Here is a 137,351-nt window from a genome sequence, read left to right as displayed (position 1 = left end):
GGAATCATGGAACGGTTTGGGCTGGACAGAATCTTAGAGCCCATCCAGTGCCACCCCCTGCCATGGCAGGGACCCCTCCCACTGTCCCAGTGTCCAGCCTGGCCTCGGGCAGTGCCAGGGATGCAGGGGCAGCCCCAGCTGCTCTGGGCACCCTGTGCCAGGGCCTGCCCACCCTGCCAGGGAACAATTCCTCATTGCCAAGATCCCAGCCAGCCCTGCCCTCTGGCACCGGGAGCCATTCCCCGGCTTCCGTCCCCGCGGCCCTCGGCAATTGTCCGTGTCCGTGTCCATCTTTGCCGCGGCCCCTCGGGGCCCTGCGAGGCCGCCCTGAGCTCAGCCCAAAGCTTCTGGTGCCCGGGTGAGCGATGGCAGCCGTGGCACCTTTGCTGCCGGCAGAGCTGCTCCATCCCTGTGCCCGTGCTGGAGCCTCCTCTGGCCTGGCTGCAGCAGCTGCAGCTCCTTGCTGGGCTGGCCCAGGGCTGGGGCAGCTCTGCAGGTGGGCTCTGCCTGAGGGGCAGAGGGGCAGAATGGCCCCTGCGCTGCTGCCCCCGCTGGGCTGGGCCCGGCACGGGGCTCTGGGCCCTGGGCTCTGGGCTCTGGGCCGGGCACAGGCCTTTGGGGTCCCAGCTGTGTCCCACAGCACCCTCAGGGCTCCTCTGCGGGGATCCCATGAAGGCAGAGAAGAGCAGGAGGAGGAGGAGGAGGAGGAGCCCTCCTCGCTCTGTACCCATACTGGCTTGGAGGAGGCCAGCATGTTTGGGGCCTTCTGGGCCGTAAGCACACACTGTTGGCTCAAATCCAGCTTTTCACTCACAGGAACCCACAAGTCCTTCTCTGTCCTCACTGAATTCTTCCCCCAGGCTGTGCTCTTGTGTGGGATTGCCCCAGCCCAGGGGCCGCACCAGCTCTGGTCTGCTTAAACCTCCTGAGATCCCCATGGTCACTTCTGGAGCGTGCCCAGGTCCCTCTGGATGCCACCCTGTCCCTCAGGAGTGTCACTGCACCCTCAGCTTGGTGTCACCTGCAAACTGCTGGGGGTGTGCTCCACTCATCTCCTTTGGTGCTGAGGACCAAGGCAGAGCCCTGAGGACTCCCCTGGACACAGAAGCCACCCTGGCTGTCTCAAATCAAATCTCAAATCACCTCCCTCTCTTGCACGTACCCTAACATTGCTTTCATGGGGATATTTCCACATCCTCTCCAGGCACAGAGGCGAGGCTCACTGCTCTGCAGCTCCCCAGGTCTTCCTTTCCCCCCTTTTCAAAAGCAGGAGTGATTTTCCCATTTTCCAGCCACAAGGGGCTTTGTCTGAGTGCTGTGACTTTTCAGATGTGACAGTGATGCCTTGGGAAGGCTGAGCTAGAGCAGAAGCTGGACAGAGTAAAGAATTAAGCTTGGATTTATTAAAAGGATCTCCTCAATGGATGCACTTTGGGCAGCACCAGAGCCCAGCCAGGGCTGCACCCAAGATGAACCAAAGTGGCCCCAAAACGCACGGCCGAGCACGGGGTCTGTCCCTGGGATCAGCTCTGCTCCATTTGCACCTTGCAGTTCATTGTCCCATTCCAGCTTTAACCCAGGCAGTCCCACCCTGCTTGTTTTTCTCTCTCCAGCCCACGGGGTTTGTGCTCCTGGGCTGAGATTGGGATCATTTGTTCCCCAGCTGGAGCAGGAATTGTTTTGTCTCCCTGCTCTGTGCACAGAGCTCACCATCCCCTCATATGAAGCTCACACACTAAAGCAGCACAGAACCTGAAAAATAGAAAAGCTAAAACCTGAGGCAACCATGGAAGGTGGCTTGGCAACACCACCCATCTCGCTCAGGGTGCTGGGATGTGTTGCACCAGGCCACAGAGATGTGGTCACTGTTCAGTTTCATCAAGCGATGCCCAAATTCTCTCTGCTAGCAGTGGCAGGGGCTTTGCTCTCTCCTTGGCCTTTATTTCTGACCTGTGCACTGACAGAATCTCACCTTGTTATTCTTCACATTCCTTGCCAAATCCCATTCCACCTGTGCCTGGGCTCTCCTGACTCCATCCCTACACACCTGAGCCGTGCCCCTGTTTTCTTCCCCATCTCCCTGCTCCCACTGGCTCTGCATTTCATTCTCACTCCTCAGTCTGAGGGGTTTAGAAAAATTAAATTACAGTTGTTGTGGTCTTGATTTCTTTGTGTTGGAGCAGTGAGCTGTGTTTCGTGCCACATCCACCTCTGTGTTTCCACAAGATACTGAATATTTACCACTTATGTTTTGTCCCTGGAGATGGGTCACCCTTCCAGTGCCAGTGTGGGTGTAGGTTAGGGGTGCTTTCCAGTTTCCCACTGGAAGGACTTTTAGGAATGAATGATAAGATTGATTGGACGATGCCTCAAGCCAGGAAATGGCTGCAATATTAAAATATCTGCTCTTTTTTCATTTGTCTGGCTGCTGATAGAGTGTCTGTTGCTCTGAAAAAAGGGCTGGATGTACAAGTTTTAATCTGAATAGGTCATTGTGTGAGTCTCCCTCTGTAAGAGCTTTCATTTGCTATCTGGGACCCAATAATGGAAGTGCTCTGTGTGTGGGAGAACTTCTGGAAGTCAGGAGTATGAAAAACACTCTTGTCTGCCTTGCTGCACAGCGGTGTAAATGTTAATATACGGGCAATATGTGAGGAGAAGGTCTCTAATATCAAATCCTCCTGGATCCACGTGATCTGTGGTGGAACTAAAGCTCCTTTATGCTGAGCACCAGCAGGAGATGTGGTCATAGCTCCTCAATTTTGATCCCACCCATGTCAGGCCTTTGCTGGAGCCTGTGGAAATTTGTGGGATCTCTCCAGAGGACAATGCACAGCCCCATCTCCCAACGTGAAGATTGCAGTCCAAAACTGATCATGCTGCTGAAGTAGTAATCAGCAAAATGCCCACAAAACTGCATTCCTGTTAGCTTCCCTCCATAAATCCTCCACTCAAAAAACACCTCACCTGTACACACAAAAGTGTGTTTGTAGGGTTACCTATGCCTCCCCTAACCACAAAAACTTGTTGGGGTTATCAAGGAATTATTAAATAGGGCTGTGTATTCTTGTGTGTTTAAAATAGTACCTATTTTTCCTGTCACAGGGACAAAAAAAAAGGAAAAAAATCAGATTTTGTAGAAGCAGCAAAGGCACCTCCTGCTCGATCTGACAGGCTATTGTACACAAGCTATTAACACACTGATTTGTGGCCCGATAGGATGAATGCCCAGGTGGTCTCTGGCCTCCCAAAGGAGCTCCAGCTCCCTCCCTTCAGGCAAAAAGAACCACTCACTTAGATTAATGCTGCCTTATCTCGGCCTCCTTCAAAGCCAGCCCGAGTCAGAGCCGGGCTCAGCTTTCAGTGGCAAACCCGGAGCTGTGAGCTGAGCCCCCGGACTGGATGTGAATGCAGTTTTTTTCTGGTTAATGCAGCTTTTTTGGGTTTTTTTTTTGCCGAGGGTAATGTCACGGTGTGTGGTGAAGGCCTGCGTGGGCACGGGTGCATGAACTCACACAAACCCCCTGTCCTGGCTGAGCCCTGTTAAATTAATTGTGACATTAAACGAGGAGCTTATTGCCGGCTTCTGGGGAGGCTTAAACGTCTGGCCTTGGAAACAGGCGTTGCAGAAAGATAGCATTTTTCTATTTTAAATGCTTTCAGGTTTCCTTTTATAGAAGCCCGGGCAGAGTCAACATATTCCTTTTGTCTGACCTTTCTGCAGAGCATAAAGCTCTTCAAAGTCAGTGGAAGATTCCTGAGAAAATTCAAAACGCTTCGGATTAAGACCTAGATATATGTTCCAAAAAGAAACAAGAGATAAAAATACCTCCAATGTTTTCTTCTTTTAAAGAATTAGGCTGTTCTAATATTAAAGTCTAATACTAAGGTCTAATAATAAAATCTAATAATAACCAATACGACAGCAATGAAAACAGTGAAAATGTGGTAAAAGTGTAAGTTCTAACTGTGTGGTTAAATATACACATCCCACAAGCAAAAAATTGCAAAATTAAATCTTAGGAATCCCTTTGGCTTCTTGGGAAATGAAAAAAATTGAAGTCAAGACTTTGATGGCTCCTTGGCAGTAGAAGAGGGAGCACCCTCCTCTGAACCAATGAATACTGAAAAATATAAGAAATAATATTTTTTTTTCTTGATTTAAAACTTTGCTGTCACTTTTCTGCACGAACCACTAACTCTTCTGCAAAAATTATGTCAAAGTGTCCAAGAAAGGTATTTCTATTCCTGTTATGAAGGTTGTCTTATCAGTCCTAAAAGTCAATGAGTATCTTTGTATCTTTTCAGCAACCAAGGATTCATTGGGTAATGAATACATTCCAGCAGCAGGACAGGAGCTCCCATGGATGACACTTATATATCCCACAGGCATTTTAATTGTGACCCAAACTACAGTGAACAGCTTATTATTACTTTATATCTTAGGGGGAATTTTTAAGCTATCTCCTAAATTTATCTTTATTATCTGTGCAACAGTTTAAAGACTTCCTCACCCTCCCTACCTAAGAAAAGAGCTTTATTGTGCTCAGCTTTCTTTGCTGAGGCAGAATTAACCCCGTGCTGGTGTCAAAACAAACATTTTTAGCATGAGGCAAGGAAAGTGCAAATCTCTTCTTCCTCTGTTTGCCCTGCCCAACCCTCCCCTCACATTTGCTGAATTCAGTGAGGGCGATCAAGGGCTATGGACAGACACCAGCAGAGGTTTCAGCACCGTGAGTCAGTGCCCCTCGTGCTGATGGAGGCAATGATGACCCCAGAGGCAGGGTCAGTGCTGCTGAGTGCCCCTCGGACACAATCAGCCCCTGGGGAATTTGGGGAGCAGATGTTGGCAAGACCTGAGGTGCTGCTCTGCATCAGCACCTGGAGATACCGCCGGGGCTGGTGTGTGTGGGACCTCCAACTCTGCCCAAAAGCCAGGGTTTTCTCAGCTTTTGGGTCAAAATAGGAGGAGTGTTTGCCCAAGAGAGGGAGAGGCCCTGGCAGGAAGCAGGGGTGTTGCACATTCAAGAAAGACGTGCATGAACAGAAGGGGCTGGGCAAACTGCAAGGAGAAGCAAAGCCCCATGGAAGGATTTCCACAGCTGCTGCTGACAAGGGCAGCAGGTTTTCCAGGGACTGACAGGACTCCAGGACCTTCCCTGGCCCCAGAGCACCTCTCCAGAGGGTCTGCTGATGCAGTTCTGCATCCCTACAACCCTCTCAGGCATCCAGCATCCCACTGCCTGCCCAGGCAACAATCACAATCACAACCATAACCACAAACAAATCCAAGCCTTCAGACCCAGAGCCCTTCCCAGGGACCTCACCTGTGTTACAGCCATTGGTTTCAGCCCCATATTCACAATCTGGAACTCACTTTTTCTCCCAAGCTTTCAAATATTGTAGGGTATAAAAACGCCCTCACCTTTTATCCACCCAGCATTTTGCACCAGGCTTTTATTCCTTTTTTATTTCTCGCACACCTGGGTTGCATATAAGGCCATTATTGCAGAGTGTGGCTGCTGTGACATAATTAGAGTTTGCTAATAAGGCACAGGACCTACAGTACAAAGTGGCTGCAGTGAAAGTCCTCAGCAAGATGCTGAAAGCAGCAGAATGGGCTGGAATATGTTAGGAAGTTTTAACAGGCATTAATCCTGGGGGATACTCGGGGGCAGGAACAATCCAGGCTTCTGTGAATCGGAGTGAAATGATTGCAAGGGAGCAGAGGTTACACTGCGTGGAGGGTTTAGCTAGAAACCACTCAGACTTTCAGAGAGCATGGAAAACAAAATTGCAGCAAAATGAGCAAGACCTGAGAGGAAATTTTCAAGCCTCTCTTTGTGTTGCTTTAAGCCTGTGAGAATTTATTAAATGGTTCCACAAGTGGGAAATTATCTTGTTCCGTTTTTTTTTTTTATTAAAAAACACACAAACATCTCTATGAAACTGAGCATCTCAGGGCACTCAACAGAAAATCATGCAGACCTTGCTCTGAAAACAAAGGTCTCAATCCTCATGAGACAGCACGAGAATATCTAACACAGCTAAACACGGAGGAAAAGGGCTGGCCACAAAAAAGCATGCAAGACTTGGCAAATTCAAGTGTTGCAAAGCTACAATTTCACAAAAAAAAGAAAAAAAAAAGAAAAAAATGGAGCTAGCAAAGATGGATGGGATAAAAAGTGAAAGGGGCAATGGGAGCGTGTAGGTAGGAGTGGATATCTGGTTGCATCACAGATGATAAAGTATAAACACAGTTGTGCACACTTAAAAAAAATAAAAGAAGGGAAAAAGAAGTAAAACTCCCCTCTCATGCCCTTTTCCCATTTGCATCCCACATGCTTCCGCTGAGCCACTCGGGGCTGTGTAAAAGAGCCCACTGTTCAGCAGCAACTGGGGAGCCAGGGGCGGCTCCTGGGCCTGGAAAAAGCCACATTTCACTTATCTTTCCTCCCCTCCTCGCGCCCAGATGCTTTGCAAAACAAACAAACTACATATCTACATATCATAGCCAAAATTGCGTATCAGACTACATCCACTGAAAGCCTCACTGTCTGGGGCTGTGGGGTTCAGCAAACCTTGGCTGGGCTGTCCTTTGAGCCTGCTGCTTGATTTATGTTTTCAGATGGAAACTATATGAAGCTCTTAGTTATGCCTGGTTTTCTGCCAAAAAATCAGTTTGACCTAAACTGGGCTTTACAGAAACCTAAAGTGCAAGGTGAAGTGTCACACAATCTGCAGTAAAAACTGGGTCTATTTGTTTTTATTTTTTTTTTAATAAAGAAAGCATACATTTTCTTAGACTGAACTGTGAAGTTTTCACTCATTTTTAGAATTTTTCTGTGGCTGCTGTGAGAGGAGTAGCTGGAAGACCCAAATTGGCTTTCCTGTCCTGTCTTTTTTTCGTGTCCCGTTGGTGGAGTCTGATACCAAAGCAACAAAGAGGGAATGAAATGGGACCGAAAATCGTCTGTTTTCAGTAACAAGCACTGTCTGTAGAGGGAAGGACCCAACTTTACACACGTGTAGGAGACTAACGGATTCTAAAAAGAGGCAAAGAAATCACTGTGAGGCTCAGAGCATCTTTAAGGAAAAAAAAAAAAAAAGCAGTGGGGAGAAGATAAGCTGAGACAGAGAATATTCACTAGTCAGTCGCGCCTTTAAAAAAAAATATTGTGCATCAGGTCCCGTGCTCTGCGGCCGATGAAACAGAGCGGGCAATGCTCATTAACGGCGGCAGACGTGCGTTAATTACTGTAATTTGTAGGATGGGAAGTGCCACCTAGTGGCAAGGAGCGCGCCGCCGCGGGAGCGCACCCCGCACCCCGCATCCCGCATCCCACACTCTGCATCCCGTATCCCGCATCTCACATTCCGCATCCCACATCCTGCACCCTGCATCCCACATCCCATTCCATGTCCTGCATCCTGAATACTGCACCCTGCATGCCGCATCCCGCATCCTGCATTCCACATCCCACACCCTGCATCCCACACCCTGCACCGTGCATTCCCAAACCCTGCATTCCACGTCCCGCATCCTTCATCCCACACCCACATCCTGCATCCTACACCCCACATCCCACATTCTGCATCCCATATCCCACACCCTGCACCCCACATCCCGCATCCTGCATCCCTCATCCTGCACCCTGCATCCCACACCCAGGATCCCGCATCCCTCGCTGCCAGGGGTGCCCCAAATGTGCCAAGGCCTCCCGACTAACGCAGGCTGTTAATGGTTTATCAAGTGCCAGTGGGAATCCCGGCTCCGGGCAAACACAAGAGGCCTCCAGGTCTAATTTAGCCGGGACAATGGCTCCCAGAGACCCAAGATGGATATCCCCGGTGCAGATGCATTCCTTTTGATTCTGTTTGGTTTACCAAATAGGAATTCCTCTAGGAAACCTCAACAAAGAAGTGGATTAATGAGAACCCTAGCAGAGAGTGTTTGCTGTATAAGCAATTCCGAGCCTAAGTAAAGCAAGGGGCAAAGTCTGATCAGCGTTCAGTACCAAACTCAAATAAATTCTGACAGAAGTGGGTGAAAAATGCGCCAGCTGCAGGTCAGCAAGAAATGCTAACAACCCTCAAACACTCGCCTGCCTACTTTCATTAAAAAGCAAACAGGGAGAAAAATAAACACTTATTTTCCCCCTGCCTTTTGTTGCTCTGTGGAGTTTGTTTTGACACTCGTCCTCCCTCAGCTGTAGTGTCTCCTGGTTTCCCTTGTTCTCATGGCATCTTGCTGTTCCTCAACCCCCTTTTCCTCTCCCTCTGCCAGGTCCATTCCCTGTCTCTGCTGTTCCAAAGGCTCCTCAAATTCCCTGTTTTGTTTTCATGCACAGAGGAAGGAAGACCCTTCCATCCGAACCTGCTTCCCTGGAGCCTGGCAGGGAGATCCTCTCTTTTCCTGGTCTGTCCTGGGTCTAAAACTTGCTGTGTGGAAAGATGGAGGTTGTTGTGCTTCAGAGAGCTTTGTTGTAGCAGCTTGGCCATGACCATCTTGAAATGGCAAAGCTGTTTGTTCACTGGGCACAAAAAAAAAAAAAGAGATATCCTGCAGTGCTGGTGGTGCTGAAGCTGTGGAACAGGGGAAGCTGGGCACTATTACTGCTGGTTCCAGTAGAAACGTTTCAATCCCACAGCTTCCCCCATCCCTGGTGCATTTGAACCAGGGGAGGAAAAAGATAGGAAGGTGATCAAACAGCTCCTTCCTGGAGTGGGGGAAAGGAGGTACCCAAGGCCAACAACAAGAAAATGAAATACATCACCTCCCCATCTGAGCAGACCCCTTCTCACGCTTCAAAATCAAACACCAGGCAGGTGGTGTTATCCATATTTATGGTTTCTTGGCTCATAGGACCATTGGGAAGGACCATGACAAAAATTCCATGTGGCAGAAGCTTTTGCAGAGTCTCAGGGAGACTTCGTGCCCCCAGCCCCTTATCTGCTCCTCACCAGCCCCATGTGCAGACTCACCACCCCAGAGAGACATCAGAGGCTGCTCTCTGAGCACTTGTGGGCATGGAAATGTCCAAAGCTCCTGGACTATAGTGCTGAAGGGTTGTGCTCAGCCCGGGGATGGGAGAACCCCTCCGTTGCACTCGCAGCAAGAGTAGGTCCACTTGCATTAGTATGGGGAAAAAAATCTCACAAAAGTTTGTGGTATTTCTGTCTGCTTTTATGCTAAAAATGGCATCTTTTAGCTCCTACAGCCAATGCTATGAATGCTAACATTGTTCCCATTTTCCCTCATCCTGGGAGACCCAACTTGCTGCAACAGAGAAAACCTTTCACTGAATGTCTGGATACCAGAAACACTTCTTTTTATCCTTCCTTTAGCAGATAGAGGATAAAAATGGCATGTGTCTCACCAAAACTTGGTGAGAAACCCTTGATGGCAGCCAAGTCTGAGTTATAGCAGAGGCCTGGGAATGGTGTGGGGAGAACATGGAGCTTGAAGCTCTTGGAGTACATCACAAATCAGTTCTCATTCACTGACAGGCTTCCCAAAGCACTGGGCACCTCTTCCTCGCAAACAGTATGATTATTTGGCAAATCTCTTTTTTTTTTTTTTTTTTTTTTTATTTTCTGTCTGTGATTATTTTTATTTGGTGTTTAGGTCTTCAGGGCAAAGTCACTTCCCCTTTCCAAACCTTTCTCTGCTCCCACCACGATTCACGTTCTGTGTAAAACTCAAACGAGTTTCAAGAATTTTACATTTCCTTAGCTGAGGCCTTCTAGAAACTAAAAAAAAGAATCATTAAAAATCAGACAATATTCAACAAAGTAGGGTAGCTTTCAACAGAGAGGGACTGAATTTTTCTCTCTGCTTTCATACCCATTCTTTCCCCACTGAACAAAAAAAAGTTACCATTTCCTTTGTATGAACTAATAAGTTTTTTTGCGGGGTGCAAATGTTTACAGCTACCCCAAGAGTATTATAAATTGTGTCAAGAGATATTTGCAGACATCCCCAGCCCTTTTATTTTTATTTTTATTTTTATTTTTATTTTTGTTTTAAATGGTATTATGACAGGCATTATCTTGGACATGTCTGAGCACCAATCAAAAGTTTTGAGGTTCCAGGGCAGGATCAGATCTTTCAAGCCAAATTTACTCTCTTTTACTCCAGGTGGGCTATGACTCTTCCTGTAGACATGGATGTTTTCATCCTTCCTTGACTGCTACCAAGATTTCCACCTTTCTATTTCAATCAACAAAAAGGAGTCCCCAAAGAAAAGCAGAGATTTTCCAGAATGGTGGGGGAAGGGGCAAGGAAAAAGCCTAAACTCCCTCTTTCCTCCAATTTTTAGGATGTTCCTGATCTATTTAATTTCTTTGCTTCCCCTTCACACACAGCCAAGGAGAAGAAACTGTTGACTGACACTTGTGGAGTTAGCAGGATCTTTCCAGTGACTTCAGTAGGTTTTGGATTAATCACATTGCGAATGTTTGTTATTGCTTTAGCCAAGGATGAGAAGGCCCAGGAAGAGGAGATTAGTTAAGAAAATCTCTCTTAATCCATTTCAAGAGTTTGCCCTATCAGTGTGGAACCAGACCCAGCGAGTTTATTCTTTGCACAATAGTAGTACCTTCGTATCATAAAGAAGAAAAAAGCGAAAAAACAACAACAAAAAAAAGAGTATGAAAGACTCATTTCTTTTGGTAACAGCAAGAGAACAAACCCACATTTGATTATTCAGGATTACTTCTGCACTCAAGTTTATGATGCAGCCACAGAGTTATCAAAACAAAAATAATGCATGCCCAGGATGGAGTTTATCAGAGGAAGCCCAGGACAGAACGGATTAGCACAACACTTGACTATGGCTCAGGCCACCCTGTACTGATAAGTTTCTCAGTTTCTTTCCCCCTTTCTTGCCTTGGCTGCATTTGGTCCTCACAGCCCTGAGAAGGACCTTGGTGGTGACCTGCCCACAATGACCACTCCTCTCCAAAAATCACAAAGCAGCCATTCTCTGAGGAGCCAGACCCAGCTGTGGGAAGCAGGCTGACCTGGAGACACAGCCTGACACTTACACCAGCCAGAACCAAAAACCACCAGCTTCCTGACACAGCTTTGGGGGGGATTAGCCGTGGAAACATAAAACATCCCAGTCTGGCCCCTTGTCCTTGGAGTCAAGGCAGAAAACACTGAGTCAGAACAGAAGGCAGCATCAGAACACAGGAGGAAAACATCACTGCCTTTGCCATCATCATCCAGTGCTGCTGAAAGCCTGGACCTTCTCCTGATAAATCCTGTCCTGGAAACCCACTATCTCAGTGCAGATAGTGCCGTGTCTGCATCATTACATTTAATGCAGAAATAATACCTAGCCATCAATTGTGGCTTGTTCTGCTACCAAATGAAACACTCTATTCATGGTTTTTCATAGCTGAGTGCTCTCCCCTCTGCTGAAGAAATATGGAGTAAAAATAGGTGGAGAAGGATTTTGCCACAAAAGAAACATTGACATAAGCCATCAAGTGTTTTGTTTGAGAAAGCGGTTGTGTACACTATGGTTACCACTGCTGCTAAGCCTGACTCCTTTGGAGAGTTTTAATTTGCCTCTGAAAACATATTTCACTCGAAGCGTAGGAAAGAGAAGTACTGGGGGGAAAAAAAATCTTTTCTTAAATGTGGAATCTGAGAACTTGCAAAAAGTCTATTGTTTCGGGAGATTTTGTGGTTTCTGAAAACACATTGGGGTTTAGATAACTGAATCACTGCAGAATAAGGAAACAGCCTACATATCTGTACCTTTGAGAGGCAAACTGGGGCAAAATGCACTCATTTTCAGCACAGCTGCCAAGGCACAGCCCTTTGCAAGTAGGTGGGAGTGGGAAGCTGGACCCTCAGAGCCACTGACCAGGTGGAATAACTTTGAAAGGATCTTTGATTTCGCTCAAACTGACCTTAGTGCTGCTGACATCTAAATTACATGAATTATTTCCCTTACTTTTAGGTAAAGTTGTTTTTCACACACAGCAGCTTAGGAGGAAAAAGAAAAACAACAAAAAAGAAGAGACAAAGAAAAGGTGATTGTGAAGCCACAAAAGATAGCTTAAGAAAACCTATGCCAGACAAATTAGATTTTCCTTGAGAGACTGTTTCAGATCCGCAATATTCTTTCAAGTGATGGGAAGTGCTTTTTTTCCACAGATGTTCAGTTTGATATTTGCACATTGACTGTAGCCATGGTCTAATTAATTTCAGATATTTGAAAACAATGGTTTCTCATAAAGAACCATTTAGGGCCTGTGTTTCACATTTAAAATGATAATCATTGTTGAGTCAGTAACATAAAACCTGTGCTTAAGAAGTGTGTAATGAAAATAGTATTTTTCCTCATCTCTGGACTACGATGTAGCTGGGAGGATTATTTTTTTTTCTCGAGTGATACTGCTTTAGGATGGAGACAAAGCCTAAACATTTTCCCTTTTGTTGGGTTTTCTCACACAAATCCGGACATCTGAAAACAATGATTTGTCATGGGAGACTTTGGCAGCCTGAGCAAAGGTTTACTGTTTCTACTTTGCCTAAAATATTTACAAAGAAAAGTATCTGACATTCACAGTAAATCAGACGTTTCGGGCCCCCGACATAACCCATGGAGGCAGTTTGCGTGGTCTCCAAGAGGAGGAAAGGAGATCCCATTTCTGGACAGATTTTTGGTTCAGTGCAGAAAGCTTGGCTCCCGGAGAAGGTGGGGAGGGTTAAATATTAAATACAATGAGATGAAAACACCGAGGGGCTGCCGCGGACTGTTTTGCCAGCTTGATCCGCTCCTCGCTTTCCCCAGCCATCCCGAAGAGCCCCGAGGGTCTCCGGTGTAGCACACCGTCCTTCCTCCGGGCTCTGCTCTCCCTCTCGGGCTGGGGATGCCCAGGCGGAGCTCCTCATCCCTCCCTTCGCAGCCCCGCAGGATCCCTGCGCCCACCCCCGCCCGTGCCTTTGTCTGGCCAGCCCCGAAGCCTGCCCCGAGCCCAGGAACCTCCGTCCCACCCGCGGGAAGGGCCGGGGCAGCGCGGAGCCACCCGCCCGCCTGCTCTGCCTGCGGAGGGTGAGCAAGGGCAGGCTCCGCTCCTGCAGCCCCGGGGCCCCGAGGCTCCGCGGGGGCTCCGGGAGCTCCGCGCCGGGCGGAGAGGAGGAAGAGGAGGAGGAGGAGGAGCTGAGGAGGAGGGGGAAGGGGGTGGGGGGGTTCTGCATCCTCCTCTTTCTTCCCAGCTCCGAGACGGAGCGGCTTTGGCCGGCCGGTTCCCATCAGAGCTCCGGCAGCCGGGCGGTGGGAAAGTAAAGGGGAGGGGGGAAGGGGTCTTTTCTCTTTAAAGAAATAATGTATTTTCTTTCCGATCGTGGAAAAGAAAAAAAGAGGTGCCAGCAGCGAGCCGACCCGAGGCTGGTTAGCCCCGGGCTATCACCACTGGTGCTTGTAGGGCAGGGAGCTGCGCTGCCTCCCGGCCCTGCTCCCTGCTCAGAATTCCGGTCAGACCCAGGAGCTCCCCATCCCCTGGAGGGGTGGCCGTGCTTCAGCTGGACACCAGCGCAGCACAGCGGGAGCAGAAACCTGCAGCTTCCCCTCGTGGAGCTGTGCTGCTGCAGCCACAGCTGCCGGAGGATGCTTCGCAGCAGAGCAGGGGCAGCAGAGTCACCCTCTGCTCTTCGCGCCCTTTGCCAGGAGCAGTTGTTCATTCTCCCTGCACTGAAGTGTCACGGGGTGAGGAAGAAGCAAGCTCAGGGCTGCAGAAGTGGCCTCTGCTCTGTTAAATGTCACCCACTGAAGCCAAGGCAGGGAGCAGAGTAGGAACAGGTGAAGCTGGGAAGTTGGGGCCACTGAAGGCTGGAGAAGCAGCTTGACTGTGGTGCCTGGTCATTTAGAAGTTCCTTGTTTGTCCTGAAGGGTGGTCTGGGCAAAGGGAGATACCCAGTGCCATGAGGGATGACCTGGGATGGCAGCAGGATGCTCTCCCACCTCTTCACCTAGAAAAAGGAGTGGGCCAGAGAGATTCCTGCCTTACACATATGGTCTTCAGAGGGCTTGTCTGCAGCCTGGGAAGGCTGAGATTGTGTGGGGAGAGGGAACAGTGCCCTCACCGAGTGTCTCACCCAACCCCCTTAGGTCTGGGGGGGCAGAAGAGGCTTGTTTGAACCCGCGTGGGAGAGATTCAACGTCAGTGTCCTCCTTTCATCACAACACTGTGCAGAGGAAGCGTGCACTGCCTCATCAGTGACACTGGCAAGACAGGCAAGGCTACCAAAAACAGGAACTGTGTGAATTTGCATCAAACACCCTCAAAAAAAAACGTGACCACAACTGTTTGTAGTGCCTGTTTGAAAACAGAGCGTTGTCGTGTTGTCAACTCTTCTGACGCACGATTTCAAGGATTCAGAAAGTTTCAAGGACTGAGAAACCTCGTCCCAGTGTGGGGCAGGTCTGGTGTGTTGAGGTGTGGCAGCACCCATGCAGGGCTGACCCAGGCACGAGGAACTGGGGGGAGCTGGGAGGTGGCACTGGTGGGAGAGAAGCCTCTCTTCGACATCCCAAGTAAGTAATTGTGTATTTACCCCGTGTAAGGAGGGAAAACAAGCAAGCTCTGCAAGCTGAGATAAGGTTTTCAGCCAGCGCTCACCCAGGCCACAGCTCGCACAAAGCTGATCTGGCTTAAGCCTCCAGGTCTCCATTTCTGCCTGCTTGGCTGTCATCTCTTCCACCTCCCGCCCCTCCAACTTGGCATCGAGGTCTGTCTTTGGAAACAAGGGCTTTGGGCTTGTCTGAAATCCTCTGTCAGTGTAACTCTGGGGACGCAGCAGCAGCTGGAACAGTAACAGCGAGAGGAGATGAAGGAAAACTCCCTCTCCCTCTTCCTATCGTTCCTACCTGGGGCTGCCAAAAACGTGCCCAGAGCAGTGCAATCAGACACACCTATTTCTCCAGGCTTTTCTTTTCTGGCTCCAGCTTTACACCTTCCTGGAGGAGGGGGACTTCTGGCAACTGCTTCTCGGAGAAGGAGCACGCCAGAGGAGCTGCTCTTGCCAGCATTTTGTGCTTGGTGAGGGCGCCTTAAATGTCTCCCACATTCTGAGATAGGTACGTTTTGGGATGGGGGCTGCCTGGAGAGCATGCCAGACCCTTTATGAACTGGTGAACATCCCTTGTAAAAGGGTGGTTTAGAGTTCCACTTATGACTTCATCTCTGAGAGGTTTGGACAGCAAACGCAGAGTCTAATCTTAAAAAAAAAAAAAAAAAAAAAAAAAGGAAAAAAAACAGAAAAAGAAAGTGGCTGGAGATGCATGGGTGGAGAAGCTTGGCTCGGGCGGCTGCCGATGCGAGGCTGCCTGTGAATTGGCATCGGCAGGGGAAGTTTGGAACCAGCACCGATTTTATTCTTTCATTGCAACCTCCGCTGAGACTGGGGAGGCAAAAGGGGGGAAAAAGGCATTTCGGTCCCAGTCACTTTCCCCATTTCACCCGGCTTCGGGAGCCAGGGTGGAGGAGGTCTCTCCATTCTCTTCCCGGTTAATTGTCTAATTGGGGAACAATGCGCCTCTCGCACCCGCCTGCCCCTCTCCGGAGGGCTCCGGGCGAGCTCGGACGGACCCGTCCCGCCGCACCGGGCTGCGGCTCCCCGCTCCGGGTCTGGGGGCCGGAGGGAGCCCCGAGGGGGCAGCCGGGCCGAGCCGAGCCGGGCCGGGCCGGGCCGGGGGCGGGGGGGCCCGCTCGCTGGAGGCAGGCGCTGGGGGCTCTCCTGCGCCCAGCAGCTGCGGGAGCTTTGGAAATTGCAAGGAGGCTCTCGCAGAGCTTGTGAACCCTCCTCTCCCCGAGCCAGCGCCCCTCCTCTGCAGCGCTGACGGTACAACGATATAATAATGATGGGTGGCTGAGGCTCGCATTTGAACTTGCAGGCTCGCTCCCTGTGCCCACCGCTCGGTGCCGGCTCCGCCGCTCGGAGTCAGGTGCTCGCCGGCGGGAAGCGAGCGAAGGAGGGACACCGAGCTCCGGCACAAGGGAGAGCCCGGAACCACCGGCTCCTTCCAGCACTAACGAGGGGATTTACTCTTTCATGCGGCCACTGGGATCTCTGGACTAGCCCAGACACCACGTTGTGATTTTTTGCTATCTCTGCAATACGCTACCTTTTAAGGTAACTATAACTCTTTTATTGCGGGTTGGTTTGTAGTGATTTTTTTTTATTCCCCCTCCTTCTTTTTCTTCTATAATATGACTGCCAGCAAACACCTAGTCTAAGATTTAAAATAATTGTTTTACTGCTTGCATCAACAAAGAGTTTGAACTGCAAATCTTAAGCGGGGAGGGAATAGTGATGATTGGTGAATTTAAACAACCTGGGGTAAGTTCAACCACACGCGGGGGAAGAGGAGAAGGAGGGATGCTCGGGAACCCACAAAAAGAAAAAAAAAAAAAAAAAAAAAAAAAAAAAAGAAAGAAAGAAAAAAAAAAAAAAAAAAAAAAAAAAAAGAAGAAAAAAACTGATCCAAAGAGGAGAACAAAGAAAACTAGGGAATAGAAGACTTTGGGGTGGGATGCCTGACAAGAGTGTTCGGTGCTGGTGGCTTTGGATGGCTGGGAAGGTAGAGCCGCACCTTGGCGTGCGACGGGGCTCCGGAGGGAGACGGGAGCAAGCTGTTCCTTACGGGTGTTAAGTACACAAAGCGCCCGTGTGGCAGGAGCGACGAGCACGGACCTTTCCCCCCGGCCACCAGTTTTGTAGCGCTGGGAAAAGCGTGCGCTCTGTGTCTTGCGCTCCTGTGTGCTCCCCACATCCCCCCCCCTTTTTTTTTTCTTTCTTTTTTTCCCCTCCAATCCCTTTCCCTGCTGTTCCTGGAAAGCTGCTCGCAGGGCAGAGCGGCTCTGAGGTGCTCAGCATCTCTCCGGAGGAGCCGGCGAGCAGCGTGCCCCGAACCACATTTTCTCTGCGGGAAGGGGGGCAGTGGGTGAAGAGGAGGAGGAGGAGGATCGCAAGGTCAGTGGAGCAAAACGCCCCCTCTTACACCCACGTCCACTTTCTGGGGCACGGGCTTTGCCTTCCCCCCTCCACTGCTAGGGATTTCGCCTTTGTGTTACAAAGGAAAAGAAGTGAGAGCGCGGTGGTGGAGGGCAAGCGGGGAGTTCCGACGGCGGGAAGGAGCGGCTCTGTGTGTGTCTGTGTGTCTGTCTGTGTGTCTGTGTGGGACCCGGGCAGCCCGGCCCCGTCCCCACACAAAGGGGCGGCGGGCAGCGGGCGGGGGCCGCCCCTCATTGTCCCTCATTGTCCCCCTGGTCACGTCCTCCCGGCCACCCCCTCTCCTTTCCTCCTTTCCTCCCTCCCTGCACCGGCTCTCGGGATTAAGCCCCCATGGCTTTTCTTTTTTCTCTTTTTTTTTTCTTTTTTTTTTTTTTTTTTTTTTGTCTTTTCCTCTTCTTATCACCCGCTTTCCTCGGTTTTTCTCCCTTTCCCCCATTCTCGTCCTCTCCTTTCCTTTCCTTTCCTTTCCTTTCCTTTCCTTTCCTTTCCTTTCCTTTCCTTTCCTTTCCTTTCCTTTCCTTTCCTTTCCTTTCCTTTCCTTTCCTTTCCTTTCCTTTCCTTTCCTTTCCTTCTCTCTTTACCCCCTTTTCCTCTCTCCCCTTCTTTTTGTTCCCTCTCCCCTCCTTTCTTCCTTTTCCCTACCCGTTTTTGCCTCCCTTTCCCCCTGCTTGCCCTGTCCCTCCCTTTCCCTCCCTTCCCCTTTTTTCCCCCTTTCCCTCCTTTTTTTCCCTTTCCTTCCCCCTTCCCCCTTTTTCTCCTCCTCCCTCCCCCTTCCCCTCCCCTTTTCTTTCCCTTTTTTTTTTTTTTTTTTAATTGAGGCGTGAGCGTCGAAATGCGCTGCAAAAAAAAAAAAAAAAACCAAAAAACCCAACCCAAATCAAAAACCCATCCCGGGATGGGAGAGCGTAACCGTTGGGTGGGTTCAGTGATTGCCTTGATTTCCGTGCCTTTTTTCTTTAATCCTTTTCTCCTTTTCATTCGCTCTGAGCGAAAAGGGGAAGTTTCCTCCCCCACACGGAGCGAGCGAGGCCCGGCGGGGCGAGCCCGGGACGGGGCGGGAGCGACCCCGCGCTGCCGGGGCGGGGGGAGGTTGTGGCAGGGCTGGGCTTTGGGGGGCTCTCCGTGCCGCTCTCCGCCGGGGGATCACGGGCTGATTGCCGGTTTTGGGGCGGCGGTCTCGGTTCCGTGTTGGGCCCGCGAGTTCGGGCCCGGTTTGGGGTCGTGGGCCCGGGGCCGGCCCGGGGGCGCGGCCGCTGTCGAGGAACGGGGCGGGCGCGGCGGCCCCGCGGCGCCCCCGGGCGGCGAGCGGCGGCACGGCAGCTCCTGTGGGTTTCCCGCCAGAGGGTTCCGGGCACCGTGAGGGAAAAAAGGCTAAGCCCCCACAAATCACTGCCGTAATAAAATAATTAAAAATACGCAACACCCCCTCGATAAAAGCCGCTGTCTCCGCTGTTCCTCGCACTCCCCATCGAGTGTTATGCACAAGCAGTGGGTACAGAGGAGGCTCCAGCACGGGCACAGGGATGGAGCAGCTCTGCCGGCAGCAAAGGTGCCACGGCTGCCATCGCTCACCCGGGCACCAGAAGCTTTGGGCTGAGCTCAGGGCGGCCTCGCAGGGCCCCGAGGGGCCGCGGCAAAAATGGACACGGACAATTGCCGAGGGCCGCGGGGACGGCAGCCGGGGAATGGCTCCCGGTGCCAGAGGGCAGGGCTGGCTGGGATCTTGGCAATGAGGAATTGTTCCCTGGCAGGGTGGGCAGGCCCTAGCACAGGGTGCCCAGAGCAGCTGGGGCTGCCCCTGCATCCCTGGCACTGCCCGAGGCCGGGCTGGACACTGGGACAGTGGGAGGGGTCCCTGCCATGGCAGGGTGGCACTGAGTGACATTTAAAGCCCTTTCCAGCCCAAACCATTCCACGATTCTGTGGTGGCTGGAGCAGGCAGTGCCTGATGGACAGTGCTGGACAGCAGGGTGTGACTGGCACATTTCCGACTCTGGACAGCCCCTCAGTGCCTGGGCTTGAGGCCTGAGGTGGCACTGGGGCTGTGGGGATGGCAGAGTGAGCTGAGGGCTCCCACAGCCTCCCCTGTGCCCAGCAGCAGCACTGGGAGAGCCCCAAGAGGGCTGAGGAACCCCTGTTGGAGCCCACAGCGGGGTCCTGGTGCCTACCCCCACAATGGCAGTGCAGGGTGCCATGAGTGACACCTTCACATTGTTTCCACCTCTTGCTCCTTTCAGCAGTGTAGTTGCTGGAGAGAAGTGGCCCTCAGCTCTCCTGGAACCAAGCCCAACAGAGGTCAGTGTGTCTGGGCGATGCTCTCAGGCACGGGGTGGGATTGTCAGAGTGTCCTGTGCAGGGCTAGGAGCTGGACTTGCTGATCCCTGTGTGTCCAGCTTGGGATATTCCGTGTTTCCGGAAGGCAGGAGCGACAAGGTGGAGCAGGGGTGATGCAGAAGGAGCAGGGTGTGCTCGCTGCTCCTCCTCGTGCTGCCTCTGGCAGTGTTGCACTGTGTCTCTGCGTGGCTGTCCCAGAGCCTGGAGCTGCTCCTGGCACACAAGTACGGCGCTGTGAGGGATGTCCTGCTGCTGCAGCCAGAACACGCTGTGCTCTGGTCACTGCTCCTGTCTGTGCTCCAGCCTGCAGGCAGCACCAAAAGGACTCAGCCTGGAGGAGTTTCCCCCCACAGCTGCTGGGGGTGATGAGGAAGATGATTTGGGGTGGTACAGGCACCCCAAAGACATTCTCCAAGGCTTTGGGAGGGCATTTCCAAGGGATAACAGGCCAAGCAGGGGCCACTGGTGAATCGGATGCAGGCTGATGTGCCATGTGTTGGCGCAGTGGGTTGATTAATCACGTGGCAGAGAGGTGATGGGGCTGGCAAAGTTAATTAGGCAGCGCTGATGGTGGGGTGGATACAGGGCAGCAATTAACAGTACCGGGATCAGAGGACTGCAGAAGTAGAGGAAAGTGCAGAATGTGTGCCTTTGAGGGAGGATGGTACCTGTGAAGCTTTCAGAGCTTGGAAGATAGCAGGGGATGTGCTGTGACTGGGATTGGTTATTTCTACCTTTTTGGGGCTCCACTGGAAACTCTAATTTACTGTTTTACCCATTAGGATGAGCAGCCTTCATTCTCTTCTCTAGTGCCGGCTTCTGTTGGGTCCCACCCTCTTTTTCTTTTTGTTTTTTTTTCTTTTAATCTTTTATGTCATTCTGACTTTCACTATGAGGGTCAGATGGGCAGAGGCTGCTTTTTACGTGTTTAAGGAACATATCCAGATTTCACAATGCAGCTGTGGAGCATGTGCAGAACCAATCTCAGTGTGACCTGAGAAGTTGCAGGTTTCAGAGACATTGTTACCTCTGTGAAAATGGCTAATATGGCAAATTCCTCATTGTCTCAGCTTCAGAGAAATCGGGAGTATTTTTGGATTGTAAGCTTTAGTCTCTTCCACACCAGGACAATTTGCTTTCTGAACCTGGAGTTTTAAACAGAAAGAGAGACATGATGTTCTCTCATCTGGTTAAATTAAAATAGCATTGGTGTGAGATCAAGCTTAAGACACTGCAAACTAAACACAAGCTGGAATTTGGTCAGAACTTACTGCTCCTATGAGTTTTTGCTGTAGTAAGAGAAGGTAGCAGCGCCTGCAAAAATACGAGAGCTCTCTCTTTCCCCACAGAGAGAACCCCTACTGCTAATTTTTAAAGAGGTGAAGTTTGTCCAGCAGTTTTGCATCCATTGGTTTACACATGCTGCATTCAGGGCTGTGTCCCATTTAGAAATGTAACACAAATTCCTGCTGTAGATCCATCTGCCTGTAGCAGCTCCTAATAAAATGGATCAGCCCAGTTGGAAAGCAGCCAGCAGGCAAGACAACCCAAGTTTGGTCACGTCAAGTGAGGCACTTTTTTAGCAGAAGGTGGAAATTAAACACTTACTCAAGTCTTGCAGCTTGAGTTGGCAAGATTTGCTCACTGTGTTATGGATTTCTTTTACTATGGGTGTAGTGACACCAAGGGAGGAAAAAAAATCTTGTGGAAAAAGGCATAGTCGGATGGATTTTATCTAATTGCAGTGGACTTAGGGGCAGCACAGCAGCCAGACAGCAGAGTTCTGTGAGCTGTAGGGTGCAGGAATGGGAAACACAAACCTGTTTTAGAGCAGGGATTTAGGTCTGGGGGCTACAAGAGAGCTTAGTCCTCTGCAGCCTCTGCCAGCAGAAGGGTAGGAGGCCGGAGCAATCACACCCAAGAGCCTGGAAATGTGGGTGGGAATTGGGGTGAGGTGTAAAGCAGCAACCTCTGCCTCACCCGTGGGTCCTGAGGAGGATTTTTGGCGCCAGCTCTGAGGAGCTCTGTCTCCTCCTGAGCCAGGATGCCCTGTGGGGCTGAGTAAGGTGCTGCTGTTATGGTCTGCATGTTTGGAGAGGGTGGCAGGGGTGATTCCATGTTTAATTCTGGCAGCTGGAGTGGAGCAGCACTGGGCAACCCGGGAGTGTTTATGGGCACCCACCAAGGCCTGGGGCATGAAAACCAGCCCTCTGGTGTGGAGGGTTGTGTGGGAGTCACACTCCTGACCCTTAGGGCTGAAAATCAGACCATCCTCCCATGGGTTTTCATTGCTTGAGTGAGCATTTCAGGATAAAGAAGATTTATAAAAAGTAAGGAGGTGCTTTTCTGAGAGTCAGGCAGGGATTTTTGGCAGGAGTCTCATGTTAAGCTTTGTGCTCAAACAGTGCAGTTTTTTGGAGCTATCCAAGCCCTTGGTGCAGCAGGTGTAATTCCTGCCCTTCTCAGTAAAAGGTTAGGAGCCATCACATCCAGGAATGTCCTCTTCTGTTCCCATGGATACGTTAAAAATTGCCCTTCCAGAGCTGCCTTTCTGTTTTCATCTGTCCCTGTGGGTGTGTGTGTTGTGTTTGGTGACTGGAAGCGTAGCAGCAGGGTTTGTGTTCCTCCCAAACATGGAAGCAGTTGTGTTATGACAGCAATTGCAATGGACTTCCAAGGGCAACAGGCTTCCAGTGACACGTGCCAGGCGCCCAGGTACGCCAGGGAAGTGGGCCAGGTGCAAAATGCAACCAGTCCTGCTTAGGTGCAACATTGCCCCCATTGTTGGGAAAAAGAAAATACTTGTTGTTCTTTTTCTTGTCAGGTTTCTTTGATTCCCTTGGTTCTGGTCCCAAAAGGCAAGGTTGCCTTCAGGGGAAGGAGGGAGATAAAACTCATGGGTAAACATGGAGAGCTGAACTTGTAAACATTCTGTTCTGGACCTTGGCTTCGCTGTGGATGCAGCCGGTGTGTGACGCATGGGAGCACATGTGGGCAGAACATCTCAGAGGGTCTGGAGCCACTCAGCTCCCACAGGTGCCAGAACACTGTCTGGCAGGTCCTTCACCCAGCACCTTGGAAGGTGGAGAATTCTTCCAGTCAGTTTTCTTTTCATGCTCTCATCAGAGCTCTTGTGTTACCAAAGGAGCTTCACTGCAGTGGTTTTGGTGCTTGAGGCTTCCAGCCTTTTTGGGATACAAGGGTTGGTTGCTTGAAGGTCCTTCTGCGCTTCTGTAGGCTCAAACTGACATCACTTTTTCTTTTAATTGTTGTGTAATAATGAGGATCATTTAAGTGTTTATCTAAGCAAGCATGTGACTATTTCAGAGTTGATCCATTGCATTCAGAGGACTTGGATGTCTGAAGCTCTGATCTTGTTCAACCTCCTCACTCATTACAGCCTTCTACAGGGACAGTATAGAATTTTAAAGTTAGCTAATAAATAATCACTTTTGTTTTCTTCACATGCAGCTTGGCTTGTGTAAGTGTAGGAAGAGATAAAAGTCTGGCTGAGTGGTTTTGGGGGGTAGGTGTTAAGCTCTTCACAAGAAGTTTTATGGCCTGTAGGGCTTAAACTGAATGAAGTCCCGATTCTAGTTTGGGACTCGGTTGTGAAAAGTGCAAATTCCGTGAAGTTCACGTTGCAAAATAAGTGATATCACACTCTGCACTCAGCTGTCCTGAATGGCTGCAGCAGACATGGGGCGTCCTTGGCAGCGTGCAGCCTGCTCTGTGGAAAGCAGCTGCATTTCTCCCTCCACGCCCAGGGAATAGGTTGTAGCACATGTTTCCCTGTGCAGTCAGCTGGCTCTGGCCATCCATGTACAGAGAATGAAAGGCTCTGGGGTATTCAGCCCTGTTGGGTGGGAATTTTTAGCTTGCCTCACTGGAAAGGCTGGGTTGGAGATGTTTTGCGTCTTTGCCGTGCTGCTCAGAGTTGCCGGACGTGTGCCAGTTCACACAGACTCCTGTGGAGCTTGGGCTGCAGCTGTGAGCTGTGGAGAGAACTGTCCTGAGGTTGAACACGTCACCAGGAGTTTTCTGAAGCTGCCTCTCCATGTGTCTTTGCTGTCATGTTCAGAGCACCCTGTGGAGTTTTTAAATTGTACACGTATGCAGTTCAGGTTCCATGGTTATAACACAGGTACATAACTATTAAATCTCTCCCTCATTTAAGGCAGTCCAACTGCAAGCTCTCTTGAACAGGAAAAACACTGTCAGCTTGGTTACTTGTCCTAGTGAAGAGCTCAGGTGGCAGATTTTGCAGCAATATCAGGAAAATCAAGGTAGTGGTAAAAATTTGTTGGCGTTTTGACAAACTGCTTCTGAAAGTAATTTATTATGTTGGGATGTTCATGGCACGTACATGTAACTGTTTGGATGAGGGACTATTTATAAACCCTTTGTAGTCACTGGTGTTTGTGTGTCTTGCAATGCTTTTGTAACTTTGGGGATATTTACAGGTTCAACATGTGTAACTATGAATGGAAATGAAAACTGTGAAATAATGTTGTGAACCTGCAATTTATTGTTGTGTACATGTGCTACATGTGAAGAACTTTCCAGCTGTTGGAAGGTGGACCCTGTAAAGGAAATTGAGAGGCAAACCCAAAGGGAACTGACATGTCAGAGCATCACTCAGGACTCAACAACCTGAACACCCATTACAAATCTCTATTCCATGGAGGCACGTGGTCATTATAACAAATCTCCACCATAAATTGCTAAATGAAATGCCCTGAAAGCAGGAAGGACTGCTTCTGATACCAGTGACGAATACTGATGTGCTGAGTTACAACATTTGCTAAGGACACAGTGCAATACTAACCACTTACTCCTTTGTTCTTCATTTCTAGGTCAAGATGTTGTTAAGTATAAAAAGTATCTTATGGATGTACTCTACGTTAGTTATAACATATATGCTACCTAAAGGTAAGTCTTCTGTACATAGAACATTTCATTAAAATTAATTTAGTGGTCTAATTGGCAGGGTAATTCACAGGACTGAGGAAACAGCCCAAACTCAGGAAATTGTCTTTCTTTGCCCCTGCCATGCTGCACCATGTTACTGATTTTATTTCTGTGTCCTCCTCAAGGCATTAATGTTTTATTTCTGTTGTGCTTGGGCTGCCATGAGCTAAGCTGGGGCAGGTCCCTTGGCTGCTGGGGTCTTTAGCAAGGAGGTGTCAGAGCAGCTGCAGGTTTGGGTGGAAAGGAAGGAGCCCTTACTGCCTCTCTTGGTAATTACATGCCAAGACTGAAGTATGTATCCATGTGTGGTTGCCCTGGTTATTTGAAAGTTTGGGTCAGGCTTTCAGTATGGAAAATATCTCAACAGCTGCTACAGATTCAACAAAACTGGGAAAGCAGCTTTCCCAAGTCTCAAAGCAAGATTTTTTTTTTTATTTTCTTTCCCCCTTCTTTCCAGGTACTCCTCAAATTGATTTTAACCTTTAGGAAAATCAAATTTACCACTTTTTTTTTTCCCACCTAGCTGGAACACTGTTGCTAGCAACATGTTTAGGTAGTCCTGAATGATAAAGAAAAGGATTGGTTCATTAGTGGAAACAATTAAAGAAAAGGATAATAGATTTGGATTGACTGTATGGACAAAAGGACTGGATCAGATCACAGACCTGACACACTGCCTTGCACAAATGCAGAATTCAGGGATACTGGGATTGAGAGGGCAGCACTCTTACATGGGGAGGAGTGTATGGGTCCTTGGAGCTGTAGAATGTGGGATGGAATCTTTACATGTCCTCTCACTTACTCCACCTTTTATTACATCATAAATGTAATTTATCTCCAGAGTGGAATTTTTGATACTTGAGAGATTTTTATGAATGTCCCATTCTTTGGAATGTAGATCAGGTTGTGACCCATCCTTATTTGTCCAAATTTTTTTTAAGAAATTCAGAAAGACCCTGATGTTCCTAGAACACACTGAATTTTGTGAGGTTTGCTTTTTAAGTCAAGGCCCATTCTTTTGGCTTACAGAGTCTTAACCATTTTCAAACTATGACCATGGTGAAGAGGAAGAGGATGAAAAAAATTTCCTTTTTCACGAATTCCTCTAATTCATGATCCCAGAGAATCTCTGCAACTCATGCCCTTATCTTTTGTAGAAAAGTCAGTTGGTGCAGTAATATTTTGAGAATGAAGATTACACAGAATCTTTATAAGTACGGCTTTTCTTTAAAAATACTCTAAAATAAAATGTATCTCAGCATTCTGAAAGATTGACACCCTACATTTCAGCATTTTCTTATTGAATCCTTAGTTTGGATTAAAAATTGAAGCCTTTAAGTCTTTTGTGAAACACCAATTCCCAATTTATCACTATTGTGGTTTACAAGCTGGACCTTGTGGTCATAACTGGCACTGGAGTTTTTCCTACCTGTTTTGGGTGGCCATTTGTGGTGTTGAGTTCTGCAGCTGAGATTTACATTTGCCTGGCTCCTTGTGAGTGTCTTGTAGACCATAAAATTAATTCTTCATCATTCTGTGTGTCCTTCTCTTATTCTGCTTGCTCAGACCACAAGCCACCTAGTGAAGGACTCAGGTTACTGTTGGGTCTCAGTCCATTACCGTTTAATGTTTCCTACAAGTTTCACTCATTTAAATTATAATTATCATCACTAAAAGACTGGTGGTTAATGAAATAGCTTCTCCTAGGTTCAGTGCTAGTAGCTGGATTGACAAAACACACGGTTTTAGTGATCCTTTCTATTTCTGCTGCTAGACAGGGCAATATAACCATATGTCCCAGCTGGTTGTTGATGAACTGAAAAATGAGATGCAACATTTTTCTTTTTTTTTTTCCCTCATAAATTTAGCTAAAAATAAATAGAATATTTTATTCTTTAAGCATGTGGGATTTGTCTGCATAGTCAGTAGCAACATTCTGTTCAGCTAAACTCAATTATGTGGCAAATTCACTCCTCTAAGCGGTGTCACACCATGCAGGGAAGGTTTTACTCTTTTCTTCAGACTCCTTGTCCACTGCAGACCTATTGTCCTGGTCGTTGTGGTTAATGTGATACAGAAGGGCATAATTCTGTCCTTTAAAAAATTTATCAAGACTCCTACTTTAAGAATTTGATAACATTTACCACAGAACAAGTGTACACATTTTGAAGAAAGAGACTTTGTTCTCAAGCAAGAATTCCTTTCTTCCCTCTTCAAAAGGAAGACATCCCATTGATAGGGGCTGACACGGAATATAAGCTTAGCAAAAATGCTAAAGGGGGTAACAAAAGGGTTATATGGATTAATATGAAGTACTGATAGCTTCTACATTGGTCAGTAAATTCTGCTAGACTAACTAATTTGGAGTGCGTCAAGAAATCAAGCTTTTTTGGAACTGTGCATGAACATAATTTAATCTTGTATTTCAGATATTATGTCAGCCAGATATTTTCTTTTTCTGTAGGGAAAAGCTTCCACCTCCTTTCTCCTTTTCCTCTTCCTCTTTTTCACTTTTTCCTCTTCCTCCTTCTTCTTCTTCTTGTCTTCTTCTCCTTCTTCCCTCACCTGGCCACAAAAAGTAGTTTTTTTATAAGGTGTTGTATAATACTTTCTAAAGCTGGGCAGAACTGCAGCTCCCCAGAATCTTCTGTTCTGGGAAGTATCAGAGTTTAGGAGGCTGGGTCTAGTTTTCACATCAGGATTGAAAGTGTAGATTGCCAGGTCTTCCAGCTGGCTGATGTGAAGACACGAATTTTAAAGGGAGGAAATTTCCTCAGGGTTCAGTGCTGATATTCCAGATCACTCATAGTCATAAACAGTGTTCTTACAAAGTTTATTAAAGTTCTGTCAGTCAGTATAATTATAATTTAGTCATTCTTCAATTAAGAAGAAAGTTTCTGTAAGGTGTATAGATGACAAGAGATCATAATAAATTCTGAATATTTTGAGACTGATTTTAATCTCCCACCTGTGCAATTTGGCAGTAATTCCATCACAACTGATAGAACTGAGAATTCATTCTATTTCTTTATCTCTAACCACTGTAGCTCTGTGAAGTTTCCACAAAATAAAGGTGATATAAAAGATCTCTGGTTTCATCTGCTTTGATACCATCATCTTGACTCTATCTGAATTGTGTAACTAAGGAATTTTAGTTTGGTAGGTATGGATGAAAAGGAACCAAGAACTCAATTGAGAATTCTGAGTCTTCCCTGTCAGCCCATTTTTTTCTGGCTAGTACTTTATTACTAAAATGCTTGGGCATCAAGCTGATGACTCTTGTATTGAACCTGTTTGGATAATACTATTAAGACTTTGTCCTGTGGAAAGTCATCTTCACTAAAAACTGGTTGTCTCTGTTAAAAATAATTAGTTTAATGAGCAACTTTTCTTTTTGATTCCATTTTCCTTTTTCCCCCATTTCTTTTTTCTGTTTTCTTTCTTCTTTTTTTTTTCTTTTTTTTTTTCTTTTGCTCCCTCTTCTTTTTTCTCTTCCCTTTTTTCTCCTCTTTAATTCTCTTCCTCTGCCCACCCTTCCATCTCACCCTCCAATCTTCTACTCTTTATGGAGAGATTATGCTTTTTATCACAAATAAACAGATAATTTTCATGTGCTGGTGTCTCCTGTTTCATGTATCACTCTGTTGATGGCTATTATTAAGTTATCATGTTTCTAAACTTCATAAATCCCAGCTCCCTTCAAAATAATGATGATCATGCTCTACCTTTCAGAAATGCTAGAAGGACTGTGAAAGAGGTAAAACAGTTCCTGTTGAGCATCAGCTTTTAATCTTCATTAAGCCATTATGTGTGATGAAATAACATCACATAAAAAAAGGCAAATCCATCAGAAACCCTCTCTTCAGTCACAGGGTACAGCTTGGATGAACAGTAGTCAACTTCCCCCTCAGGATATTGTCAGATGGAAGCATTTCACTGTGAAATGTTTGCAGCTGGAGATGACATAAAACATGATAGAAGTCCTGATCATATCAAGTCTGAGCCAAGCAGGGACTTTCTGCGTGCTTTACTTCTTCCTTTGCTTTTACATCCTGAAATATTTCATTTCTGCGATGTGTTAAAGGCCCGGAGGCTGCAAGGAAACAACTTTGAAAGAGTGACTATTTGGGAGACTCTGGCTGGAAAGGCTTTTGTTTCAGCACGTGTGCAGTCAAAAAGAATTAACCCCTGAGAGAACAGTGGGGACAGGGGTGCAAAGCCACGGGCTGTGTTTCCTCCTGAGGAGAGAGGCAAGGTGTGACCTCCAGCAGCTCCCCTGCATTCAGGGTTTTGGCCAGTGAAGTAACTCATGATTTTTCACTCAGAGTGGTCTTCCTCCTGTGGATTGAAGAAACAGCTCTTACAGTTCATCTGTCACATAAAATTTCTGACCAGTTCCCAAAGGTTAAGTACTTGGTGACCATAACAAATAGAGAAAATAAGTCAGAATGAAATTCTCCCAAAGGGAAACGTGCTCTATCATCAGCCTAAGATGTACCAAGATTGATGCAAACTCCTTTTCAGTTTGTACTCCCCAGTCTTATTACAAATCAGCTAAGGTTCATGGATTTCAAGTTTTGCATTAGTGAATCATTAATTAACAACGAAATATATCTGTTTCTGATTTTGCTGTTACACTGACATGATTTCCCCTTTCTCTCTCCTCGCTCCCTTCCCTTTTTCTAGTTAAAGCAGAAAAAAAAACCCTGGTCAAGGGATCTCTCTCTGGAACTTCAGTCCTGCCGTGCTTCTTTTCAACCACGCCCACCATCTCCTCCAGCTACGCCGCCGAGTACCTCCGCATCAAATGGTCCAAGGTGGAACTGGACAAAAGCGGCAAGGACGCCAAGGAAACCACGGTCCTGGTGGCCCAAAACGGCAACATCAAGATAGGCCAGAGCTACAAGGACAGGGTGTCTGTGCCCAGCCACTCCGAGGAGAGCGGGGACGCCTCGCTGACCTTCTCCAAGCTGCGCGCCAGCGACGCCGGCGTCTATCGCTGCGATGTCATGTACGGAGTGGAGGACACGCAGGGCATCGTCTCTCTGGCTGTTGAGGGTAAGGATTTTGTCTGTTTCATTTCTAGACAGCAGTAATTCCAGTTAAAGCCACGAAACTTGGTGATTAACACAATATTAGAGAGGACTTACAGCAGCGTCTTTAGCAATTCGCCCTTTGTCGCCGTCATATTTTCTGAAAAATCCTTTCACCGGGATTTCTTCTCCTGGAAAGCTGAGAAGCCTCAGAGAAAAATGAAAACGATAATTATCTGATTGCTTCTCCCTGTTTGGCTGCTTTGGAATGTGGTTTGGAGATTGTTTGTCCAACATGTGAATTGTTTTGACGTAATGACCCAATCGCCATCAGCTGTGTCGGGACTCTGGAAGCAGTCATGACTTGTCATGCTCATTCTTTGTAACCTTCTGTCTGCATCCTTTATTCTTTAGTATTCTTTAATATGGTTTAAGTATAGCGGAATGGAATGGAATGGAATGGAATGGAATGGAATGGAATGGAATGGAATGGAATGGAATAGAATAGAATAGAATAGAATAGAATAGAATAGAATAGAATAGAATAGAATAGAATAGAATAGAATAGAATAGCCTTCTAAGAACATGGAGTCAGATTCTCAATTCCTCCTTTGTCCTGGAAACCCTGAATATGCCACAGCCCTTGGATTAGGGTGAAAAGAAGCAACTTATGATGGAAAGGATGAAAGTTTAGGATGTAAAGAAGCCGCTGAAGCTGTGGTTGGCCTGTCTTGATGTCCCCAAAAGTGGGAGCCACTCTTTCTGGGAAACGAATATCAAGCATGAAGGAAGTGCTCCTTTTTGCCCAGTAATAAATTTTGGATGGGCAGAAGGAAAACTCATCTGTGAGAAAAAAACTCATCTACAAGAAAAGAAGTAGGGAGGTGTTTGCTAAATGTGGGGCAGGCAGTGATAACAGTTTGCTTGCCATCTCTATTAGGAAATAGTCTCCAAAATTTTGAGAGGGAGAAGCCTATGTGTTGAGAGACAGAAGAGATAGGAGTTTCAGGATGGTTGATGTTGGAAAAGACATCTAAGATTATCAAGTCCAAGCTTTAACCCAGCACTGCCATGTTCACTACTCACCCAGGTCCCCAAATGCCACATTTTGGCATTTTTGGAACTCTCCCAGGGATGATGACACCCCCACTTCTCTGCAAGTGTATTTCAATGTCTGACCACCCTTTCAGTGAAGTTCACCATTTCCTGATGCCCACCCTGAGCTGCCCTGGCCCAGCCTGAGGCCGTTCCCTCTGCTCCTGTCCCCGTTCCCCCCCGGCTGTGCCCTCCTGGCAGGAGCTGTGCAGAGCCACAAGGGCCCCCGAGCCTCCTTTGCTCCAGGCTGAGCCCCTGCCCGGCTCCCTCAGCCTCTCCTGGGGCTCCATGCCCTTCTCTGGCCACACTCCAGCCCCTCAATTTGTTGTTGTGGGTGGCTCCTGGGATCTGATGTGCTCTCACAGAACAGTCCCTGCCCTGTGGCCACCTGGGCACCCCAGGGCTGGTGTCACAGCACCCCAGGGCTTGTCCCAGCCCCTCTGTAATGTGCTCCGTGGGTTTCAGCAAAACCAAAGAGGGAGTGGCCAGTGCTGCGTGTGATGTGTGGGTGTTTCTCCCCTCGGAACCCGCTGGTGGAGCACGGCACAGAGACTGCTCCAGAGCCCGTCAGGCTGGCACTGAGCCTGGCCTAACGGGCTGTGCTGAAAGGCAGGGCATTAACCTGGGCCCTGTGCCATGCACGGGCACGTTCTGGACCCAGGTGTCTGCCTGTGCTCAGAGCAGCACTGAGCTGTGTGGATGGATCTTGCTTGGGGCCCTGCCTCGCATGCCCATTTGGAGCTCGGTGTTCTTTGGAAGTTCAGTATTTACTCAGGTGAATGAATCCCAAAGCAAACATTAATATCTGCTGCTGGAAATCATGGCTTTGGCTAAGGGTTTTTTGGTGAGCTTAACACTGTATTGTTCTTCCAATCTGCCTAACCTAATGTGAACAGTCTGTTGGCGTTGATTCAACGAAAGGATTTGAAGGTGTGGCCTTAATTTGGAAATACAGTAAATCAGTGTAGCCATTAATGTCTGCATAACTTCATAAACTGTTAGGTCCTAATGACAAAAGCAAAAGAAATCCTGGTTTGAACATTACTTTTCATAATGAGTGAACCTGGCATTCCTTACCCCTTTTCAAGTGTTCCCTTGACTACATATCTATATCCAGGAGCTGCAGATGTTTATGACAATAAAATATCAGATGATTTATGGTGATACTGCAGCTTTTGTAGTTGCTGCTCCTGCAAAAACACTGCAAAGTGTTGAACTGATTAGATTTATGATTTTACCTCAATGAAAACTTCACAGGCTCCATTTTCTTTCTGCAACTGTTCTTTTCCATGAGTGCTTTAATGTCAGATTTTCAGAAGAGGAAAAAAGCTAAGTCTTGATCCAAGTGGAAAATTGGTTTGCTAGACCGTCATTTGTGCCATCCATTCTCAGTTTTCTCCATTATGTAAACAAATGGCATTTATTGGACTCAGAAGAACTTTGTGTGAATGTTGCTGCTCAAATCTTCTGCTCTATTCTTTATGATTTCCTATGATTTCAGCTTTTATCATTAAGCAAAAAAAAAAAAATTTAGTCCCGAACACAAATTATTTCTGCTGTTTCTCTTTGGACCTGCACCTCAAAGTGGCACCTTTTGAGGAGATTGTTCTCCCCCTTTGTTCATCCTGTCCTGACTGGGGTGCAGGGAGGTATTTCCTTGTTAACTGAGCTAATTCCAGAGCTGCGGAACAGCCTGGTTCAGCACTGTGCTTTGGTCAGCTCTCCTGGGTGGAGCTGGGGCTGCTGAAGCTCTGGTAAAATTATCACCAGTTTTTTTATTCTGCTCATTTTATGCTCAAATTAAGTAGGCCAAAACTTTTTGGAAGAGTTCTACTGAAGCAGGTGTAATTTCACTTTTGCCATTATGATGAATTTATGGTTTGGGGTTTTTTTTTTTCTGATCCTTTGGGTATTTTTAAACCAATTTAAGAGTTTTTTCTTGGTATTTTCGGGGTCTCTTTTTGTTTTATAGACACTCTCTAATTTTAAGCTTTCAAACAGAAAGCATAATGCAGCATCAATGAAGCCAGGAAGATAAGATTAGACAGCTGGCCAGCTTGTTTTTCAAATTAACCTTTATAGTGTAATAGATGGCTGGGAAAGATAACTTGGATAAAATTACTGTAATTGCCATTTCTCTCCTTTAGGTGCGCTGGGAATACAAAACTGCTATTGAACACACTGTGCATCAAATTAATGTATTTTACCAGTGATGGAATGTATTGTGAACAAAACGTGGGATTTCTGAGGAAGGATAATTTTTTCAGTAGCATACAGATTTTCCCAGTTTAAGCTGAATAGTGAATATTAGTCATTGGAAGTAGAACTTCTAATGCCTAATTATTTCTTTTGGCTGGGTCTCAAACCCAAGACTGTACAAAAGCTGTAACTGTGAACCTATTTTTATTTTTTTTTTCTGTTTAGCTATCACAACAGACAAATTTGATAACTCTTGTGTAAATATCCAGTTAATTTGCTGTTTTAGATGCCAAATGAACTTCTGAAGTCAGACTCATATATTATTAGCAACAAACTGTTCAGACAAAAGATCTGGCTGTCCCAGAGTCCTATTCCAAACAAAGCAGCTGATATCAAAGGGCAAACTTAAACACTTACCTGTTGCTGTCAGAGACCTCTCAGCCATGGAATTACCCACACAGAGACTTGGGGTATTCTATCCTGAACAAATTTGGCTTTGGTTTTTCCCATTTGTTTTTTGAATGTCTGTAGATTTTCATTATCCATGGGTGAGCTCCTGGTTAAGCCACCATTTAACCACAGCTGCTTATTTTAGTTATCCTTCACAAGGAAGACACATTTCATCACACTTTGTCTCTGCAGTGCATATTTCTGCTAGATCATTTTTTGACAGATGAGAGTTTTCTGAACAATGACAGGATCTTGGAAATTGATGTAATTTTGTGACTTTCCTTTGCCTTGATTATAGGAATTAATGATGTCAGCTACTGGGGTATCAATAGCTGCTTATATTTGGAAATAGATGATCTTTAAGGTCCCTTCCATCCCCAACCATTTCATGATTCTGTCTTGGAGACATCATCAAGACACTGTGAGCTCACATGTCATCTTTTGTCTGCTGAGCACTTCTTGGCTGTGTGTGCATCAAACAGAAATCAAATATTTTGATCTGAGAATCTGTTTAGATGTCTCATCTTAAAGCAGAAGACGTGAATTGGCGTGAATTTTCATTGGTAAATTAGAATTTAATTCTAAGGGTGTGAGCAGTTGTGTTCTGCTGTGCACAGCCCTGGGGCTCTGGGAAAGTCACAGCAAGGTGCAGGAGAAGGATGACACCTTGGGTTACTTGATCCACTTTTCCTTTGGCATTGCAAATCTCCCCGTTACGTGCTGAGCCTTGTGCCCAAGCCCAGCAGAGAACACCCACCCTCAGGGGCCAGGTGCTCTCCACACTTCACCCCTGAGGTCAGGGTTACTCTTTAGCGTTTTGCACTTGGTGAGGCTGTAAGAAGGAGGAGGGAAACACTTAATTTTAGCCCAGGCAGGAAGTTTGGGGCAGCCAGGTGCCTGCCTTACTCATTATTAAGGCCTGCAGGGCTGTGCTTGGGGCAGGCAGCTCTGCAGGATCAGTGGAGGGGCACTTTGCTCACACTGGATACCCCCTTTCCTGTCATTAATCATGGAGAATGCTTTCCTGACACCCTGGTTGCTGCTATTATTACACTGACCTCCCAGACAGGGATATTTTGTGTCCAAAGTGGATCTGACAGCATGGCAGTGTTAGATGCTTCAGCTTCTCACAAGGAGAGCAATGAAGAATCTTAGAATATTTTGAGCTGGAAAGGACCCACTAGGATCACCCAAATCCAGTCCTGGATATGTAGAACAAGTCATTCATACTCATTTTCACCTCCACGTGTTTTCTTCTCTGCCTTCTGTGCATGTTCCTCCAAAATTTTCCCTTTGTCTCAGGAGCAACTCTTTGTAAGATTCTGTAATTTCATCTCTCTGTGGCGTGTTGTGCTTTTCTTCTAACCTTTCTTGCTGTTTCTAAGCCCAGAAATCAAACTGCCTCACACTGGGAGTCCTTGGCCTCTCAGCTTTTGGATATTCCTGGGTGAGGTAAGTTCTCTGCATTAAATATCCCTGGTCACCAGTTAGGGAGATTTATAGAAGACTCCTTTAGACTCAGCTTGTAACCTTTAGGCAAAGCTACCTTGGGTGAGTTGAGTTCCAGGAAGGATTTTATGAAAAGTATTGCAGTACCTTTCTGTGTCACATTTATTCCTTCTCTCTACTTGTAATGACGTCCACTTTTATAAAATACATTTGAGCTACCTTGTAAAAATCTGACCTAGAAATGAAGTGACACAGTACTTTTCATTCTGGAACATTTCTGAATATTTGGTGAAACACTTGTTTTGTGCTGGGATATTGGGCAATTAAGAAGAACATGTATCACCCAACGTATTCAATATTAAGAAGTCAGAACAAACCACTCATTTGAGCTGATTTTTTGTTCTTCTCCTGGGAGATAATTGGATTTAAAGGGATCAAAGTAGAAAACAGGATCCTTCTAGTTTACTTACTCTTTTGTTATAGCTCCTCAGTGAATATTTTTCTGCCAAAAGTGAGAGCACTTTATTCTTTTCTAACTGATATTTTGGGAATTCACTCTTTTCATGGGCCTCATTTTCTCAGTTTCTGTTTGATTCTGCTGCAAATCTGAAAGACTTCTTTTTCTTTCTTTGGGTGTATTTTCTTTTTAATGCCTGTAAAGACAATCTCAGGCTTAAGATACTGATCTTTTTAATGGAAAGAAACAAGACTTAGGGAGGCAGCAGTAGATGGTAATTCACATTTTCATTTTTATGCAAACTTGTCTTTCCTGCAAGCATTATAATGATAATAAATGAAAGTTGTTTCCGATGTGGGAACGCTGCCACTCAGAGATTGTGTGCTGACAACCTAATTGATCTATTCTCTCTGCAGCAGAAATCCCCTTCTTTATCTCTTAAGTAGGCATTTGAAGAGGTGCTTTTACCTAATCTTTTGGACTCACCTGTCTTGAAACCTTACCACCTCTTGATGTTGCACTTCCGTGTAAATTATCACGGGCTGCTGCATTTTCCACCTCGTTTTTTACTCCTGCCTAATGGATCCCGAGGGATTTTCCTGGCAAGGGAAGAGCACAGTTGGTATGGACCACCAAAGGACGGCAGAGGGAAATTTATTTTCTGGGTGGTAAAGACCCAGGGTCTACATGCAATGTGTGCCAGGAAGAGGGAAGGAAATGTCCTGGCCAAGCTGCTGCTTTTCCCTTGGAGAGTTTGGGCGTTTGGTGGACAGGCTGGGGTGGTTCTGGATGCTGGAGCTGTGGTGGGAGAGACATAAAGGACAAAAACCACAGGTGAAGCTCAGCCCTGATCCCTCCTCTCATTACCTGGAGCTGTTCAGAGGAGTCCCTGTGTCCCCTCACCTGTGTGCGGTGAGGATGGGCACAAACATCCTGCCCAGGGAGCGCCTGTGAGCTGGTGCCTGTCCCTGGAGAGCCCTGGCAGGGCTGGGGAAGGCACTTTCCCTCCCACCCTGAGCTCCCTGAGGCCTTTGGAAAGGCTAGCCTCCTTCTCACTTGCCGAAGCTCAAGACAGGCATCAGAGGATGGGTGCAGAGCCTAGAGAGAGAGACAAACGGATTATTCATGCACAGAACTGAAAATGCTGTCCTATTCCTTCCTTTCATGCAGTGCTCAGCCCTGTAACCCATAGTTTTGGGGTGTATTTGTCATATAAATTGCCTTCAGCATCAAGCCCAGGGAGGATCTGAACTGTGATCTGAGCTGTGTGGTAGCTCTGGCACTGGGCCTGGGGTTATTTCAGGGGTCTGCACCACAGTGCCCAAGGGCTGGAGACAAAAATTAACAGGATAACAAGCGCTGCCATCACAATCTCTTCCCTTTAGGTATTTGCTGTGTGAGGCAGCCGCTGAGGCTCAGAAGCTGCCACATCCAACACTGCGTGAGGCAGCAGCGTGAGCTCGCTAGTGAAAGTGAACTATAATTTATTAGCCATACCAGAAGCTAATAAACCAGCTTCCCCTGCAGTTCTACAGGGTTTTGATGCATGATACAGAATAAAGCAGCAGCCCAAAGGGGTGTAACCACGGAACCAGGCTCTTACCCATGGAAACCCTTGCTCCTTAAAAATGAAATGCCTCACATTTTTATTTTCTGCACTAAGACATGAGATCAACGACGAAAAGACGTTCACCCTTGCTCTGACAGAAGTGAATTTTGGATGCTACAAATTGCTTTCCTATGAGTGCTCCTTCTTGCTGCTACTCCTTCCTGTAATTACACCGACTTTGTTTGCCAGATGTTCAGTGACAACATTATACCGCTGTAGTCTGTTTTCCAGTTGCTTTATTTGTTCCAAGGACAACTCCTTTCTTGCCTTTTCTTTCGGGGAGGAAATAGACAAAGGGGGGGGAGAGAAAAAAAAATCCTTTACAAATGTTTTAAAGTGCAAAGACCGGGACAATGGGTTTTCCCCCCTCTCTCTGTCTAACTGAAACAATGAAAGTCCTGCACTTTAATCTTCTTAGCCCCAGGGGTCTTCTAATTATTGCAGCTGTTGCACAGGCTTATGCATAGCGAGTCCTCCTTCCCATTCATCTCGGAGGCTCTTTCATGTCCATTAGCTCCTCGCTGGAAACGGAGGAGCCTCCAGCTCTGAGAATAGGTGAAGTTTACCTTGTGGATCAGGGCGAGGAGAACAAAGCATTCCCCGAGTTCCTTTCCAGGATTTACAAATGACCAAAGGCTCTTCTTTGCCTCGGCGAAATCCACTTTAAATTGGCTGGGATTTTTAACTCTTTAGTCCTGCCTCCTTCAGGTGTCACGCCGAGGGTAGGAAGGGCAGTGGTGCTTCCAACGTGGGGAAAAAAATGGAAGGAATGAGAGGTGAAACAGCTGGTTGTGGAAAATACACTGGTATGTTTAAGTAGCAGGAAGCTTAAAAAAATACAGCTTTACAGAAATATGTTGCCATCCACTCTAAGGTAACAAACCTTTTGGTGGCTGCACTGAGAAGCAGAAACTCTTGTGCCCAGTTTGAAGTCATAGACTATCCCTTTAACAATTTTTGAAAAAAAAAAAAATTATAGAAAAGAGACAATTAATGCAAATTCACACAAAATACATTTTAATTAGGATTAAAACAACAAACTGAATTAACAAATTGCTTCATGTAATTGGATATTTCTGCCTCCTAATCAAACACGCTTTATTACATAAACACAAATGTTATAAAAAAGAATGTTTTAAAATGCTTGTATATGTTCAAAAATAACAAATAGAGTAGCCAGATGCACAGCTTTTGACTATTATTATGGGTTCACAGTGAAACAGGATAAATATTTTATCTGCTTCTGTTGGGAGCTCTGTAAAAGTTGTCCATTTTTAAATTCTAGATCCACAACAGCCAGCGGGCTGCCTGAAATCCTATTTTTATTTACTACTGTGCTACTACTACAGCAATCCTCATTTATACCAGCAGGTGTTCTGCTCACAGTTTCAATCACTGCTACTAAATTCTGAATATATTACATATTTTTATGCATACCACATGCTAAAAAATATTAATAATCAGATGATATTTTGGTGATTTTCAGTTTTAAATGCTGGTGTTGGCTAACTGTGTGCTCTGGGGTGTGGGGCTGTGGGGAGCAGGGTGTCCCCCATCCCCACTGAAGCATTCCTTTGGCTCCCAGCACAGGATGAAGATGCCCTTTGGAAGCTGTCCCTGTTCTCTGCTTGCTCTTGAAACCTGCCCAGAAATTGTTTGGAACGGTGTTGTGGGGCCCGAGCCAAATAATGCAGTGAAATAACCTAACAATTTAACACCCCTAATGGCTGAATTTCAGGCACCTGGAAAGTTTAATGTAATGATACAAACGCAGCCAAAACGCACTTTTCCGGGGTGTATTCTTCACTTGTCACTGTTGCCAAACAACACTTGGATCCATCTGAAGCTGAAATTGCACTGTTGCTTGGAAGAAGCTGTTTGTGATGGGTTTTGTCAGTTGTGAAAGGCATTTTATAGGGATACTGGTGGTCTGCAAGCTTCCAGTTAGTGGCTGCAGCTGGTGTGTGACTCCCTATTAAATGATGAAATACAGGGGTTCCCAGCCTTTCCTGTCTTATTTCCCGTTCCTCTGCAAGTGGCTTTGATAAAAAGTGATGTCTGATGGCTGAGTAGTTTTCAGATAATATCTTCTGTATTAATTTCTTAGTGAATCATGACAAGAAGAAAAATGTGAGTTCTCTGCTTCTTGGCCATATGCAGATTTTTGATGGCTGGCAAGACTTTACTGAATTTGTCTGCCTGAGAAAAAGATTTCTAAATAAGTTGGAAATTCTTGCATCAACAATTTGCTAAGTGACCTGTATTTCTATTTGCTTGTGAGCTAGATTTTCTTTATCTTTCGACAATGCTCTAACAGCAAAGACTTGTTGTAAAATTAGTTATTGCTACAATATTACTATTTTCCCAAACTCTATTACATTATGCTGTTTCCTCATCATGAAGTACTCCAGAAAAACCATCAGAGAAAAGGAACACTCAATGGTGTAGGGGCTTGTTTTGTTTTGTTTTGTTTCCATTCTCTGGTTGTTTTATGGTGTTGAAGCACTTTTGAGGATTTTAGAGTGCAATTAGGTATTGCAAGAGACAGGCCTTTGATGCTAAACTGTAAAAGACAGTGGTAATAGGGGGAAATGATTTTGTAAGGTGGGATGGCTGCTTTCTGCCACTTCAGTGCCCTTTATGGTTTGTTCCAGCTGTTGTCAGAATCAACATTCTGGGAATTGTCTGTGTGTAGAAAACAGAATGTGGCTTCTAGACAGATCCTGCTTTAAACAAAACCATCTTCACACCAGGCCTCCCTCTCCAAAGGTCTGACGTGCTCCAGAAGCTGCTGAAATTGTCAAGGTCCTTTTCAGAACCAGAAAAAACCCCCAAAAAATCATGCTTTGTTTTGTTTGTACCATCTGTGGTGTGTGCAGCAAAATATGGCTATGGAAAAATGACCAAAATCCATGTAGTGATAAATGATGTATTTGTAGTGATCTTTGATGAGTAGAAACAGACACCAGGCCCATCACTGATTAGAAAATGTGCTTTAAAAAAGCACTTTTTTGGGGGTATTTTGTCATTACTGGTAGCAGCCACTAGAGGGGGAACAGAATTTATACCGTGATATCTCACATTTTTGTACTATTTTTCATTTTGCCCACCTGTTTTCAGCATTTTGACAACACCTAGGTGAGGTAACAGAGTGGTGATGGCTGCAGAAACAACCATCACAACATCACAAGTGGTGATGGCTGCATAAAATGTGCCACTGATAGAGTTTTTGGGTTACAGAGTGGTGACGGCTGCAGAAACAGCCCAAAATGTGCCATTGATAGGGAGTTTTGGTTACAGAGTAATGGCTGTGGAAACAACCCAAAATGTGCCACTGATTGTGTTTTTTGGGTTAAAGAGCAGTGATGGCTGCAGAAACAACCCCAAATGTGCCACTTTCGGGGGGTTTGGGTTGCAGAATGGTGATGGTTGTTGAAACAACCCAAAATTTGCCACTTACAGGGGGTTTTTGGGTTACAGAGCAGTGATGGCTGCAGATTCAAGCCAAAATGTGCTACTAACAGGGGGTTTTTGCTTTACAGAGTGGTGATGGTTGTGGAAACATCCCAAAATGTGCCTCTGATGTGTTTTTGTTTGCCTTCCAGGTGTTGTGTTTCACTACCGGGCTGCCACGAGCAGGTACACCCTGAATTTCACCCAGGCCCACCAGACCTGCCGGGACAATGGTGCTGTCATGGCCAGCCCAGAGCAGCTGAAAGCAGCCTATGAGGATGGTTTTGAGCAGTGTGATGCTGGATGGGTGTCTGACCAGACTGTCAGGTGAGGCTTTCAAAATGCCCCTCCACGTTTTTACCCAAAATTTGTGTGCCTGGCCTCTGCAGACCTAAACTGTTGTTTCGCCACTATTGGTGCCTTGGAGTGGCTGCCTGGGACAGAGGCTGGATAAGATCAAGAAAATAAAGTGGATACTTATTAAAGGCCTTCAAAAGGTGCATCTTGGACAGTCAGAAGCCTCCCAGAGGCTGCACCCAAGATGGACAATGGTCACAAGTTTATCACACAATTGTAAGTTTGGTCCATTTGCATATGAGGGGTTAATCCTCCAATTACAACTTCAGGTAATGAAGTAAGTTACTCCCAATTTTCTCACCCCCCCCAGCCCACTTTATACTTTTGTTTATACTTTTTATGCTGTTTATACTTTCAGGGCCTGAGGCTGTCCTTGAGTTTCAGGCCCAGAGGGATTGTGTTGTCTGACCAAAATGTGAGGACACTAATTCACTCTCTATATGGAGCTCAGAGCTGCACCCTAAAGCAGTACAGGATTTGAAAAATATAAAAGCTGAAATCCTAAGGGGTCATAACGATAAATTTTCTGCATTTCCAGGTATCCAATTAGACATCCAAGAGTTGGCTGCTTTGGAGATAAGATGGGAAAGAAAGGAGTCAGGACCTACGGGCGCCGCTTCCCTAACGAGACTTATGATGTGTATTGCTACGTGGAGCACATGGAAGGTGAGATGGGTCTGCAAAGCCTGGAAGTGCTCTGCAAGGCTTAAAAAGTGACTGGGGAGCCTAACGTGGGAGAGCAGAGAGGGAGAAAATTCCATTTAAAATAGGTTTTGGCTGCTCTGGATATGAAGGGAGCTGCCAAATGGAGAGAACCTACAGTTTGTGGTCCTGCAGATCCTAATTAAAGGCCAGTGTGGAGTCTACAGAGAGGCAGTCAGGGTTCAAGCTGCCTATAGTTAGTGCAGTAGATCTCACAAAACTTGTTGTTGAAGTGTCTTATTTTTTGAATGTTATGTAAAAATATTTTCAAAGAAATGCATTTAATGTTTGAGAAACTATGCATGCTATATATAAGTATATACAAAGATAGATGTAATACATGTGCTAACTGTATTGCAGTTCATAAAGTATGTGATTAAGTCCTTTTATATGTCCATGGCATAAAATTAGACAGATATTGAATTGCCATCTATGTTTGATAGTATCTTTCTAATAATGGGTCATCTCGGGTTCAGAAATAAAAAAACATGAAAAAATTTTGTAGTTTCTGAGCATAGTTTAGTGAAATTATTACAGAGGTACTTCACAACCAGGAATAAATTATATTTTCCACTTACTACAGTGGCCTGACTGTGTCACAATGCTGTCTGTTTGGCAGGTTTTTATTCCATGCCAGTTCCACAGCTCCTATTTAAAAACCCTGATAATTTGTAACTAAACATCCTCAGGGATGGTCTTTGACTGTTACACTTTTAATTTAGTGCTCTTAAAGTCAGCAGAACAATAAATTAGCCCTGGCTCTGAGCAAGCCTGCCTTTGTAGGTGTACCTATATTTTTAAAAAGCAATTGCAAAGTGCAAGTGCTCAATGTTTGTTTGTAATCTGTTTTAGATAATATATAGCTTAGGTCATGCAAATTTTTCTCCTGCTGGTGACTTGGAGAGATTTTAGTTACTGAAATCAGTAAGCATTTTTAGTAGCTGAAGATCTGTCCTAGACCACTTGGATATTTATGCAATACAAGCAGCACAGGTATTGCAAACCCTTCAGAAAACATATATACTTGAGAATTTGTAACTTGAACTTGAAAATTAAGTGACAGAATTTGGTTAGTGCTTTTCATTGTCTTAATTTTAGTTAGGCCCCGTTTACATCTGCCAGTGAGCAGCACCTGTGAGCATCTACAATTCATGACATTTGAGCCTCCATCAGTCCTTGATGGGATTGGATTCTGAGTCTCCTCTAAATCAATACTTTTAAATTCAGTTTGTGTCTTTCCTAGCTCACAAAAAAGAAGGTTTAGCCAAAAACGTAACCTGTATAATTCCTGGGCGAAGAACAATCTCTTGCGCTTTTCCCTCTTCAAGAACAGAGAAGGGTAACTAATACAGAGCAGATTGTCCTGGCTGCATGTGAGCCATCAGTTTCTCAGGGTCAAAATTTATCACTAAACTTTCAAAAATAAAGCTTGAGTCAAAACTGAAGCATTTTTCACTGAGGCTGATGGTCTGTGCTTGGAACAACCCGGAACCAGACCAATGTGTGGCTCTAGGAGGCTGCAGTGACTGTGCAGTTCCTCATGGATGATAATTCACAGGTCCTCAATTTCTCATGGACATTAATTGGTTCTTTGTTATAAAATTGCATTTGCCAAGATGTATGACCTGGTTTCCCTCTCTGGATGCATCTACACTTCTGTCCCACTGTTGTGCAGCTGGGCTGTGGTGGCATGATCTGCTTTTATGTGAAAACATCCAGATTTTAACAAATACATAAGCTAGAACACATTATTGTAGAGATTTGGTTCATATATTGCATTCATTGTATTGAAGTTTGATGCCAGATTGTTAAAATAGTTAGTCAAAGACACTTTTCCCTTTTGTTGCTTTTGAGGTTTTTTTTTGTTTGTTTTGTTTGTTTTATTTCAATTTGGGTGTTGTTGGTTGGTTGGTTGGTTGGTTGTCTTGTTTGTTGGTTTTTGTGTGCATGTGAGAGAGATTTTATTATTTTCTCATTCTCTCAGAAGTTTTAAAATGATCAGGAGTGTGACAACTTCTATGAGCTCCAGGAGGAGTTTATGGGTACAGGGCATAGAAACAGTGTAGGTAGGTTCCGCTGACATGCAGAGGAGTTAAATTATTATGTTTGCATGAGGAGAAACAGGCACATGTTAGGGGATAGACAGCATCTGTGAGTTTATACTTCATAACAACTCACCCACAGAAAATGGAAATTTAGAATGTCGGTGGAGTTATTGGAAAGTGGAATTAAACTAGATTGCTGTATTGTTAGGAAACTTACAGGTCGAGAGCTAAAATTGTGCCAGATTTCTGATGGCCCTGTTCTCCAAAGGCTGATCCTCCAAGGTGTGACCTTAACTTAATTCATAGCAAAATGAATCCATGGCACTTAAATACAACTTTTTCCATGTGAGTTTTAAAGCTCATATCTGTGTACCCTGCCATGATTCAATGCCAAGTCTATTAGACTTGCTTGCACTAAAGAGGTCCTTATTTGGAGGGTCTGTGTCAGTGGAATGACTATTCATGGCACAAGCCTGACTAATGATATCAAAATTGGGGCTATAACGAGGGTCTCACCATGGAAGTCACTGAACACTTATTGGTCTGTTGGCTGCTGTTGGTCTGTTACCCCAGAAGGCCATAAATGGTGGTGGGAATTCTTGCAATACATTTTAAAATAAATGTGCATTGAATTTGCAGTACTAATTTGGGTATTTGCAGTGAGGATTTGTAGGAGCAACTCCATCTCGATTTTATTCCTTTTTGGCTGTGTGGAATCAGGAAGTTAGCCAGAGACATGGATTTCTCCTTAAATCACAAACTATTAGCTTAAATTGAAAACAGTTATCTAGGCTAACTCTTGCCATTTCCTTGTTCTGAGGAAAGCCAGAGTGATTAAAGACTGCACAATTCTAATTTAAATAGTATGAGTTTTGCTGCGACAGTCAGAAGAATAACTGTGGGAAGGAATGAAAATTTCTGAGCTCCTGGAGATAAAAATGAGAACCTGGAGTCAAAGTATCATTAAAAAGGTACCAGGCATGGTGTTTTATTACAAGCTGTTTTACATTCCTCATATTTCATCACTCATTTCAGTGTACCAAGCACTAGCAGAAGCCTTTAGGGTACTTTTAACTGCAGGGAGTGATTTATGAGTGAATATTTTAAAGTGATTGAGCTGCAAAGGTTTGAGTGGGGATTCTTTACCAGCTGAAGGGGTGTCTCCTGTGGTGTGATCCCTTGGATGGAGATGAGTGTTGGGTGGGGAAGAGTTTGAGCTCTTCAGACAAGCAGAGTGTGGTTATTTGGTGTCAGAGATGGAGAGAGAGCCGCCACCAAGGCCCACTGGTGGGGTGAGCTTGTGCAGAGCCAGAGCACAAGCCACCCCATCAGGACTGTCTGCTGGCCAGAGCAATCAGGGCCCATGTGTGCCTGACAGGCCTCCCTCACGTGCAGAGTTATTGTTGGGGTGTCCATGGGGAAGGTTGTGCAGCCCTCCTTCCATGCACCACCTCCCCCCCACAGGGAGAGCGGGGAAGAAGGATAAAAACCAAAACCAGATGTCCTTTGAATACTTTCCACCTACTCTCATGCGGTTTTGCTGTTGTCATGGAAATTTCTGTGAGAGTGATAGTCATCATTAAAGGAATCATAGTCTAAAATGTGGCCTCAGGTGAGAAGTTTCTTCTGTGTTTTGGGCAGCTAAAGATCTTCTTTGGGGTCTATTCTGGTTCTGGAGCAACTTGATTAATTTTCAAAACTGGGACACAGTGAAAACTTAGGTTTTTTCTCTGGTTCAGGGCGTGTGGTAGAATTATCATCTTTTCCATTCTTATCCACCTTATCCACCTTAACCCCTCATGCAGGGTTAAGTTCTCAAGAGGATTCCTGTTCAGCCAATGGGTCTGCACAGAATAGACTCAAGACATTCAGGAAAGTTTAGTTAAATCATTGCTGCTTGTGCATCAAAAGGAATCAACTGACTTGTTCTGACGTGCAAGAGAAAAAGACTTCTTCATCTTGTCCAGCCTCCTGCTTTAAAACTGAACCAAGCTGCTTTGATGTTTGTGGTTTTCCAGCCCTGCAGAGTGGTTTTGGTAATTAGTGACTTTGTTAAGGACACCTCTTTATTCCTCTGGTGTGTCAGAGAACCAGCCCTGAGCAGCAGAGAGAGAGAGGAGGGGGATGAGGAAGTTCTTGGTCCTCAAAGCACAAGGGTAAATGCTTTAGTCCTCAAAGTGGTCATGGTATTCCTGCTTCTTTGCACACTTAACCATGTCCTAGGAATGAGGTTTTGAACAGATTCCACGTTTTTGAGGAAAAGAAAGCTGTGATGGCAGTGCCTCATGACTGCCTGGGATTTGACCTGCTGGATGTGTCCAGGTGAGGAGCAGTAACCACAGGTTATAGGGGCAGGTGAGAAAATGCCCTTAGAATGCTCTATAAAACATCAGGAAAGATGGCATTTTGTCACTCTTAGCCAGCTTTTGTCTCTACCCAGCTTTAGTCGCAGAATCCAGGAGCTCTAACACTCCCAAAGGACATCTCTGCTTGGTGAGTTCCAACTCTCAGAAACAAACGAATAAATGAATAGGTCTGGAGTTCACCACAGGCACATTATGCTAAAAAAAAAAAAAGAAAAAGAAAAAGTATCTCTCAAATTCTTAGTGGGAGGTAGTGTTTCTTCTCAAACAAAACTATCACAAAGGAGCTAAAATGTAAAAGCACTGGAAAGTTTTTCTCTTGGTTTGTTTTTGTTTTTTGGGGATTTTTTGAGGGTTTTTTTGAGTTTTGGGTTTTTTTCGTTTTGTTGGTTTGTTTTTTTTGGTTTTTTTAATTGTGAGAGTTGAGCATTTCCTCCTATGGGAATGACTGACTTTTCATATAATCAATATCCCTCTGCATTTTCTAATGCCTGGCTTTGGATGGCTGTGAAGGCTGTAGAATCTGAGCACCTGACCACAAGGTAAAGCTCATGAGCACCAAATTCCAAATGGGACAGTAATAATCACAGAATCATTAAGGCTGGCTAAGAAGAATTTTGAGATCATTAAGTCCAGCCATCAACCCATCACCACTACCCCAGTCAACAAAGGTGGCTTTGGTTCTAGCCTGCCCTTCTTCCCACCTTTCTTTTAAGTTGTGTGATTCATGACGTTCACATCTACCAGTGTGCCCAGCTCACCCAGACATCTCCTGAGGAGAGAAAGTGATTCAAAGCAATGAAACTTGCTGTTAAATCAACTGATAAGATTTTTAGAACTGATTCTTGTAGAACTTAAATGTTTTACTCAGGAATTGCAGGTGAATGAGCTTTTGTCTTCAAGAGAAAAATCTGACTTCTTCATCTGCCCCAATGTTTTGTAAAGAGATGGAAAAAGCCTGACTTTCATCAGGTATCTCTTTTGACCAAGCAAAACAAACACATGTGAGAGGAAAATCCTGGGGATTCTTGGAGTGCAGTGACCGCTGAGGCTGCTCCATCAGCCTGAGGCTGGGTTTGGAGCAGGAGCCAGCAATAACACACATTACATTATTGTCTGCAGCCTAAACACTGTCACGTTCTCCACCCCACCCCGTGGTACTGCTGAACCAGTTTTTCTTCATCTGCTGGCCTAAGCCCTGGGCTTTGCCTGCAGAGTATTGCTGAGTTACTCAGGGTGTGCTCCAGCTATAAAAACAACACACGTGGCTGTTTAACACACACAGAATTGAATTTTCCCTGCCTGGTGTTGGTGGCTATGTCATTTGTTTATCGAGCAGATGAGTTTTCCCTTTTAATTTCCTTATTTTCAGGGTTTTGGCTGGGAAATTGAGGGGCTTCCAGTCATCTTAATAAAAACACTGTAAGAGTGTGGTGGGATCTGTCCTGCTGTTAAATATGGAAGCTGTTGTGTTTCCAAAAACAGGAATAAATTGTAGAGACTGCATGGATTAAATACATTTCTTTAACCTCAGAATTACTTTTCTTGCTTTTTAGAAGAAGATGCTTTGCAAGGCTTGAGTCCTTGTCTCTTTGATACTTTGAAGGAGTCAGGATGTTTCAGCCACATGCTAGAAGTGAAGGAGATCAAGAAACCCCAGGGAAACTCACATATTTTAATTTTTTTTAATAAGGTGGTTTGAGAAGCTTGCAGAAGCAGAACAAACTTTCATGTGTTTCTGGATTCACAAATCAAGCAAGGCCTTTATTAAGCTCTTTCTTTGTTTTCCACATTTCATCCCAACAATTAAGCAGGTTAAGTGCACATTTAATCACAAAGAATCTATTTCAAACTGGAGAGACAAATTGAGGGGTCATAGCTCCTAGAGTAATTTACTGCTGTTTGCAATATGACTTTTGCCCATTACTTGATTTTTTCAGAAATAAGAATTGTGGAATCATAGAAAAATGCTCTCTAACTAGAGCAATTGCAAGATTACATGCTTTAACATCTTTGCCCTTTATCTTATCACTAGCATTCCTGAAATAAATGCACATTTATTTCGTATATGATGGAATTTTGCCTATTGCCCTGCTGCCTTTTTGCCTTCTTTGTGAGGTTATTGTCACAAATTCTTGAATATACCAATTAGGTGTCAAATACATTGGATTTCTCTATTGGATTGTTTTGGTTAAGATGTGTTTTTCTTTGAATATGTGCAGGGGTTTTTTCCCTTTTTTTAAAAATTGCGTTGATTTGATTTTTTTGTAAAACAATCCTTGACAAAGACGGTGTTTTTTTGACAGCAGCTGATTTTAACAGATGAACAAAATAAACCCATGTGGGGTCGGTAGAATATATTCAGTGCAGAGAAAGGTATGACACGCATATTTTAAGTGTGCAGGATTGTCACTGTTGCAGGCACAGGCACACCCCAAGGCAAATTTGAGGCAGACTTCTGCCTAGAAAGTGCAGCTTGGGTAAGTCAGTTCTCTGCAGAGTGACCTCTCTTAAAGAAGAGCCATTTGGAAATCTTACACCAAGATTTAACCCCTCACTAACTTTATCTGCCTTATCTGAGTGCAGATGACAGCCCAGATGAATAAATAGCACTAACTTTAATGATGGGGTGTACAAGCTCCATTTGGAGCCAGTGATCCAAATCACCTGATGGAGAAATTGCTTTTCTAGTAATCTTGCACTCTTTACCCATTTTCCTGTATATTTTATAGTTTATCTCACAGGAAATGTTGTGGGATTGTCTGCAATTATTTTTTTGTTAACAGAAGTCATGGAAATTCATTGTTCTTCTTCACTTTTCTCACTTGTCTAGCTGGACTGATATCTGCTGAATAATTACAATTAAATTTCATTTTAGCTATTAATTTTCATATACACCATGGCTGCTGTCAGAGAATCAGTGAGCAATCCTCAGAGCAGAGAGGGCTGCTCTGGAGAGGCCTTTCTTTGCTCCCCTGTTTCATGGTGCTGCTTTTGGGACAGGACTGTGGCATCGCTGCACCCATCACTCTGCGCTGGACATGGCAGCAGAGCTGGCAGGCAGATGCAGAAGGATGTGAAACACAAAATACTCATTTTCTGTGTGGTCTGAAGAGCTGAATGAGCCATTCTGAGGACAAATGGCTCTTTGCTTCCCTTATCTGTCCCTCTGCCTCCAAGCTGGGAGCTGCACACAATGTGCATAAAGCAAGTTACACTATGGGATTGGTGCTACAGCTGTAATAACAAATCAGAGCCTCTACCTAGGAGGAAAAAGAAAGCTGGCACCTTGCCTCCTTTCACACTTGCATTCCTTTCAGGCCCCTAACAAGTGTAATATTGATGTGAATGAAGCTGCTCGGGGTGATGTAGTTTCTGTCTGCATTTTTCTGTGTTCCCTTCAGACCTGTGCAAGGGTAGGACAGACTGGCTGGTGTGGAAAAGCAGTGTTTTCCACAGCAGTGGCTGTTGTGTCCTGGCCTGCTGGGGCTCAGGGAGGGCATCGCTGTCTTGCAACAAATACTTTGATTTTTGTGCACAAGCATCTCATTTTAGGTCTTTCTGGTTTCATCTGAAGTCTAAGCAAAAACTGGAAAAGGGTCATTTTACTGCTTCATTCTCAGGACATGAACATGAGAGGCTTTACTTTTCTTTAGAGTGTTTGTGTGAATGAGGCAACCAAGACAACTGCACAATGGTGGTTTACCTTGGAAGCAAAATATTAGATGTGCTATTTGCTTTGTTTTAGTGTTCAACTGGATGGCTATTGCTTACAAACTGTTATTCTTTGGAAGCTGAACTATGCTATCAACATTGTAGACTAATTCAGCTTCTCCACACAAAGGGGGCTTTGTGCATGCAACACGTCTTGTGCGTTTCCTCACCTTTGTTTCCAAATGGGACAAGAGGAAAACCGATGGAAATCCAACATTAGAAACTGCTCTAGGGCAGTCAGTGAAGAATATTTCCTGTTTTTTGAGTGTTTGAGGTGAGATTCTAGCAATGCCTAAGAGGGTCAGATAGGAGGCTTGCAGAAGTAGAAGATTTGCTTTATGGAAAAAGTAAATTCTGATGGACTGGATTTAATTTACTCAATTGAGCTGCAAATTCTACTCTAACAGGGGTCACAGTGGAGCCTCAGGGCTGCTGTTACCTCTGCTAGAGACCAAGGAAGGGACTCAGTGTCCAGCCACAGTGTACTTCATGGCATAAAGTTTGCTTATAAGTGCTCATGCTTTGTGGCAGTTTAACTTTCAAATCCAGGCCTGGAACATTTGGTTTACAGCCATCTGATTATTTTTCTCTTTAAGGAAAAAAAATACTCGCATTTTGGGAAAAGATCCCCAACCTTGAAGGACTCCGCAGTTGATCGATGGCGGAACGTGCTCCTCAGCCTTCGTTACCTTTTTTCTCTAATGTTTCCTCCCACAGATGAAGTGGTCCACGTCTCAGCCCCCCAGAAGTTCACCTTCGAGGAAGCCAGGGAGCTGTGTGAGGAGCGAGGAGGTGTCCTGGCTTCCGTGGGGAACCTCTACGTGGCCTGGAGGAATGGCTTTGACCAGTGTGACTACGGCTGGCTGGCGGACGGCAGCGTCCGCTACCCGGCCTCGGTGGCGCGGCCCCAGTGCGGCGGCGGTTTGCTTGGGGTGAGAACCCTGTATCGCTATGAGAACCAGACAGGCTTCCCTTACCCTGATAGCAAGTTTGATGCCTACTGCTATGAACGTAAGCATTTATTATTTTTTATTTTCTGGGTGGTGGTTTGCAGCATGCTCGCCGCCAGAAAGCGGTTCCTCGGTCGCGCGTTTTGCGTCGGTTCCTGCGGCGCGCGCGGGTTTTCAGGAACTAAAATGTTGTTGTCAATGTCTTAAAGTAACATTGGCAGGTGAAGATGGGCAGAGTTTTAAGGTAAGATTTCAGCCTGAGCAGTGTTTTGACTGTGAGTCTGTGCGTGCTTCACATTTTGGTGCCCGAGCACACCTTGGTATCTTCGCATCTTGTCCATGGACACCAGGCAGACATTCAAAGATCACCTGGCCATGTCACCTCCTCCAGATGAATCTGCCTTGGGAGGCTGGACTAGGTGATCTCCAGAGGTCCTTTCCAACCACATCTATTCTGTGGCTCCGTGATAAATGTCCTAAAGGTGAACAATGGATATTCTCTCTCCAAGGATAGCAGCAGGAGAAGCTGTTCACAGGCTGCAAACAAGGCTGGCCACTTTCAGGTCTCTCAATGCCGGTAATTTGGGGCCTGTCTCTGGATCCCAGGCATATTGTCCCATCACTTTCTTTCTCTTTCTTACTCAGTGTTTCATGGGCCGGTGGGTGGTCTAAAGTGCCTTTCTTGCTGCTGCTTGTTTCCCTCCAGGTATTTTCACAGGCACTTTGAGCTCTTGCCACATTCACATGGTAGACTTCACCAATCTAAACCAGATGTCCTCCACACCTGTCAGCTTTCTTTTGGGGTCAGATATTGTCCTGTACCTCATCTATCTTCAGTGCCAGCCACCTGGCTCTGTTATGGTGCAGCCTCTCCTTGAATGGGTTCCTGTTGTCCCAAAAGGTTCACCTGCTCCCCAGCTGAATATCCTGCTTTCCTGAGACTTGCAGCCTCAGCACAGGGGGGTTTGGACAGCTCAACTATTTCCCTGCAGGCCTCTCTGTCCAAGGAAGTTCCTTGTTGCAAATAGCATGACTGACATTAACATTGTGTTGAGTTAAAAGTTCAGAACTTAGTCATTAACTGTGAATATTTAGGTTTTTTGGACTCAGTCCAGTGACTGTAACTCAGAACTACTTGAAATGTGCAGTTTGTACTGTCCCCATTTTTGTGGATAATGAACTTACTGCAGCTGCAGATCTTTCCAGCTCAGGCACTGAAGACCCATTTATGAGCAAATCTTACTCTTTGAGAACAAATCCCGACATCTGCTGCAACATTATGGTCTGGCTGTTCTCAGACACTGTTGGTTTGTTGTTTTAATTTTCCTTTATAGTTTGTGGGTATGATGTTCCAAAACTTTGCATGTGGAAATAGTCCTAATGGAACTGGTTACAGGAAAAAGGACTTAAGTTCAGGAGTCTGTGCTCTAATCTGCAGAGCAGCATTTTGTCATATCACTCCTTCTGTTCCTACTCCAAATTGTTTATGACCTGTTTAAAGTGTTGTGGATAAAAAAGACTTTAATGAGGGTGTATTTCATAAGTCCCTCTAAAAGACTGGGGTAAGAACCGAACATTTTGCCCGTAATCTAGTCTTTAGTTAGGACAAATTCCAACCTGCTGTTTGTTTTTGTGAATTTCACCGCTTTCAAGCAAGATGCGCCTTTACAATGTTCTTTCCAGAAGTTTTAGTTAGCAAAGTTGGTGGTAACATACCATTTGTTCCAAAAGTGACCTTGATAGATATTGGGTTGTTGCCTTTTGTATAAAGGCTTTTCCTGAGAAGTCTTGCCCTTGGTATATAGAGAATAAATATTTCATCACTTTGCAACCCAGGAATAGACAGTTCAGGACTATCAAACTTTTTACAAGAGAAAATAAGACTAAACAGAACCAAAACAATTTGGTAGAGGCTGAAGAGCTCTCCAACACTTTTAATTACAAACAATGGAATATCAGAATTAATTGAACACTGCTGGTTAGAGGACTCAGGTTTTGCCAGACGCATCTGCCTTTGTGTGGAGAAATGCAGGGGTGTCATGCACTACCCTCCTTCAGGGTGCCACAAATTTCAGAAGTTACTGAAAGCTCTCTCTCCCTCTCAGAAGGTGCTTGGGATTCTCGCAGGAACCAGCTGTGACTCCTCAGTGCTTTTGCTAAAAGATTTATGCAAGTGGTGAGTAATGAGCCTCCCTGCCCAGCATCTTGGTCCTCCACATCTCCAGCAGCTGCCTGGTGCAGTGGCTTTAGAGTGAGTCACTCTCTCCCACTGGGGCCTTGGAGCCAGTCTCTTTTTTGGGGCAGAAAAAGGGAGAGGATTAAAAAAAAAGAAAAAAACAAAACAGGCTCTGCATGAGAGCAGAAGGCTTGAATTGAAGCCCTTTGTTTTAAATCATCCTTTGTCTGGAAGTTTCTTCCGAAATTTCCCATTATCTCAGTTTCGAAGTTTCAGTCCACCACAAAATCTCTTGTCCTCGAGTTCTGCCTGCTTTGGGCATGGCATTAAGGTCTCGCACAGTGATTCCCACAGCGCCTGACAGCAAAACTGTCCTGCCCAGCATCTGGGCTCTGCGTGAAACCCCTGCTCAGCTCTCACTGCGTGTCTCACACCTCTCCCTCCTCACCTGGACGCGCAGCCACACCACAGCACCTCTGTGCTTATTCAAGCTGTTCTTGTCTTCACCAAGACAAATCGGGCATTTGAGAAAGGAGATATCTCCTTCATCCTGCTCAGGCTCCTCACTCCTGTTTTGTGATTAGGAGTCTCTCTGCTGGAAAGTCTCAAAATGTTAATTTTAATTTGCGGTCTTAAGAAACCTCAATCTGTATTTTGAGCATTTTTTTTGCCTTTAAAGACGAATCGTATTTATTGAAATACATGAAAAACACAGGCAGTAAATTCAATTTTAAAATTATATTCACTAGTTTCAGTAGAGCAGCCAACCTGGACAACTTTTAAAGTACAGTTAAGTTCAGGATTTTAACTTCAGCAGTGTTATGGGTACAAAATTACATTGTATGAAATGTCTTGACTTTATGAAAATAAGAGTGGCCCAGACTAATAATACATGATTTAAAATCTAAAAGCCTTGTTAAAAACCCCTGAAACTTTCTCCCCTTTGATCACAAGTGCTTTTCACTCTTCAAAAACCACATGGGTCTAAGTTTCTGAAACATTATCTGTGTGTTTCATTTCATACCTCCAAGGCTTTTGCCAGACCTTTTCTTTCTTTTTTTTCTTTTCTTTTTATTTTTTTTCTCTCTGAGAGATACCTAATCATGTATCTGATGGGGCCTGAAAAGGTTTCAGGTTAGACACATGATTAAGTACTTGCAGTTCCTTGGAGGGCATCATCAGAGGGAAAATTTTTCAAGTGTTAACATACAGGACTTATATTAACAGGTTTAAATTAAAAAAAAAAAAAAGAACAGCTGTTGCTGAGCACTTATGCTAATTTCTAAGAGATGAAAATATTTCCTCATTAAGAAAATGATTAATATAATTTCAATAGTTTAAAATGTATCTTTTTAAGAGATACATATTTAATAATTAATTCTTTCAGAGAGTATAGGGGATTTACTTAATCCTGTACTTCAGCCTCCCAGTCTCTCCAGGGCTAATTCAAGAAATCTTGTCACAGACTTCAGCTGACTTTGGATGGACCTTTTTATCCCAAAGCACCCATTGAACAAACTGCACTCCAGAAATGCACTAATCAAAATGCATTCAGGTTTTTAACTCACATGCCTGCAACAAAGCTGAACTTGATGAGCTCTGTACACAGAGGTGGTTGGATTTTTTGAAACACAAATCCCCTTTTTGCTGAGAAACACTGATTTATTAAAGCTGAATTCTTTCATAGACCTGTATTGGTTTTGGCGAATCTTTCAGCAAAACATTTTTCACTTTGACTCAAAACACGTGTTGACCGTTTTGCTCTGGATTTGCCCATTCTCTTTCCCATTTTCCTCTCTCATTTTGACTTTGTTTCATGCACCTTTATTGCTTCCCTTTTGTTACACCACTTGGGTTTGGCATCGCGGCTCTGTTTTAGCAGGAGATTGGAAAATTCCAGTTCTGGGCTGGCGTTGCCATGCGTGTTCCTCAGGAATGGAGAGTCCACGCTTCTTTGATTGTTCCCATCCAGCCCCATCAAGAGTGGGTCCAAGTCGGGGCTGAGGCCCTCTTGCTTTGATGCTTCATCCATCTAAAGCTCAAAATCTGTTCTGTAGGAGAAATATAGGAAATTATCACCTCCACAGGGCTTTGAGGGGTCCTGCAGCACCACCATGGCAGGCTCAGGAAGCATCCACAGTGCTCCTCTTGTCCTGCAGCAGGAAAAAGGATAAAGGCTGCTGGGCACAGCTCAGGAGCTGGCAGGAGGAACGCTGTCTTCCCCTTCTGCTGCATGTGACTTAGCTTGGAAAACCTTGAATAGCCGGGCAGCTCTGTCCTTCTCCACAGCAACCGTCGGTAGCTGCGTGTCCCAGCTATTTCCTGGATGAGGGAATTAGTTCCAGCCTGATGTCAGGGGCTGTGTCACGGGAGATCTGTGGATTTCTGATCAGTTTGGGAACCGACGCGGAATGATGAAGACATCGGGTGTGGCGAAGCACAAGGAGCAGAACTGACAATCTGAAGGGGGAAAAAAAACCCCTCAAAATGGAATTTATATCTGAGGAAGCACAGTGCTGGGCATAATAAATCCAGTGTGCTCCAGCATTTCAGAGTCCAGTATCAGAATGGGGAAATGCCTTTGGGCAGGTGAGGATCCCAAGGTCAGGGCACTGAGCACAGCCTGTGCTCAGGCTGCCTCTCTGTGAAGATAAAGCAGTGCAAAGAGATTACCCCCAAACAACCATTCTCCAGCCTTTTATTATCTTCCTAGGAAAGTAGATTTATGTTCTTCTCTCAGATATGGTGTATGTCAAGTCCCCCACAGCTGCAGAGATCCCTGGTAATTTCTCAGCCCAGGTGTGGCTGTAGTAAATCCCTGCCTCTCCCTGCATGGTGAGGAGCACACCGACAGCCCCCTGCAGCTTCCTCACCCCACTCTTCCTCAGGGCTTTGCGAGCTCAGTTAGACCATGCTGAAAGCTGCAAGAAGACCTCAATCCACTCCAAACCAGCCTGTGCTGTTCATCTCAGCAGTGTCTCACCTTGAGAAGGAGGGGAAGGGTTTGGTTCCTGGGTGCAGCTTAACCTTTTAAATGTTGCGTGAGGTAGGAGCAGAGATTTATCAGCCTGACTGATGTATGAGGAGCAGCTGTTTGGAGCACCATGAAGTGCTGGGGAGGAGATGCTTCTTTGGCCTGAGCAAGTGAACTTGCATTTGCCTGAGTGATTCAAAACTGGGCGCTCTAAGAACAGCCTCTGAGTGCAAACATTGTGGCCAGAGAGAGAGAGGAAAGACAAGAAGACACAGCTGGAGGCAGTTTCCTTTCATTGCCTCAGGTCACTGGGTAGGTCAGCTAACAAGGAGAGGATGAGGAACCACAATGTGAAGAAGTGGAAGGTCCACCCCTATAAGCGTTCAAGTGCAGAACAAATGAATTGATTTTGCTCTTTGTCACCTTTGTTCCATTGCTGTGGGGTCTGGGTATCACCCATGGCACACAGGGGTGATTTCCCCCCTTCCACACCAGGTGGGGAGAGCAGAGCACCAAGAATTCTGCTCTCAGTTCTTACCCAAGTGACAATCTTGGCCCTTTTTCTTCTTCAATTGTTTTTTCGTGGTCACAAAGCAAAGATTATTGCTTTTATTTGGTGCTGGGTTACAGATTTAATTAGGAAGAGCTGACTAAAGAGGCTTGCTGGTTTTTTTTTTTTGTTGTTGTTGTCCTCTTTGGCAGTTTCATAATAAATAATGTGGAAAGAGAAATGCTTTTTGCTATTGTTCTTTTGTGGATAAATTGGCAGGTTATAATTCGTTCACAGAACTACACTTGCATATGGGGAAACCAGGAGATAACATATCTTTCCCCCTTCAACCATCTGACTTGAGAAGTTATGAAATAGCAAGTGGTTTTACTTAAGAATGTTTGTGTTCACAGAGCTAAAAGAGCTGCTGCCTCTGCTGTTTTGTTAGCTGGAAGAAAAGACCTTGGGCAGTGGTGTGAAGAGGATGCAAAACTTTTCATTATAAGTCTTTCTTGCAAATAACACAGCCTGATAGTTTTCAAATTTCTGGGTATTTTTAAAGAATTCTGTTGGTTTTCTCTGATATGGCACATGCTTTGTAAGCAGGAACAGATCCTGCACTTAAATTTTCATATTTTTCTCATTATATTTGGCTTTTGATTTTGACGTCAGAACAGAGTGTAGGTGAGTGGGAGTATGCACCTGGAGTTACAGAGAAATTCTTACAGCTGCACTGTCAGATTTTGAATTCTGCTACCAAAAGTCTCATTATTTATGAACAAAATCCCACATGCCCTGTGCACCACTGCTTCTGGAAAAGTGTGAATGAGCAGGTGCTGGATCAGTGCCATGATCAGAGGGTTCTTGCTCATTCTGTAACTCAGAGCACCACTTTTTGTCCTTTCTTTCTTTCTTTTTTTTTTTTTCTTTTTTTGATCTGTTCTTAATCTTAGACTTGTTCAGCTTGGAAGGCTCTGCCAGTAATTTAAACTCCAGCTGGCAAAACTTTTGGACTCAGGGGAACATTCAAGGCTGTCCTCTCTGCCAGGGTTGGTAGCAGGGAAGGAAGAAACACCAAGAAGAAACGTAACAAATTAACATTAAAAAAATGTGCAAAAATGAAGCAAGGCAGTTCTCTGCATTGGCATTGTGCTTAAATCAGGCTCAAAGATTTCAAGCATTAATTTTGAGTGTCTCAACATTATTTATGTTTTTTAATAATTTATTTTGGCTGTAATTCACAGAAAGAATTCACTATTTCCAGCTTTTGTTCCAACTTAAAGCAAATTTTTGTTGTTTTGGCTGTTAGCAATGACTCAAAACAATTGGGTCGATGTCTATAGGGTCTATGTCCTTCCAGGTTCTTAGGTACTTACCTAAATAAACAGATAATAATATTGTAAACAAATATACAATATTTCTGAGTGCAGAAAAATTGTTCAAGTAGTTCAAGTTAGGTACATGGGTAGATCTGGTAATGTTGAAAAACCATGGGCACAAATTATAATATATATAATTTTTAAAATAAGCATTTCTCCTACATAAAGTCCACTAATACTAGTACCAAATTAAACAGTACAGAATTTACTAAAATTCTTATCTGGTAATTGCAAAGTTAAACCATGTCTGAAGTTGTGCAGTTTGATTTCCTTGAAAAAATAGTAAGTTTCAATATTGCTCCATAATTTTGAATCCTTGTTTAAGTCATGGTGGAAAAGAAGAAGAAGAAAATGCTGTACAGTAAAAGCATAAAATAAATAAATAGGGAGTGAAAACATATAACATCTCTGCAAAGTCATACAGCCCTTCCAAAATCACAAAATCAGCCATGCATGTTGTTCAATGTAATAGGAATAGATTAAAACAAACAAACAAACAAAAAATAGACAGTCTTTGATATGAGCAGCTGTTGGTGAGATAATTTGCTTTCTTGCTGCTAATATGTTCATGCACTTTATTAGGAAAATCTGCCTCATGTCTTGAACCAGAAGGAGGACAAAGGAGATAGCATATTGCACGCATGATGCAAGGAGTACAGTAATGCAAAACATCTGGGTGGAGTGGAGGACAGCTCAAACTGGAGTTGTCTACTAAAAAAACGACCTTCCCTTTGTTTATTCCTTTTTTTTCTTTTCACACAGAAAAAAAAATTAACATGGATATATTTCCCATTGAAGAAGCACTGTCAGGGTGTTTTTTTTTAGCCACTCAAATAAGTTTGCACTCCTGAATGATGCGAGTGAAAAAACTTGCGTGTAATTGTTTAGATAAAGTGACTTTAGGGTCACTCCAGTTGATTTTATCCAGAACTGAATTGCACACAATTTCCATGGGAGAAAATCTGGCTGTTTATTGATAAACTCTTAAAAAATATGGGCTCTACTTATAACACTCTATAAAGGTAATATTTATTGGTTCAGTTATTAATATAAGCAAACCAAATATGCTTGGTGTTTTTTCAGGTTGGCATAATAAATGTGTACCTATTTTGTCAAGTCATTAGCAGATAATAAGTCATGAATAATAAATATCTGCATCCCAGGCATAAATATCTGAACTCTTGGGACTTCCAAGCATTTCTTGGAAATCTGGAAGCTGCGTAAGTGGTTGTGAGTAAGTGTACACAATTTCCCAGCAGCGATGAAATAAACTTACCTTTTTTTTCCAGAGATTTAAAAAAACATTATCTACACTGCCCTCATTTTTGTCTAGTTCTGTTAGAGGTTATTAACATTTTAATATTTGTGCAGAGGGTGATCCTGATGGTCACTCCAAGTGTGGCAGCTGAAGCCTGAGTGAGTGTTTGTGTTGGCTGCAAAACCAATTCCATCCACATTAAGGAAACTGATCCTGTGATTAGAAGGGAGAGATTGAGACTTTGCTGCCTTCTTTCCATTTTGCCATTAAAAAAAAAAAAAGTAAAAATTGCTGTTGAGGAAAATGATGAATACTTTGGTGGAGATTTAACGGCTACCACTCAGCAGCACATGCCACTTGTGTGCATCCTTCATTTCCCAAGATGTGAAGCAAAAATTGTGAAATTTAAACCAGACCCATGCAAGCAGAGAGGGGAGGAAAAAACATTTTAACTTAAAATAAATAAGTAAAAAACATTTATATATATAGAATATGTAGCTAAATCTTCTTTGTAAAACCACAAAAAATTTAAATTTGTGGTAGGGAAAGGAATCTGCTGCTTTTTTTTTCTGTTGGCAAAGAACACCACCACTTCTAAACATGGCGACGTCATATTTTCTTGCCCTCACAATTTCCTTTTCGCTTTCACTTCTCATTCAGGAAAGCTGAAATATCAACCCTTTAACCTCATTTCCCTACTCTGTAATTCTACATGTTCTTCTAGAAATTTTGAGCAGTCACCCTCTGACCAGTCCTGGCCTTTTGCAAAGGTGGCATTTTCAAAGCTGAGTGTGTGAAACTGAACAAATATTTGTGTCACCCTGAGTGGCACATGAAGAATTCATATCTCCAGCTATCAAAGGGGCACCTAATTAGCCATGGGCATTTGAAAAAAACCTGTTTTTTTGCATGTATGTTGCTTATGCTCGAGAATAAATTGTAAAATAATGTAACTGTTTTGATTTCTGTCTGCAAGGGGAAGAGACTTATTTGATCTATTGCATGCTAAGCAAGATTTTATTTTGCAAGAAGTTCTAGGTGTAGTCATGTCTGTCTGATAAACAGTGAGTTCTCATAAGCACAGCCTGTGTAATGCATTCTTCATATGCTTAGTGTGATTTAAAAGCTGTATTTTTCTCTTTATTTGCATCTTATAAGGCTTTTGACTCTCAGTCACTTAGCAGTAAACAGCATTAGTTTAAGACATTCACATCTTCCACCTATCTGCTCCTATTGCCCTTCTGAAGATTACTGACCTGGGAAAACTGGCAGAAGGGAAGATAGTTCCAACCTGGGCTTTTCCTGAGGAAAAACTATTTTCTGAGCACTCACTTTTTCCAGGAATTTGAAATCTGCTGACACACCTTGTAGTGTTAGCACACATTTCCTCCTCAGATGGCATGGAAATGTGGGCTAAAAGGAGTAGAAAAGCATCAAGGCCACCAGGCTGTTTAAAACACCACAATTTGGTTCACTGGAATGACCTTTTCTTGTGCCTTCTGTTCATCTAGGATAGCAACTCCCTCACCTTTTCCATCATCCAGAGGGTTCAGCACTTTGCCTTTGCATGCTCAGCACTCCCATGGAGGCATTTCTGTCTGTGGAGGAGTTTCAGATGTGCATCTTTGAAGTGTTTTCAAAAGATCAACATCATTTTAGTAGCATTAAGTTTCTGATCTTACGGTTCAACATTCTCACCTTCCCCCACAGTAAATTTCTCCCAGCATAATTTAAAGGCAGGAGAATTTTCTAGTGGCATGCTGGATCCTGCTCCTTGAGCACTCTCACTGCAGTGAGGATTCCTTTTTGCAGCTTGTAATTATGGGCTGAAAATAAGCTAAAACATTGTTTTATACATCTGAGCTGGATGCTGCATCAAGCTTTGAAGAAAACCCACAGCTCTCCTCATTTGTGACATCTTGAAATAAACCTTTATGTCCCCAGATCAGTGCCTGGCAGGCTGATGGTCACTCATGTAACACAAGGACTTCTAGGGGTAATTATATAAACCACAAATATGAAGAATATTGCTAATTTTTTTCACTTCATCTGACTTTTAAGTTAGGCATTCTGCAGCTTTACAGTGTTTTATTGCATGTCATTCAATGCTCCAAAAAACTACCTAAAGCCTTTGAAACACTTATTTTTCAGCATGGCATTTATTTTTTGTTGGGGACATTCAAACTAACGAACTAAAGTATCTTGTGTACTGACTGTATCTTTTTTTTTGTTTTGTCTTTTTTTTTTTTTTAAAGCTAAAAAAGTCACAACAGAGCCCACAACCATTGAGCCTGTGACATCCCTGAGAACTGACAGCGTGAGATCGTCACCTGCTGGAGCTCCCCTCGAGCCTCCCATCTCTGAGACCCTGCTCACTGAAGTGCCTGCCACCCAAACGGTTTCTTTGGAGGAAACAACCCCAGAGTCTGAGGAGGACACAGAAATCACTACTGAGGTGGCTGAGGAGAAAAGGGAGATGGAGGTGCTCATGGAGAACATTCCTCTCACCACCCTCCTACCTGAGACTGTCACCGACGGCGAAATGTTCACCGGTGACACGCTGGGCAGGACTGAGTACGATGTCTCACCCAGGCCAACAGACACCACGGCCCCAGACGTGGAGCTGGATCACACTTACTCTGAAGCAGAGGAACAAGGTAGGTCTGAAAGCATTGAGGACGCTTTCTTGACCTCTGTAATTTTTCAGGATAGCACAGCTGTAGCTAAGAGTTCCACTGGTTTTTGGGAAGATGCTGAGACGGGAGATGCGCAGAGGCACGATGCTGATAATCAGACTGAGCAAATAGAAGTGGGCCCTCTGAGGACAGCTACATATAGCTTCTTACAGACTGCTCGGAGAGAGGCTGCCAGGACAGGGACTGCAGATTCACTGACAAAAGAGCAAGTGTCTCACAGTGCCCACCTCAAAAATGCACCCACGACAAAATCACTGGAGGCGAAATCTGACGAGAAACTCACGACTGTTGTGATCCCTCAAGCTCTGCTCACTGCTGAGTCTGCAGAGAGGGAGGGCAGTGAGAGCATGTCTGGCACAGATTCTGGGGTGGCTGCTGGTCATCACCCAAGAGCAGAAGTGCCTGCTGCATCAGAGACACTCCTAGATGAGCAAGCAGTAACCACTGGACAGTTTTCTGCAGCAAAAGAGTCAACGCCCTGGGTTAAATTTAGCTCTGCAACAGCATTTGACAGCGAGGGCTCAGCTCAAGGGAGCAGAGAGGACCTGAGGGATGTGCAGCCCACTGTGGCATCTGGAACACCTGTATCCTTTTCTGTTTCCGCTGCTGATCAAACAGAATCTGAGGCCATCTCAGGAAGCACTGATGCCCTGCCAGTTTTTGGAGAAGGCACCATGTCTCTTATCCCCTCATCTCAGCAGACAGAAGCATCAGCTGTCCTGGAGGAGCAGGAGGAAACAGAACAGCCAGAAATGAGGACAGTAGATGAGGAGTCCCCTCATCCCACAGCTGCCATTCTTCCATGTACTGCAGGAGAATCTGAGGGGTGTTCTGCAAGTGAGAGGATCACACAGGCCCCTCCAGGTTCTGGCACGTGGCTGCCAACAGATAAAGAGGAGGGATATATGACAGAAGAGTCATCTCACACTGGGAGAGTGATTGAGTTTGCTACAGAGGATGGCTTCTCTGGAATGGAGCCCACATCATCTCCAGGGCACATTGTGGAATCCACAGTGCATCCAGGAGCTCCAATTTCAGCAGCTACTGAGACAAGCAGGGAGCCAGCAGAGACCACAGGGGATGAAGAAGTGGTATCATCTGATTTTGGTCAGAGCAGAGACACTGCAAGTGTATCCCACACCAGCAGCTCCTTGGATTTGGAAATGACCACAGCATCCAAAATACCAGTGGAAGGAAGTAGTGCAACCATAGGGTTTTTTAGCTCCCCAAGCGTAACTGTATTGCCAAGTGCTGTGCCCACAGCTGTGGGGGTAACTGAGCGTGAAGCAGATGAGACATCAGGGACAGAGGGAACTATTAAATTTACAGGTGTGACCAAGGTAGATACTGCAGCTCCACAGAAAGAGTATGATGCTTCCCTAGTTCCAGTTACTGTAGAGAGTGAGGTCACTAGAGATATGCCAATTACTGATCAGACTCCTTTTGATGATGTCTTTCATACAGAAGCAACAGAAACAACCGCAAAACATAGCAAGGTGTTCCCAGAGCTCTCCACACTGGACCAAGGTTTGGAGCCAAGAACTGCCACACTGTCTGTGACATCTGCCCACACACACGAACCAGAGATGTCACCAGGATCTGAATGGGCTCAAACAGCAGTTCAGGAGACGCTGGATGAGACAGGCTCAGCTTATGAGGAGATGTACCCAACCACAGAGGCACCTGTGCCTGCAGTGACATCCACAGACCACGGAGGAGTTCTGACACCTGAGGAAACCAGCGCCTGGTTGCACCTCACGCCGACTCCAACAGCTGGAACTGCCCCTGACCAGGATGAGGAGGTCACTGAGGTGGTGCCCATAACTGCTGGAGCCGAAGCAGAGACACAGGAGAGCCCAGGAACCCCCACTAGGGAGGAAGATGATGCAGTGAGCTGGGATTCCGTGCCCCCCTCCCATATGACGCCAGCAGGGCGTCCCACTGTGGAAAGCATTACTGACCTGACTCTGGGAGCTTCTCCAAGCCAGGCTACAGAAGGCTCAGGAATGACTACAGAACCTGAGGAAACCAGGCCAGCTGTATTTGCAGCTACTGCAACAGATAAGGCAACAACTCCCAGCAGCATGGCAACACCTTCCCTCGGTGCTGCAGACAAAGCTCAGCCTACATCTGCCACCAAGCCTTTTGTCACTCCAAAGTCTCCACGCCTCATTCCCGAGGAAGAGGAGGAGGTGACGAGCCATGACATCATCATAATTGACGAATCCGTGTCTCCCAGCAAAGCCACTGCTGAGGATGATCTGCCAGGAAAGATGCTGGAGCCGGAGATCGATAAGGAATATTTCACCGCATCCACTGCCACGGCGGTGGCACGACCCACTGCTCCACCCCAAGGGAAGGAGGCCACAGAGGCCTTGCAACCTCAGGAGGTGTCTCCTTCCACTCCACACCCTGATAATGACATAAGATTGTATGTTATTCAAATCACAGGCAATGACACAGGTAAGATTTTGCCCTTTAGACCTGCAGTCCATCAGAGTGGACAGTTTGTCATGTCAAACAGGTGTGCTTTAGGATGTGCTGGAGATGTTTCTTGGATCACTGAAGGATGCAAAGTACCACTTTTGTCTAGACAGCCACTTGCTGAATATTGGTAGGTCTATTTTTCTGTCCGTTAAAAGCCCCTCAGAAATGTATTTTAAATTTGCTGTGTGGTAAGAATTATTTCTGCGTAAGAATGAATATGAAACTGTTTTATTTCTTTTTAAAAGTCATGATGGCTACAGTCCAGTTTTCTTTTTTTAATGTTGTCAAGTCACCAATTTAACTCCAGCTGTCTGTGAAACAAGCATTTTAATTTCACAGCTTCCATTCCATGCATTACTAGTCCTAAACGAAGCACTAGATTATTTTAACATTCCATTGGTCTGTAGCAATTAACAATGCCATGTACAGTGTAGTCAGCTAAAAAATGGTTAAAGCACTCTACTGACTCCTGTGATTTGGAGGAATGTTTTTTTTTAAATTTTTTTTTTATAGCATATCATAGAATTTTTTAAAAATCCATCTTAGGGAATATGTGGTGCACATTGATGCAATATTTAATTCTGCCACATTTTTTAGCTGATGGTTCTGTACATGTGTATGTAGCTTCAATTCCATGGGTATCCAGAACAGAAACTTCTAAAGTAGCAATGAACTGTTGGGGTTAATGATGAATATGTCTCCATAATGCAAATGTGGAAGGGTATGCAGTTTTACATCAAAGAATCCTGTCAACTGACTATTATTTAAGATGTCATGGTAAATCATTTTATTTTAAAACAAAAAACAAAGGAACTGACAAGCAGTACAAAGCACAGAATTTCTGTTAGGTTCAATGTCTTATGGTGTTTAATTGTCTTATGGTTGTATAATAATGATTTTATTTTTTTTGAAGGAACGCAGTAAAAAAATGGATTTTTTTTTTGGTCTTATATACCTTAACTACATGCATGTCTTTTGAATGTTTGTGTCAGAAACTGTTTTCTCTTTGGTTCTTGGCCAAAAGCTCCGTGCCTCTGAAGAACTCATCCAGCAGAATTCATAATTTATGGGAGTCTTTTGGATGGTTTTTTCAGGTTTGTTCTTGGTAGGGTTCCATTAAAAAATCAAAAACCAGTAGTGGTTTTTCCCTTGAGATGTGCCATATCCTGTTTGGACATGTAATACCTTGGCTTGGTATCTTTTTACACATTGTGCTTATTATCCTACTTTATGTTTACAGGGTGCAAATCTGCACAAGTTATAGCAATTGTAGCTTAGCCTTCTATTTCAGAAAATGATAGTTCTGAAACTTTTGTTTCTGCGGTATATTATCATTATTTTGTCTTTAGATGTTACCAGTGCCTTGGGAGTCTCTGTTCAATGATACAATGCAGTAAGTCAGAGCAGAAGGGTAATTTCTGAAGACAAGACTTAACCCACATATTAAGTCCTTTTGTGCCTATGGAAATTAATTTAATTTGACTTAATGATGAGTAGCTGGACTAGGCAATAGTGACCTTTCTTTTCCTATTCGGGGTTTGAGTTATGCTGCAGTTTATTTCCTACAGGGGAGTGGGTTGTGCTGCGTGTTCCAGGTGATGGGAAGAAGTAGAATGGTTTGGAAGGGTGTGGATGCAGGATTCCTCTGCATCTACATTGAGAAGAGCCTCATTTTACACTTTTTTTTTTTTTTTCCAGAATAGTGTGGGTACTGTGTTTCATTAAATTAGATTTGGTTCAAAGTCAATTATCTGAATGACAGAGAGTGCAGATGCTTTTCATAGCTGCTCTCTTTCTTACTCTGCCTTGGGTGATGAGGTCTTTAGGACAAACTTTCTTCAGGGTTTGTCTTCTTCATCTTCACAAACTTTCAAAGCTGTGCATGCATTTCCCAGGTACAGATGTGCATGTGTCAGGGTGTGTGTAAGCAGATATAAAGTTATAAATCCTTAAAAATCTGCCTTTAAGAATTATTTCGTCTGTGAGGAGAGGAAAAAAGTTCATAGTCTTGAAATATTATTAAATTTGTCATATGTCACTATCTGTGCTCTCTTTAAACACAGAGAGACCCACCATGTGTCTAGTGCAATTTCAGAGAGGAATTTTCTTCATTTTCTGTTTTCAGGCCCTGGCAGTGGGAATTCCCCCACTTGGCTATCCACAGACTAAAGGCACCCTCTACCTACTGACCCCAAACTCAGTTACAACTGCCAAAGATTTATTCTCTCTGAGGGTTTGGATTGATTTACTTTATTGCTACAGAAATGAAAGACAACATCTGAAAAATCCTGTCAGACCCAGTTTCCCCTCATTGTTCTTAGTCCATAAACTTTTCTTTGTGCTGAAGGAAATCCGTATAGGGAGTAATGAAGAGGAATGAATTTGGCAAATTTTACCAACATATGCCTTTCAGTGGGATGTAGTTTAACTTCTTATTCTATCACTCTTTATTTGAGAATTGATCCACTATCATAAAGAACTACATAAACTTTATTTTTGGCTTTTTATTCTTAGCTCTTTGGAAACTGTGAATACAGTTTACATCATTACGTCTCCGATAAAACAAAGGGTTTTTCCTCCTTTGGCATGTTTTCAAGGTAATACACTATAGCATTTTTAGATAAAGTTAATCTGTGAGGTTTATAAAAAAAGGCCTTCACTGATTTTCAAGAGTCCAAAAGTGCCTCCTAAGAAAGGACAGCTTGCTTACCAAAGCCCTTGAAGTAATAACTGTTTCAAATAGGAATTATAATGAGAGATTATATATAGATGGCATTGTCTATAAACGAATATATTTTCCTTTTTTTGTTTGCAGAAGTGCTGGAACTATTTATGAGATTATTCTTTCCCCCTCATTCTTCACCTCCTTGTTATTCAGCTTTTGCCAGAAGCAACAGTTTAACAGTGAGGCAGGGCTGAGCAGAAATTCAGCACCATGTTTTGTTTCCTATCACTCAATTACAATAAAAACCTTGCTATTACACAGCTGAATATTGCTCCCTGCAGCTCCATTTGCCATCCACAGCGTGGACACAATAATATTTAAGTGCTCCATGGAGGTGCCATTAGGCTTTGTCAGGCAGGAGCAGTGTTTCACATTCCACGTGGAAGAGAAAGGCTGGGCTAAACGTGTGAATTCTTGAGATTTTGAGGTATTTTTTAGCAGTTTCCATCAAGCAGGACAGAGAGCCTGCAGTGGTGGGAGCAGCCCTGGCTCAGGTGAGCTCACCTGTGGCCAAACACAATGGGACGAGAGGCAGGAAGGACTCCTTGTGCCTTCCTCCTCCTCCTCCTCCTCAAACCCTCACCAGGCTGGCACCAACTTCTCTGAAGAGCTCCGAAGTCTTTGGGCTGGAATGTGCTGTTGATACATGGAATGTGTTATGGATGTATGGAATTTCAGGGGGATATTTGTCTTCACTATCACTGCAGGCTGAAGCTGCACTCGAAAGGTGTGGAGTTAAATTCAGTTAAATAAAGGGGCGAGGATATTCTTCCGTCTCACACACACATCCCCCTTAGTATAAAGTAGTACAGTAACTGGAAGGTGATATTAAATATTATAATTTCTAAGACTTTACATTTATTAATTAGACTGGAAGAAGGTTCTTCTAGAGGACTTTTCTTACTCTAGAGATAAATAACTTAACTCTTAGCTTTTAAAATGCATGCTTGCAGTCAATGAAAACTCTCATAAAGGAAGTTTACTTTTAGATTAAAAAAAAAAACAAAACAAGGCATGGAAACAGAAATAATTTGAAGGCCTGGTGGAAGGTCAAACTCAGTTTGAATTCTGGAGGACGTGTTCTCGGACTGATAAAAAAGAACATAGAGCTGAACAGATAAAGCTGTTTGTTTGTGTAGGAATACAGCAGTTTTCATTGAGAAAATGTACAAACAATCCACGCACTCCCATGTGGGCAAACATGGGGCAGGTGCACAAATTAATCTGGGTAGCAAGACTTGTTTTTTCTGACAGCCCATGGGCAGATCTCAGGGAGGTGTTTCAATTAATGAGGAAAACATCCTTGCACACGAGGAAACATCCCTTTTTATTCTGCAGAAAGGGCCACACACGTGTTTCAGAATGGAAGGGGCCTGGGACCTCCATCCACTGGAGTGGAACCAGGAGCTTTTCCCTTGGAATTATGAGAGTGAGGAAGCCAAACACCCCTGCAGTGTGAGCTTCCCATGGCATCAGCTGGGACACAGGATTTTGTCCTTCTCTATGAGGATTCAGGATTTGCCACCTCGTGCCCTGTTGTATCCTCACAGCTCTGATGTTTGCTAGTGCTGCTGCTGGTGCTGGAAGGTCATGGATTAGCAGCTGGGAAAAGTTTAAAAAAAACCCCAACCAACCAAACCTGAAGGAACTTTTCAGCTCATAAAGCTTTTATGAGCTGAAAAATGCTTGTGGGGGTGTTGTTTAACAGTGGTTGAGGGGATGCTGGAAACATAACTCCTGTCTGAATCAGGAGTAATTTGCACACCTGCGTTTTTTGGAGACATTTGAAAGTCTTTATTCAGTGAATGTGTTTCAAAGTGTTTGTTGGACCCTGGGACTCACACCAGCTCTGTCTGGTTTCTTGTCCCCTCCAGCTTTGAAGAGTGAAATTGCAGGAGCCTGTGCTTTGTGGATGTGGATTTTTATGAAAAGAGGTTACAAACCTTTGTGTTTCAACATGTAATTCTCTGACATGCATATTTCTGTCTTAGCAGTGTGAGAGGGCAAGCAAAATTTGAATGAAATGCAGGATGGTAATGAGTCATAGTCATAAACCTGAACAAAGGAGGCAGAATAGAGTCTTTTCAGGTCCATCTTAGGCCTTGCCTTAAAATTCATTTAATCTTCTTGTCTTCACAGCTCCTTCTGGAGGGCTGTCAAAGATCCTCATGGCTCTGTTTAAGCCTGATTCTAATATCTTGCCTGAAGTGCTCCTTGGCCAGTTTATACCCGTGTTTATGCTTGCCAGCATTGTCTTTAGCCTCAATAGGTCCTTTTTCTTCCTGACACTTATCCCTTGATACTTTTATTTCTCTCTTCAGTCTCAGAGAATGACCACGACCCTTTGCTCAGCCCCTGTTTTTGGTGGTTCCTGATGGGAGAGTGGGAATGTGCTGGGAGGGAAGGTGCTGGCCCTGCCCCAGGCCCTGGGGCTGCTGGGGTGGCCAGTGCCTCTTCCAGGCATTGCAAGGGACACCCTGGAAGTTTGCAGCATCCAGGTTTGCAAACCTCTTCATCAGTACCCACACTGTTCTCCTTTAAGGTGTTTTATTTGTGCTCGCTGGCAAGCAATGTCTCTGGTTATTTTATATGTTATATATATTAATTATTTTATATTATATATTAATTATTTTGTACATTATAGATTAATATATTAATATATTAATATGCATTAATATTTCTAATATACAATACGATGTATTTTAATATATTAATATTTATATATTAATATGTATTTATATTATATATTATCTTATATAATTATATTAATTGGTTTATATATTATATATTAATATATCAAATAACCAGAGAGATTATTTGCCAGCGAGCACAAAAAATTAATTTATATATAATTAATGGATATATTTATATATTATATATTATATATTATATATTATATATTATATATTATATATTATATATTATATATTATATATTATATATTATATATTATATATCATTTTTGTGGTATACACACATGGCTAGGTGGAATTTTTGGTATGCCTTTTTTTTGCTAATTATTGTGTTAGTCTCCTCCCCTTCAGCAGAAGTCTCTCTTTGTCTTTTGTGTGCTGAAACCACCATTTCTTTTTTCCCCAAATGAGGGGCATATTCTACTGAAAGCCATGGTTTCTTTACAGGACCTATTTCAAATCAAGGTTTACTGTAAGGGAAGCTTCTGTCTTGCAGCTAGGCTGACCTGAATTAATTTCTGGTGGGTTCTTGAAGCAGCAGCAAAAGCGGCCTCACATGGGCAGGAACAATTTCCCACCGTATAAAATGCATAATCTTCTTTTTTTTTTTGTTTTTCCTTAATGGAGGGCTGGGCTTGTCTCCTTATCAACTGTCATGTTCTAAACTTCATTTCCCAGGGAAGCAGGTCTGACTAGAGTAATTTTCACATCCTGGATGACCAAACTCTCTCTATTACTCATAAAACTTGCTGTAGAGGTGGTGCCACGTTCTTCCTGTGCCTGGAGTAACCGAAGTGTTAAAGGCTGAGCAACGTGGCCAGATCCTGATTTCATCTTCCCCAGAGTAATTACACCACAGTAATTCCAATGAGGTGATTGAGAGCAGAACTGTGCTGGGGTTGTGGGGATAGTAGGTATCACAATGTCTTCATAACCCTTTGCAGATTCTGGGTCACTGTACAATTAGGTGATTATTTTTCTTCAGAACACGTTTGAGTTCAATCCAAACTGGTAGATCTGTTGTTTAACTAAACCAGTTGGGGTTTTTCTATATTAGAATAGTCTTTTTTTTTTTTTTTAAGCTGGTGATATGGAAGGCTTTTTAAAATAGGTTGTACACTATCCCATATAATTTGTATTTAAAACGGAACAGTAGCGATGCCTTGTAGGAAAGCAAAAATAATAACCAAGTAATTGTAACAAATTCAAGCTTTTTTGTGCACTTCTCCTTTTCTCAAAACAAAGGAAAAACAAAAGCAAACCAACCCCACCAGCCCCATATCCAACAGAGCTGAAACTTGATACTTAGAAATTTTCACAAGAAGCTAAAACTGAATTAACAAGTGGTCTTTAGGCCACTGTTTCTGGCTCTTCCTGTAGAAAGACTTATTATAGAACAATAATTTCTCTTTCCACATTCCTTTCTGGACTTCCATAGATACAAGGAACAGTGCCCTCACATTAAATGCTGTTCAGAGGATGCCTACACATTCCCAGCTGTTTTTGCATTGTATCCAAGGAGACGCCTCCAATCGAGACATAGGGATTACACATCTCCAGCTTTCTTATAGGTCTTTGTTTATTCATGAGAGAAATGAAGGAATTTTATTCATAGGTACAATGTAGTTTTTCATACTTCTGTTGTGAAGAACAGGAATTCCTTTTAGAGGTTTTGTTTACATGTGGAGAAAGTCCTACTGCAGAAAAGATGAGCTGTCTTTTACATGGTGATGCAATATGACTTAATTTTTTTTTTTTTTATGAAGAAAGTGTTTTTCTGTACCAAACTTTTCTGAATGTGTCCAGTTTGTAACTTTCTTAATATGGAATTTACAGTGGGGTTTTTTTTTTCCCCACATTTTCAGTTTAATTAGTGGATTATTCCTTGCTAATCCAGACAGCCTTTTAAAATCTTCCTTGTTTTTTTGAAGTGACTAAGTGATAAATTTGATCAGTAATATACAAAATGCCCACTGGTGTCTTTCAGAATATTTTCCTGCTGTAAGTGAGGATGTGTGCAGACTGGCTGGTTAATATTTTGTGTTGTCTTTGGGAACATGCTGCTGAAGTTATTAATCTTTCTTTATAGAGTAATTTTTTTTCCCAAGCTGCTCATTAGGACTTTTCTGACAAGAAAAGTGTTACCTCTGTCTTGTATTACTGCTTTTCTTAAATGAAGAGGATCCAGTATGAAAACTTTCAGCTTCCTGAGGAGGAGAAAAACAGTTGGAATTTCATTCCTGGTCAGGAATGTCTTGCAGTAGTCCCTGCCTGCCTGGGTATTACCTCTGCTATACTTCATTAGCTTTTTGACACCCATCATTAGCTCAAAGAGTGCACAAGAAATATTAGTTTTTAACTTTAAACCATACTCTTGGATTTTACATGTAGCACCTCATCAAGCAGGAATCCCATAGTTTCAGTGGGAGGTTTTTTGGCATTAGAAAAGGAATTTCCACATATTTGATGTAATTTTTTTGTTGCTTTTTGCCAGAATAGCAGCAAAGAATGTGCCTATAAGTACACTGAGTAGCACTGAGATTTTTGATTGTATTTCATTGTGGGATTTTTTCCTAAACCATTGCTTTTTTTGTTTTTTTTTCCTTGAAAGTGGTGAGTAAAATGATTCTGGGCTTACTTATATATTCACCACTCTGGCTTGAAGTGAGTTTCCAGTCACATGTCTAGTTAAATAGTGAACATTAGAAGCAAAATTCATAAGTCCTTGGGAAATGCTGTGGGCACTTGTTCCAGCTGACAGCACCAAGTATTAACCCAAAATGTTCTCCAGAAGAGTATTTGTTCACACTTTAATTGAATTGTTTGACTTCCTGGCCTATATACAATTTTTTTTCTTTTTTTTTTTTTTCTTCAGTTTATTCTGACCACATACAGAGCCTGCCAGGTGTGAACTAATTCTGTAGCACTAGTACTATGCACATGATGGGGTTTGTGGCAGTACCTTATAGTCAAAAATATGTCTCCCTCTGCTGATTTTCAGTGGTGCAGTCATATTACCACAGCAAGGCATCTATTTTTAGCTGTAGTTGGTTTAAAACCTTTGTTCTCATGTGCTGTCCAACACAAGTGCCTTTTCCAAAAAAACCCCAAGTGTTTCTAAAAACAAATTAATATTTTTCCAGAACAAATGTTCCCGTTTTGCCAGGGAAAAAAACCCCAAAAAACCAAAACAAAGTAGAAAAGAAAACTGAGATGAAAAAAGTTACTGCAAGAAAAAATTATGTGATTCTATGGTTAAACAAACACTCATGTTCTGTAGGCACTGTTTGAAATTGTGTCTGGTGGAGACACATTTGTGTCACTCCAGCTGCAGCAGAGGGGAGCTTACAGATTTCTGCTGATTTAACTGAGAACCTCTGGTTTATCCCTGGGCTGCTTCAGGTGTTTTATAACCAAAACAATTTTATTAACACATGGAGAAAAATTTATAACATTTTCACCTTTTTTTTTTTTTTTTCAGAAGCAAGGGATGATACTGAGAATAATCAATTAAATTTTTCCAGAATCCACTCTCCTGAGTAATAGTTGCAAAGTACAGGGTTAAAATGTAGATGCAAAAATCCTTTTGCCACATATATCAATATCTATGTATGTATTCACTCTAAATATGAATTCTAACACTCACTTTTAACACACGCATTTAAGAAGTTTTGAAGATACAGCAGTACCTTGAGCTATCACTGCCACTTCTATAGCAATTCAATTACTTTTGCACATGCCAAGACTGATTTGTCCCAAAATTTTAGTCACATTTCAATGAAGAAAAATGAAACTCAAAAAATATATTTGCCTTGGGGAAAAGATTGGTGTTGCGACATGACTAATTGCTCAAAATAATGCCCCAAAAGAGCAGGGGCTGCAGCTAAAGAATGTGATTTTGGTTCCTTGCTGCATGACCAGTGGGCTTGTGCAGGCATTATATTAAAAGTTTATGAGGTACATGAAAAAATGCTTGAGAAATAGTAGGGGATAAAATGCCAGAAAATCATAATGATAAGTGGAATCAATTTCACCAGACAGCTGTAAAAAGAGCATTTTGGGGTAGAGCAGGTGGGGTAATTGTCATCATAGCTTCAGTTCTTGGAAAAAAAGACATTCTGTATCTTTTCCTTTTCCTTTTCCTTTTCCTTTTCCTTTTCCTTTTCCTTTTCCTTTTCCTTTTCCTTTTCCTTTTCCTTTTCCTTTTCCTTTTCCTTTTCCTTTTCCTTTTCCTTTTCCTTTTTTTCTTGCTGTTTTACTCTCTTCCTCTCTTTCTCCCCTCCCACACATACACTCACACTCACATATACAAACACCACTGTCTGTTTTAGAGCTTGAACTGTAAAATATTCTCTGGCTTTATTTCTGCCACATAAAATTCCTCTCGTGAGACAAATCAAGAAAGAAAAATTTAGTACATGCCTTGTACATAAACCAACCTTTATTACTCCTAAAATAATATGATGTCAATCTATTTTTCCCCCAAACTGCCGCATTAAGGAGTGTACTGTAAGGTTTTTTTTTTTCCCCTAATGCCAAGTGATTCCTTTTTCCACTATTACTGGAAAAAGGAAGAGGAGAAAGAATATTTCTTTCAGCCCTGAGCAGCCACAGGTGCAGTCAAAGGGTGGGCATATGCCTTGAGATTCTAAGTGTAATATTCTGACTTCTGCCCAAATTTATGTTGTGGTAAGTGAATTTTTGATTCTTGCTGGAGGGGACACTCTCTCTCCATATTGGTAGGGCCAGAACTGGTTCTTTCTTGTGCCAGCTGTGTCATGGCAGAAACATTTGAAACAATTAGCAGGATGTAAATGTAACGAAGGGATGGTGGTGGAGTGGCACAGGAAAGGCCAAAATTCATTGGTACCTCAGTGTTTCCACCTCAGTCATGGAATATCACGCATGAAATAATGGATGAAGTCATTCTGGTGAGCAGATACTCTTTCCCAACCAGCTTTTCCTGCAGAGTTGGACTTCCCTCTGCACACACTGGGGCACACCAGCTCAGTCAGATACAGTCTGACTCCTTGCTTTGTTTTGGGTTCCATCTGGAGAAAAATGATTTATCGCACAGCAGCTGTTTGGGTTTGGGTTGTTTAGCCCTGCAGAGCTGCAGAATTGTCTTCTCTGTAGGCAGTGAGGGAAATGTTGCCCTTGGAAGGATGCTCGTGCCCGGGAGGAGGCTCCACGGGCTGGAGTCGTGTTTTGTTGGTGACACATTGGAGCAGAAAGGAAGTGGGAATGTGACTGCCCTCAGAATGGTGCATGACAAACATCCAGGCATTGCCCAGGGAGCTGTACCCTGCTCGTGCTGGGGCTCACGGCACAGCTGCCATTTTTAACAACTTGACATTTCCCTCAGTCTGCTTCTTTTTAGCACATTTATTGTTGGGCGTGGGGGAGAAGAACAAAGGAAACACCAGGAATTGCCGGAGGGCCCCGTAATATGCTTTTATAATAAAACAGTTCCTTTTTTTCTGACACGGTTTCTGCATCATCCTGCCTGCTGCTCTGGAGTTTGGCAGGGCAAACCCAGAGCCCTGTGCAGAGCAGATGTCCCCCTAAGTGACACCCACCCCCCACAGGTGCCTCTGGCCGTGGCCTCCAGCTCCAGCCTGGGGTCCTGTCTGTAAAAAGAAATGCCAGAAAGTGATACTCATGGATTTTGCATGAAAAGCCCCAAATATGGTAAAGCAGAAGGACTGGATAAGTGAATTTCAGTAGGCAAGACTGACCACCCACCTTGAATTGCTTTCAACTCCTACCCAGCCAGCTGTGCAAAAGTCACTCCTTACAAATACTTTCTCCCAGCAGTTTACCTGAATCACTGAGACTTTTATGCAAGGTAAATTTATACATATGTGTGCAATGTAACAATCTCTCTTGACTCTCAGAGCGATAGCAAAATGTAAATTTTGATAAAATTTAGAAGGTTAAAAAAACCCCAAAACAATCCAAACCTCAAAATTATTGAAACCTGCCTTGTGTCCTTGAGGATTTTTAAAGGGAGCCAAAGGAAACAAAATTTTAGAAATATATATGTCCAGCTGGGAAACATTTTAAAGTGAACTAAATAAAACCTTTTGTTTACTTAGAGAGAACAGTAATCAAGACCTGGATTTTACCAGACCTCATCATGTATGCTAGTCATGTTAACATGAGTTAGAAGGATTAAAAGCATAAAAAATTTAATTATTTCTGGATTTTTAAAAATTTTTAAAAAAATTTTTTGGCTTAGGTTTGCATAATAATAGCCATGTTTCTTTATTGCGTTAGACCAGCTCCTTGGCAGTATTCCTACTTTTTCCTGAAGAGAAGGGGTATGCCTGGAGCACTGCTGCACTTTGACCATGCTTAGGTGGGATAATGATACTACAAGATGGCACAAGGTAGAGGAATTGCATTGGGATTTTGGTTCACCAGGAAATATCTGTATTTCAAAATACTTTATTTATTTATTTTAAAAAATTAAATTAAAAGAACAATATACATTGAAAAAAACCAACAAAATCAAAACTCTTCTGTGAAGCAAAACAGCGCAAAAGATATTATCAGATTGATTTACTTTTGTAAAATGGAATGGTTTTGTTTCAATTTGAATGCAGTATTTTAAGGGGAAAGAACATCCTACTTAATAGAAAGGTTTAGATTTTTTTTTTGTACTGGGCACAGCTTTTCAAATCCCTTTTTTATTTCCTCACCATGCTTTTAAGACAGAATATATTCAATGAAACTGATGCATTCCTGTGGAATTGGTTGAGTTTTTGGATGGTTTTTTCCTTGCTGCAGGAATTTCAGCAAGCCATGGTCATAAAGCTGCACAAATCCACGCAGGCTGTGGATCAGGCTCCTGGCAGAGCTGAGGTTCAGGGGAGTCCAGACACGACACAAAGGTGGTTTAAGTCTTTCCTCATCCTAGAGCCTCTGATAGGTCTCCTGGCCTTATCAGACCTCTAGTCCTTCTACAAAAGGCTGAGCTGTACTGCTGCTCACAGAAAACTGAGCAGGGGCTCAGAAGGAATAAGTTCACGAATTGCAGAAGTGTGAAATTCCAATATCTGCAGGACACCAGATTAGATGTTAAGAGCCCCATTTTGAAAGGAACTTCACAAAACCATAAGTCTTCTGAATGAAATATTTCGTGTTTCGAAAGTTTGGAAAACATCATAATATGTTTTCTATTTAACTCCCCATTAATTCTTCCTCAGATGCTTATCTGATGGGTTTTGAGAGAGAAAATGCTTTTTTACTGCCTGCCCCCTCAAAGATGGTCTTGGAAAAGCTCTTTGCAGAATATTAAAAGTCTTCTCAAGAAAAGAAATATTGCTGCACGTTACACATTTCTGGATGTGTGCAGGCATGATCTGGTGCTGCGCTAACAGGGAGGCAGCTTTTCTGTGTGATCCACTGGAAAACTGGCGTGGGTTTGGAACCAGCCATGGTGGATTGGGACGGCTGTAATTATGAATTAATGACTCCTTGGTCCCTGGCTCTGTGGTTATGTGCAGCAGCAGGCTGAAATCACCCTGTAGCCAGAGGGATTTCTATTTCTCACATATAGGAGCTGTTACTGAGATGGATGCGTGCTCCTTGCAGGTCATTTAGAACATCTAGATGTATTAAATGGATTAAGAAACACTCCAGGCTGGATACACCCATGCTTTCCATCTCCATTCCAGTGCATCCCTCATCACTTCCCTCCAAGAGAGGCTTTGCTGATAAATCTCTCCCAGGACTTGTTTGGGTTGGCATTCTGAGCTGACAACCCTTGGCTTTTTCTCCTTTTGAGCTACTTGTTTTCACTTTCCTTCACTTGGAGCCAGAATAACAAAGCACCTCTTTGAAAAAGGGCTCCTTTTGGCTTGTTTGCCATGAGCTATTGATAGGCATATTTGATAGCCAAAATCCTTCCCTTTAAAGTCCTGGTTTTGTCTCTTTTTTAGTAGTCTTTGGTCTGTGTGTGTTTACCTGCAGCAGGAATGGGTGTGAAATAAACAGGAGCCTACCTTCAGGGTCTAACAAACCAGTTCAACAGATAAATATTTCTTCTATTTTAATATTTCTTCTATATTAATATTTTAGGGTAGGTTTTCATCCCAGTGTTTTATACCCTGTTGACAAGGATGTATGAGCCACATCATTATGTAGATTATTTGTCATCTCAGGAGTTATAGAGCATTTTTCATTGCTCTTAACCCTGAGCAACCTGAATCCTAACACTGAATAATCAAACTTGTAGGAAGGAAAGGAATTTCTAATTAAAAACAAAGAATATAAAAAAAAAATCAATTACATTCTTTGCTATCTCCTGAAAATCTTTTTTTTTTTTTGGAAAAAACCAAAATATTAAAAAAAGAGACTTCCCAAGATGCTTGTTATTTAATGAAAGAGCCTCCTGAAAGCTTATTTTCAGAATACCATGCCTTTTCCTAAGGTTCTTTTATGTGGATTGTTCTGCATGTGAGATCTTGAAAAAGCTAACAAAGTAAAAGCAGGGTCTGATAGAGATCTCTGCATGTGTAAGAATTTGTATTTGTCTTCTAGGTGAGTTTGGAACAGATGTTGTTCACTAAATTTATTGCCTACCATAAATGACTTGGTGTGAGCTACTAATTTGAGGGACTCCCAGGTGTGCACTGCTGCAAAAATTCTGCACTGTTGGTCAGAACTTGTTAGCCATGGTGCCCTCCTACAAATTACAGCCCATCCAGGCTTTATGAATTATTTATTTTTTCAAATGTACAATTCCTGTGCAAAACTGCACGCTTTGTTTCACGGTCTTGATTGCTGTGTGTGAAATCATAATTAATCTTTAAGGCATGCCAGGTTGTTTATGCACATCCCTCCTTGGCTGTTCACACAGCGCAAGGCTTCTTTCCTGGCCATTCAAATTTCTGTGTGTGGGTGCAGTTATTTTTATAGTGAATCTACCCAAAAATCAGAGGCTCTCGGAGCTCCCCATCAGCTCTGCCTCGCCATTCCTCTCTCACTGACTGAATTCCCATGGGTTTTTGCATGCACACATTTGAAAGGAAGGTGTGAAATTCTGTCTCAATTGAAACTTCTGCTTTTATGAAGTCATGGTTTCTCAGTGTGTCCAGGGTGGCCTCTTGCTGAAATTCATGGATTCTGAAAGGGGTGTTGTTAGACATGCTCCTCAAAGTCATGCTGCCAGTCTTGGAGAGATTACCAAATCCCTGCTTTTCACAAAATTTGAAAGGGAGATCTCTTAGAGCTCAAGTAAGCGGCTGCAGAAATTTTATTCTTCTGTGGGACTGGACAACCTCTCTCAATATTTCTAATTTACTGGAGAAGAGCATTCATTCCTTGCAAGCATTGCATAAAGTAACTTCCAACAAGCACATGTAGGGAGAGAGAGGAAATCTCAGTTCTGTAGCCATCTAATAGAGCTGTCATAGCACATGGTAAACACCAGGCTTCTCTGAGCAACGCACAACAGCCAGGCAGGCACAAGGTTAAAAACAGCCTTTGTTTTGGTTGCACTGGGAGCCCTGAGCTTAGTGTTGCACAGACTTGACACTGTAGTTGAAACAAACAATGCTGAAGGTGATTTATTCTCTGTATTCTTCAGCTGGAGCTGTAGCAAAGCTGAGATCCAGTAATACTTCATGAGTTCAGCTGTAAACACAGCGTGAGGTATTAGAACATTAATTCTCAATGGAGCTGCAGTGACCTTTTCAAAACCAAATTGAAGTCAATTTGCACACACAAGCCAGCCCAGGCCAGAGAATCACAAACCCCTCATAGTGCTCTGTGTCAGTTTAACTTGATAGAATACATTCTTTTCCAGAATGATCACCTGATGACTCTGTCTCTGAGGACTCAGTAGTCACAGAGGTTAAATGATCTTCCTAGGTGGGGGAATTACTCCAAATTGATGAAGTGCTTTACCTCAAGATCTCATTGTTTTGTGACTTGTGGATGGTTTTAGTGAGGGAGATTTGATTTAGGAGCCGAGCTGTGTCACGTACTGCTGATATTTTTTCAGGAAGCAGTGGTTGCTGACAGTGCTCTCAGGCAGGAGTCCTGTCAATTGCTTCAGATCCTCTCCTGGCAGATGTGGGCAAAGCTCCATTGGCCATTCCAGCTTGTACCAGCAAGAAAGTGATCCCCTCTGGCCAAAAGGGTTATAAACATAGCTCCAGAAGAAAGAAACACTCATGGAATAGGATTTCAGCACAAGGTTTACAATTTCAAGTCAGTTGGCCAAGCTTGAAATATTGGGGCTTGTTTCTGAGTCTGTTGTGGCCAAGCTTGAAATATTGGGGCTTGTTTCTGAGTCTGTTGTGTCCTTCTTTTTAATTTTTATTTTTTTTTTAATTTAATTTTAATTAGGATAGTTTCCATTGTCTGGAACAGAAGGTTTGGAGCAATGTTTGTGCTGAAAGGGCAAGTTTAAAAAGTGTCTATGGAATCTGGGATCATAAATCTTGGAGGAATTAACGAGGCTTTCTGCAGCTAAAATCTTGCCTTCTTAATCTTCTTTCTTCCTCTTTATATGCCTCTTTATATGCCACCTAGAAAAAAACTGAGAGGTTTGTAACCTGTAGGAGTATGTAAATAATTCAAAGTTAGTGTAAACAGAAGAAAACTACTGGACTTCAGTCATGTTACCCTCTGAGTGGGAGTTCACCTTTGAATCTGTGATATTTTTTTCTCATTTGCTGCATAATGCTTTAAAATTCCACGTAGCAGCAGCTATGTAAAATAAGACTTTATTCACTATCCTAGGGTCCAAGTCTAGTGAAGGGAGATTGATGTAGGTGTTATGGTGTTCCTAGTAATCTGAATTACTCTATAGTAAAAGGAAAAGGGAAATGCAGAGGGAGTTTTTTTGTGTCTTATTTTATTTTAGACTTTGCCTTGCTTAGCTTTGCCTAGGTTCAGTTATTGGTAGAGGTCAGTTACTGTCTAAATCCCTGGAAGCAGCTGCAGCAAGTTAGTCTGAAAAGTGGTTTTCATCTTGTCCATTCCTCATCTTTGCTGAAAATGTAGGAGCAGGTAACTCAGGCATGTGTTTGGGACCAAGGGCATTGGCAATCAGCAGCACTGAATAACCAATGTGTTCAATATGCAGAGAGGCTCCAACTAGAAAATCACACCCGATGGCAGAGTTTAAGTTTGTGTCAACAGGAGAACACACTGAATTTGCAACAAATTGTTGAATTTCAGATTTTTTTTTTTGTATGGGTTGTTTTTTTTTCTTCTCCAATGGATTGCTTGTACTTCGTGTGTCTGCTGTTACTTAGGGATCATGAAAAACTCTCTTTTTCTTGCAGATCACCCGGTGAATGAATTTTTGGATCTGTTCAATCGCCACATGCTTCCTCATGCAATAGATGAAACCCACATTGAGGCAGAGTCAACTCAGACTGAACCCTGTACTTCAGACTCTGTGCAGGATTCCTCTGAATATATAATATTGGATCCTTTCTTTCCACACTATCCAGAGTTTGAAGACGACGAAGACTGTGAAAATACTACTGATGTTACAACCCCTCCAGCTTTGCAGTTTATCAATGGCAAGCAGCAGGTCACCAGTGCACCCAAGAGCACAAAAGCTGAGGAAGCCAGGAGTGACCAAATCGAAAGCGTTGCCCATTCCAAAAACGTCACCTTTTCCCAAATCAACGAGACAAACACATTCATCATTAATGAACCTGAAGCTTCTGGTACGATGCAACCAAGCAAAGCTGGAGAGGTGATGGGGGCGTTTGAGGTCACACAACCAACCTCAGGGGCTGCAATGTTAGAACCTGTCTATAGTGGGGAGTCTGAAGTTGTGACAACAGATAAATCAGTGGCCACCACTTCTTCACACGAGCAGTCTCTGCAAAACAGCAGAGAGACCATGGCCTGGCAGGGAACTGAGGAGAGCTCCACTAAGGATAGCAAAAACCTGCTTTTGGTAACTAGTGAATTCTCTGGAGATGGCTCCACTGAGTCTGATCTGTCCACTTCGGTCTTAGATGTTGTGACAGGGTCAAGAAAGGAAGATGATGAAATAAGTTCTGGTATAACATCTTCTCCTGATGCATTTACTGTGGAAAGTTCTGCTGTAACTGCTTCTTTGGAGGCAGTTTTTATTCCTGCTACAGTAGACGATGCTGTAACTGACCTTATTTCAGAAAAGGCAACCCCTGCTCCGGGAGACCATTATAAAACAACTCTTAAACTTAATGCAAATTCCCCTGTTGAAAACATTCTGGAAACAAGTCATACAGCAAAGCCTGAGATGAGTGCTGCTTCTTTTATGGTGCTGGAAGGCTCTGGAGATGTGAAAGACAGCATCAGTGTAACAGAGGAAATAGCAGTAACAGAAACACTTTCAATGCAAGACGCTTCTTTGGGCTCCGGCACAGCCCTGCTGACAGAATTTTCTGTAACTGATTCAGGAATCACCTCTGCTTTGCCCAGAGCTATAAGCACTCCTTATCCTGCCTTTGATCAAAGTCCTCAAGTAGCTGTTGCCACCAACTCCGTGTCTGAGCTAATTACGGAAAAAGTGCTTGCCAGCTCTCTTGTAACTGAAAAGAGTATTGATGATGAAAAAGAAATGCACACCACTGTTTATGAGGGTCACCAAAATTCAGCTACTGCTGCAGAGGAAAATTTGGATTTGAATGAACTTGGGAGCACCACAAGTGAAGTCAGAACTGTAAGTCAAGAGCCCCTCAGAAAAACAGTACCAGGTACCGTAAGTTCTGAAATCAAAAAGGTCACCACCGTTCCTCTGTTGAGGGAGAAGAAGCTTTTTGTAAATGAAGGATCAGCAGAAGAGCCTGCAGACATATTTTCAGGGGGTTCCACAAGCAGAGTGGTAAGTATTGGCTCCCCATTTATTGATCCAGGTTCTGGAGACACAGATTTTGTCGTTGAGTCTGCTACTTTGACTTCAGTCCCGTTAAGGCCTGTCACTGAAACGCAAACAGAAATGTACGAAGGAAAAATTTACAGCAGAGATGATGCTTCACCAAAGGATGCAACAACAGAATATGAAAAATATGCAAGAACAGATGAACCTGCAGTAACAGTTTTGAGTACTTGGTCAGAGAGCTTCACAGAGGGGTCTGGAGCAGAAAGTCAGATGTCCCTGGATATGTTTAGTACCAAAAACCCAGGAGAACTCAACGTGGAAACAAAACCAACCTACACAGCTCCTTCTGACATAAAATCTGGTTCCACGAAAGAGATAGCATCTCACATTGCACCAGGAATTGAAACCGGAGATTCAGAAACGGGTGAGGCCACATCATCTCCAGCATCTGAGGTCAGTAACAACCCTCATGAGGGCTTGGTGACACATGGTACTGGCAGTAAAACAGCAGTAGCTGAATCTACAGAAAGCAAAGATGCAAGAGTTGGTTCTTCAACTGTCTCCTTGGGGAAGATTTTCCTGATTGAGCATGGCTCTGGGGAAGAATTCAAAGATGACAGCAGCACCACAAAACTTATGTCTAATGGACCTACGGAAGAAATACTTGGAGGTCATTTCTCAATTACTGACCAGGGATCTGGAGAACCTGACTCATCCACTGGATCATTTGCAGAAACAGCAGTTGCCCCTACTGGGAGACCAGAAATGTGGGAGAAGGATGGCAGGCAAGCTGTCAGCACATCACCTCTGCATCCTGCCTTCACTACAGATCCTGATGAGCAGGTCACAAGTTCTGAACACGAGGTAACCTCCATGGGGACGGCAGGGTATGTGAGAACTGAGGAGAAAACTGCTGATGAGCTGGCAGCGAGAACTTTTGCCACGAAGATCCCTTTGATGGAAGAGATACAATCTGGGGAAGAGATGGCAAGCGAGATTTCACCAAAAGCTACGGAATCTTCTGAGGAAACAACAACAGACTCGTTCTTTGAAAGTACACAGACTAGCCATGAACACCTGGGATTTTTAAATGTTCCAACTCCCAGTCCTTACCTGGAAGAAAAGGAATTAGAAACTGAACCTGTCAAAAAACCACTTTTGCCATTTAATGATGACAGAGTAACTGAGGCTGTAACAATTGAAAGGAAATACGTAAGCTCTCCAGTCACAGTTGTAGAGCAAGAGGAAGAGCTGGTGCAAAACATTTTCCCTACTAAAGATATTCCCAGAACATTCCTGACACCTAAGGAAGAGAAACTGCCAAATAATGAGCTCATTGGTGATCCACTGTTTTCAGGACAGGGGTCAGGAGACGACCTTGCTGTTCTTCCTTCTGTAGTGCCGTTTGTTGTCCAAAAACCCAAGAGTACCTCAAGCCCTGAAACTTCTCACCCTACAACTATGGGACCTGGGCTTTCCACTGACATGACACAGGGCTTTGAACGAGGAAGCACTCCAGCAAATGTTGAAGTTAATGAAGAAGTCACAAGTGCTGTAGCTGAGCTGCTGCCAGAAACTGGAGACCCATTCCACACCTCTACCTTCCCCAGCTCCTCAGCTTCAGCAGAAGACAGCTCCAACAGCTTCATCCCTAAAGAGGTTGAAGACACCACTCATTATTTTGTTGCGAATGAAGAACCACAGGAAAAGGAAACTGACCATGGGAGAGGAGAAAACGAAACAGATAAGACAACACCCACGTCTAAAGCTGCTTCTCAGGAGGAAAATTCACATTTTCTGATTAAAGGTGGCACAACTCCTGTATCTGTTATACTGAACGGAACTTCCAGTCCTGAAACAGAGGAATCTCTTGTAACATCAGCAACAAAACCTCTGGGCAGAGTGCTACCTGAGGGCTCTGGGGAAGGATCTGGCTGGGTTGGTGTTTCAGATTCATCTTCCCCTCATACGTTTTCCCATTTCTCAATACCCACCTCTTCCAAAGTGGAACTAAATGTATCATCTAGTGTTCCTGGACCTGTTTATTCCAAAGTTATGACCACAGAGACTCCGAGAGATGGATCACAGACTGCAATCACGGGACGAGTCTCCCTTTTCACAGAAGAAACGGAGGTTTTGGTAAATCCATCTGCTGCTCATCCAAAGACAGCTTCATCAGAGGAGCTAACGAGCGACACAGGGTTATATGAAAAAATTATTCCTATGATTGATGATAAAAGAAGTGTAATATTGAACGTTTCTGTTTATGGTGATATTACCCTGATTGAAGAACGACTGCAAACCCCACCAGAAGAAACAACTATTATAGACATGGATCACTCTACATCAATGCCTGAGGATATAATAAGTGTGCAGACTATGCCAAATCCTGTCACACAGTCAACATATGGCTATGATGATAGCACAACAGCTGAAGGGGAGAAATATTATTCCACTCCCAGGTTTTCCATAGCCACAGAAAGGACACTTGGATCTGGTGACACTCTTCCTCTGACTACTTCCAGTCCACCAAGTAGAGAGCTGGTGACCTCTGGGCACAGACCAACCTCAGGTGATGTGGATTTGGGTTCAGGGAATGACATGAGTTTTGTGACAGAAACCCTCACCACCACGGGACCCTCTGAACTGGGCATTTTCCTTCCCACAGTGCCATCTCTGGCAAGCCCCCAGGTGCCTCTTGAGTCCCAGCCTGTTGTGACCAGCCCCACCGAAGACACCTATGGGCCGAGTACTTCAGCAAACAGCCAAGCAACAGCAGATCAAAGCGAAACAATCTCTGGCTTTTCTGGGATGGGCCAAGAAGAGCTGGCTCATAATCAGCCTGTGGCTCCTTCTCTTACACCAGTTGTAACTGGTGAGCCAGAAGAGGCTTTGGCAACTGGTGAGCCAGAAGAGGCTTTGGCAACTGGTGAGCTTGAGTTAAGTGTTGCCACCACACAGCCAGCATCCCAGATGACAACTGTGTCACCCACCAAGGGTGCAGGAAATCGTCCCATGGTGTACACAAACACAAAATCAGCATCGGCAGAGTATGAGGAGACAGATCCAGTGACTTTTTATTCTGTTTCTCAAGCCCCTCAATCCTCAGTAACTGTTCATTTAGTAAACAGAGTATCTGAGTACCCTGAGGTAATCATTACCAGCACATCACCATCATCATCATCATCAAGGGATTCACATCAGTCCAATCACTCCTCAGGAGGAATCTTCAAAGAGGTTAGTTCTGATATTACAGCAACGTATAAACCACCCACGAGTGACCTTCTTGACACAACAGAGTCCTCTCTGCTGGAGCTTTCTCCTGAGCCTGTTTCAGACAGCACAAGCACGGAAAGCACTCCTCAGTTTGGCAGGATTCTAACAGGTGGGACAGAGGAGACAGAAACCCCTGCAACTGATTTACCTGCTGAGGAAGAAGCTCCTGCTTCTGGAGATTCTCCATCAATACATGTCTTGCCTACTGCTTTTCTGAGTTTCGGAGAAAGAGCAAGCACAGATATCCCAAAAGTCAGCACAACAAAAGTGGAAGCTTCCTCAGGGAGAGCCAGTAATCCCCACCAAGAGGAAGCCAGGACTGCTGAGAGGCAGAACCCCTGGCTCGTGCCCACAACTGTTTCAGACTCACCCAACAGCATCGAAAGTGAAGGATTTAAACCTGGCCAGGAAGCAGCCACAGTGCTCACCTCGCCTTCCCAGCTTTTGGATGGAGGCACAGAAACACAGGCGGCCTTGTTTGGCTGGGAGGAGATCACAACCACCTCCTCTAACATTGCAACCAACAGCATTGCCCCTGGGAACAGCCCCTACCAAAAGGAGCCATCCGCGCTGGGCTCCGAGGAGCCTAGCACTGTGGAAACCGTGACTTCATCATTTTCCCTCCCGGAAGTCACAAACGGATCAGATTTCGTGATTGGCACCAGTGTGGGTTCAGTTGAAGGCACAGCAGTGCAAATTCCAGGTAACTCCCCCAAAATGCGATCCCTTGTGGTGTTATGTGTGTTGTGGTCCTTGTGGAGGTGTTGCCTGGGCTCTGGTAAGGGGTGTGACAGTCAGAGCTCCTCGTGAAGTGACAACGGACCTTGTCACCCTCCAGCTGAGAAATCAGCCTGGTTGTGGCCCCCGCAAAGTGGAAGAGGATGGGGGGGTGCAAAAAAAACCCCCCCCAAGCCCAGTGACTTTCCATCGTGGAGCTCTGGATCAGACTGGAGGTAACCAGCCAGTTCTAAAAGGCAGGAAGGTAACGTTGGTTGTGGTAGGGAAATCCAGCTGGAGTGATTTCATTTGCCAGATTACAAAAGATGATTTTATCTGGTGACTTTTCTTGCGATAGTTCTTACGCAATTGGTTTTCTGTGAAGGGTTGTTTTTAACTTCTTGCAGTTGACCTAGAAAGCAGCAGTGCATGTCTTAGGATCAGAATTTTCTATAAAATTGAACTTCTCTTGACCTACAAGATAGCTTTCCACATAGCTTTCCAAATCAAGACCTTCTTTTCAGCCTACATATAGCTTTAAGTGGTCGATGCAGTGTCAGTCTCTTAAAAATTACAGAACTTTTTTTAGACATAATTTGCCGCAATATTTTGTTTTCCGTGATGGTATTGGGAACCATTTCATCAAATACATGGGTGATGCCAGTAGCGTCACTTCAATTCATATTTTGTCTAGCAACATCTGATGAAAGAACTGGACTGGTCTGATTTTATAGGTTTACTATTATTTTTTCCTCAAATAATCCAGGTAGCTGGAAATTTGAAAATGTTTACTGTGGAAATGTCCAGTCTGTAGAAGGATAAACAGACAGCAAACACACAAAAAATGCCATTAAGGTGCTTAACAGAGCCCTGCATTTGTGACTTTCAGTGAAGCAGTCAGAAAACAAGCACCCTATTGAATGGATGGGATCAGAACCTTTCCAAAACCTCCGAGGTGAAAACCTTACTCACTTAATCATAACCCTGAACTTTTGCACATGGTGTTTTCTTCTGGAGGCTTTCAGCTGGACCTTCTGCATTCCCATGCCTAGACAGGGAAATTGGCACTGTAAGAAAAATTTGCATCTCTAATTTTCAAGAAAAAAAAAATATTATTACTTTTTTTTTTTTTGGTCATAAATCCTAGTCAGATTGCTTTGGGAAAAGATGACCAAAAAAATCTTAATTTTTCTCATGCCTCTGATATACAGAACTCTCTTATCTATTATGTAAGTTGTCAAATCCAGGGCTTTATTTTTGCCTGTCAGAAAGGCTGTCTTCAGGATTTCCCTCTCACTGTGAGAAACTAACTCTCAGAAATGGTTTGGTGTGGACTTGTCTGTGTGAGTGAGTGCTCCTAGGCACGAAATCAAATGCAAATACCCAGGTATGTAAGCTCAGTGGAAATAAACATCACTGGAAGGCATAAAGCTCTTCAAGGAAATGGTATTTAAACGCTAACTCCCGTAACAACCGAGGATTTCACAGCAGGTAAGTTTTTATCTTAATATTCAGTCCAGTCAAATGCATTCAGAGCCTTTGTTTGTATTCTTTAAATGTATTTTTAAGAAAGGCAGGTGGGAAGCACACATGTGAGAAAAGAAATAGGACTTGGTGGGGGTTGATTGATTGAATATAAGCAGCCAGTCAGTATGTTCTGTGTACCCTGTCATTCTGCATAAACTAACCCTGTTCAAGAAAAAAGCATTTTCCATTCATTTTGCATATGTTTAACTGTTTTCAGCTATAATTAATTGTCATGTCATGCAAACTACATCCTCAGCAGAGTATCATGACTGCCAAATACAGTACAAATTGCTGTGAAAAAAAAAAGTAATTCCAAGAGTAATTTACAATGTTCGTAGTAAATGCCATATTGTTGTTTAAGTTGAAAGCAGTGATGCCTGAAGACCAGCTTTTCTGTTTTATAAATCTTATTTTGAGCAGTTGAGTACATTAATAGACTTTCTGTAACTACAGTAAAGCCTGCACCACCAATGCAGCAATGAAGAAAGATATTTTTTTTTCCTCCTGAAAATCAAAAATACACAATTTCCTTGAAACCAGGGAGTCAAATTCCTTTTCCTCCTTGTTCAACAGGCCAAGATCCGTGCAAGAGCAACCCCTGCCTCAATGGTGGTACCTGCTACCCTCGTGGTTCCTTCTACATCTGTACCTGTCTGCCAGGATTCAACGGGGAGCAGTGTGAATTAGGTAAACTGGTGCCATCTGCTGCTGATCAACTCGAGTTTAAAGCTCTTGAACATGAAATCTGGTGTGCTTTAGAGTTGAAGGCTGCATGGATGTTTGAAACATTTCACCCCCAGGCCTTACTTTGGGACAATTAAATGGAGAGATCCCCATTGTCCCTCCCCTTTTCCCTCTCTCCACAAAGTGCGTAGATTTGTGCACACACACAGGGGTTAAGGGAACTGTAAATTAACTGCAGGAGCTGCAATTCCCAGCGTGAAATTCAAAACCACACCAAATTAAAAAAAAAATAGACATTAATATTTGGGATGGTTCCCTAAGAGCTTCTCATAGTTATTTGAAAGACTGGTAAAATAAAATATTCCCAAATGTGAACAGGAAGCTGAGAACTGAACACAAACTTGAAAATTTTTGCAGGAAATTTTAGATATTATCACATTCATATGCATCTTTGGTACAAATTAGTATTTTGGTAGCAATTTCAGCTGAGGAACCTCTTCCAGTTGCCTGTGACATCTTTGCATCTCCTGTGACTGTAGATTTCAAGAGATTCACCTGTGTGGTTCAGAATAACCCATTTTCCTTCACGAAAGGAAGACAAAGTATGATAAAATGACTGGAACAAGTAAGACCAGCATAAAATTTGACGAGAGCATATTTTAAAATAGAAATATATATATTTTAAGCCTTCTCTATGATGCAGCAATTATTCCTAATTGATTGTTTGTAGGTATGTCCAGCTTCTCTCTTAGATTTTAGCGAGTGAACCACGACTATTTCTGGATGGAGATGTTTGAAAAATCTGTGTGGAAGCCCACACTGTGATTGTTTCTGAGGAACAGCACTCATTAGGAAACTTCATATGATCTTCTTCATGAGGAGACACACTAGCTTACAACCCATGCTGAAAATAATTGTATAAAATGAACTTGTGCTCCAATTTAAAAGGTGAAGACAAGGTATTTTAGGAGCTAGAGGAGGCAGGGACAGGCATGCTATTTGTTTACTGTGTAAGACCGTGGGTGCTATGATGTTTTGTCCTTATCTCAATAAGGTTAGACAAGAAAGAAATGAGAAATGCAAACCAATGAGATTCTGCCACTCTGCAGACTGAAATTAGCAGTCTGTTAAATGCTACATGATAAGGTTTCCAATATTTGAGTTTCATGAAGACATTCGAGGCCCCTGGTGGCCAATGGGAATTTCTGTTGTGCCAGGGTGACTCGCACAAGTCAGATTTTCCACAGGAGAAGGCTGCGTGGCATTCCTCCCTCTCACCCCCACAGCCAGCACTGGGATCTTTTGCAAGGCTGCATTCCTCTGCTCTGGACTGGTCCCAGTCACCAGCCTGACTGAGGCTGCTGAGCATTTCCCTGCTGGCAGCTGGGTGGGTGATGGAACCAGTTTTGTTTTCTGTGCAGATATCGACGAGTGCCAGTCCAACCCGTGCCGCAACGGAGCCACGTGCATTGACAGCCTCAACACCTTCACCTGCCTCTGCCTGCCCAGCTACGTTGGGGCTCTCTGTGAGCAAGGTAAGGGCTGCTCCCCCACCTGCGCTGCTGCACGCTCCATTCCCAGCCCAAAATCCTTCTGGAGTAACGGGGAAAATCCTCCTAAAAATGAGAAGGTGGAAGAATCCGACAAAAATCTGCGGGAAGTCACCAGCGGTGAGGAGAGCTCCTGATTTTTGTTGGACTTCCCTGACTTGTGGTTCAGGGTGTTTTCCCATCTCTCACTTTGCACAAGCCCTAACCACATGCTAACCTGAGTGGAAGCCATGCACAAAATATAAACTGATACGTGGGGCAATTTCTGTGTCAAAACAACAGCTCTCAGGCGTTGCTTTTCAGCAACAGTTTTCAGGTGGCTCTAAGCCTTGTTGTTTATGCTGCCTTGCAAACTGCTGGGAAGACCCATCATGAGGCTCTCTCATTACTGTAGTGATACTTAATGAGTAAGAGCAGGGTTACTTTGTGGCTGAGTTTCTCTCTTAAAAATTATATGTGGTGTGAAGGACATATCAGAACCCATCACCTCCAAAAAGCATCAGTGAGATGTAGGAATAGTTTAGTGAATAAGACAGATTAAATATTCCTCCAGTGGGGACCACAGCTTTGACAACTTCATCCTACAATTTTCAAAATTATTTATTCTGGGATTCTTTTAGGAAAAGTAGGTGCAGGATTATCATTACAAGGAGATTGTAAAAGGCCTTCTAAGCTGGACAACTGAAATATGATTGAATATCCAAGTTCCTGTAGGTGTTAGAAAATTTACTGCAAGAAACCTCACAGAATTTACAGGAAACATTTTCAGTGCAAGATGCTTGCTCAATATGTGGGAGGAGGAATAGGGTAGCAACATTTGTTCTGTCAATAAAATTAATGGAGGCATTTCCGTGGGAAAAAGAAATGGTGCTTGCTAAACTTATGAAAATATGCTTTTCTTTTTCCTTCAGCTGAATGGTTTTGGCCACAGGTGAATGAACTAAACCTTTGGATATGTTTAATTGATATTGTGTGTTTTCATGTTTGTTTCTCAGCTTCAGTGAAGAGCGGTTTGCAAACTCTTCCAGCTCAACCTGTAGAGATCTTTGTTAAAAGTGAAAAATCTCAGAGCTGATCAGCTTCAACATTTTTAGTGTTTAACCTTTTCATCAGTCTGGCTAACCTTGTAACTTGAGCAGGCCTTCTGAATCTTGCCACCCAAATTAAAAATTGACAGTGTTTTCACACCAAAAGAAATAAATGTTCTCACTCCCTTCCTCCTCCCCTTCATTCCAGCAAATACATGGCAGTGAGTGGCTCTGAGGGCCATGGTAGCTTTAAGCTGCTTTTTATGACCAACCTGAGAGTGCATTTTAGGTGGTTAATGGGAACATTTCCTAGTTTGTCAATCAGAACCAGAGCTGTGCTCTCTCAGCTTTGGAATTTAAATTTCCTCCACTTAAAGTCCTGCAGTGGTTTGGGACTTGGGAAAAGGTTTTAGTGCCAAATTTCCACTCCACCAGACAAAATAAAACTGTGTTGGCGATTCAGACATGGTTGTCTGGCAAGCAGGCTTTATTTCAAGGCATCAGTCCTGACCTCACTAGATTTAAAGACCAGCCAGGACGACAGAATGTGCACCTCAGTGCCACAGGAAAGGTGGAGCTCAGCACACCTAGATTATATTTCATTACTTCTTTTTTTTTTTTTTTTAAATTTCAAATATACTATTCATTTTAGAAAGTTAAAAAAAAAGAAAAAAAAAATCAGGCTGAAGGGATTTCTTAGGCACAGTGCTGAGCATTCAAAATGCCATGGGAGGGAATGGGAGCAGGGAGCATGCACTGCCCTTGGACATGAAGCTCAGAGTAGGAGGTCACCACATCTGCACCCACTGCCCTGGTGCAGAACGAAAAGCAGAGCTCAGAATTTCACCAAAATGCCCCTGTGGGACTGCTGTGGACTGAGGGATCTTCGACAGGGATGTCCTGCTTGTGTCAGCATTTGGAGGGGATGTGACCAGGGGACAGCGCAGCTGCATGGCAGCGAGCCCTGGCAGGTGGTGAAGGTAAAGGAACCTTCTGGGAGATGTAATCCAGGCTGAGGCAAATCAGTCCTGAGGCTCAGGGAGCTGGAACTGGCTCCCTGCAGCCCTTCCTCTTGCCAGGTGGAAAGAGTTCAGCAATCCGAGCCCGGGAACATCTTTCTGAAGCGAGATGGAAGTGTCAGATGTTAGAAATAGTGCAGCTGAAAGTTCCCTCAAAAGTTTGCCCTTAAACTAGATTGTTAGCTCAGTTAAGCTAATCATCACTTCTGGTGCAGGTGAGATTAAAAGGGACAATATCCTCTTTTGCCCACCACCTGTACCTTTTCAAAGGAAAGATGGATATTCTGCTTGCCACTTTCTGACATTTGAACATCACCCCTTAAAATTCATAAATATCCCCCAAACACTTTCCCAAAGAGTGACAGGAGATTGCAGTAAATCTTGGTGTGAGTTTTATTCTGGGAGAGCCATCAGTCTTTCCATTGTCATCTCTCTGTGAAAAGCCTCTATGACAACTCTCAGGAAACGGTAGAGGCTTGCAACTTGAACCTCAATTTTAAGGGTGAATTCTCTTTATGAGAACTGGACAAACACGTCTGTGGATTTTCCTCTTCCTTCCTTGGCTGGCTAGAGTTTCCTTTTCTTTTTCTCCCTTTTCTGCTGTAGCTGGTGTCTCCCTGCTCTCAAGGAATGTTTTAAGCCTAAGGTTTGGCTTGCTTGCAGCTGGACATGTGTGCAAAAATGGCACATGTGTGTTTGTAACCGAATGCGCCTCCTTGGGATAATTCAACCAGCCACCCTCTTCCAGGTTCTGAAAACGAAACAAATGTGGGTTTTAACCACCCTATCAGGAATCTCGTGTTCTTACAACCCAGGTTCATTGTTTCAATGTCTGTGATTACTCCAGTCTCATTTAATACACTTTGTTCCCAGGGCTTGGCTGGTTGGGGTTGAGGTAGTTGAGAAGGGCTCAGGGAAAAGGTAATTTCAGAAAACAGATGGTCTCCTACTGGTATCTGTCAGCTGAAAAGAGATTATTTTGGATATTTGCTAAAGAAAAGGGCTTCTCCTCAAGATGTGGGGGCTAAGTGGCCTCCAGCATTTCCTCATTAGCTGAAGGCAGGGAGTCACTGATAAAATTCACAGCTGAGTAAGACTCTCATTATGTTCTGGTACCTGTGCCAGTCTTTATTTCCTTTAAGCCTCTTCTGGAATTTCTTTAAAGACAATGGACCTATTGACAGCAGCATTGAATAAACAGTCCCTATTTATGTATCAAACCCACTGAGAACTCTTTTTTTAAGTGCAGTGTTAAGGGATGTGGTTACACATGATCAATTGCAGTTACAGAGAACAGAAGCTGTGAGACCAACTCCTTGCACACACCACTGAAAACCCCTGTAAATTGTCATAAACCCTGGATGAGTTTTAAAACACCACACATATAGTGAGCAGTGTTTCAGTCCTTCCATCACATTCTGGAGCAAGGTTACACAAGTCTGTGGCTGGGTACACAATGAATGTGATGTATTGCATTCAATAAATGCTTGCACCTACTCTGCTCACCGTGGTTGGGTCAGAAAATTTACCTGCAATTAGTGTCTACTAATTCAGAGACACTAATTCAATGGTTCAGTAAAGGTATTGGAAATTTATATCCATATGGAACCTTTTTACCTTTTTGTCACCCTTTTAGCTTTCATCATTGAGAATGTGTTGCACACTGAGGACGAAACTGTGCAGAGATGAAATTGCCCCCACAGTTTTACTAGCCCGGTTTGCATTTTTTATCCTCTACCATCTTGAATTTTCCTTTCCCTATATGTTTTTCCCTCTTCTTCTCAACTTCTCCTCTAAAAAACCAAACCAACCCCCAAAAATGCCAACAACAAAAACCACCAAACACAAAATCCCTTGAAAAACCCCAGAATCCCCTGCCACTCTCCAACCCCAAACAAAAAAAATCCTCTTTTCCAGCATCTAAAAACATCATGTATTTTATAGCCATCAGTTCTGGTTTGTTCTGTTTTGGGATGTTTTTTAGATTTGGGATATACACAGGTGCAGAAAATTACCTAATTTTTGGCAGTGTTTGGCACCTTTTTTCTTACAAAGAGAAATTTTGTGATTTTTTTGTAAGAGAAATTGTGTTATAATTCATGCTCAGGCCATTATATCCAAGTTAGGAAACACAGTCCTCTCAGTTTTGTATTTTCAAACCCCTTTGCCCTCCATGTGCCTTCTTTCAAATCCTTCACTTCTTCCCTAGCAGAGGCCAGGGAAGGTTTGATTAGAATAGCCTGGAAATCCTCTCTGGCCACGTTTTTCTCAGCTCCTTGTAATTATCTGACTTGTTTCCTGTGGGACAAAGGAGTCCCTGAACAAGATAAATAATAAAATCTTAAGTGCCTTCACAGAGCACATAGGTCTGTTAGTCAGCTTTGTGTGGTTAAACAAATGTTCTAGAAAGCCCAAGGCAGACTAAACTTTAAAAATTACCTAGATGCCAGAGATTAAAGCTCTGTCTGCAGCCTGCACCTCACACAGAATACAAAGAGGGAAAAGATAAAAAAGCTAACAATTTGGTTATGTAGATTACATTCCTTTTTTCATAGCTGGGATTGACTCAAGGCACAAGCAGTTTTCTACAGTTCAGCTTCCTGGAAATAGAAGGGACATAATCACTGTAAGCTTGATTATGTCTTTGCATTTGGTACATTTATGTCAATACTGATGGCTTTTGGGAAATTATTTTGATATCAGACTCCCAAGACAATGACTACATTATTAGTGTCAGAGAAATTCTGACAAGGCTCAGATGTAGCTTTGGCACACTTTGTTTGCACTTTGAAATCCGTTTATGTACATGTAAAATCTAGTTTGTGTCATGGGGGATTTAAACCCTTTTTTTTTTGAAAAGTAGACAATTTGGTGTGTCAGTATGGAAATGGCCTCTTCCTGCTGTGAATTAAGAACCTGTGCTGGGAAAAACTGCTCTTTAGGTGGTGGTAGCAGCTCACAGATAAGTAATCCGTTAGTTAAGGTATTTGCAGCCATCAGCCCTTGGCATGTACTATAATATTTGGTTGTTTCTGTACTCAGGTAAAAAGAGCCCCTTCGGCCCAAGCATGTTATTGACCACTGCATTTAAAGACAATGGACTGCATTGACTGACTGAGAATGAGAAATCCAGTTTCCAGCCCTGAACATCTCCATAGCTCTGGAGAGGCTGGAACAGTTGGCTTCAGACACCATTTTGCTCAGGGGCCTGATAAAATTTAGTGGGAATTGGGTAATTCCTGGTGGATGTGTGGGGTAGGGGAGGCCAGGCCTTGTGTTTCTGTTCCTCAGCATCCTGAGGCCCCTCAGGGCGAGCCACCCCGTGCTGAGATAGCTGTGGCTGAAACACACTGTAATCTCTTGCTGAAATGTCCTTTATGATGCCATTGCATCTGTCATGGCTCCAAACTCCCTGCCTTTCCCCTGTTATTTCTCCCACTCCTCCCTAAAACTCCCTCTTATCACTGGCAGGTCCTTCCCATCCTCAAGCACAGCTCAGACGTCACACAATCAGACATCACACTTGTTTTCCCCATCTTACTAATGCTGATTTTTTCCTGTGATTCATCCCTGCAGAAGCAAACTTGGAACTGAAACTCTTGGGGTTTTTTTTTTGCCATCTATTCTGTTTACAGCTGTCTAACCTTGACAGAATAATTAATGTCAAATCCATGTTGTTCCTGTTCCAAGGCTTGTGTTTATTTCTCCTATGCATAGTGGCTGGTGTGAATCCTCTCTGTGATGCATTCTTATCAGCACCATGCCTCATGCAAGCACAGACAACGTGCAATTTCATTACTTTGTGTTTCAGCTTTGCAAACCTCCTAACAAATTGATGCCTAAAGTTGACTTCATCAAGGAAGATGGGTTTTGGAGGAGGATTTGGAGGCCTGAGCTCAGAAAGATAATATTGCAGCTTTGCTTCTGCAGACTAAACAATTGCAATAATTTCCCCTCATATAATTTTGAGTTATCAGTTTCTTCCAAACTTAAGTTAGTACACTCACTTGAAGAATGATTTGTCCTTGCAAGTAAAAATTCCCATCGCCATGTACAGACTCAGAAAACTGGTGAAATGAAGGTTCACTGCAATCCAACATCCAGGGATTTCATCCATCTAGGGTGACAGATGTAGATGTCCTCCTGAAATTGCCCAGATTCAGCTTACTTCAATCACTGGAAACCCACAAAGTTTCCAATTGTGATTATATGCCTTAGATAAGCAATAGTCTTGCAGTTTGTGCTGGAAGTGGGTAAACAGAACTGCCTGAAAGTGAGGTCTCAAGGATGGGTGTACTGAGACTGGGCAAGCAGAACTACCTGAAAATGAGGTTCAAATGATGAGTCTTTGATTTTGCATGCCTTGACAGATGGGTTTTTCTTGAAACTTTGTCCTGCAGAAAATCCCTTGGTGTAGATGAGACGTGCCTGGTTTTGATGCACTGACCAAAAGTGCCTGGTTTTGGCTGACTGACCAAATGTTCCTGATTTTTGTCCATTGATCAAATAATTCTTGTCTTGGTCCATTGACCAAACATGCCTGATTTTGGTTGATTGATCAAACATGCCTGGTTTTTGTGCATTGACCAAATAAATGGGCCTCATTTTGGTCCATTGATCAAACGTGTCTGATTTTTGTACATTGATCAAGTGTGCCTGGTTTTGGTTCATTGATCAAATGTACCTGGTTTTGGTGCACTGCTCAAATGTGCCTGGTTTTGGTGCACTGACCAAACATGTCAGGTTTTGGTGCCTTGACCAAACGTGCCTGATTTTGGTGCGTTGACCAAACACACCTAGTTTTCGTTGATTGATCAAATGTGCCTGATTTTGGTGTGTTGACCAAACATGCCTGATATTGGTCCATTGATCAAATGTGCCTCATTTTGGTGCATTAATAAACATTCCTTGTTTTGGTGCACTGACCGAATGTGCCTGATTTTGGTCCAATGACCAAATGTGCCTCGTTTTGGTCCATTGATCAAATGTGCCTGGTTTTGATGCACCGACCAAATGTTCTTGGTTTTAGTTGATTATCAAACATGTCTGTTTTTTTTTGCATTGGCCAAATGTGCCTCGTTTTTGTCCATCGATCAAATGTGCCTGGTTTTGGTTGATTGATCAAACGTGCCTGGTTTTGATGCACTCACCAAACGTGCCTGATTTTGGTTGACTGACCAAATGTGTCTCTCATTTTGGCACATTGACCAAACATGCCTGGTGTTGATGCACTGACCAAACGTGCCTGATTGTGGAGCACTGACTGGGACGTGCTTTGTCTGTGTGCTGCAGACACGGAGACCTGTGACTACGGCTGGCACAAGTTCCAGGGGCAGTGCTACAAGTACTTCGCGCACCGGCGCACGTGGGACACGGCGGAGCGGGAGTGCCGCCTGCAGGGAGCACACCTCACCAGCATCCTGTCCCATGAGGAGCAGATCTTCGTCAACCGTGCGTACCCTCCTCTGCCTCACCCCACCAGGGACAGCTGGGCGTGCCAGGGAGTGCCCAAAGGAGGGGCGTGGAGATGGGCAAGGGTCTGGATGGGAGCTGAGGTCACTCGGGGGGTTCGGATGGGGAAGAGGAGACTGAGGTCAGGCCTCAGTGTGGTGTCCAACATCCTCTGAGGGGCATCTCTGATCTCTGCTCCCTGTGGCAGGGTCAGACCCTCAGGGGATGGCCTGAAATTGTGTCAGGGCAGGTTTAGGTAGGACTTTAGGGAAAGGTTCTTATCCCAGAGTGTGCTGGGCACTGCCCAGGCTCCCCAGGGAATGGGCATAGCCCTGAGGCTCTAGATTTCTGATTAAAACTAAAGGATTTTCCTTTAATGTTGCCTGTGTGGTGGTGGAAAAATGTCTGATGATTGGTGGATTTGGTTCCACAGAAGTGCTGTTTAAAAAATTTAAAACATACAACACTTTGTTCAACTGGATTTGAGACAAAGCCTTTGCTCCAGGAAGCAAAGACAAAGCCTTTGCTGCCAGAACTCCAGAATAATTTGAAATATTCTCCCAGGGATGCCCAGGGTGGGATTGTTGGGGTGTCTGTGCAGGGACAGGGACTGGACTGATGATCCTTGTGGGTCCCATCCAACTCAGGATATTCTGTGACTCTATGCAAGAGAGATCACTGAGGGTTTAGAGACAGTGAGATCTCCTCCTCACCACTCAGCTTTTGCATCTCCAACTTAAAACATACTTTAAAATGTTAAATAAAAGGCACACTTTGTGTTATAAATGTTTACTTCTGCAGTTAATACAAGTTCTCTATCACTATTAAGTTATAATTTGTTAAACAGAAAATACTTTTTGGGGGGAGGGATGAGAACAGGAACTTTTGTTTTGGCATTGAGACTTTTTGAAACATTTCTTTTTTTCTGGAGACTTAAGGTATTTTGTGCATATGACACGTTTTTGTGCACATGGTGACATCAAGACAATGCCACCATAATTAGCCATAAAGAAACAGCTACTGTGTTGTATTGTAGAATTTAGACAACAATGGCCACAGCCTAACCAAAGCTTGAAAAATGTGGATTAGAATATGTGATTTTAATTTTTTTTTCCTTTTCTTCTTGTCGTACGTTCTCAGGTAGGAAATTAATTCTCTTTGCCGTGGTAGACTTCCCTGGGAGTGAAGAGACAGGGTAATTTAAAACTTTTAGATGAGAACCTGCATTTTTATACACATCCCAAATTAAAACCAAAAAGCTGAAAAAGAGCCTCTGAACCAGCCTTTAGCACAAAGAGCAGAACAATCTTAAGAACAGGATGTCTGATTCATTCCGCATAAAATTATTTTCTTTGGTGAAGCCTCTTCCATTTATGGGAAAGTTAATGGAAATGCCCTTCTGGTCCCCAGGTATTGGCCATGACTACCAGTGGATTGGCCTCAATGACAAGATGTTTGAGCGTGACTTCCGCTGGACTGATGGCAGCCCACTGGTAAGATGCCTTTGAGCTGAAATCACTCACTCATTTCTTTTTGTGGTGGCTTATCAAATTCCCACTAGCGGTGAGGGAAGCTGCATTAAAAAAAAAACCAACAAAACAAAAACAACCCCCAAAAAAGTAGCCAAAAAACCCCCACTGTCGCTAAATGCGGACCCAAGCAAACAGTCAGTAAATGCATTTTTGGGATACCTAATATTTTGTGGTTTCGCTCTAAGGTCTTGTTCTCAGTTCCTGTTATTGTATGTGTGGGAGCTCTCTAAGGTTTCACATAGAAATACTCAAAAAATCTGAGACTGTGGTAATGTAAGGGGCTCTGCTGGAGCTGGTTTGTGATCTTGCCTTGCGCAAGGCCGTGTGTGGCAATTCTCACTCACCAGGATGCATTTTTGGGTGATGATCTGGCACTCAAATCTTGCCTTTGCTGGCTCTCTGGGGTGCACAGAGGAGCCTCACAAGTATTTCTGGAGCCTGCTTTGTGGGGCAGCTCTGCAGCTGCCATCCTCAGCTGGTTCAGGGGGCCTCTAACCCATAATTCAGCCATAAAATTTTACGATGCTGTTGATACCTCCTGACTTAAAACAAAAAGGAAAATCAGCAGAAGGAGAGGGAAAGCATCTTCACCCACCATCAACACACCTAAATCAAAGAGGTGATGGACATAGGAAATGATCAAACTCTTCCCCAATCAAAATAATCTCTTCTGCAGGAGGAACAGGTGATTTATTTGCTGTTGAGCACCCAGTGAAGAACATTACGTAAAGAAAAAGCCCAAACTGGTTATTATTTTCCTTCCAATAGTGAACTTTTAAATCAGAGAGCATCTGGACACACCTGTTGTTGCTGCAGACCATGTGGCTGCAGCTGGTGTAGAAAGACACCTGGGGCAAGGCAGGCTTCAATTATTGCCATTTCATGTAAATAACCACAGCCTAAAAGTGCTCTGAAGTGGCTTTTAAAGGAGACATTTCTTGGGGACATGGCACAGGTGACAGCAAAGAGGGGTGGGGAATGGTGGTGAAGCTTTCTGTTGCCTCACTGGTGGCTCAGGGGGGTACCAAGGCACCCCTTGGTGATTCCAGACACCAGGTGTAAAGTAAGATAAATATACATAAGATAAAATATAACGCTTATATATTCCAAAACCAGGGTTGTTGTGCCACTGATTAATCACCCTGGTCTAGTGGAAGGTGTCCCTGCCCATGGTTCTTCCCAATCCAAACCATTCTTGATTCTATACATTTGAGGAAATTAAAATTAGAGCGGAGATCATATTTTTTAATTCAGGCTACTGACTGAATGGGCATTATATTTTTACTGTAATTTTCAATTTTAAGAAATTAAGATATTCTAGGAACAGAGCGGTACCATCTGTCCAACAGATTTCTGCTGTGATTGATCTTTTTTTCCACCTTATTTTTCTTTCATTTTTAACAACTTCCCTCTGTCTCTTCCTTCGGAAACAATTTAGGTGTCTCCTGAAATCATTTATGTTCATTGCTTCAATAGATTTTCCTCATAACTTATTCCATATGGTTTCTGGATCCCATGGTTCTGAGAGCAGCTGCCTCATTTGTTCCTTTTTCTCTGGCTTTTAACTTATTTCTCATACTTTCTAACCACTCTTGTTGTTTCAGAGATTTATTACTTCTCTGCTAATTAACAAGAATGATAACATAATTAAATATACGCATCCAATCTATTTCCCTGATGTTCTCCTAAAATTGCAGTGAATTTAAATACTATGCAGGTAGAAAATTTGCCTCTCTTATGGGTGTGCAGGTGAGCAAGATTTATGATGGCTTTAAATTCATTAGCATAATTTGTGATCATAAAAATCAGCATTATTACACCAATACTCAGGCTCTAAATTGAATTTCTGAGTTTAGAGTTGACTCTTGCCTATAGCCAAAATTTAAATAGCCTTGACTTGTTTTATGTATCAGGGTGCATGTGTATTCAGCTGTTTCTAAATTTGTTTCCCAGCTCTATGCACTCTCCAAAAAATACTGTCTATCCACAATTCCATTCAAGACTTCTGGCATGGGGGAAAATTTGTTAAGTGTGCTGGGAATCCCCCTGATATCAGTTTTCTTGGAGATACTATCAGAAGAGTGATTGTGCGGCTACAAGTGGTGCACATTCATCTTTATCTTGATACTTCTTTGAATTTTCTCCAATAACAGCTTGGTCCAATCCAAAAAATCATGCTTGCATGACTTTATGAGGTTTTATGGATTAAAAATAAGCCCCTAACAGTTCTGATACTTCATGTACTTAAAAGAAAAAGCAAATTAACAACAACAACAACAACATCAAGACATGTTGTGGGTGACAAGATTCTCTTTCACACAAATTTTCTTTCTGAACCAAAGCAAGCCCCTGGAATTGGGAATTGGGAATGCTTGAAACACAGGCTTCACTACTGGAGACACAGAAAAAGGTTTATATTACTTTGGTACTCATTTCCCACCAACACAAGGAAACTGACAGAAATATGCAGCACACTGACAGCAACTCTTTTGCCAGATATTTTATTGGCAATTTTGGGAAAAGGGATAAAATACCTTTTTTTTTTTTTCTTTGCACCTAAAATGTTTTCCAACCAATGGGTTCTCAATGAAAGGAAATCATTAATTGTTTTGACATTTTCAGCCCCTGACAAGTTGTGTTTTTCCAGATTTTTTTTAACCTGAAGCCAAGAGCCAGCCACCATTAAACATGATATGTGGGCAAAGCATATAAATGAGAATACAGAATTAAGGTTCTTGCTGGGAAACTTACACTGAAATTAAAGCAGCCTTGACAGGCTCTCAGCCCTTCTGAAAAAGACTGTTTAGTTGCCTAATAGTGGACTAAGTATAGTCAGCCACTCTTGATGCCTTGGAATTATTCCTTTTTCACTCCTATAGAAAATACTCACTCTTAACAATTCATCAAAACCAGCAGCACTAGTCAGGAAAAAAACCCAACAAAAACCAAACCCCCTGTATTCCTGCACACATTTTTTGTGCTTCAACTAGAATTTATGTTGAAGTTGAAAAAATAGTGCCAGTAAGGAAGTTTTGGAAAAGATGGAGAGTGATCCTGTAAATTCACGCTATGGCTCTCAGAGTTCCTGGAGGAAAATGTTGGTGTCTTGATAAATGAGGTGAATGCAACCAAATTCAGTGAGAAAGCAAGAAATAGTGTTTAAATCTTCTCAGCCAATGTGACTTTTGTCCATATTTGCATTGAGTCTGCCTGTTTTCCATTAAAAACCCCAACTTTGAGGACAGGAAAAATGATCCTAACACATAGAAACAGGCCCACTCCTAAATCACAGCATTGGAGGTTCCAGTCCTGAACAGAGACCTTGAGGAAGCTTTTTGATCTGCCTCACTGAAATGTCTGATGCATCATTATCTGTGAGATTTCAGGGGGATTTGGCAAGTTTATTTCTTAACTGTGAAGTGGTTTTAATTTGACACCAGTTAGCAGTTTCCTGCCTTTCAGGCAAAATGGCACAATGTTATGCAGATAAAGCCTCACCATCTGCTGGTGAAACACACATTTTCAGCTTGCTGTACCCACTGCAACCCAAACACAGACTGGGCTTGAGAAAACAAAATTAATTGAATAAGGTGATTGTGTCCCACTTCTCATGCCCTAAAGTTTAATTGTTAGCTGAGGTGGCATTTTGCATAAAGAAAAAGGTTTTCAGGTAACTAGTCTATCATTACAAGATTTTAAAATTTTTTTTGGCCAAATGAATTTGCTTGAATTTGTCTTCCTTTTTTTTTTTGTATTTTTTATTTTTTAAATAATTTGGGATCTTCTTGGCTAAGACCAGAATTTATCTTCAAAGTGCTCCTTGGCTAAGCTTATGAGCAGAATAAAATAGGCTTTAATTACAGTAAGCTGAGGGATCCAATGGCTGCTCACATGTATCTGCATTTTTTTCTGATGTGCTGTGCTGTACCTGGGTGGCAGGGAGCAATCTTTCCTCATCTATATCATGTCCCTGCCCTCTTTTTTTAATGTTATTCCTCTTATTTATTTATTTTTCTGGTTTTGAAGGAAGTAACTTCTCAGTGGTTCTGTTGGTTGGGAGATGTGCAATTCATGTTGCGGAGCTGATGAGACACACAGCAAAACAATTTTTGGGGCAAAACAACAGCACCTTTTTTTTTGTATGAAGAGGAAGGGGTTGCTGGCAGCTGTGTTAGTGCAGCACAAAAAGAGGGGGGTGTCCTTTGAGGGAACCCAGATCCTCACACGTGGGGCAAGTTCAGTGAGAGCTGGGACCACTGACGTGGGCTGGGAGCATCACCTGGGCTTGTGTGCACCAGCAGGAAGCTGCAAACTTTGGCAAACCTGCCTGGTCCCTGATTTCTGACAATCTGTCCCAAAAGTGAAGGTGGTGAGAGCAGCCCTCGAGGTGTGTTCAGAGGACTTGCAGCACCCCAGCTCTTGTAGAGCTTTGTTAATCACGACTTCCTGAAAATCATGCCAATTTCTGCTCAAGATGTTTCAGGTATGATTACATTGATGGATTCAAGAGGCAGGGGAGAATAATGTAGTGGTTTTTAGAGCATGCTTTGCTAGCTCTGCTTTTTTTCTGTGCGGGGTAGTTCTAGGGCTGTTTGTTGGCTTTGGTGTGGGAGAACATTATTTTCCCTCTGATATACATTCTACAGCACAATGAAAATGGCTATATGTAGTCTTTATTTACATTTAGAAAATTACAGAATCTAAATTGTTCTTGCACTTTACTCTAGACTTTTCTCCCAGCATTCCTGCAACAGTGAACAACACTTTTGGAGTATGGATCAAGGACAATCTTCATCCCACAATTACCTATAAGGCTCTAAGCAGTGAAAACAAACACATTTGAGAAAAAAAAAAACACAGTGTTGCAGGAGAAGGAAGCAAACACTCACACAGCTGTGTGAGCAGAGTAATTTGCCTGCTTGGGTCTTTTTATACTTTAAAGGTGATGCAACACAAACTACAGAACAACAGAACTTACATTATCAGCTGGGGCATTTAATAATTGATCAAAGGGAGAGAGGACACAACGGGAAGCTTGAAAATACACCAGCGAAATCGAATTTAAATAATTCACTTAGCTCTGTGAATGGTAACTCTTACAGCTGTAAAGCACACCCATCCAAACAGGAAAAAAGAAAAAAAAAGAAAAAAAAAGAAACGAAAAAGAGAAAAAAAAAATCTGGTGTTGCTTTTGGCAGCTCCCCCTTTGTGTTTGCTAAGGACCCTTGTGAGCAGGCAGAGCAGACAAGGAGCCCTTTGGAGCTATTCATGTTATGGATTAAGCACATACAGCAACTTGGGGCTGTGCCCAGGGCCCCCTGCCCCACGAGGGGGGTTTTTCACATCCCCTGGAAAACGCTGCTGATAATTAGTGCTTTGTAGGGCGGTGAGCTCACTGCCATTACATAAGATTAGTGCTGTAATAAGGAGCTGGCCAGCGTCTGTGGCCAGATTGTCTGTCACTGGGAGAATGCTGCCAGCCAGGAAAGGGATGGGGAATATTGCCACTTTTAAAGCTGTACAGAGACCCTGCCTTGGGTTTTTTACTCCCCTTCAGCACAGGGGTGTTTATGCTTTGTGTTCTGCAAAGCTGGTTCCTCGGGTTGTCAGTGTTAGGTAGGTATGTTAAAATAAAAATAAAAATAAATTAGGAAAAAGAAGGAAAACAACCCAGAAACTTAATTCTGGCAAAAAACAAAGCCCTCTCTTTTCCTTCCTTTATTGGTCAGTGAATCAGAAGGCTTTAACTTGAGCAAATCTGTAACTGCACCCCTCTCAGAAAGAGTAACTTCATTGAACACACACACACACACACACACAAAAACCCAAAACCTTCAAAAGGCATGGAGTATTGTAGTGAAGGAGCCTGCCTCTGAGGGTTAAGTAAAGCAAACAAACTAAAAAAGTGCTGTAGTCAGCTGCAAACAAAAAGCTCATTGTGCCCATGTCCCACAGGATTCTTGGAGAAGGAGATTTTAAACCTACCAAATGTTTTGGTTCTGTGCTGCAGTCAGTCATTACGGCCTCTTTTTAAGATGCTCATTTGACCCACGTTTAAATGGAGGAGAACTATATAATATTATTAATGACAGGTATATTTTTGGTTCAGGATGTCGTAACGAGGGCCTCTTGGACAAAGTGGGGTTTTGTCTTGTTTTTACCAGGGGGGTCAGCAGTTACTTCAGAGACTTGTTACTGCTGGGCTGAAATTACTCCTTACTGTGGGCTACAATTCTTGGACAGCTTCAAACCTGCAGTAATTGTTGACAAAGTGCAGGATTTTCCTTCTTTTTTTTCTTTCTTTTGTTTTTTCTCTCCTGGTAGCTGTGCACAAAAAGATTAAATCACGCCCCACACAATTTGCATTGTGCTGCTAATATATATTCATGTCAATGTGACTCCAAAACAAACAGGAATTACACCAAAGCAGCACTTAACCACCCTACTTTCTTTCTCTGCCACTCATTTTTAATGTGATTTCTCAGCTGCTAAAGTGACTTCTGAGAGCCCATCACACAGAGCATATCCTCAAAACTAAACTCTACAGTGTGTGATGAAAGCTATTATTCTGAAAACAACACATGGTGGAGAGCAGGTAAAAGTCCACGGCTTCATTTAGCTTTGAAAGAGTTACTGAGAGTTGTAATTCTGAATAATTATAATTTTGGAGCAACTCGGGGCTTTGGAGCAAGCAGACAGCGTCACCTAGTGGGGTTTCACTTCTCATTCACCGTTTTCTGCTTCTCGGGGAAAAATCGTCATTCCATGGTATTGCTTTAAAATCATCCCAGACCTAGCAGTCTGCTCCACCACACAATCATTTCTTCCCAAAACTATAGGACTGACAGGGATTTTATGTTCCAATTTCATCAGGTAGCCTTTTTTTCCCACTGGCTCAATTTCAATTAATTAGATTTCTTTCCCAAATTATTTCTTTTTGCAGAGCTCTTCCTGCTTATTCAATCTGCAATCGCTTCTTGTGGATAGATGCACATGAATGTGTGTTTTCCAGAGTCCCTTTCTGTTTTTGCAAGCTGCTGCACGGGACTAAAAAAGTTTCCCAATACATTCCATCGCTCTGTAACCAAAAAACCCAACCCCTGCAAGGGAAATCTTTTGCAGAAGTATTTAGCAAAGCTCCTCCTGGGAGCTTGCCTTGCTCACAGTGTGACTCAGTCATGGGGAGTGTTGGGTTCCTGCCTGGTCCAAACCCTGCCAGTTTCCCAAAAATCCTATGCAAATAAAACTCAGATTAGGAGCTAAGGGAAGCCATTCAACCAGAACCTAAAAAAGAAAAAATATCAGGGTCACGTTGTGTGTACTTGTAGATAGGTTTAAATATAGGAGCTGTCTCCAAATTGATTTGAGTTTCTCCCAGGAATGATTTATGCACACATTTGGTGCCTCCTTCAGGCAATTATTTTAGCATCTGTCTGAATCGGCATGTGATCTTCCCTGTGATCATCCCCCTTAAGGCAAGACCCACGCCTTTGAATCACGGTGTGTGCTTAAACTCTCACTGAATGGAGTTTTTAATCTCAAGAAGCTTTTGGTGAGTTCTGTCAGTCTGCTTCCTTTCACAAAATTAAACAGAAAAATCCTTTGCAGGACTGGAGGGAATTTTCCTAGAACAGAGCCTGCACTGTAAGATAGCTTGTTGTCTTTCCCATGTAAAAATGCATTTAAATACCAGGTGACCTTAATGGAAGTATCTCATACATGGCCAAATCTTCACAGAAATCTGGTTGATATTTTTTTTTCCTATGGAAAAGAAACACAATCCTGTTTAAACTTCCCAAGTGTCTCCTGTAGCAGCATCAGCACAGTCACAAATGAGGGTTTCCTGGGCTGATGCATGTGCTCATTGTAACCTCGTGCTGGTCTTGTTGAAGTTCAGCCACCGAGTAATTCCCGAGACTCGCTGAAAGTGAGATGTAATTTTTATTTAAGCTGTCCAATTATAACAACCCCCACAGTGAGGGATTCATTCAGGGCTTTCCCGATAAAGATTTCTAAGACTTTTTCTGCTATTGTGTTGCAAAAAAAAAAAAAAAAAAAAAAAAAAAAAAAGAGAGAGAGAATTGTATTCCTGTTCTTATCAGAGCAATGGCAGGAGAAGAAAATGGTGATAGTAAGGTTTGCAGAGGTGGTTTCAGCTTAGTGATTAATACCAGGCAGGAAATGTTGCTTCACTTTGAAATGAAATGGCACAGAAAGTATCCAATCAGCCAGTCCCTACCTCTTCCATTGTTGATTTTTCTCTAATTTGCCTCATTAGTCTTGCATTAAGGAGGAACCAGATAAGGAAGTAGCCAGAAGGAAAGAAAATAAAAATCACAACTGCAAGCTCCAAAAAGTGCCAAGACAGATTTGTAAAAACAGCTTAGTTTAACATACTGAAAACATGTTTCCTTTCCCCAGAAGAGAAAGCCTTGACCTGTAAATCTAAATAGATATATTTCAAGTAAATGATTTCCTAGATTCAGTCCTATACAGAAGATTATTGGCCTTTACACAATACCGAGGTCAAGCAGTAAAGTTTTGTTGGCATCTGTGGTTTTTTTTATTGTGCTTCGTTAAACACAAAGCTTGTTGGCTATTTTGGAGCGATTGATCTCAGGCACTTGATGAGCCTTTTGGAGACAAAAGGAGGGCTGAAATTTCCAAAGGAGTGTCTCAAAGCTGAGATACTCCTGGATCCACCTGGGCAGTGCAAGCACCTGAAAGAGCTGAGTGGATTACCCATTAGTGAGGAAATGAGCCCGTCAAGAAAGGCTGCTTATCTGAAATTTAACATAACAAATCTCCCACAAGGTGGGACCTTGTCCATGACGGGAAGATTATGCCCCTTCTGTTTAATTAGCAGTCATCTGAATGAGAATAGGTAGTGACTGGCTAATAAAGTTCTCTGCTTTACAACTCTTGCTGTAGTCCTGGCGTTTTTAGCTGATTTTATGTGACAAGCCAGCCAGCCACCCAACACGACCGTGAATTTCCATATAAGGAAATCCTCCCCAAAAATGTGGAACTTAATAAAATGTCCTCATGGGCTTTTGAAGCCATCATATCCAAACTCCTCCTGTGAGGCAAGAGAATAGATTTTTCCCTGTTTTATGGGCTGTGGATGGCCAGCCAAGTGCATTATCTAGTGCCACGTAGGAAGCCTGAAGAGCAGAATCCCGACTGGGCTCCAGCTCTAAGTCATAGACCATCCCCACTCTGCAGGAAAATTTTCAGGGCCTTTGAGCAGAGAAAGCCAGAACAAATAAATCCAGTGTGACAGAGAAGGCTTTGATTTCAACAATAAAACCAAAAAAGTACAAGTAAGATAAACTAATTATTGCAGTAAAATTAAAAGCCCAAAGGGTATAAAACTCCACTTCTCGTCCTGAAATGATGGTCAGGCAGACTCCCCAAGGACCAAAGGAAGGTACAGGGACCAAACCCCTGTCTCTGCAGTCACCTGGCTACACAGAAACCTCAGGTTCTTGAGGAAAAGTCCCAACCACCCTCTGCCACTGAGGATTTTGAGAGTTTTTCAGAGTGGGTGGTGCAGTGGTGTCTGCCTGAGCCTGCGGACTGTGCTTCATCAAGGATGGGTTGTGGTAAAAAACAGAGAATAAAAAAAATGTAGCTGATTTTGGTATCAGTTGGACGGGGCTTGGAACAACCTGTTCTGGTGGAAGGTGTCCCTGCCATGGCAGGGGGTGGCACTGGGTGATTTTAAAGGTTCCTTTCAACCCAAACCATGCTGAGATTGTGTGATTGCTCCGGACCTCCTTCTCCACAGCTGGAGGAGAAGTGTGGCCAGACAAACCTCCTCTGAGGTACATTTTGTGCCTTGTACATAATTAAGATTATATGCCCAGAAAAGTACATTCTGCAAGCGCTTTGCATTTTAATACAGAGAAAAAATTCTTGTCTGTTGTGGTAATGTTGCTTAAAGAACGGAGTAGTGATGTTTTTCAGGTCACTCTGCAATCACCCACTGTCAATATTTCTGACAAGGACTAAAAATCTTACAGTAACTTTTCTTCCATGTATTCATGAAGTATTTGATTCTATTTAGGCTTTGTCTTATGAATGATGCAGCATTGCCAAAGGCTTTTTCCCATTAATTTTTTGCTGATATGGGTTTACTGGAGATCTACAGATCTACACCAGTAGAAACCAGATTCATGCCTATGCTCATGCAAAGATCTATTCCATAAGAGAAATGCAAAATATTATTTTATTTGTCTAGTAGCCTGTTCCACTCAAACTGTGAGAATCTCTTTTTATCATTGTCCCATTATCAGTGTCTAAATAAGGAACTGGAAAACTACAGAGGGGCTGGGTGGGGACCTAAGAAAGCAATTCAGCAGTCTGGAACTTCCTCTGCTAAGCAATTCTGGCACCAGACCCAGGCAAGATCAGAGCTCCTCAGCCAAAATAAATCTGTGCAATGACGATATCAGATGTGAGGTAACAGCAAGTCACGCTGGAGGATATCAGACATTCCTGAACAAACCACAGGGCCTAGATGTAATACCCTGCCACCACGCTGCAGCCCTGCCAGCTAAGCAAACATGAATTTTGGAGTCATTTTGGCAAGGCAAGCAAGAGCATATGGAGCCTGTGTGCTGAGGGTGGGAGCTGGCAGGCTGCTGAGCACCTCCAGCTCACACGCCCCCAACAGCCACTAAATATCCTCCATTCCCACACTCTCATCCCTATGGAAGCAAGCAGCTCTGCAGTGTTATTTCCACCAGAAACAGCTGCAAGGCTTGCTGAAATCTTTCCTCAGCTCTCAGGACATTATTGATGGAACTTTCTAACCTTACAGTTTTCTTTCATTTTTGTATCCATGCACACATTCTTGAAAGCTAATGGATCCTAAACTTGAGTAAACTAGTTGGTGTGCACTGTAATTTAGGACTGTTAAACACTAAGAAGTTGAGATGGAGTTAATTTAGTTCCAGCTGAACAGGGGGGTGTTTTATTAGAGGTAATAAATTCAGTGCAGAACAAATTTATTCAGACTGTGCTGGTTAAATTGCCTGGATAATTAAAACCTATGATGGGTAAGATGACACGTGGTAGGAAAAGGTTAAGTATTTAACTCATTTTCCTTTCATACTTTGATTCATTGTAAGGTAAATACTACTTGTGTGGGGTATGTTAACTTTATTTCTAAAATGTGTTCACCCAGGCAGTGAATAGGGGTTATTTCACAAAGTTAAGAAAATAGAGAACTAAACTTGTATGACATTTGTACAGGCCAGCTTTAGCCAGAAAGATGTAAGCACTGAGGAAAATATAAGCACTGTAGAAACGATGTCATTTTGCCCATACAAGGGGCTTGCTGCCTGGGTAATGTCTGGCATTTATGTGAATTCCAGTTCTTACAGATAGCTATTTTTATCCTTCCTTAAATTCTTCCTGGAGTGACACAACAGAAATCCCAGCGAAAATCAAAAATCGTTAGGAGTGACTTCCAAATATTCTCTCGCTTTTCTTGGCATAACATTAATGCAAATCTCAGATTGCTGTGCTTTGTTTGGGAGCAAAGTCTGGGATTGTCCCACCTGTGCTGGCTGCCAGGACAGGAGGCTGCATGTCCCCTCACAAGAACTGCTGCCCAAGTTTCAATCGGTCTGACAAAAGTGTTGCTATTTTTCCTGCTGGTTGATTGTAAAAACACACTGAATCCTCCCAAAATTTCACCCAAAAATAACATTGTGCTGGTATTTCACAGCCGTTTGAAGGTTCTTTTGTGAGTTTTTATTTCTTGCTTGTTTTGCACATACCAAAACCCATATTTCTACTTCTAAATGTAGTGCATTTTGAAGAAGCACTTTCTGCTGTTAGTCATATATTTTCATAGATGTTTGAGGCTGGTTTTTCAACAGAGGGCAGAATTTGAATCACCATTTCTGAAGCTGAGAGGCTGCTGTCTGGGCTCAGACTGCCACCTAGCATTTTTAATGAAAACACCAATCTCCAGTTGTTCTGGGGGCCAAATTCTGACTCTTTCACTTATGTTGCACCTAATTCTGCATGTCGTCCCTGTGGAATGACTTCATTAACTGAATGAAATCATCCAATGCCACAAATAATCCAAGTCTGGGAAGTTAGTCTGTAATTTCTCACTTAGTACATGTGCTCTAATGAGGGTCATGGGATATTTATTTTCTTGCATTATACTTCATGATATTTATGTAGGAAAGAGTGTTTTAGACACACTTAGGATCCAGTTTTGCTTGTGTCTCTTTGTTTTGTTCACCTGACATCAGTAAATGAGAAGTTAGACCAGAATATTTTTCCCCTTGAGATAATTTTTAATATAGTGGGAAGATACACTAAATCTACCTTTGTTTAGCCCACTCTTAGCAGCCTGAATCAAACAGCTGAGATTCCTTTTTGCCACAGGTGATATCATGTGCTCTTTTGTTAATGTAAATATTCTCCAGCACTGGGAATGATGGTTTTGCTTCTCTTTTCTGCAGCAATATGAGAACTGGAGACCAAACCAGCCAGACAGCTTCTTTTCTGCTGGAGAAGACTGTGTTGTTATAATCTGGCATGAGAATGGGCAGTGGAATGATGTCCCATGCAATTACCACCTCACTTACACCTGCAAGAAAGGAACAGGTACAAACTTTGCAGTGACAAAATCATAATTTGCTAAATTGCCATTCAGTACTTCTGACCATGCTCTCTGGACCTTGATGGATCCATAAGTTTTCAGTCCTCTTGAACATGTCACTGAGGATGACATGAAGAGTCCTGAAAAAAAGACTTTTTCCTAAAATGCTTGTAGTAACTTCGCTGCTTTTCAGGTTTCTTTGTGTGAGTATGCCAACTTTTGGCTTGAATTTACATTTAGAATTTGAACCAAAAAGGCAATACTGACCACAATATCTGCCATTTTCCCATTTCCAACACTATTAGTTTTGGAGATCTACAGAGCAGACTGATCCTCCTGTCCTTGTCTGGACGTTCCTTTGGGAGTCCACCCGAGGTCCTTTGTGACCTTCCTTGGCCAGGGCTCAGAGGCTGGTCCCAGCCCACACTGGGCTCACAAACTGAAGTTTTGGGTGATGCTCTCTCTTCTTTCCAGTGGCTTGTGGCCAGCCTCCTGTGGTGGAAAACGCAAAGACCTTTGGGAAGATGAAGCCTCGCTATGAGATCAACTCCCTCATCAGATACCACTGCAAGGATGGCTTCATCCAGCGCCACATCCCCACCATCCGCTGCCAGGGGAACGGACGATGGGATATGCCCAAAATTACTTGCATGAATCGTGAGTTCTCTGAGAGAAAAACACTGGCACTGCAGAAACAGCGGGCTAATTTGAGATTGATAAGTAATGAATGTGTGTTTTAAGAGAGGAGCGAGTCTGGTAGGACAGATTACGGTGGAAAAACACCAAGCGTCCGAAACTAATGGAAATTTTCCTCCTCTGTGTCTACTTATGCCTTGGAGTGGTTGCCTAGAACGGGGGCTAGACAAGATCAAGAGAATAAAGTGGGTATTTATTAAAGGCTTTCAATACGTGCATCTTGGGCAGTCAGAAGCCTCCCATGGGCTGCACCCAAGATGGACAATGGTTGTGAGTTTTTCACACAATTATAAGTTTGGTCCATTTGCATTTCAGGGTTAATCCTCCAATTACAGCTTCAGGTAATGAAGTCCTTTAGCCCCAGTTTGCTCCCCCCAATTCACTTTTGTTTATACTTTTGGGGCCTGAGGCTGTCCTCAGGCCTAGAGGAGTTGTGTTATCTGACCAAAATATGAAGACAGTAACTAACACTTAATATTGAGTTTAGAGTTATACCCTAGAGCAGAACAGGATTTGAAAAACACAAAGGCTAAAATCTTAAGGCATCATTCCAGAAGGCATTGAGATTATTTTAAAGTCAGAAAATCCTGGCATCAACAGGTTCCTAATAATGCTAATGACTCTTTTTGCAGCTGTGTGTATGCCTGTAACACTGCCACAGCTCCAGCTAATCATTTGTTTACCCTCTAATTAACAAGGAATAAACACAACTGTGTTGTGAAGTGTAGCCGGCCCATTCACAGCTGAATTTTAAACAAATTTCCCCCTTTTTTTTTTTCCCTTCTCCCTTCTCTCTGCAGCCTCCACATACCAAAGGACTTACTCTAAGAAATACTACTACAAACACTCCTCCTCAGGCAAGGGGACATCGTTAAACTCATCCAAGCACTACCACCGCTGGATCAGGACGTGGCAGGACTCGAGGCGCTGAGAGCTAAATGGTGAATTGGGGATTTCCACCATTTCAGCCAAAGTCATAACTTTCTGTGCCTTTTTCTATCACTTATAGGAGTATTATCGAATCGTTTTGAAACTACGGACTGCAGTATTCACGGCGCGTTTTTGCAAAAAAAAAAAAGGAAAAAAATAAAAAAATTGCGGTGTTTATCAGAAAATTTAAGAAATAAATAAAAAAGAGGAGAAGTGCTTATGGGGATAAAAGGAAACCATTTCCAGCCTATAAAGATTATTAGTTTTCTATATGCCATCGGTGTGGACCATTTTATGATATGTACCAGCCTTCTGCAATATTTAAACAGCTCAATTTTAGCACCAATGAAAATGTAAATAAGATGATTTTAATGTTGTTTGACTGTGTGTTGTTTTTAAAATCCTGTATATAAAATGAAAAGTCACACTAATTTCAGGCATATTTATGGTTAGAATGGCCTCAGAGGTCTTCAGTCATTTATGACGTTGTTTCTGTGTTGTTTACCTAGGCTGGAAATGGTTGAAATAAAGACTTCACTGACTGAAATTTGCAATTATCAGGTGAAGATAAACACACAAGTGACAAGACTTTTGGTTTTTTTTTTTTTTTTTTTTTTTTTAATGGGAGCTGTGCCAATTCCCACCCAAGGTACAGTTTGTGTCCCATGAGATGAAAAGTTTAGGCAGAGCACATAAAAGTGGCACGAAGCATGAACTAGGGACTGCAATATGGAACATTTTTTCTGCTCTCCATTCCAGCTTCAGCACATGTGAGAAAGGACTGTGTGGAGGAGTTGTGTATGACAAGGAGAGCCTGTAAAATTCCAAGTGCTAATACATTAACTTTATCAACCAGGGCCACTTTTTTCCTATTGTTTAGGGTTTTTTTGTTTGTTTGTTTGTTTTGAGAAGAGAAAAAAAAAAGGAAACAAGGAAAAAATTTACTTTCATGATATTAACCACAAGGTCTATATTACAGGTCTCTGCATTCTAAAATGGAGGTAGACCTGGTGTTTGGGGGATTTTTTTTTTTGTAGAAAACAAACAAAAATCAAAAAAGTAAATAATTTTGTATATATAACCATTTTTTAATCTTTTTATAAAGTAATGAATGTTTGTGTATGAATGCTGCAGCTGTGAAGCGTACATAAATAAATGAAGTAAGCCATACTGATTTAATTTATTGGATGTTATTTTACCCATACAAAGAAGATTCAAAGAGCTCACCAGTGCAGTATTCGCCCCTGAGCTCCACTTTTGGAACCATCTTTCAGTCCAGCTTGCTCTTTTCCCCAGGAGAACAAAAATTCCTGCTAAACAGGATAATTTGTTGGCGGCTAGATAGGTGAGAGCTGTGCGTGACCCACAGAAGAATCAGGATCTTGGCTTTCTCTAAAGAAGTGTGTGCACAGATTGGTTCTAGGTTGTAGTTTGGTGCAGTGTGTACGTAGGAGTTTTCTGCTATGATTTCTTGCCCTGGTCAGTGCCACCACTGACCTGGATGTGTACAGTGAGTGTAGGAGGTGACGTTTGAAACGGCCTCTCCACGGAAAGGACTTGCTGTTCCTGCCAAGTGCCTTGCACACCTTTGGGCACAGGACAAAAAAAAAAAGTAAAAAAAAAAAAGTTAAAAAAAAGGAAAAAAAATAATAACAGTTTAAAAAAAAACCCTGTGAAAATAAAGTAAGTTCCTTAGGATGTACCTTTTAAAGTAACATGAAAACCACACACACAGAGGTGCGAGGTTTACACCTCTGTGTTCGCGTGGGGTTGTGATGGGGACGAAAAAACAGAGAGGGAAAGGAGAAGAATTGAAACCCAGCCAACAGGGCAGAGCTGCCCGTGGAGCGACCTTGCCACAGCTGAAAGCAGAGTCAGACAACATCTCCTGACCCTGAGGAATGGCAGGGGCTGCTGCCCACACTTGTGGCAGCAGGACCCCCTTGTGTTGGTCGGTCCGTTCCCCACCCCGCACCCCCCAAACAATGCACATAATACTTTTCTCTATTTATATTATTATCTTGTATAGTGTATAATGTGAATGTCTGGGGTTTGTTTTTTTTTTTTTTTTTTTTTTGTGAATGAAAGTCTAAAATCTTTGTAACTTTTATATCTGCTTCTGTTTCACCAAAGAAACAAGGTTTTGCTATACTGTGACTTGTCTTGTTATTGCATGTCTTCCTGTTTAAATCTATGCAATGTGATTTTTTTCATATGAATACAACTAGACTGTCAGGTACTTCACAATTACCATGGACTTGGTCAAGTGCCCACTGGAGTCAAAGAGTCAGCTGGCTGAACTTTAGTAGGTGCTGGATTTGACTTTATATGAGCAGCTTTAGGGGATATTTTAAGATATACATTGTATGTTTTGAAGTCGATTCTTGCTTGTAAAAGTCAAGGCTCTGTTCATTAAATATACACTAATCTACACATCACTTCCTTGTACCAGAAACACACAGAACAGAAAATATATTTTAACACTTTGCAAACTTTCTCACCATATGTATAAAAAACCCTGCATAGATTTGTTGTTTTCTTGTCTACTTGTTGGATTTAACAATGTTGTAAGACATTCAGATAACATTGTGATTGTAGTTTTAATTAGGTTAGATGCAGTGCTTATATTGAGTTTTTTTCACCTCCTTCTAATACGCATAATAAAATAGGTCTGACAACATTCCTTATTAAAAAAAAAACAACAAAAAAAAACACTAAAAAAACCTGTCACCCACGCTTGTTTATTTAGACAGGGAATGACAATTTATTCAGCTCTGGAGAATTTTTATAACTCTGATGTAAACCCCAAAATGTTTCTGTACCAACACCTTGCAAAATGCACACACCTTTTGTGTCACAGGGGTGGCTCTGCTGTGAAGCCAAGGTGCTGCCATGCCAAATGCCATCATTCCTTCACCTGGAGCATCCCTGAACTCCAGTCTGGGCAACAATGCTGGGAGTGGAGGCATAGAAGACAAAACCAGAGATGTCACAAGGGTCTGGAGTGCCAGGACAAAAGGAGATGGCTTCAAACCGAGAGAGGGCAGGGCTGGCTGGGATCTTGGCAATGAGGAATTGTTCCCTGGCAGGGTGGGCAGGCCCTGGCACAGGGTGCCCAGAGCAGCTGGGGCTGCCCCTGCATCCCTGGCACTGCCCGAGGCCGGGCTGGACACTGGGACAGTGGGAGGTGACCCTGCTGTGGCAGGGTGACACTTTAAATCCCTTTTCTACCCCAGCTATTCTATTGCTCTATGATCTGAATGCAGATTTTGCCCATGACAGTCTCTGCAAAGTATCCAGTGCTGCTTCAAACATCCTCCCGTCCCTTCAGACACTGACAGCACTTGAATTGCTGGGGTGCACCCCACAGGGCAGAAATCAGCCAGGACAACTCCTTTGGGAGACCTTCCCAAACAGCAAAAGAAGGAGCTGGTTGGGGCACATATTCCAGTTTTCCAGTTACACTCTAACAGATGCACACATTCGTGAAATTAGATAGAGACATGTCTGTGATGGCAGAACTTTGGTTTTATGGGATCTCCTGCCTCCTCTCACTCCTGCCAACCCACCAGGCTGGGGATGGAGGAGCCCTGCAGGAGGAAACACAACTCCTGGAATTGCAGCAGAGGGGCCAGCAGGATGCAGGCAGGCTGGCAGGGGGCTGTCGGTGGAAAGGATTTGCAGCCAACAGGGCTTTGGCATCAGAAATTGCTTTGCCAGGGCAGTGGCTGGAGGAACACTGGTGATCACCATGTGGGTATGGTTAAGGTCAATGTGATACCCTTTCCTAAGAGAAAATTATTCATTTCGGTAGGTGACATCTCTGCCCCGAGCACAACCAGAGACCATCCCTGGGCCATGGCAGTTGAAGCAGCTGGTGCAAAAAGAAAAATCCATTATTTTCCAGAGCAAACACACAACTTGTGTTGTTGACTTTAAGCAGAGATGTGTGCAGGACTCCATGAGCATGTTGTTCTTCCTGATGAATGATAAAAAAGATACAAACAATGCTTGGAGGAAACATGGACAAAAGCTTGAAGGCCACCCCAAGCTGTTAGCATGGCAGAGAAAAGAAGTAAGGACAGAAACATCACCCAGCAAAAGGTGTATCATTTCAGCCCTCCATCAGCAGACCTGGAAGGAAGCTTAAGGCCTTGTACACTGCAATTTGATGGCAAATTTTGTTTTCCATAGCAAATAAATACTTCCAGGTGGGGAAGCCATCAGCTGTCAGTGCAGCAGAGGCTCAGTCACTGTGTAAATGCTGACAGAACAGAAAAGCAGAACCTTGAGTTCTATGAGTGAGGAATTTACTGCTGGGGCAGGGACGGGTTGGTGACAGTACCAAAATGCCTCCCGATTTTCAAAAGATGGGACAAATGAAAAAAAGCTGAAAGTGGCCCAGCAGCCATTTCTTCAGCTAATTTCTTTGGTGGTTGGAGGAGAAAGTAAAAGGAAGACAAACCCTGTTGGTGGTTCCTGCATGGATGCAGCAGTGTGAGGAGCAAGGCTGCTGGGATTAAGCTCTGGAAGTTACATCATGCAGGGGTGAGCAGCCCCCTGGCAGTAAAAGCCCTTTCTGAGACAGGAGGGCAATCAGTTTAGGGAAGGGAACAAATGGTGTGGTTGTCTCTGGTAGCAGGAGAATGGCAGGAATGCGGGTCCTGTGTTTCTTACAGCCTTCGAGGTGATAATTGCACGTATAATTCCTACTTGGTAGGGAAAAAGGGGAAAGCAGAGGTTTGGCACGGGTCACACAAAAATATCTGTGGTAGACCTGAGTGTTCACTAAAGGCCCTGTTCTTCCACAGGCTTGAAAAAAATAAAAAGAGGAAAAAGAAAAAAATGACTTTTCTAAGCAGGTGATGGAAGATTTAATTGCAAGAGGCAGCAGGAGTTTAGTCTTCTCAGAGTTAGAACAAACTTGGGCTCACCCAAGTACCATAACTTGGTCAAAATAAATATTCTTAATAAGCTTAGGAAAGGAGGAAGAAGCATCAGATATTGCCGATGGTGCTGTTTGCTTGCTGGATGAGGGATCCCTTTGGTTCTTCCTGAAGGGAATTTCTTCCACCTCTGCTTAAAGCTGGGCAGCTTCCAGATGTGCTGAAATCCTTAGCAAAGATCCAAATTCCAGGAATTGAAAGGATCTTGGGTTATCAAAGATCAAAAATTCTTACCAAGGACCAAAAATTCCAAAATAGTACATGGCAGGGTAACAGCCCCTGTGCCTCCCAAAAGTGCGTTTCCACAGGACTATGTGCTCTGTTACAAAAACATGTGGATTTTGGTGAATTTCAAACCATGCTGCAGCTAGGCTGACATTTGCAGTTTGATAACAGGTGATGGCAAAAGTCTGAAACGCCAGATGATCCCCTTTGCTTTTGAGGGAAATTAAGACCTTTTTTCCTCTCATCAACCTGAACAGGTTGTGCTGGTTTCCTCACATTTTCAGTTTATAAATGTGTTTTGTTTGCACTCTATAATGACAGGTGGTTTTTTTAAAGGAAAAGCTACTTCAATCCTTCAGGATGTTTTTTTTGAAGACAAGACCTTTTAGCCCATATTTGCTCAAGTGGTCAACACTTCCTGTCACTCTCTAGTCCTTGAAAATTGTTAGGAACAGCTGTTTGCACTTGTAAATTCAAACATTTGAGTTTAAAATGACAGGCTGTGTGAACATAGGGATTTGTCAAGTTGAAGTGACATTAACTATCATTAATAAGTGATATTGCTGGAGCAAAATGTCTTCTAAAGATAAAGGCTTTGGACATCCAGCATCACTTAGTGCTGCTCTTGGGAGATTCTTCCTCAAGAACAGACCCCACATGTGAAAATTAATGAGAAATTTGGGGTTTAGACTATTTTTGAGATTAACAATATACTGGATACTGGCTAGCTGGATTGGCCCCAAACCAGGAGACACATACTCACTTGATTTTGGACATGAAATGCCCAGTTTCACCCCTCTGAGCTGTTGTATGGCAAGCACAGCTCAGAGTCTGACCTACCTGCACAGCCTGTGGAGTGTTTGGAGGTCACCTTGGGAGCTATTCCTGTGTTCCTTAACCTTGGGGCACAGCAGCACCAAGGTCTAATGCAAACCTCTTCTCCCCCTTTCCCTCAAATCCACTGCTGACACTTTGTGCTGAGGGAAACATTTTTTTCTGCATTCTTTGCTTTTTTGCTGCCAAGGTTAGGATTAAATCATGAGACGGAGTTTTGTGTTCAGACTCAGATGTTTAGTAATTCTTATCCATATCACAGTCTCACAAGCTGTGAGTTCTACAGCACTTTACCAAACTAAATTGGAGCCTCCTCTCTCTCTCTCTCTCTACAAGGCCTTTTAAGGAAAAACTAATTATGAAATGGCACCTAAGTTATTTTTACTTTTAACCCAATAACCAACCACTCATGGCTGCAATGAGGACTTTTTTATCCAATTACACAAAACTACCCAAACCCATGGAGAAGAATGAGAAAAAGAAGATGAAGAAGAAGATGAAGGGGAAGGACCAGTCTCTGCCCTAAAACCTCCATCTTGCTTTATATATATGACTATATCCTGAAACCCCCTAAACTCTGAGTTTTCTACCATGCGATATTTCACACTTCTATTCAAACTCCACACCCACAATTCCAGTTCCATCATTCCATTTTGGAAGCTTCTCCACGGCCTCAGGCCAATGGAGTGTTCTCTTGGAGGTCAGTTTCTGTCAGCAGAGAAAGTCTGAAATTCTCAGTGTCCAGTATTACAACCCTCTACAACACACAAAGAAGGAACAATTTCTGCACTGAAAGGATTTTCCAACCCCCTGGAGCACTCCAGGCTGGGGCAGAGGGGCTGGGAAGCTGGGACAGCCCTGAGGGTGCTGTGGTGATAAGGTCTCTGGCGTCGAGATGACCACCAGGTGTCAGAAAGTCTCTTCTTCCCTGCCCTGAGGCTGAAGAAGAAGGTGAGATGCGTCAGTTCTGCTTTCCAAGGTTGTTTATTGTTTTTTATTTATAACATTCTTTCTCTGACCTGCCCAGGTCTGGCAGGTCTGTTCACAGCACAGTGACCGCCCTCAGGGCAGTGTTATCTTTCTATACTAAAAACTACATGTACTTTATTTACCATAACTTCCCAATACCTATCATCTATGTTAGACAGTGAGTTTCTACCTTAAACCAATCCAAAATGCCACCATCCCAGCAGAAGATGGAGGCCACGAAGAAACAGGAGGAAGGACAGGCCCAGATTCCTCCATCTTGCCTCCTGAACCTCCATTCTAAAAACCCCAAAATTCTCCATTTCCACCCTGTGACAAATTAACTGACATTCTACTCAAACCCTTGTGGCTCGTAACAAAGTTGGTAATTGCTGTTTCCATGGGTTGCAATCGAAGGCGCGGGTGTCTGACTCCGTGCCCAGGTCTCTGCCCCCTGCCAGGCTCTGAGGGCAGCCAGAGCCGTGTCCTGGGTGCCAGCCCTGTGCCAGCAGCCGGCCACAGCCCAGGGGTGCCCGGGGCCCTGAGGCCGATGGCCCCGGGGCTGTGCCGGCCGGGGGGCGGCAGCAGGAGCGGGGCAGGGCCCGTCCCTGGGCCGGCCCTGCTGAGGCCGCACCTCGAGGGCTGCGGCACCTCCGGGCCCTCACACGGGCAATGGAGGGGCTGCGGCGTGGCCGGGGCAGGGAACGGAGCTGGGAAGGGAATGGAGCCCCAGGAGAGGCTGAGGGAGCCGGGCAGGGGCTCAGCCTGGAGCAAAGGAGGCTCGGGGGGCCCTTGTGGCTCTGCACAGCTCCTGCCAGGACGGCACCGCCGGGGGGAACGGGGACAGGAGCAGAGGGAACGGCCTCAGGCTGGGCCAGGGCAGCTCAGGGTGGGCACAGCAGGAATTTCCCCATGGAAAGGGGGCTCAGGAGCTGCCTTGGCACTGCCCAGGGGGGCTTGGAGTGCCCAGCCCTGCAGGCGGCACCTGGAGGTGGCACTCGGAGCTCTGGGCTGGGGACAAGGTGGGGACTGGGCACAGCTGGGAATCCATGGGCTGGCAGGGATTTTCCAGCCTCTCTGAATCTGTGAAATCACAAAATTCAAGCACAAGGAGATGTTTTATGCAGCTTTCCTTAAAAATGGGGAAAAGCCTCCAATTTCGCACAAACTTCAGAAGCAGATTATACACATCTATTAACGTATTGCGTATCTGATTCATGAGTAGGTGAGGAGGAGCTAGAGAGTAGAGAAATACCATGAAAAGGTCATTTTCTGGAGTTAAGTTGTGGTGGATGTTTGTAAGTGTCCTTCCAAGATCAGCCTCTCCGCACTCAAGAATGAGATAAACTGCAGGAAGGATTGAACAACATGGATGTTATTCACAATTACAACGTCTTCAGCTTCACACATGAGGGAAAATTAAACTCATATACCTGTGCCCAAGGGCAAAACATCTCTGGGTGAAACAGCCAGTGGGGTCACTGTAGCAGAACGGAAATTTTTGCATTTTAAGGGACTGTGTCTCTCTGTTTTTTACCCTTCCTACTGCAGCTGCCTAACATCTGAGATAGTCTCACTTGTGGAGCTGAACATGAAAAATCTTTCTTTGCTTCCCTGTATTATTTATTTAAAAAATAAAACTACTTACTGAAAATTCAAAAGTGAGACAAAAAACTCAGGAAAAAGGGAAAACTAATCAGGATTGTTTTTCCCAAAATCTCAAGATGAAGAAAAGTACCGGAACAGAGGAAATATTTGCTATCTTTACAGATAATTCACTACCTTAAATATTATTCTTGTTGATGATAGATTCCCAAGTGACTAAGAGAATTTTAATTCCTAGGAGGCTATCAAGATGAGGTTGAATTTTGAGATGCCTTGCAAACCTGTAGCATATATTGCTATTCACTGATAATTAATATTGCTGTTCAGCTGCTGAAAGGAATGCTTTGGCTGCCTTCAATGCCAGTTTTATATCATTACCAGTTTTATGTAATCTGATCTGACATGGATCAGGGCCAGGAAGGAAAAAATACAATAGATTAAAGAATGACTGTACTAATTGGTAATCAGTGTACAAGCTATGGCAAAAAGCCATGTTTTCTAAAGCATCATTCTGCAGAGAAATACTTGTTCTTCATTTACATCTGGGCTTGTGAAAACAACTTTCCAACACAAAATGTTTCAGCACACCTGAGATTTCAGGCTTTGCTCCAGAATTCCCTGCTGCCACACAGTATGTGATTTTGCAGTGTGATTTACATGAGGCCCAGAGGCATTATTTATCAATAAGAAGTGAAAAACAAACGATGGGACTTCCATGACTTTCCTCGCTGTGTGCTCAGAGTGGCAGGGCTGAAGCTCTAAACACCACAATCAGCAAGATCAGACAGAAAATGTGTCCTGAGGAAAGTGTTTGCCATCAGCACAGGCCAATTTTTAGTTTTTAAATCTTCCCTGTAAGTAAAAGTGGCCTTGGGGGCTCCTGTGCCCATCCTTGTCTTTCAGCCCCCACCAGGAATATACTGAAATTCTCCCTTCCCTCATGGTCACAGGTCGGGCTTTTCCCAGTTCTCCTCCCATGATAGCAGCAATCCTTTTAATCTGTTAACACAAGTAAATGCTGGAATGTTACTGATTTTTACTTTTTTTAAGGTTTTGCTAGGAAATCTTAAAAAAGGGGTTTTTTTTTAAAGGCTTTTTAAGTTGTTTTTTCCTCCTAGGAAATTTCTAGCCAAACATTCCTGCTTTTTAAGAAAGTCTGCACAGATGAGTGTTTGGGAAATCAATAAATCCCCCCAAATATTACAAGGCCTGTGGTGTAAGAGTTGATGCTGATGTCTTCATAGTACACTGGAAACAAAAAACAGATTCTCTGGTGATAGGCAGACACATTCAAAAGTCAAATCTGAGGCATAAAGGTTTGCACCAACAACTATGGCATGCATTTTTTAAATAACTTGTAATAATTGGAATAGTAGTAATTTATTATTATTATTATTATTATCATCATCATCATTATCATTATCATTATCATTATCATTATCATTATCATTATCATTATCATTATTCTAGCAACAACTTTATTTTTATTAATAATTTTTTCATCAACTGACTTGGGAAACTCCAGTGCCTTTAAATAAGTTTTTTTTTCATTGTGACAATTGTTAAAGTTTCTTGAACTGAAAGAAAAAAAAAATATATTATTTGCCTGCGCTATTTGAGTATTCATGGTGGCACTGTGTATCCTTTATTAAAGCAGAGGACACTGATGAGAGCATTAAAAAGTGTATTTTCAGAGAAAATGCTGCTTGAGTTTTTACTGTCTTCATACATTTGGTACCTCAAGAGAAATTTGGACTTTCTGACCATATCAGGACCAGTTTGGATATTTAACCTCAAAGCAGGAGGGCAGAATGTTTTTCTCCTGTTCATCAGCCACATGAAAACCTCTCAGCTCCCAGCCTGTGCTCACACAACAACAATCCTGGAATATCAGGTTATTTTCCCTTCCTCTCCGTGTGTTTTGCTAAAGTGACACAAGGCCCATTTAAGGACAAATTGGTCAAGCCCAAGCGCACAGAGAGAACACATTAAACTGCTCCCCTTCAGCATAAAAATGTGGTTGTGGTGAAGGATTTGTGCAGGTGAATCTAGGAAGAAAAAGGAAAACCAAATTTCTGTAATTTAACAGATTCTACCTAAAGTTTAGTGCCTGCAGACTGTAAGGTTATTATGTTAGCTTTTTTTAAAAATCCTATACAACAAACTAAGGGCTGTGATAGGGGTTTTGAGTTAAATATCAGTGTTTTATAAGGCAAGACTTTCTAAATTAGTTTCCCAGGCATCTGATTCCCTGCTGTTCCTCTGGAGTTTTATTTCCTGTAAGTAGCTGGGTATGGGCAGAGTTATTTTTATTAGTTCTGTGATTAGTTACAGCCCCCCTGCAATATGAGGTGTCTCTCCCCGATTCTGATTTGGCTTCTGGCAGAGACAGGCCAACCCAAAAGTCTCAAATTCTCCATCTGTTGATGTTTCCACCTCGTGAGAAAAAGTGACCTCATGTGGCCTGTGAATTCATATTTTGTGCCTTTTTTAACAAGGAAAATGTGCCACGTGTTTTGTCCTGCATGGAGGAGGAATATCCTTGGATCTTGCCACAATGATCTGCAGCCACAGTGGACTTCAAGTTACTCTTTATGTATGGATGGGACACAAAAATTTGGTTTTATGCAGATTCAAGTCAGCTTTGCAGTTTGACCTGATTATCTTCTGTGTTGGGAGGGAAAAGAAAGCACTGCACTCCCAGAAGCTCTTAGTTTTGTGTTGAAACAGAGGATTGAAAAGGTTTCATTTCCCCCTGCCCTGTAAAAATGTCTTTTTCTAAATCAGATCAGTGAAAGAAATGAAAATTCCTCTGCCTTCCTATAACCTTTCCCTTTTTTTTTAGTATATATATCTCTGACAGCCTTGGCTAAAATAGCTAATTTAATCCTAAACTAGAAACACCATTTCAAATGGAAACTAAAAACCATGTGCTTAAAAGCATGTTTCTTCTTCCTATCAGCTAGCCAACAAGAAAAGCTCCTGAGGATTTTGTGGATTTTGTATTTTTTTTTTCATCCTGTGAATTCTGTGAATTTCTCCCTGGCAATGACTGATAGAGGTGAGATTCCAAAGAAGGTGCAGAGCTGAGGGTGGGTTCACAGCAGTATCCAGAGGATGGAGGGACACAAGAATTGTTTTCTTTTTGTTCAGCGGGGTTTTTTTGGTTTGGTTGGTTGGGGTTTTTTTTGTGGTTTTTTTTTTTTTTTTTTTTTTTTGGGTTTGGTTTTCACTTACAATACTGAAAAAAATCTCTCCTCTGCACTTTATTTATTGGGCCAGCCCACTGACAAGGGCTGCAGTTGCAAATGTCAACGACTCTTGGTGGCAGTGGTCATTACATTCGTACCCAATTAAGGACCTGAAACACAACTCAGGCATTCCTGGCAATTTGTATGGAAATTAGAGCACTAAGTCTCTCTCAGAGAAGTTCCTTTCCTTAACTGATTTCTGGTTATGAGCTCACCTGCACTGCACTGTGCAGAGAACACCTGTGAGCTCTACTTTTATTCACTGTTGGAATGAAATTAACCTGGTTAATTTGTTTTGGGTTCATTACCAGTAATAGCCTTGCTAGACTGGATCAAGGCAATTTCATGCCTGTTATCAAATAATTGCATCACAATAATGCACTTATGGGCATGGCTGGGGTGACCTGGACGGGCCCTGAAATCCAGGACTTTTCCCCTCTTTTTTACTGGTGGGGGACAGCAGTGCCACCACCTGCTCACCCCAAATGTGCCCTCCCGACTCCTCTTTCCTGCAGAGCAGCACGCTCTGGGCTCTCAGAGCCCTGTCCTTAGAGCAAGCCAACGCTAGATGTCACACACAGGAGGGTTATTGCAAGGGGAAACAGCCTGCCAGGAGAGATTTTTTTTTTTTTTAAATTTTTTTTCCCTCTTTTGCTTTATTTCCGCTTCTTTCAGCCTCACCTCATTGGTTCACTCGTGATACTCCAGCAGATCCATGAAGGTTGGTTGCTACAAGAAATAAAAATTTTGCATTCCATGAGTTATCCAAAGGGGAAAATAATCCCTTGCTCCTGTCACAGGACCAACAGCTGAGGTCTGGGCTCTTTGTCTCAAGATCTCCAGATTTCAGCAGGACTGTGTTCTAATTTAGGCATGTTTAAAATCTCTTGAAGATGGTAGGTGCCATTTGAAGGTGAATATTATCTAAAATTGTGAGGTTTTATTACTTAAAATTGTGTTTTCAGATATTGGAGATTGCTGGTGAAAGTTGCAGCTCTTGCTGCAATTACAATGACAAGGTGGGAAATTCAAATTCAGCCAAATCTGCAATAGATGCTTCAGATAAACCATAAATATCCTCTGCACACAGAGTGATTCCCTGACTAACTTTGGATAGTTCATCTTTTCATTAATATCCTCAGTTTTTAGTCTTACGCAATGACTAGAAGAGTCATAAAAGCTAATATTTCATGGCTTTATAAAGAACTTCTGTTAAGGTTTTTTTTCCCCTGGTTGTAAAGTTCAGTAGTTTTATTAGTTAAAGTCTAAGCTTTAAAGTATGAACCTTCAATTTACCCTAAATGATGCAGAATTCCACAAATCATGTTTGCAGTCCTTTAATTACTTCATCTTGGAGACTCTGGGGCAGGGGGACAGTTATGTCTTATTATACATATCAACAGATATACAGAAAAAAGAATAGACACAGATAATATCAATATATATACACAATATATACGGATATGTCTCTTATTTCTATTAAAATCACCACTTTTGCCCACTACAGTTACATTTGCACTCAGCTTTCATTGCTGAGTGATCATTTTAAATGATTAATTGGTGCCTGGAACACAGAACCTCTAACTTGAATTTTGTGTGCTTTGTTACTTGAATCATCAACAGAGAGGTTATATACTTGTGATGCGGAAGAATCTGATTTAAAAATGGATATTTGCTGGTAAAACTTGAAAATGCAAGGGGAAATATCCTATGGTGTAAAATCAGCAAGTCCTCTCCATTTTTCAGGCTTCTAAAATCTCTGTGGTTTCCTTCAGGGAGTTGAAGCTCCTTTATTTTCCTTCCCTGACCTCTGCAGCAGCCCATGTGCTTCTTTCCCTGCCACTTTTCCCAGCACGGCCTGTGATCAGCATGTGAAAAATGCAAGTTTACTGTATTTTTGGAAATGGTGAAAAAGCCAGGAATGGGGAAAAAAGCTCCAGGTATTCTAGTTTGGTCACTGTAAGCAGGAATGGGCAACCACCAGTGTTGGAGTAAGACAAAGGATAAAGAAAACATGTTTTTCCATTGTCTCTACAGTTACCACTGGGAACTTTTGGTCTTTCTGTGACTTGTTATTACCAAGATAAAACTGGACACCGTTCTGGAAGGGAAATATGGGGCAGGAGTGTGGGGCACCTGGTGAAGCTTGGATGTCTCAGGGTAGCAGAATGTCAGTTTCCACATTCATCTCCCAGATAATGTCTCAGGGTCATGAATTATGGAGAAAATGGTGACTGGAATAGCTAAAAATTTTTTCATAGTCTTAAATTTTTGAGACTTTTTACAATTAGTTGGTTGCTGGGGGAAGAAGGAAGTGTTGACTTACAGGTAGTGTGGTTTAATTACTCCAAGAAAAACAGGTGAGGATAAAGAGCAAACCAGAGGAGTTTGTATTCAAACTTCACATGCCATTATTGCAATATCTCTTTGAAAATGTGGCATGGTTACACCTTCATTTAGGAATTACAACATCTGGGGAAGGGGATGCCACCTCTGGAGTCACCCTGTGCAAACCTCCACATTTGAGGATGGGTCAGCCAGACCAAGCTGACTGGGAGTTCTGACTTCCATTTATGGAGACTTTATAACCTCTCTGAACATCGTTTCCCAGTGTTTGACCGCATTCACAATTAAATAATTTTTTTTCTTGTGCTGAGTTTGTTCCCTTTGCTTCCTCTCCTGTTACTGAGCGTTACTGAGAGGATCTGGGCTGTGCTTCCTTTGCTCCAGGACTCAGTGGCCAGGCTTTACAAAGGTCATTCCTAAGATGTGATGCCTTGTGGAAGGGCCAGGCAGTAATGCCTTTTGCCTGAGTGCCCTGCTGATGCATTTATCTGCCAAGTAATGTCAGCCTTTTAATCAAATAAATAATTCATGGCCGGCGTGTGATGATACCAGCGCCTGGGAATTGTGCACTGGATGGAGTGAAATAACGCTGTCACTGGGAAAGGGCAGTGTTGGAGCCCGAGATGGATCAATGGAAGCAGAAGAACATTTCTATTTGGTTTATAACTAAGTGATCTTTTTTGGAAGGTCTCATTTTACAGAGCTGTACTCCGGTGATTGCCTTCTTCCATCATCACCCAAGATCCAAGGCATTTTGAGTAACCTGAACATCTTTACTGTATTTTAAACCTTATCTTTGTTTTAGTTAAATGACAAAACTCCATTTTTAGTAAATTCAGTGACATTTTAGATGGACTTGATTTGGGTAGACATACAGAAATGAAACGACTCCCATTCAACCCGTGCTCCACAATTGTCAGAAAACACCGTTGGGGCAGACAGCCCATTTGGCTACTCACGACTTTCTGCAGGATTTGCCAGTTACTCCTCAGCCAAATACTGGGTTTAGACCTGGATAGACCTGAGTTTCTCTTCCTGAGGCAGCTAGGGATGAGCACCTTCCCTCCTGGAGCAAAACATCCTGCAGAGCCACTTTTGTATTTGTGGGGTTCCCAGACGAAGGCAGGAGTGATGAATCTGACTCCATGTTCTCAGAAGGCTGACTTATTATTTTAAGATACTATATTATATTAAAGAATACTATACTAAACTATACTAAAGAATACAGAAAGGATACTTACAGAATCCTAAAAAGATAATAATGAAAACTCGTGACTCCTTCCAGAGCCCCAACACAGCTTGGCCCTGATTGGCTATTAAGTCAAAATGAAACCAATGAAACAATTCACCTGCTGGTAAACAATCTCCAACCACATTCCAAAGCAGCAAAACACAGGAGAAGCAATCAGATAATTACTGTTTTCCTTTTTCTCTGAGGCTCCTCAGCTTCCCAGGAGAAGAAATCCTGGGCAAAGGGATTTTTCCAGAAAATATGACAGCGACAAACACGGCCAGCGGCACCGCAATGTGGTGGCCCAGGGCAAACACCAGCCAGGGAGTTTCTTCTTGTGGTCCCAACAAAAATCCGAGCACACTCACAGAATGAGGAGATATTGCTGAGCGAGGAGAGAAACAACCTTTCCATGGGCTGCTGACAGCTGGCAAGAGCTCCGATTAATTTTGGATTAAGTTTGTGTTTGTGCTCAAGTGGCTGCGTTCGTGTGGGACCGCCTGGGGATCAGTTTGGAAATCCACTGCTCATCAAATCTAACCCTCAGTGATAATAACAGCTTGGCTGTGCTTTGTTTTTTCCTGTTTGTAGTGGTTTTGGTTTGTTAATTTGATATTTTGTTAATTTTGAGATTTTTTGGTTAATGTGTTAATGAACCTGGTGTGCTTAATGTTGGTTAATTATTGGTGTATTTATTTTTTGTTGTGAGGCAGGATTAGGAGAAAGGTAAAGTAGGCTTAAAATTTTAAAAGGGTATAAAGAAAAATTTGTTAATAGCAATTAAAACAAAGAGTAACAAAAATTAGAATGAAACTTTTAGATCACTTTTCCTCTCCTCATAGCCTTTTTTTGCTTATTGATAATGTAAAGAAATAAAACTTCACATTTTAGTTAGTTTACTATTTTTAGAATAGTCTTTTTTTCGTTTATTTTGGGAGAGAAGTTTTTTTTTATAATTTCATGGAGACTTTTTATATAAAAATTTTTTTTTGTTTTTTTTAATGAATAGTAGTTGTTTTATTTCTTCTTAAGCTGAAGAAATGAAATTAATCTTATTTCTTTATTTTTGTAAAAACTCTTTCCTTGTAGCTAGAATTTACAAAAAAAACCCCAAAAAACTGAATGCTGTCATTGGTTTAGTGAATTGTCTGGTCACGATTGAAACCCCATTGGAGCTTGAATGCAACCTGTTATTAATGAGAAACAAAAAATTGCCTAACATTAGGAAAAAATAGCAATTATTTTTTCTTCTTCTTCTTCTTCTTCTTCTTCTTCTTCTTCTTCTTCTTCTTCTTCTTCTTCTTCCTCTTCCCCTTCCTCTTCTTCTCCTTCTTCTTCTTCCTCTTCCTCTTCTTCCTGCTTCTCCTTCTCCTTCTCCTTCTCCTTCTCCTTCTCCTTCTCCTTCTCCTTCTTCTTTTCAATTATTTTTCTTTACTTTGATTTATCCTTTTTTTTGTTTTAAAGATGTATTTTTCCTTTCCTGTTCTCCTCATGTCTTTGCTCACTCATCCCCCACTTTTGCCTCAGACTTTGTTAAAACCTTGATATTTACTTTTTTTTGTTAGCATAGCACCGAACCAGCCAAGCCGGACCCCTAATTTTAGAAATATTGTAATGTTCTACCCAAGTAAAGTGGCATGCAGGCAGCTTGGAGCAGAAATTATCAGCAATGGCATCTGCACAGTTTCTTCTGTCGGTGACACAGACCTCTGCAACTTTCACATGGGTTCTTATTTCTTCTAAAAACAGGTCTCCAAAAAACCTCCAAAGGCACCACTTGTGTAGAGCAAAGGATTTCTGTGGAAGGCGATTCAGTGTTCTTCCCTTGATAATGGGGCTGCTGTTATAACTGGCTTTTTGGAGTTTTAACTTGCAAGAGAAATAAAATTGTAGAACTAAAATTGTAGAAATAAAATTGTGAATCTGTGCTGCGTTTCCACAGTGCAGCACCCTCGCAATCTCCACTCAAAACTTGTCAAAGAGACAAAGAGTGGGAAATGTACAATTATTTGCACATTGCCTGCAGGAGGAATGTCTTCAGTGCAAACCAAGTCAGCTTTGCATTTACTTTTCATTGAGTGAAGGGCTGGAGTTGAGCTGAGGATCAAACACAACATCTGGGCGTGCCAAACACATTGGTCTCTCCCCGAGACAAAGGTTACTTCTGCTAGCTAAAATCTCCTCCAGAGTGAAATTTGTTTATCTAAACTTTGTTTACTGTGAAATGCCTGGAAGCTATTTTCATTAGATTCTTGCCTTTTTTTTGTTTTTTTTTTTTTTAAATATGTGTGTGTGTCCGTTGCTGGTTGTTTTTGTTTTCTTTTGCAATTTGATTAATATGATCTCAATTTCTTAGTCACGGAACTGGTGGGTGAAACAGGCAAACTTCAGCAGGGCTCAAATAGCAAAGAGGTTCATTTATGATTGCTCAAAATTGATATTATTGTGCAGATGCGTGCAAAAGAAAACCAAATTAATGAGGAATATTGGATATTTGTGATGAAAAACTGGGGGAGGGCAGCGCTGAGCAGAGTCCTGAGCCTCACAGACATTTTTTCTCTGTTGGAAAGAGCAGCTCACCATCAGTTAGGAGAGCTCTGGTCACAGCACAGGCTCTCAGACCATTTCCAAGACATCTTAGGGAAAAATCCAGCTGCCCCTGAAGGTCAGTGCTGTTTCCCCAGACCCTGATGGGCAGATCTCCGCATCCTGCTGTGCCCACAGCTGCTCCCAGTCCCATCAGGCTGCAAAGCACAATTTGAAACGTTGAGCCAAGCACAGAATTTTCTGAAAGACACCCCTGGACACTGCATGGCAATGGCGTGAGGCAGAGGAGCTCTAGCGTGGCAGCAAAGGGGACCATCGAGCACTGCACAACGTGCTAAATTATGAGACAAAAACTGGGATAAGACATTTCTGTGACTCCTGTGACCACAGCTGTGAGCTCTAGCTGAGATGCAGACGAAACTTGCTGATTTCTTGGCAAGAAGCAGCAAGCAGCAGGACTGTCTCTTCAAAAGAGGCCTGGCAGTTTATCTTGAGGTGTCCAGCCAGTGAGGCTAAGTCAACATCCAAGATGAAGGGGTTAGTGATCCCTCTTTTCTCCCCTCTGCGGGCCCAAAGCTCTCTCCTCTCTGATTTATGAGTTCCTGCTGGTTTCCAAATGGCCCCTGATCCTCCCTCTGTAATCTGAGATCCAAAGGGCCCTCCAGAATTTCTCCCTCACACTCAAGTGAAAAATAAGAAAAAACAAAAATCAGTCTCCAAGATTCCTAGGGGGATATTTTGTGCCCAGCACCCTTCCATCCTCCCCCCACCCATGTCAGCAGAGGAGAGTGGATGTGGATCATGAATGTCTGATAACAGCCCGCATGGAGCAAGGCCGAGTTATCTCAATTTAGAGTGACACACAGGAAAGCCACAGAAGTGAGTTGTGCACAGCAAAATTCAGCCTGAATCGAGCCTGCACAGAATCCAGCCTGCACCAGTCCCTTCTCTGCATCCTCACTGCAAGAAGGAGGAGGATTTGCTGGTCAAGTGAGGGGCAATCACAAAAGAAATCAATCCAAAAAGTGAAGTGCTCCTTCAGTGGCTTCCAGTGAAATTTATTGCTTGTCATCTTCCTGACAAGTTCCTTCAGAACACCCAGACCTTGAGGGAAATTGGTGGTGTTTGAAGTTTGGCAGCGGGAAGTGTGATCTGTTTTGGGGGTATTTGCTGTGTTTTCCTTACACAGTTGGGTCCTTATTATTTCTTCCACTATCTTTGTGCAGATTGGAGCGGGGTGCTGTGAGCTAACATGTGAATATTTGGCAGCTGAGCAATGGAGCCTGATGTTTTTGGCCGGGGGGGAAATGGATGCCATAGCAGTGCTGGAGTAAGTGCTGTGTTGGAGACATCCCTCAGCTTCCTATGGAGGTCTTTTCCCTGAGTTTTAAATGCAGTGTTTCAGGTCTTGTTCATTGTTTTAAATGCATGTGTCTTCCCCATGGGCCAGGTGAGGTGTCTGACTAAGGCAGGACCTGGAGTCCTCAAAAATCCATGGCCATGAAATGAAAAAAAAAACCAAAAAAACAACCCAGGACTGAGTGGCTTTCAGAAAATGCTTGGCCAAACACCATTGAATCTTGGGGATATGTGTAATTAACACAGAAAACTTGCTGGAAACTCTGAGTTGTGACTTCCAAAGAGTTTAATGGACTCAGGCAAAAAACATCTTGTTTTTGTCCATCAGGAAACAAACTTAGGGGATGTGTCAGGAACTTGGTGTCCCTTGTCCCCTGTGCTGCACATCACTGCCTGGAGCAGCTGGATGTGCCCATTTTGGGGCTGTTACTGTGGAAAAAGAGCAGGTGACACCTGGAGGAGTGACTGGCTGGGGATTTGTTCAAAACAAATGCCCCATTCTACCCCAGATGTCCCGAATTTAGTTTGCTGGAGTGAACTTGTCCAGTGCTAATATAATGTCACTGCAGGACAGGAAACAACATGAGCGCACACAGTGCTGCTCTCAAGGTGAAAAAAGGGGAGTTTATTTTCTGGGTCCAACATTTATAGATTTCCAAAAGTGACAGTGGACTGGAGTGTGACAGTGCCACCTGTCCAAGGATACTGGACAAACCTACAGTCCATCAAATTTCTCTTCATAAAAATATGCAAAACAATGAGTTCTTTACAGAAAGTGTGCGAGAAAGTTCGTTACAAGAAAGTCAACATCAGAAGGCTTAAAAAATCTTCAAAAATCAAAATGCCAGTATAAAGCAGTAATGTTTAAAAAAACAGATTCCACCTTTGCCATGGTGGTGGTTGCTTTATCTCCCAAACCCTTGGTGCTGTGTTGATCAGGAGAAGAACGTGATTTCTTTATTTTGTTCTGCAGTCACTCGATAAAAGATAAGATATCTACAGGCTCCAGATTTGATGGTGTGAGTAACAGGAATTTGCTGTCTTTCCAAATTTTCTTCCACCAATGGGTGGCCCTTGCTATCTCCCTTGGATGGGTGCCCCATCCCTGAACGCTGCCACGTTTTTGTGGGTGGCACCTCACCAGCTGCTCCTTCGGACTCGAGATCTCCGTGGCTTTCCACCAAAAAAAGATGGGGTAAGTGTTGCACTACTCCTTGGCTTTCCCTCCTCATTTTCTTCATCCCAGTCAGTCTGTGAGGGGACTTGCCACTGTTCTTTCTCATGAAATAATCCATGGAGCCAGAACGTTGTGGAGCCAGGCAGAGGTGCCAAGGAAAACTGAGTCACACACACAGAGAGCAATGAATCATCTGGGGCTCAGCTGAGACCTTGGCACACGTGGGGCTGTCCCACACTGGGACATTTTTTGTTTTTGCTGCTGATTGTGCTCAGGGTCCCTCACACTCTGTGTCAGACACTGGCAGTGACACTCCTCTAAATATTTTTATTTAGATGTCCAGCGGGACGTGTATACGCGGATACATGTCCCACTCAATGTCTAAATAAAAATATTTAGAGGAGTCTCACTGCTCTGTAGGAGGTAAACCCAGACTAAGACAGGTTTTGGTGCTGGTTTTGAGTCTGCTGTGTGCAGCTGGAGCATTCACAAGTCTGCCCTGGGAATACAGACAGGTTAAAATACAAGTGTGTACTGCCTGTGGGGCTTTGGGGGAGCAGAACGGGGATGGTGTGCAGGAATGTGGTTTTTGTTGACGGAGTGACAAAACTATTTTTTGTTTTCTTAAAAAGGAAAGAAGCTTAAAAGTTTGTTTTTTTTTTTTTTTTTTTTAATTAGGTGAAAAAGACACTTCATAGGACTTTGGAGACTTCAAATTTGAGGATGGCTAATTGGACAGAAGCTACTTTTTCTCTGTTTGTTATTTTGGCTTTTATTAAACCTTTTTGTTTCCAGCACTGCAACAGAAGCCATCCTGCTGATTTTTATGCCTCCAAAGGTAGCTGAGCTACCTTGGGTGTGTTATAGCCTCCAAGAGCTCATGAGACCGGGCTCAAGGATGCTCATATGGCAATGGTGTGGACAGCCTCTGGACCTGGAGTGTTCAAGGGAGCTGGGCTGGAGGGTCCAGGCACTCAGGAAGGGATGTGGGATGCAGCATCCCCATCCAAACCACAGCAGAGATCCCAACCCACCGAGACCAGAAACTGGGAAGAGCTTCCATTGGTTCCAAAGGAAAGTGAAGTTTGTGGGATGGATTCATTGGGAAACTCTGCTTTGCTCTGCTGGGTTTGCCTTTAAGGGTGTTGTCATTCTGCAAGCTGCTGAAAAGTGTTTAGTTTAAGGTTTTTTGTGTTTGTTTTTTTTTCACTGTGCCTGGAAAAAAGGAGAGGCCAGACAGGCTGATGCACGCCAGCAGAGATGCCAAAGCCTGGCTGTACCCTGCAACACTTTTTTATTTTTTTTGTGCAAAACATCAAAAAATGTGAGTGTGAGTGGAGTGGTGGGCCCTTAGAGCCCGGAACACAGCTCTAAGGGTTTGGGATCTGCTTAATTAGCAGCATGCTTCATTAGGGCTTCATTTAAGCCCTCCCTTGCTCTCTCCAGGACCAGCCAGCTTAGCAGGAGAGTTGCTGCCTCACAAGGCTTTATCTTCACCAAAATGTGCAGCAAAATCCACCCCTCAACAGCCCTGTGAAAAGATTTGTCTGCATTTTCTTCTGACTCCAGACAAATTCAGACTTAAGTGTTGGGAAGGATGAAACTTTGACAAGAAAGTCTCACAGTTATGTCTGCCCAGCACAAAGATTTTTAAATGTAGAGTCTGATGAAGGAATAGAGATGGAAGCAAGTTTTGATAGAGAAGAAAAGAATTGCTGAGCCAGCCTCACTGGATAACCAAGGAGGCAAAGGGTGTGTTAGTTAGAAGGGGTTTTATGGCTCAGAGCAAAGGATAAACCCACCCCAAACAAGAAGATGATTTCACCAAGCAGAAAGAGAGCACAGGCAAACAAGGCAGCAAATGTGGCAAGTGGAAAAAAGGTCTCAGAATTTCCCACTGCAAGAAAACTGAAAAACAACTTCTAGCTTAAACTGTAGTGTACTGACTTTAGTGACTGGAGAACAGCAACATGAATATGGTCATTACAGTAGTTATGATGGGCTGTAGATAAGAGTTAAGGTATAGATTTGTTCTGCTGTGTTAAGATGCTCAGCAAAGAAGAATATATAATGCATTGTAATCAAAAGAAAAGTCTATAATGCATTGTAACCAAACCCAAAGGGTCTCCAGGCCTGCCTGCAGCTGGAGCTGACAGCTGTGGGCACAGCTCTGTCACCCACAGCCCTGGGCAGCTGTGACACCTTGGATGGAATAAACTGCATTTTGTATACAATAAACTGAACTTTGGAGAGCCCCTGCAGTCCCACATCCCTCATTCAGGCTCTTACACCTAAGGAGCAGTCTGTGAGAGACGGCCCCTGAAATGTGATGTAAATGCTGTGAAATGGGATGTGAAATGCTGCCCCTTCCCTCCTCCCGGCTCTCCTTGGCACGGGGCTGAGGATTGCTCAAGCCCTCGGAGCTGTCTGGAGCACAAACCTCTGCAGGAGCACGCAGTGGGGGAAATCATCTGCAGCCCAGGAGAGATAAGGACGTGCACAAGCCCTGGGACTGTGTGAGAGTCAGCACAGCAAATCTGGAGACACTGTCACGCAGATGAGTTTGTGGTAAACATGTGCCCTTCCAAATGGACTGGGAAAAAAAAAGTTATGGGCAGCCTTTCCCCCTCCCTCAGGATGAATTCCCTAAATGGGAAGGAAGGGAGTGAGAAAGTTGGAATTTGAAAAGTTCAGTTGTTCCTGGAAACAAGAATAACTTAGTGTTTTTTTCCCTTTCTTTTTTATTTAAATAAAATAAAATAATTATTAAGCTGATTCATGAACCTTCATCCCCACTCCTACCTGGTCCCTTTTTATTTCCATTTTGGACTGTGCCAGCTCAGGTGTTCTCTGTGCTGCAAGATGCATGCAGCACGTTGGGGAAAAAAAAACCAAAAAAAAATTGCAAAGAAATAGCAATTCTCCAATTGCCTGTACCAGATATGGCAGCATGGATCCAGATTGAATGAATTAAGCTTTTATTTTGGAACTCTCAGGGCAGGAAGGCAGCTACATTGTCTGTTCTAATAAGGCCAATGCTCCCTGCAGACTTTCCTTGTCATTGAGGCCCTTTCTTTTGTCCCAGTCCTGACAGATTTCCAGTGTATTTTTCACTTGGTCCTTGTGAATACATGATAGGGCTGGAGAAGCCCAGAGCTGGTCAGAAAGATTTCAGCTGAGAAATGTCAGGGGCCGTCATAAGTTCCATTAGGGCTACAGGGCCCTCTGCAATTCAGGATGGACAATTTCCATTACTTTTCATGCAGAATTTTCCATTTCTTTTCATGCAGAATTTGGGCTCCACAGAACTGCAAGTTTCACCCGGTGGCTTTCAGTTCTATCCCAATTATTTGCTAAGTGCTGTTTTGTTAAGAAGTCATCTGGTCTTTATTTAAAGGCTAGGAAATTAATTGAAACTGATGGAGGACTTCCACAAATGACAAACTCCATCAAACTCATCGGTTTCAACCCGATTGGAACAATACTTCAGAATTTTTTTGGCCTAATGTTTGTTTTTATGGATAAGTTGGGGAAGAATGAGTGGCCTCTTTTGTGAAGTCCTGCCTTCAGACCCTGTCAGACCTTCAGCCAGGTTTTCATTATAATTACTTTTTATGCTGCAAGTCAGTCACTAATTCAACATAAACTCAACATAACAGGAGTTTCAAATGTGTCCAAAGCGAGTTCTTAAATACTGATCTAAACTGATCATGAGCATGAACTGGCATAGAGTTTTAGCCACATAAGTTCAAAAATAAATTAAGGCAACAAATGAAGTGTGGGAATTAAATGGCACATCCTGACTCAGTTTTCATTCATTCTTTTGCTCATTAGCCTCAGTGCATGTGTTTTTCCCTCTCTCTGTGAGGGGAAAAGTGTTGGACAGGCCTG

At 43.3% G+C, this 137,351-nt stretch overlaps 1 protein-coding gene across 5 annotated transcripts; it reads left to right on the top strand.

Moving 5' to 3' along the window:
- Positions 1 to 15,789: 15,789 nt before the first annotated feature.
- On the top strand, positions 15,790 to 115,641 carry VCAN (versican). Of its 5 annotated transcripts, none has more exons than XM_064735291.1 (16): positions 15,790 to 16,153; positions 24,226 to 24,301; positions 29,027 to 29,398; positions 40,238 to 40,412; positions 40,981 to 41,108; positions 49,984 to 50,277; positions 60,749 to 61,150; positions 62,654 to 63,652; positions 80,398 to 85,914; positions 88,029 to 88,142; positions 89,561 to 89,674; positions 97,029 to 97,187; positions 98,598 to 98,680; positions 111,208 to 111,352; positions 111,822 to 112,004; positions 112,844 to 115,641. In XM_064735291.1, the coding sequence occupies exons 2-16, from the start codon at positions 24,232 to 24,234 to the stop codon at positions 112,972 to 112,974; spliced, it is 8,886 nt and encodes a 2,961-aa protein (XP_064591361.1). In that variant the 5' UTR covers positions 15,790 to 16,153; positions 24,226 to 24,231; the 3' UTR covers positions 112,975 to 115,641. The 5 variants fall into 5 exon arrangements, with proteins under 5 accessions (XP_064591361.1, XP_064591360.1, XP_064591362.1 ...); XM_064735290.1 differs by adding an exon at positions 16,860 to 16,993 and having other exon boundaries at positions 60,749 to 63,652; XM_064735292.1 differs by lacking the exon at positions 62,654 to 63,652.
- The last annotated feature ends 21,710 nt before the right edge of the window (positions 115,642 to 137,351 follow it).

The sequence above is a fragment of the Zonotrichia leucophrys genome, chromosome Z (genome assembly GCF_028769735.1).
Source record: "Zonotrichia leucophrys gambelii isolate GWCS_2022_RI chromosome Z, RI_Zleu_2.0, whole genome shotgun sequence".
In the NCBI taxonomy this organism is placed as follows: Eukaryota; Metazoa; Chordata; class Aves; order Passeriformes; family Passerellidae; genus Zonotrichia; species Zonotrichia leucophrys.
The sequence above is the reverse complement of the archived record's forward strand: the minus strand, read 5'-3'. Positions and strand labels throughout refer to the sequence as shown.

Excerpts from the sequence above, each read along its gene's own strand:
- VCAN (XM_064735289.1), top strand. The coding sequence starts at position 24,232 with ATGTTGTTAAGTATAAAAAGTATCTTATGGATGTACTCTACGTTAGTT. Across the intron at positions 85,915-88,028 it reads CACAGCAGTGCAAATTCCAG|GCCAAGATCCGTGCAAGAGC; the intron begins GTAACTCCCCCA and ends CTTGTTCAACAG. Across the intron at positions 111,353-111,821 it reads CACCTGCAAGAAAGGAACAG|TGGCTTGTGGCCAGCCTCCT; the intron begins GTACAAACTTTG and ends TCTTCTTTCCAG.